The following is a 115637-nucleotide window of genomic DNA, read 5'->3' as shown; positions in this document are numbered from 1 at the left end:
TATTTTACCAGGTGTGAGAGCGAGTGTGACTGATACGAACCTTATTACCTAGAATGTTCGGTGCCAGGAGCGCCTTCGTGACGATTAGATTCTAGATGCTTATAGATGCTTTTGTACCTTTGTATATAAGCCCTGAGAGTGAGTGACGAAAGAGTAGCAGTCAGAGATGTAAAATGCAAGAGACAGACAGCGAGATTAACTACGAAAGCATTGTCAGGTGTGTGTCGCTGCCAGCTTATTTTCAGAGTCCGTCACCGTTGCCAGCGTGTCTAGTGTTTGCATTTGAAACTCATTGTATAAACTGTAAATAAAATGTTTGAAAATAAACAAGAATAGCGCCAACAAATGTTGCCTCCTTTGACTATTTATACTTTGACCTTACCTCTCCCTCGCCTGTAACCATCCGACTGTCACTCTACATCAACAACGCGAAAGTGACTGCCCACGCCTCTAAATGATTCCTTAGCTTCCAGGTAATCTCCAGATATGGTTGCTTGCAGAAGACAACTAAGTACCGGCAGCACCAAACTCGATCCTTACCTCCTTTCTCGATAATCGAATTCAGTGTCGCTATAAACAACCAAATATCTGATCCTTTTGAGGTTAAATTTGGTGTTTCTCAAGGCTCAGTCAAAAGTCAGACTTCAATTGAATAAATGAATTTTCATGTACAAAATACTGAATGGTACATTGTCCCCAGACTCTCCTTTCCATTCTTGTCTCCAATTTCACTGGAACTACTCAAAAGCCTAATATTTCCATTCCTAGAATAGACCTTTGTAAATCTACTCTAAAATATTCAGGGTGCGTACTATAGAATAGTCTTCCTTTCCATCAAGCAACGCAGAGACACTAAAGGATTTTAAGTAGAGTTTAACTAGAGTTCTTAAGTGTCTCTGAGCAACGTTAGGAATGGGGGTTATCACCCTTGTCTGTCTTAAGAAACACGGATTGTCGGCCTTCACTGAACGCTATTAGGAATGCATGGGAATGAGTACGATTTATGAAAGAGTGTATGGGTGAGCGAAAGGCTCAGGGGAACCCCTGTAGTAGGGAGTTTGACTGAGTTTAATTATTCCCACGCAAGTTGTCGAAGAAGAGAGACACTAGCGAATTTTTGTGTGAAAAAGATGGGAAATTGGAATAATTCCTTGTCTAGTCAAAGTATGGGACAAATTGTCTTTATTGCTTTGGTTATCTTTATAACGGTGAGAGAATGGTGTGAAAACTTAATTTTTGATTACAAGTCTTGTCAATTGAAAGAAGTATTGCTGTACCTTGTTGTAACAGACAGTGATAGTTAAAATTCAATATGAATATTCATTAAAAGTAAGGATTTCAGGAATTACCTAGGGGGAAAGAAAGACGAGCAGAAGTGTATCGTAGTCAGCCAGGTTTATCTGCCCAGTCAGCACATACTGTTCTGGAATATTGGAGTGTGTTGTCATCAGTCAGGTGTGTCAGCCTAGTCGACACCCGCTTCTCTGGGGTACAGACACGGTATCGTCGTCAGCCTGACATGTTGGCACCATGAACCCCAGAGGCCCCAGATTTTAGTATTCAATGGAGATTATTGAGAGGAGTGTATATGCATGTGTAAGTGTCATCGTTCGCTGACTTTATTCAAAGAAAGTGAATATTTTAAACAGTCTGTATGCATTGATCTGGGACATTAGGGCACCAGTCCGATTACCATTTGAGAAACTGTATGATTCGCAAAACTGAGGACATTTGGAACTACTGAAGTGACTTTTGTTTATAGAAACTGTATGACTGGAAGGTTGAGAGTCGCCCATGACAATGTTGTGCTGTTTATATATATAGATAGAGTAACGTTTGTCACTCAGGTGTTTATCTGGTTTGAAGTCAAAGGTATGTCGGATGGTGCACCTTTTTATTTCTATGGTGATCAGGCCTATCCTTTAAGTCAGAACCTGCTTTCACCATTTCAAGGTGCACGTTTGACGTGGGATGAGCAAACACTTGCAAAAAGGTGCAAGGTTCATCTTGCAGTGGAATGGGGCTTTGGGAAAGTTTTCTCCCTTTTCTCATTTCTAGACTATAAAAAGGGTTTAGCGCTCTGGCTGCACACAGTAGGGAAACATTACATTAGTGGAGCTTTATTAACTTCATACTTGTGTAATTGGCAGCATCACAACATCAAGTTTTGGGGTAGCTCTCCCTCTTTTTGCAGAGTATCTTCATCGATAACTTCTCCCAATACCTCTTCCCGACACACACACACACGTTCAAATATTTGCTATGAACATTTTCTATTTTTCTATTTCTGTATGTTTATATTTTTCTCTATTTGGTTTGGATTTGTAAGACAGAAAGCATGTGATTGAATAAGTTATATGAATACACATTATTAATTTCTGTAAAGACGCACAACGTAAGGCACATCTAAAGGATGGCGTTTTTGAAGTCAATACTGTTGAAAGATAAAAAGAACCCCTGAATTACACACCAGACTAACTATGACATTTGCTTTTCACACCTGAAGTTGTCAACAGGAAATTTAAAAAGTCAGGACATCAGTTTATTTATATGCATTTTAATGAATAACACAAAAAAAACCTAAAGTTTTAAAGTAATTTTTGCTAAATCTTTTGTATCGTCCAAAGAAGAGAATTCTGCTCAGCCCTAGATGATTCAAAAATTTTCCACTCCACTTTCAGCTCTTGTCTTCTCAGCTCCAGTTTTACTAGACTTTCTTATTTTTTTATTTTTTATTTTTGTTTGTCTTCTGAAGACAACTTCCATCAGAAGTTCATTTGGCTTTTTTCTTTGTCTTTTGATGAGAAGTTCCACCAGAAGATCATTTGGCTTTTTATTTTTTGAAGAGAGCACAGCATCTACGATAAATATAGATGCATAAATATATAGATTATTTTTTCAGAAGCATTTTGAAGACTATCATAATAGCATCTAAAACAGATTTATACCTACTTTAATAAAGCAGTGGTGGGATAGGAGCATTTGCAGCCTGGATTCTAGTTTTTCTCAAAATCAAGTAAGGTATGAGCAACTACTGGCCACATACCATTCATCATACCTCAAAACATTTCATAGACATGTTTGTATATGTTTGTATGTTATGCTGCATGCACGTATATGTGTCATAATTTGTAAAGTTTCACGAGCTTATCCCCCCTGAGGGCAGGATATAGCACTATATAACTGTATTTTATGTCTTACCAATACTTGGTGGATAAAAGCAACAATTATATTTTACTGGAAACAGGATGTCCTCTTTCTGGCCTCACAATGTGCTTTCACACCACCTTTGTTATTCTTATGTTTATGCATTGTTTGACTTGCAAGATTAGTCTTATCTTACCTTCAGCTTCGTTGCTGGATTAAGAAGGGCCAGCAACAGCCTTAGTTTGTTTTAATTTTGGTGACTACCTTGCTGCAGCACGTTTCTACAGCACGTTGCCTCTGCTCCTCTTCATTTTTTATTTTTGACTTTTTCCCGCCCTCTCTTCGTTTTCTGTGCTTTCTTCAATTTCTTTTTTTTTAACAGTAGATTATCCTTTTCTGTAAGTTCCTCTTCTTCTTCACCCGATCTAAACTTGAAAGAAATGCAGTAGCATGGATACTTTGATATATTTTTCTCTTTCTCTCTTTTCTTTTCTCTCTCTCTCTCCCTCACACATACACACACACACGCACACAGAAGCACACTTTTGGGACTGGTCCTGAGTACTTGTGGTTGTAGGCTTTCATTATTTATAAAATGTTGACATATATACTTTTTTTGAATAATTGTTCCAGTATAACTTGTTCATCCAAGACTTACTTTTCTTCCCTCATATTCTGGGTGCGTTTAAATTGTTCCACCAAAAGATTGGTTCTCTGTCGGCAACTCCGAACTTCCAATGTTGAAAATTTATCAATCTGTAGTGTATAATTGCAACACAGTAAAAACATAGTACTAGCAATGAATTAAACACGGATGAGTTTAACAATGACTGAAACGTAGTAAGTTAAAATTCAGTACCTGAAACAGAGTTAACATTATATGGATTAAGGTAGCAGGATAACCTCTTTTGAACTTGTCATTACTTTTCTTTAGTGTTTTTAATGAGGCTGTACACAAACTTATTTAGTTTTCTTGTGGCATACATCTTTCCATTGACAGGACCGATTGTCGTGAATTCACTGACTTTTTAAAAATCACTCTTAACACCATGAAATAAATCTATTTTATGTCCTCCAAATATGTTTTACTTGATTGTATACTGCTACCTGTATGCAAGTTTGTGCAGGAAGTAAAGATACATACACATCATAAGGACTCTACCACTCCTTTCCAGCGATTCCCAGCTTTATCAAAAGGTCGGTCGAATAAAACCTGCCTCAATGAATGCAAGTCCATTTCTTCTGTGAAACGGATGATTATTTTGCCTCTGAAAGTAAAATAAACATTGCAAATATTAGTAGTGAAGTGGAATGGCCTGTACAAGTTTATTTCAAAAACTCTGAGCATTGCATTCCTAAACTATTACAGTTATTAAAAATAATAACCTATTACACAATCATAACTTGTAAAATGCCAACAGAAAAATTAAATTGTCTATAGCTCCTGCTTAAATTATGGTATAAATATAAAATACTAAATAAGTAATAATATAACAATAATATATTAAATAACATATGCATAATTATAAAGCAGAAGTATTACAACGGTGTGATTAATTAAAAACATAAATTACTTCAATATCTTTCTGCAATTAACATGTATAGCATTGTCCTTGTAATTATCTGAAATAAGGCAAACAACTTACACTTTTTGGTCAAAACCGGTATATGCCAATTCAATCATTGCGCTGTGTATCAGCTCGGAAAACCTTTCCAGAAAAGATGACGAAAGGCAAAGTTGCCATGTTGCTACATGCCAGCGCTCAATCTCAATCTCCCTATTTCTCAAGGTGATGACGGTTAAGGCGCAGGTTCATCATAGTACAAGGCGGTGCTGGTTATTAGGGCGCTTGATCCCCATTGATCCAGGCGATGCCAGTTGAGGCGCAGGTTCCACACTGATCCAGGCGATGCCAGTTAAGGCGCGGGGTCCACAATGACTTAGGCGATGCCAGTTAAGGCGCAGGTTCCATACTGATCGAGGCAATGCCAGTTAAGGCGCAGGTTCCATACTGATCCAGCGATGCCAGTTAAGGCGCGGGTCCATACGATCCAGGCGATGCCAGCCGGTTCCATACTGATCGAGGCGATGCCAGTTAAGGCGCGGGTTCCATACTGATCCAGGCAATGCCAGTTAAGGCGCGGGTTCCATACTGATCCAGGCGATGCCAGTTAAGGCGCAATACTGATCGAGTGCCAGTTAAGGCGCGGTTCCATACTGATCCAGGCGATGCCAGTTAAGGCGCGGGTTCCATACTGATCCAGGCGATGCCAGTTAAGGCGCGGGTTCCATACTGATCGAGGCGATGCCAGTAAGGCGCGGGTTCCATACTGATCCAGGCAATGCCAGTTAAGGCGCGGGTTCCATACTGATCCAGGCGATGCCAGTTAAGGCGCGTTCCATACTGATCGAGGCGATGCCAGTTAAGGCGCGGTTCCATACTGATCCAGGCGATGCCAGTTAAGGCGCGGTTCCATACTGATCCAGGCGATGCCAGTTAAGGCGCGGGTTCCATACTGATCCAGGCGATGCCAGTTAAGGCGCGGGTTCCATACTGATCGAGGCGATGCCAGTTAAGGCGCGGGTTCCATACTGATCCAGGCGATGCCAGTTAAGGCGCGGGTTCCATACTGATCCAGGGCGATGCCAGTTAAGGCGCGGGTTCCATACTGATCCAGGCGATGCCAGTTAAGGCGCGGGTTCCATACTGATCCAGGCGATGCCAGTTAAGGCGCGGGTTCCATACTGATCCAGGCGATGCCAGTTAAGGCGCGGGTTCCATACTGATCCAGGCGATGCCAGTTAAGGCGCGGGTTCCATACTGATCGAGGCGATGCCAGTTAAGGCGCGGGTTCCATACTGATCCAGGCGATGCCAGTTAAGGCGCGGGTTCCATACTGATCGAGGCGATGCCAGTTAAGGCGCGGTTCCATACTGATCCAGGCAATGCCAGTTAAGGCGCGGGTTCCATACTGATCCAGGCGATGCCAGTTAAGGCGCGGTTCCATACTGATCGAGCGATGCCAGTTAAGGCGCGGGTTCCATACTGATCGAGGCAATGCCAGTTAAGGCGCAGGTTCCATACTGATCCAGGCGATGCCAGTTAAGGCGCGGGTTCCATACTGATCCAGGCGATGCCAGTTAAGGCGCGGGTTCCATACTGATCCAGGCAATGCCAGTTAAGGCGCGGGTTCCATACTGATCCAGGCGATGCCAGTTAAGGCGCGGGTTCCATACTGATCGAGGCGATGCCAGTTAAGGCGCGGGTTCCATACTGATCCAGGCGATGCCAGTTAAGGCGCGGGTTCCATACTGATCGAGGCGATGCCAGTTAAGGCGCGGGTTCCATACTGATCCAGGCGATGCCAGTTAAGGCGCGGGTTCCATACTGATCCAGGCGATGCCAGTTAAGGCGCGGTTCCATACTGATCGAGGCGATGCCAGTTAAGCGCGGGTTCCATACTGATCCAGGCGATGCCAGTTAAGGCGCGGGTTCCATACTGATCCAGGCGATGCCAGTTAAGGCGCGGGTTTCCATACTGATCCAGGCGATGCAGTTAAGCGCGGGTTCCATACTGATCCAGGCGATGCCAGTTAAGGCGCGGGTTCCATACTGATCCAGGCGATGCCAGTTAAGGCGCGGGTTCCATACTGATCCAGGCGATGCCAGTTAAGGCGCGGGTCCATACTGATCCAGGCGATGCCAGTTAAGGCGCGGGTTCCATACTGATCCAGGCGATGCCAGTTAAGGCGCGGGGTCCACAATGACTTAGGCGATGCCAGTTAAGGCGCAGGTTCCATACTGATCCAGGCGATGCCAGTTAAGGCGCGGGTTCCATACTGATCCAGGCGATGCCAGTTAAGGCGCGGGGTCCACAATGACTTAGGCGATGCCAGTTAAGGCGCAGGTTCCATACTGATCCAGGCGATGCCAGTTAAGGCGCGGGTTCCATACTGATCCAGGCGATGCCAGTTAAGGCGCGGGTTCCATACTGATCCAGGTGATGCCAGTTAAGGCGTGGGTTCCATACTGATCCAGGCGATGCCAGTTAAGGCGCGGGTTCCATACTGATCCAGGCGATGCCAGTTAAGGCGTGGGTTCCATACTGATCCAGGCAATGCCAGTTAAGGCGCGGGTTCCATACTGATCCAGGCGATGCTAGTTAAGGCGCAGGTTCCACAAAGACTTAGGCGATTCCAGTTAAGGCGCAGGTTCCATACTGATCCACGAAATGCCAGTTAAGGCGCGGGTTCCATACTGATCCACGAAATGCCAGTTAAGGCGCATGTTCTATGATTATCCAATGCCTATTTTGTACATATGTAATACAGTTTTTAGACAGATTTAATACTGATGCTTCTTTCGCCATTATGCTCCTTTAACATTTGCTTATTTGCTTCCTCTTGCTCAATTTGGTCAGCAGGATTGCTGTTTTTGCTTTTTTGCTTTCTGCGTCTGTCGTAATGAAAAGCTTTTTATAAAAATGTCGATTTGTACAAAAAAGTATTAACTGCCATGAAAATCTACCTGACAACATGACACTCTTTCCCCCAACCCAATAATTATATTATCAAGAAGTTTGTTAATGCTTGTAACAATTTTTTGTCTAGGGGAACTAATAAACACTGAAGAAAGTAGCATATTTGAGTTTTTCTTGCGTTGCACCTTAGGATTACTTGATTTAACCACTGATATTACTTTAAGATAAAGGGGCAAATTGTTTAGTTTTTTTTGTTTGTTTGTTTAAATTAAATATACCTAGCATTTTATGTAACTCTTATTGGCACTGAATAAATGTATGACAACTTTTTAAAAATAGTTTTTACAACTTTTTCCTAAGCCTAAAGATTTAGACTAAAGTGATTGCATGTTTGAATCGTCCTAGTACTAAACACCACATGTGTTAATAAATAACAATCATAAGTTATAATAATAACAATCATAAGGTATAATAATAACAATCATAAGTGACTATTAGTTTAATATTTAGTGTAGAAAATACGTATTAATGTTATATCAGTCCTAGCATGAAATACATACGCGAAAAACGGAAAAAAATTTAGTCACTTCTTCATAAATCAAATTCAGGTCATTAAAATACTTATGCCACATAATTGTAAGAATTATTTTATATGGTATTTCATTATAGCACAATAACTTACAGTCGACATATACAGTACGTGACACCAGCAGCGGTGAGTACAAGGATTATGACGACTGCACCTACAACGATTCCGCTTACACCATTTTCTTTCTGTAAAGCATCTGAAAAAATAAGAAAGATTACCACACTCTGTAATAAATGTTTATTTTGTTAATGTAAATGTTATGTACGCTTGAAATTTATTTTTAAAATGTAAACTTAAATTTTAGCTTGAAGCATTTCATAAAAATGAAAAAGGTACTTAATAATCTTTTAGAATAAAACACAATGGGTTCATATTTAACCAAAAGAAGAAATTGTTAATACTTTATAACAGAGTCCAACATTAATAAAAGTCATTTTAAAGCAATGGCTATTAATGTAACTTAAAAGAAGATAGGGTTAGGTTATATAATAATCCTTTTCCTTTATTTTTATGATTTTTGATATTTGATATAAACACATACCTCCTAACTGTATACATTTCACAAACCCAAACAAAACTCCCTAGGAGTCATAATATAAAGTAACAAAGTTCCAGACACTTGCCTTCTTTTGATACAAATTTCACACTGGTTGTATTTTTCGTGGTGTAGTTATTAGTTTCAGCTAGAGCCGCTGATGTACCTGTCTCACCCAAAGAAAACTGTTTAAAGATCAGCAGTTTTTAAAATTTCACTTTTGCTAAACAGATTTTTTTCTGTTGTTTGTGCAGAAAATGTGTGCATGTATGTGTGTGTGACATTTAAATTTAAAAAAATGCAACATGTCTTACTGTGTGTGGGAGTGCAAGAAATAGCAGGTTCTCCATCAGCAGCAAGCATGTATTGTCTTCCAGTCACACATGTGCTTTTGCTGACAGTGGTGCTGTTATTGCCCTCGTCACAGGTATGATCTCCTGCTGCCTCACAGTAGTAATATCCCACATAGTGCAACAAAACAGCATTTTCTGCAACATAAATATTAGGTTAATCACTACATAAAGAAGTCAAAATTAGTCAATGGCGATGCATTTCGTATCACAGATTTCTAAAAAATTCTAAAACTTGTAAAGGTAAATCATCTTCTGACAGTTTAAGGACTGTAAGCGTTGTTCACTTTTCTTATTTTAGGTTGAGATACCCGTTTGGTTCGTAACTCTTGTCCTTTATTTAAGTTGGTTTGCGGTTTGAAATACCTATAGGGGTAATTCGATTAGACATACAACTTACAAGAAATAACACATGAAGTTGTATGTGTTTTATATAGTTGTGCATGTGGATCCCCATAACTAATGATATACTTTAAATCATCTCTTTTATCATAAACTATCATCGTTTATTAGATTCATCAGGTCAAAATAAACATAATGTCACACCTGCCTGAAAAGAAAAAAAAAACCAATACGTATGTTTTGTCTGTTATATGTCAAAATAATTATTGTAATTTCAACAATTTGTTTTCAAATTACTGTAGGTAGGCACGCCATAAATACAAATGGAAGAACTTACTGAAAACCCAAAATGAATAATTACCAGTTTTGCCTTCAGGTGACATAAATGACACAGTGAATGGTCTTCCTTTCTGAGTGTATTTTTCTGAAATTTTCCACGTGACTTTAGTGATGCAGTTCCCATCTAATTCCATTGAACACTTGTATTCTTGTCCTTGGAGTAAAACTAAAAACAAAGCGTTATTACTTATTTTTGTAATGCACTGAAGCACAATTTACAGTACTTAAAAGTAGAAGGCCAAGAAAATTAAAATATTAAAATAGTGCTGTCAGAAAGCTACATTAAGAAATAATTTGGTCAAACTGTAAATTATGGATGGTTATTAAATTTCTTAGAAACAGAAAAATGTACATAAAAATGACACATAATAAACAAGTAATTAATGACCATATAAAAGATGCACCGATTCAAAAAATGCAGTAAAATTAAACATACAAAAGTTCACTTTTAGTACTTTGTTTGTGCACGAGACTAGAGCTATAAGACGGACCATACAAAGTTTGTAATTCATTATATTAGAATCAAGATCGACGCTTCTTTTCATGTTTCTCATTATATTGTTATAGCAACAACCCACTGTCCTTACATTCACGCTAGCGTTTGCATAGCTAGCACAATTTCACAAGTAGCAAAGTTTCAGATCATTTTAGAAATTCACTATTTCTTTATTTGCTTATGATTTTTAAACTCCCTCTTACATAACATTACGTTTTGAGTATGTAAAATTATAAGTGTGGGAGTATGGATATGCTGTAGGGTTTCTCATTTTAGAAATAAGAGCAGAACTAAATGATGGATCTTCGTTAATCATAACTGCCCTTTGGTCTGTGCTCTTTCGTGGCCTTCTTACAAAGGGACGCAACCTACTGCTTTGAGATTACACCTATACTTCAGACATTTCAAACATTGAAAAAAATCAAATGAAAAAAACATTAAAAAAACTTTTATATGTATTTTTATTCTTTAAAAGATGGTTCTCTTGCTGTGGATATCTAAACTTCTACTACTAAAGAACTATTATGTATATAAAATAATTTTCACAAAGTGGACTTGAGTTGTTACCCTTTACAGCATCAGTTTGTATCAAAAATAGGAAGATTCCCCACATGATCTTCTTTTTCTTTTTGTAAAAGTGGCCTTGACCTGGAGGGCGTGTCATTTCCGTGAGCTTCGGCCCGCTTCGCGCCTTAACAAAAGCATGAAAAACTCTGTTAATTTTTCGATTGGTGGCTTGAAGAAAAAAATAAGTAATAATAGCTATACAATTAGGAAGAGAACAATTTAGGTGGTTACAATTTATCTTTACTAGGTATTATAAAACGTTATGGAAAATATAATTAGTAGATTATTTTCTTGGATCAGTTTATTAACAGTAAAGGTATTTTAAACTTTTCTGTATATGTATAGTCTGTACAACCCTCTCATAACCATGCTGAACCACCGAGAAATAATGCCCAAATAGTTTATATATGAATAATATCCATATACGTAATGAAACAATCTAAAATGCTCTAATAATATTTGCATTTTTCTGTGTATGTTCTTTATTAAAATTGTCACCATTCTATGTAGTAGTCGTGCACAATATGAGTGTGCTTTGCAATCTTTATTGTATCATAACATTGTTTTGCTTTGGACATTTTTCTTCTGGGAAAGACTCACCAATGTTTGTTCCTCTCTGGGACCAGAGCTGCCACCCCTGAATAGTTGTGCATGTGATGTGCGTTGTTTTGAGTGTGAGAGAATGTGATTTGAAATTTTTAAGGAGGGACCGAGTGTTCACTGTAAACTCAGCTAGGTATTCCCGAATAAGTCTGTGGGGCAGGAAGACGTAAGTTTGTAAAGGTAAAGAAGAGTAATTCTTATCCAGCCAAATTCTCTTTTTGTCGAGTTATATTGTGAAACTTCGAACTGTTTACGATGAGAGAGAATGAATTAATACTTGTAAGCGAGCTTATTCGGGAGAAAGAAAAAGTTGAATGTTAACGAACATGAAACGAATTTTATGACAATAGACTAATTTCAGAAATTGTTCAGGAATTACAAGAAAAAGGTTAATACGTGCCAAGAGAAGCAAGAACGCGTGGAATTACTAAAACCACAGAAGAGTCTGAGGTTGTAACCCTGTGCGTAAATGAATGAATACATTAAGGAAGGAAACACTGCAACCTTTAGGAATGGTTCCACTATGGATTACTTCCCTTTAAAGGCTGAAAAAGTCAACCAATCAGCTACTTCGTTATGTGTGAGACGCTCACCGACAAAAATACTTTATTTTTTTTTTTACTGTATACGTAAGAGAGAGAAGACACATTACACGTTATAAGAACACACAAAAAAAATGTTTAGCACTTACTGTTATCGAAACGAAAACAAATTAAACTTCACCTGCGAGCGCTTTTGCACAGCGTAGACAGACGGTACGATTCGAAAGGTCACACACAGCTCTGAGATAACTTCGAGTCCAGGTAAAAGGAGCAAAACTAAGAATAAAAAAATTCTGTTGGACGTAGGCAGAGAGTCTGCACAACGTTCGACTCCGAAGAAAAAGATCTTCTTTACGTCCAGCAGTACTATTTGTGATATCTTGCTTCTCTGTAACAATATTGCTTTAAGCCGAGGGAGATGAACGAGCGTAGCCACGTCTCATCTGAGCCGGCCAGGTAGCAAACTGCACAGATAAAGGGCTTGGTGAGAAGGCGGAGCTTATCTCACCTAGCCTCAGCTCACCTTAGCTCCGCCTACTTCTGCAATGCAAGTATGCAAATCCGTCAAGTACACGTGTCCTTCACGTAAAACGTCCGCCATTTTGAGTGTTTTGTTTCATGCGTCAGGCAGAGGATGATGAACTTTGCTTTGATGTATATGTAAGGTTTTTCTACGTGCACACACACACACATCACACACACATAGAATAAGTGAAAACAAACTGTCAAACCCCATACTTCAATAAGAGATACAACCAAGATGAGGACAAAAAGATCGTATCTCTAACAAAATGGCACAGAGTGCTTTCAACTCAAGGACGTTGCCGTATACCTTACACAAAATGTTGCCCATAGCTTTTGTCGAATTTTAGATGCAGCATGATAATGGAGCTGGAGTGAACATTGCTTTCTGAATATTACCGATACCATATCAGCACACAGAGCGAGCACGTGACAGCACATATTACTTTGACATTTTGTACTTGCTTTTATTGTACATCTTATTTTGTTTATGAAATATATTCTTTTTTTCCTCCTTGCTGTTAAAAGCAATGCACTTAGTCACACAAATACACAAGGAGAGTTTTGTGATACTATAGTCGGATTACTACGATGTTCATTCAAGACTTAAGCATTAAATATATAACTTATAGAAGTATTATCTATGAGTCCCGTGATGACAAAGTGTCATAGAAAACATTCTCGTTGTCATTCCTCGGATCTGTTTTAAGATATTTCCTACTTCAGGAACTACAACGACTATGCAACGCTCATAAAGAATTCAACTTATCCACTTTCAGCAAACTAGTCAAGTGTTGTCATTGGTATCATTGAGTATTTCAATATGTAATGGACCTCTTTACAGTTATGATTTTTTGATATTGAGTAATTTATTTGCTTCGGTTTTATTCTCAACTGTTTGCTTTCTATCCACGGAATACGAAATATATGTAAACGATAAATGCATACTTCCATTTTTTTTCCTCTGCAATACTTTACTGTAAAGACGACTGAGTCTTCTTCCCCTCCTCTAGTTATTGATAGGATTTTGTTAGTTATTCAGAAGTGAAAGTTCTTAATAGGATAAACAGTTTTCCTGGTAGACAAAAGGTCAAGAAAATGGTAACACTGAGTATTTACAGGAAGAATTATTATAGTATTATAATGGCAGACCCTTACTTCCCTCTTCATTCTACTCTAGGCTGTATGACAAGCTGGTCATCAGACCCATACAATGCCTTCCATTCTTCAAATTACAATTACATTTCTCGTCATTCGATCGCTAATTTCCTCACTACAAGAAAAGTGTAAGTGCTTCTCCATTCTCTTTTATCTGTGAAATTTAAACGGTTTCAAATGGCATATCATGAATACGTATTATCTGATGTTTGTGGAGTTATGAAGCAATTTGTGAGTCGAAAAGTCTAACAACTATCATACACGTAATCTGGATTTTGTTTTTTGTTTGCTTTTTTAAAAAATACATGTCACTTCTCCATCACCTTGACTGCATGAATTTAGCTATTAGAGATATAAGGTTTTAAGTCAAGTTTGGGAATTGATATTAAGTGTTCTGTTGTGTATGATATTCACGTTTAACCTCCTCTGCTTTTAAAGTTCTTTATCCAAAATTTCGAGGATTACCAGCGAGTTTATTAACCCTATTGCACTCTTTATGTAGATTTCCACGTGGATTACCCAATGTTTGCTGGGTTTGTCACTCAAAATCTCAAATAGCAATTATTTATAACAAAATGTTCCTGCCTCGAGATACAAGGTTTGGGGTGGAGGTGGAAAAATTTTACAAAGAATTATTGCAGCAGGGGTTTTTTTTGTTTCTTTTATTAATTTAGTAAATGGGATTTCAATAAACATTATGAAGTAACTTAATGAATATGATTAATAACAATATCTAGTATTTTGGCTGCAGGCGCAGTCTTGGAGGTCTACCATCTGAATGAAAACGCTTTGTCTGTCACGGAGAACGATTTTGCCAATGTGACGTTCGGGATGAACATTTCCACCTGTAGACATACAGTTAACACTGCATACAAAGTAACCTTACATACCAGAACAAACAGTGGCAGTCTTGAATATGATGGCACGGTAACCTACCTGAGAGACACCTGCACTTCCACACCTGACACAGCAGTTCGCTGCATCACTCCCACCGGACCTGCGGAGTTGTACAGGAAAGTGAACAGAACTCACGTAGCAGTGGAGTGGAACTGGTTGTGGAAAGACATCCGGTTTAGTAATTTTACAGCCATGCAACAGGAGTTAAAACTAATCGTTTTTTGTGCGTATACCAGTACTAAGATTAATAAATCTGTCTCCTATAATACCTGTATGTCACGCAGTGTTTCTATTACTGTCTTTCCTACCCTGTTTATACTTATTTGTCACAAAGGAAAGGATAAGATCCTAACCATGTTTTTCAGGAGGTTGAGGAAGGGAGGTATTGAGGACCGGGCTTTTCTTATGACTTTTTTATGGGCAGTGATCACCTACTTCTCTCTGCCGTCGGAGACGTGCTTCAGAGTAAAATGAAAAGCGGTCGACATCCCGCTGGACCGATTACAAACTGGCTAACAAGTATAAAGGAATAGACTAGTCGTTCTTTGTAAGACCTTCTTTCTATCATCCAAGACCAGGCCTGAGTAGCATGTTTTGTGACTTCGTATGGGTACAAGTTTTGGTGTAGTTTCTTTTTACGTAGATGTAAATACTGCCATGTACTTTTGCCCAGCAGTGTTGGTATGTGTCTTGTGCTGCTGCATGCACATATCTGCAATTCCTTTTGTGAGATTAAGATCGTTGGATCATTCGTTCGTTTGTTTGTATCAATTTTTTTGCTTGATTCCCCATTTACGATTATGGTATTATGTGTTGCACAGACCCGCCCAGTGTCACAAGCCTCACTGTCAATGGACACGATGTTCATGGGTACTATCTCATTAATGAGAATCAGGAGGTGAATATTTCCTGCTCTGTTGACAAAGGAAATCCTCCCGCCAACTTTCGTTTCTTAGACGAACACGGGACAGAATTAAAAAGCTATGAAAGCGATCTTCTCCTTACCCTCACAGCTCATTGTAAACAAGAATGGCCGACTGTCAAATGTGAAGCAAACTCATCGGAAAAGAATAGATCGGTTTCCTTGCTCGTCAGTTGTAAGTAAAAAGTTAATTTAATGTAAACGCTTGCATAAAATAAAGTATTGTTTGTGTTAGGGTTCTATCTGTAGTTTCTTGAAACAAATGTTTTCATAATCTTAACGTATATAAGTAAACTTTTCTACATATGTAATAATACTTTGGAGACCCGCTCATTCGAAGGGTAGATAAATATCTGTATATTATCGGATGGATTGAGGTTAGAGAAAGGTCAGACAAATGATGTGAATTGAATCAATGAAAATGGATGTTAAGAAACTAAGCTGTACAAGTTAGAATTTATATCACATTTGTACTGGCAGTATCTTGATAATTTCCTCCCCTGGAAATCCTGTTTACACTGAAAGCTAGTTTTTAACAAGTGTCAGACCATTCAGTTCAACGATTTGAAACATAGGATTAACTTTTCTCTCGATCTTTGACCTTGATGAAGTTATAATTTATTTGAATATAATAAGAAGTTCTTCATGACTACTACTATCAATATTATTCCTGTAAAATGGCATCCACATCTTTAAATAATGGCATCTCGGTGTTAACAACTTCAGGTCCTCCTCAGTTCATTGAAGAACATCCACAAGTCACAGCTAGTGCTGAGCATGAAATTTGGACAGTGAGAGTCAAGGCTCACACCACACAAATCGAGAAATGTCTGGTGATGCCCTTGTCATTTGGAGGCAATAAGAATATAGACGTGAACTGCAGTCTGACTGGTATCCCTCCTCACCTGCTCTTGACTGTCCTCGTTAATAAGGACGACAGTGCAAAAGGAAAGAACTGGGCAATAAGTTTTCGAAACGAAAAAGGTTCTTCAGACACTTTAGTCTTCAACAAACATTTAGGTGAGTATGGTTCAGTATCTGATACAGACTAGACCTAATGTAGCAGTATTCATAGTGCATTGCTCAGAAGAGGTAAAATCAGTTACACTACCACAAGCTTTAAAAAAGTGTTTTCCTATATTATTATGCTAATAGCGTTTTTTATTATGTTACGAATAGAGTAATTAAATAAATTGCTGTTTACATCAATCCTTTTAAACCTAGCCTTTTAAAATAAAATTAATATAAGCTCATTTAAGTAAACAGATGTTATATGTTTACGTGCAGTATTTCTTGATAACCCTAAAAAAATGGTCGTAAAGGCCAAACAAACTCTTCAAATGATGCTATTAAAATCAATATTCACAAGTCAAGAGTGTGGAAATCTCGCAAAAAAGGTCGTAAAGGCCAAAAATGCTTGTCAGAAAATACTGCTGAAATCATTAGCCATAAATCAGCAGCGTGGACGTTTGACAAAACATCTCTTTCGAAGTTTCGGCAAAAATTTGTTCCCAAAACGGTTTGCGTTGTTTTTACGGTTCGGTGGACACACATGCTATTTCGGAATAACGGACAATGTTTTTTCTCAGATGTCGGTCGGAACGAGCAAACATAATTTTACTAGTAGCCATGAACGTCAGTCTAGACTGCTCTTTCAATGCTTCAACAGACTTCTATACGGGTGCGCGCGCGTTTGATGTGTTTTGAGTTAATTATTCTACACATGTGTATATGTGTTGAAGTTAAGATCAATTAACTATTATTATACACTACACATAGTTTTACTTTCAAGAGCTTTTTCAAATGGGCAAGACTCGTCGAACGTGTGACCACTTTTGGCCGAGTTTTGTAATCGTATACCAATGGTTTTGGAGCAGAAGCTCGGCATATTTAAGCCATGGTCAATATATTATGTCCAAACTTTCTTGGTAATGTATTTGCGAATCACGGGCTCTATGGACACTTGGAAGGTTCGGTTTTTTGACACGCGGCCCGGTTAAAAGCAGCTTTTGTTTATTTTTTTTTTTTTCTGTTGCTAGGTCCGTTTCTAAGTCAAGCTATCTTACGTAGGAAAGCGTGTTGTTCTAGTGCAGGGATGCACAACCTACGGCCCGCGGGCCATATCCGGCCCGCGAAACTTCTGCCCACAGTGCAGGATCGCTGTTAGTAATAAAAGAAGACCTTAAAAAAACGAAAAAAAAAAAAGAAGAAGTATTTTATCCACACGTAGGGGCGTCTCTCAATCCTTTTTTTCGATGGACGAACATTTCGATTCAGTGCTCCGACTTGGGTGTCTCTACGATGCACAAGCCGGCACATTCAGAAGTTGGTTTCGGGTAAACAACTTCAAATATCCCACTAACTACTACATAATTAATGGTTAAGTACAACTTGTTTCTAATAAAAAATGGTATCTGCTCTATTTTTTTTTTTTTTATTTTTGCGTGAAGTGGGCCCGCGACACGGCTGTCCGAAATGGATATGGCCCGCAGGCCGAAAAAGGTTGGGCATCACTGTACTAGTGTATATTAGCTTAGACAGTCATCAAAGCGAGAGGGCATAAGACTTTTTTATTTTTTGCCTTCCTAGCTGTACCCGCTGAACTGAAAAAAGGCATGCGCCACATTACGACGAACTCAATAACATTCGAGCGATCTAGTGATTGTAATGCAAAGCTACGAGCCTTAGAGGTCTACTTTTTTGTCGTTTATCGTACGAGGTGACGATATGGCGGCCCGATTGTCACCAATACACCGAAAGTTGACTGTCCTGGGCTCACCTCGATCTCGAATCGGGCACACTGTTCTTTCTCTGCATGTGTTTGCATGGCTGGCTGCCTTACCGTGACAGCTGGCTCGGCGTAAAACACAAAGTTTGTCCCCTCGAGGTGACGATGTTATGGGTGCGACAGGAGGTTACGTCCAAAACAGAGAAGTGGCTTTTTGAGTTACCATGATGATGATATATACGATTTCGTATTCTCACGTGATATAGTATAGTTAATACACACTTAATAAATAAACCCCTGTCAAATTAAAGAAAAACATATTGATATACACGAAGGCAAATTAAAAGCAGTTTTGGAGAATCAACAAAACTCATTCATACACACTCCCAAATGCAAACACGTCTCGAGCAAGTAAAACATGTGATGACAAACGCCTTGCTTTTTATATAAATGTTGTGGAAGCTTTTGCACTTGTTTTTGTTTTGTAAAATATGTCATGCTAAGCCGCATTTCTGGGTTAGACGAATAAGACCTTGACCTGCCGCACCTGTAATAGAGTCAGACACGTGCTCATGGCGTGCACGCAACAGGCAGGTGTAAATCACAGTTGCTGTGCAGTAGTAAAGGAATACGTCAATCATTGTGACCAAAGAAGGTCATATCAAAACAGATCAGACCACGACCACTTTTTCACTTCCCGTTCCTCGTCATTATGAGTAGATCGCTGTGACCTTCACAGTTTTGCGGAACATTTTGACCTAAATAAACACCGGGCGTTCATTGCGAACTTTCTAGAAAGAAGACCGGTGCAGGCATGCTGCTAATTATTTTGCAAAATACACGTTTCCTACACAAATGTGATTGAACCACCAAGATTCATTTTCTTTGATTTTTTAATTTCATAATATCAACCAAGCCTGTGTTCTCTTCAAATATGGATTTAACCATTTGAAATAATAAAAGTGATATGCATGGATTTTTCTACACGTGCCTTTTTTATAATGTATGTTTGTATTTAATGTCATACTTCAAGTATCATGTAATGTCTGAAACTTACATGGAAGATAAACAATTTCCTGATGAGGGTAAATAAATATTGTATTTGTCTACATCCATGTACCCGTTTTGTGTTTTATGGCTTTTGGTCCGTGCTTAAGGTTGTCTGCAATAAGACTAAAAAATAGTTTGACAACTTACTAAAATGTGACATTAGGACTGGTATTCTCTCCTGATAAAAATGTATACATTAGAGACTACGAGCTGTCCTCTGTAAACTTATAAATATTTTGAACCTCCTACACCTTTTTCTTGGCAAAAACTCTGACATCATAAGACCACTTGAGGCAGATCGCGATTCCGTTGCAGATTACAAAAGAATACAGTCCCATGCAAGTGATCTTATTAAACGCAGCATCCTACATAACCATCTATATTTTACATACAGATTGACAAACCCGAAGGAAAGTTAAAACGAGCGAGCTTTTGGGGAAAGTACTAAACATGTTGCAGGTTGTGCCTTGTGTGTCCCTTTCAGTTCTCGTTTATATTTATGACTTGTAAGAATATTCGATGGTGACCAGAACTTCTGTTTCAAGGCTCTTAACACTCTTGTACTCTTGAAATGGATTACAGGGTAGCAAAATGTAGACGAAAATCTGTCTTTCTCGGTCATAGGATATACTATGGCCAAGGATTTCTCTGCATAGAAGTGTTTGCGCTATTTGGACCCATAACTATTAAAATTTGGCGGTTAAAATAAATACTAACCCGATGATGGCTCTGGGGAAAATACGGCAGACAGTGTGAAATGTTTAACCATGCCCCCCAAAAAAGAGTGGCTATGTTTGGAAAAATAATGCATATTTGAATGATGTACAACCACGCCCGCACACATACACACCGCGACCCAGCGCGTTACTCATGTCTGAGGAAAGCAAAACACTTGCAGGTTAATTATAGTTTGTGTCCTCACTTGAAGGCACACTTCCAGTGTGAGAGTATTAACAATGTGGCTACAGTGATGTGACAAATATTGTTAATACACATAAGCCTGACAATTTTATCTGTACACATACGTAACCGATACAGAGACGGCACAGTCTGAAAGGTGAGACAGTCCACCCTGGTTACTGAGCCGTCAAAAGCGTGGCGCAGATCACAAGTGTGACAAAATGTCATGACATCTCTTAGGCGATTAGGTGTTTTCGCCAGTCATGTTTTTTCACCCATAACTTTGCTACAGACAGTAAATTCGTGTAGGACAGAAGGATAAAGATATATAACAGTAATTTTCTCCTGATCAAGTAGTCGCAAGACTAGATGCCCTTTGCCCCTCCCCCCCCCCCTATCACCTGAACCACGGGAAAAATCGCGCACAACTTAAAAAGGACTCAAGGTAGTTTTGAACTAAAGAAGTTATTTTATTGCACATTAAAAGTGGGTACAGCGAGTCAAGTGTCATGTCCTTTCTTTCTTATTTGACCCACCTATGGCTGGCAAGCCTGGAGTAGAGTGGAGTCACCTATGCTAACAGCGTGCTAATAACTGATAGAGGTTAATCTTTATTGTCAGGTGCTACAAAATTGTGACCGTTTGAGGTCCTTTCTATCACATCAGACCCAGCCACTAGGCCAACACATTTTTTAAGCCCTCTCCTTCCCATTCCACTTCCGTCATGACTAGCTCGGTGTGATACTACACAGCTTTGCTAAACATTCTTGTGACCTAAATAAACGCCGGGCGTTCACGCCCAAAACAATGAATTCTAAATTGAAGTGTCATTGTGTTATCAGTTAAGGACTAATCTATGGTTCATGCACCAACATAGTTGTCAACAACGCATTTTCATTATGTACCAGTGTCCTATTTATAGAACAAAATTATGTACAGTTTCTTTTATCTCGTCGCCCCAGTCCCATACTTAGAGAATAAATAGGATGTATCTACATACGCACAGATAAAAAAATACTGACACTTTTTGTGTGTTCAGGGGACTCCAAATTTTACAAAGGAAACAAAGTTACTGAAAAAAGACACACTACACAAAACAAACAATAATTTGAGAGATAACGGATTTTAAAATTCCTCTTCCCAGGTACCGTACTAGCTTTCCTTCTTCAAAGACATAGACTAAGCCCTAACTAAAGATGAATGACATTTCTGAATTACTAATACAAATAACGCCAATGTAATGATGATATTTTGTATGGCCTGTCTGTATGAAATATGTGTTGATGTAAATTATACATTTTTAAGCTTGCAAGTAACCTGTTTTTTCGCCTTTTGTTTTTGGGTAACGTCCGTGGGTGAGGGTTTCATGACCTAATAATGCGGATCTCATGTTGGCGTACGTCAACGGTTCCCCCTTCCGCCGATTGCTGTTCAATATTTTCTTGGTGAACTTTATGCTTGAAACCCTCCACGACAATATCACTTCCATGTCCATTGGTGGAAGGTCGATCTGCAACCCATGGATCTGCAGACGACATAGACCTGTTAGCTGCCAACGTCTATCCGCGTGCCCCTCTCAATGACAGACCAGTCAACGGAATCATGACTGACCGACTGAGTCTCACAAGAGAGGTGAAAGTAATTAATGATCTCATATGACAGAGATGGGTATCGCAATCAGGAACACACACAGACACATGCATAGTGAACATGCCACCTCATTATGTCACCCAATAGACAGTAACCTAGTATTATTTTACACTGTAAGCTTAATCTAACTGGGATTTGAATAGCAGAAGAATGATGTCATAAAAACGGCTCCCGCAAATAATGTATGCAGTACACTGAATAATGAAACATGTACCATATTGTACCAAGTGCCAGTCCCAGTGTGAGTGATATTGCAGCTGATTCAACATGTTGGTTTACAGAAGGTTTATTCCTAGTAAGATGAAGGATTTGTTACTTAAAATACTAAAGGAAATTTTAGTATTAAAAAATAAATGTGCTTAGAAACATCAACATTTAAGACATTTTTTACAACTTCTTGTACCTATGAATATTTCTATTTCAGGAATATAGGAATATGAAGGATTTGAAGGGGCGTGGAAAACAAATAAGTGTTACCATATTTAAGGAAATTGTCAGCTTTGCACTGGGGTCTCTCCACAGATTTTTGCACTTTTGTTCAAAGCAAACTTCATTCTCCTGACTTGGAATGGACTGTAGGCCAGTCTAGCCCTTTATGGTTCTGACATGTTAATGCTACACTTTACTGAAACTTTCTTTAAGTAGGAATATTAATGCATGAGCTACAAACAGATGGTTCTTGGCATTCCTGGCATTTTTTTAATTAGTATGGTGTAACATAATGAAGTGATCATTGCACTCTTCAGGTTATTTTTGACTGTCATGCACTTCAACGACAGCTCAAGTCATTAGGAGAGAAGGGATAAGAAAAGTATAAAACATATTCCAAAGATATTAAGATATCTTTCAAAAGTTAATATAAAGAAATTGAAGCATGACTACCCATGAAAAGTACTTGGTTCTCACGTATTCGAAGGCCTTTGTCAATCATTACCTAACACTTTTCTCAACTTTAGAGTAATTGAAAATTATGTTGCACCAGCTCTTTGCAAAGTTTAAAGCTGGTCCTAGCAGCTTCACTATCAGAAACCTTCAATTTAAAATCAGCTGCAGTGTCAGCATTGAAGTGCCAAAGAAGCAAGAGAGACACATACAATTCCACAAGTGACAAAACAGGTTGTAATATAAAATGTGTGTATTTGCATCAAATTTTAGAGCACTCCTTTTTAAATGAAGAGGTTTGCAACTAAGATATGCTTTCTGCATGCATTAAACCTGATTGATTGCTGCTCATAAGCTGGACAGCCTAACTAAAGCCTCTAGATGTGTTTTCTGCATTTGAAAATCCTTTTTTTGAATTCACAACATTTGAAGATACTGGAACTCTGATGACACTTTGGCCAAGAATAACATAACACCATCTCAGTTGCTTGTACTCTGCTATAACTTTTTGGCAGGTTCCTGCTCTCCTTATTTCTCCAAATTTCTCTTCCCCTAATCCCAACCAGACAACTCTGCTCTTTATTTGACCAGAGTATGCTATCAGGAAAACCCATGGTCACTGGCTATTTAGCTACTCTTCAGTAAAGCAGTTAAACACATTCCTCGTTCACATCTGCCACATTAGCTCACTTTATAACCTTAGTCACTTGCTTGGCCTAAAAAAACCAATTCGCTCCTCGACCCCTTCTGTCTTCACTATTAATCTAACCTGCCTCAGCGTCTTCATTGTCACCCACCCTTTCTCTACATCTGAGTCTTCACTGTGAATAGCTTTTTCTGTGTCACTACTGTCTTCTCCCCCATGTGTCTTATCTGCTTTTTGTTATTTGTTCCCATCACAACTTCTTTCGCTTCATAATTATACAGAGTGTGTAGCATGCAAACAACTTCTAAGATGATCCTGCAGGGAACTGAGATGTAGAATGAAATACAGACAAAAGAAGAAATTAACTTAAAATTTATAAGTAGACTAGCTTTTTATATGGCAAGAAAGAAGGAAAACATTAGTGGTAAAATTGTCAGATGCCCCTACCATTACAACTAAGATGATTGATGATGATGATGATGATGAAGTCTAAAATTTTTACATATGTAGTTTACAGTATATGGAAAGGAATCCAGAACAATGGGAAATGGAAAGAATATATTTTTATTGTCAGAAGAAGACTTGCAATTTGAAGCATTTGTTTATCAAAAGTAAGATGTTTATAGAGTGTGGTAACAAATAATAACATTTTTTGATCAGCTTTATTAGCAGTATATATCTATAACTGAAACATCACATTCAGATAAAGATCTGGAAAAAATATAGAGCCGATAAAGTTACTGTGCAACAAAACAATTGAACTCTATTCCTTTCCTTATCCCCCACCAGCAAGCGGCTGGGTCCTTTAAATGTGGACTGAATAAAGTGTAACAAAGTCTAATATTTGCGTTAGTGTCTTTAACAATGGCATTGTGCATCTAACATAATAATGAAGACCTAGTAACAATAAGTGAGGGGCATAGAAAACATACTGTTCTGAAATGCTGCTGGTCTTAAAAGTCGAATAAGACACTGGTTAGGAAAATTTTAATGTGTAAGTTTACAGTTTCGTTAACATTATCTTGTACAATGAGCCCAGGTTTTAATTATCTGAAACATGTATTTTGTACCTAAGCAATAATATAATGCAGTAAGGAAAATCCCAGTATATGAAGATTTGTAGCTCCTAGCTATTCCTGTCACCAGAGCGAAAACATTTGGTAAGAGGATTATTAGTTACTGTGCAACAAAACATTGGAATGTTCTTCATTTCCATATTACCCACCCACGCATGGTTGAGTCCTTTAAATGTGGACTGAAAACGTACCTCTTCCTTAAGCATTACTTCTAACAAAAGTCTACAGAATGCATGTCCTTTTTCACACTTTTTCCCCCTTTCCCGCTTATTGCTACTTACCTCATCTTTCTTTGCAAAACTCATGATACACTTAGTCCTTGTTACTTGGTTTCTCTTTATATTTTCTGTATTTCTCTTTTATTTGTCATCACCCCTGTTGTTTATCCTTCCGTCATTCATATGCTATTTGTATAAGCTCTATGTGGAGTTTTAAAAGAAATAGTCATCAAGCCAGCTTTAACTATTTAAACAATTTCCCTAAATTAATAATGCTAGAATAAATTAAGTGATCATACAAATGTTGTGTTCACAATAAAAAGGACAAAATAAAAATAGAAGTAAAACACAACACCCCTCTCCCTATCAAAGAAACAGAATATTAAAAGCCTGTGACAATTGATGATCATAAAAGGACAGATTAAAGGATGGTTTAAGCAAGTGCCACTGTATGGTAGAAGTGAGTGAGAAAAATGGACATGGACTTGAAGCATTTTATCAACTTTTCCTTAGTGCCCCATAACACAGGACAGCATCATGAGCTACTCTTTCATTACTATTCCATAACACAGGACAGGATTATGAGTTACTCTTTCATTATCGCCTATAACACAGGACAGCATCATGAGCTACTCTTTCATTACTGCCCCATAACATGGGACAGCATCATGAGCTACTCTTTCATTACCATCCCATAACACAGAACAGCATCATGAGCTACTCTTTCATCACTACCCCATAAAATAGGACAGCATCATGATAGCTTCTCTTTCATCACTGCCATAAAACACAAGAGCATTTGATAACCTCCCTTACAATAATACAGGGCACAACTGATAGCAAAATCTTATGTATCTTTAAAAAGGAATTGTATGACATTGTTTAATGTCTATTTCCTTTCATTGCCTTATTAAGTTGGATCATAAATGATTGTGACTGGTCTATTTATTTCATCGTTCCTCCTTTTTTTTAAAAACAAAAAGAATACCATTGTAAATGACAACTGTGTAGTTGTTTTGTAATGCTACATCTATTTTTTCTTCCTTTTTTGTGAGCCTGAATGTTTCTAACATTAATAATTTTAACTGCATCAGTAAATCTGTCTCCACCATTTAAGTGTCACTTGCATGTACATTTAGAATTCTTTGCTATGTAAGAAAAATACTGCTTGAGGAAGAATATCAACATTTTACAGAAATGTATGGATAGTTTTGACACAACTCTCCGGCATCGGCAAACAGTGTTGTTCTGCATCTCCAAGGTCTTTTTGAATACGAGCATTTTTCCACCCACTGTTAACAATTTTCCTGTATCTGAAAGCAATGGTAAAAATGATTTTTGCTATGAATGTTTAAATGGCAAATAATACAATTATTTATTATATTACATATTTTTGTTCAACATGAAATTAACAAAAAGATATAATTTGTATAATATACTGAATTCCTTAATTCTACCACTAGACAGTCACATTAACCCACAAAACATTTAAGCAGAAACAATTTGCATTTTTCATAAAATTATAGAGTAAGTCATTTGTAAATTAATGCTTCTCCAATTTCCCTCCAAAATCTTTTGTACTTTTGGCTATAGTAAATACAAAGTAAAAGCATAAACGTACCGCTGACAAATTACACCAGCAACTATCAATGAAATGACTATAGATACTCCAGATACTGCACAGATGATTCCAATAAGTCTGTTGTTAGATCCATCTGAAAATGAAAAAAATTATACAAAGGTTATTGTCTGTATATCTCAGTTTGTTTATATTTACCCCGACACAGCATGCACTCTGGTTACAGTCGGTGATAATCAGATGAATAGATTTAAGTCATTAAGCGAGGTATATTCACTTTTCTCTTTATCAGTTCAATATTGAAATCATACGCAAATTTGCTCATGCTTAACCCGAAGGTGTAGGATATTAAAAAATATAACCTAATTTATCATAAATGAGTCCTTTAAAAATGTTATAAAATAATTTGCCCTCTTTTTTTCTCGTAATGGGGAGTTGCAAGTTGAAGCAAGTAAGAAAGCCAATAAATGAATACATATGCTTAAGGTTATAGGGTCAATGGTATCATCGACTATTCCCCCATGGGGGTAGCCGAGGCACTTAAGCACTAAATATAAGGCATGTCAGTTCAATACCCACATAGTCTTGTTTCCCCAAGTCAGCTTTACTGTTGGTAATGGAAATATAGCTCCACAGAGATTTGGGGAAAGGCAAACCAGTGAGAGGGAGAGAAGATGGTAAGCATGTTTGTAACTTGCTTCAGAAAAATTGAGATCTCTATCCCAACTCTCCACAACTACCCTAAAAGTGTTAGAGGATGACTTTAACTCATACTCTCATTTATTTTTAGACCATATTAATATGTTAATTAGAGACTTTAAAAACTTGGTATATCTGACACATATTTCTTATTGCTTTGTTCATGATGTGGTTGTTAGTTTCATCAAAAATAAGTGCTTACATGTGGGGTGGGGAGTGGGGGAGAAGAAAATGAATGAAAGTCTCAAAAGCTGATGTTCTGGCAACACCCATACAGGTATTAGACCTTCATTACAATGAAAGCAGTTGCCAAAAATGTTCAAACAAATCATTGTCACTCTCTCTGTCCCAGTCTTGCTTACCGTTACTGCAGCCAGTGCCATTTTCCTTGTGAATATCATTGCTTGTATCTAAAGACTCAGTCTGACCTGTAAAGGAAAACCAAAAAACACAGAATAGGCTTATACTTTAAAACAATTCTTTTATCTTGTAGATAGTAGATTTGCTTTCAGAGATGTTTCAGTCCAAAAATACAGGTGATCTTAATACTATAATCAATATTCTGTCAACTGTAACACGAATAATAAAATAGCTTCAGAGAAATTAACATCATTGCTATATAAACAGTTGAATCATATTTGCACCAGTAGAAATTACAACATCTCTCACTGTATGCAGCTGTGCATAAAACACCAGCATCTCCATCAGCAGTAAGTGTGTATACTCCATCAGTTATATCAGCACTAATGAAGGTGGTGTTACTGTCCTTGTCACAGGTATAGCCTGGATTAGCCACGCAGGTGTAATGTCCGACATAGTAAAGGACCACAACATCCTCTGCAACAGACAAAATACCGACATTAACATGCATGAATGAAAATTTGATTTTCTGCTCTAGCTATCAAACGAGAAAAAATCTAGAATTTTATTCAGCGTGTATCACCTGATAATGTATGCAATAATTAATATTAGTGTTACAGTAGCACGCACACTCAAGTGAATTTCAGGGGAGATCAATCTCCGACAATATTTATAGCTTCCCTTGGCTTATCTGATGATACTCATGTCTATCTTTGATAAATGGTCTAATAGTACTACATTCTGAACTCAATATTAATCACATATTAATTTCATTTAATCTTATATTTTAAAAATAGTAATTCTATTATAACACTATCTCCTTTTCTTTCTTTTTATCTGACTTATCCAATTCTTTATTCTTAAATTAAATACTTCGATCTGTAGCAGGAGCTTATTTTGGGCAGCAAGTACCGCTAATGCTTTGTTCCCGCCACCCTGCACCCCGTTTAATTCTCTAGCTAGCGGGTGTGTAGTAGATGAAACAAACAAAAACACACTCACAACGCGAGGTATCTTAGACTAGATTACACACACTATAGAATTACAGTGGAAAATTCTCCTTGGGAACTTCCGTCCTTCTTGGAACAACAAAGATGAGCGGACTCATTGGCGCTAGGGTTGTTGTGAATGAATCAGACAGGTGCAGGTTAAAACATGAATGCAAGTAAACTAAAGAAGTCGTATATTGAATAAACTCACATGAAGCTAATATAACTATTTATTAAATAATATAATCACCTGTCTTTCCATCGGGTGACTTGTAGGCTATTGTAAATGGTCTTTGCTTGTAAGAGTATTCATTTGGTATACTCCATTTTACTTTGGTGAAGCGCCTTCCTTCTATTTGTATTTCACATTTGTATTCTTGTCCTGGGAGTAAAAATAGTAAAGTAGCGTAAGCACGTATTCTGGTCTTTAGCTTACTGCATATTTAGTGTAATTAGTTATGTGAAGAAAAAAAAACTGAAAATATTGCTACCAGTATAATAAGCAATCACTGTCACAACTAGTTTCTAATAATGTACAATAAGCATGTACCCTTGAGGACCAAACATAACATTAAGCTCGCTTGGTTCGACTCAGAACTCCAGACCGGAAACTTTAAAGGATACTGTCAACACAAAATCGATAGAATTAAAGAAGTGAAGAAGTAGATTATTTTTTTACTTAGTGCAATATGTGGTGTACCTTTCACGCAATCAGCTTCTATCAGGAAGGCACAGATGAAACAGATTATGATGTGGTTTTTATTAGTTGAATATGCCATTTCCATCTTGAAGCCCTTTAATATAAAAACATAAACATGTGGATATGAAATAGGCAACATAAACTATCGTTGAAAAGTGTGTCAACTACAACAGAGCATTGTCAAGATATTTTAAAAAGAAAAAAATAGTTAGGCAGCCATTAAGGCCAGGGATGCCAAATCCGGCCCTCGACGCAGTGCCATCCGTCCCGCGAAACTTCAGTCCACAGTGCAGGAAATCGGTATGTTAGTAATAAAAAAAAAAGACCTAAAAAAAAAACCGAAAAAAAGGGAAGAAGGAGTATTTATCCCTACGTAGGGGCGTCTCTCAATCTTTTTTTTTCGATGGACGAACATTTCGATTCAGTGCTCCGACTTGGTGTCTCTACGATGCAGCCGGACATTCAGAAGTTGGTTTCGGGTAAACAACTTCAAATATCCCACTAATTACCACATAATTAATGGTAAGTACAACTTGTTTCTAATAAAAATGGTATCTGCTCTATTTTTTTTTTTTTTTTTTTTTGTGTGTATTTTTGCGGTGAAGAGGCCCGTGACACTCGAGTCAGAAATGAGTATGGCCCGCAGGCCGAAAAAGGTTGGGCATCACTGATTAAGGCTATATCACGGCAAAGCTGATAGCCCTATGAACAAACGCAATAAAAAAACCGTGAGCGATTGGCGTTTGACCTACTGGTGTCGCTCTTGACTACAGTCCTAAAGAGAGCTCTGCTATTATTGTAAGTAGCCCGATGTAGGTCACCGACAAAACATTCCCAACTTTCCGAAGAGACTTTGCAACACAGTAAGACACAAACCAGATATGATGCGATGAATACTGCATACAGTATCATTTATTACGTACGAAACCAGGTGTTTGAAGGAGAAAGTGGTATATATATATTAAATAAAGGACTACGTACGCAGTAATCTATGAGCACTAAAAATAAATGTAAATCATGTTTTTAACATGCGGCTCTATGTTCTTCAAGGAGTAACAAAGAATAAACTAATCTTTTTAACACTCACCTATTTTCGGTACCCACGTAGACGACGTTTTCTGCTTGCTTTCACCTGCATAAATTTATGTCAACATGCACACCTGAAGAAAAACGCTGTGACAAAAACACTAGTAGATCACAACAGATAAAGAATATTTGGATGGAGACGAGAAGTCTGCACAATGTTTGATTCCGAAGAGGAAATCTCTTCTTTCCGTCCTCCAAATACTTTTAGTGATAACTTGTAATTCAACAGCTAAAAATGTTGCCTCACGTACAAGGTAAGATTGACTGAAGACGAGTACCGTCTACTCTGGGTCGGTAACAGGCTATGACGTCAGAAACTGAGTACCCGAGGTTCTCGCTTTGCTCCACCCACTCTCACATAGCTCCGCACCTCTACTTGCAGGTGTAAACACTCGAGTAGTGTATCTGTCTGCGTCAAGGTTACATAGATATCGTTCGCCACTCTTCTCGCTCTTTCGGTATACCTGCACACGGAAGCGAAAACGAACTTACACCGAAACATTTGACACTTGCACAGTTGCACCCTTCCACGGAGCAGTATAAACCGCATCCTGACTGTTTATTTCTGGTTGTTTCTCTCGCAGACTCTGCTGAGAGAGCTGTTGTTGTCGTTACTAAACCGGAAGCTGTTCTGTCAATAGCCTCGTTGTAGGAGTTAATTGAAAAAAAAAATCTTCTATGAGCCATTCAGGGGATAAAATTCATGATTTTGTGCCGACAACGTCTGAATGTCTCTTACTGTCTTATACAGCGGTCGTCATTTCTTTTACAGCCACAGAAAGTCGGCTCACACATGTCGGAACCAAACTGAGATTTTTCCTCAAGATATGATTTTCAAACATTTTTGGAAATTTTGAAGAAGTCCAGTGGAAACCTAAGAGCTCCCTATGATGGTGACAGGCAACAAGGCACCACCACAAATCTCCAATGGCTTAACACTCATTTATAAAACTCGGTTCACATCGTCAAACCGACTCTTCTCTCTGATCTTCTTCCGCTCCCATACATGTTTATTACAGTGTAAAAGTATTCTGACACTTCCTGTGACCTTTTCTTTGTTAGATTGAAAAGGACTTACAAAGTAAATTCTTTTCCCCTTCACTGTCAAAAAAAACTTGACTTGTTATTAGTTAGCTTGAGAAAGGTCTAGTTATTCATGCTTCAATAATCATCATTGCTGCCTGTGGGTGTTAGCCTGATCGTGGCTTTTCAAGATGTCCTGAAGATGCTCGATAGTAGAGGCTATTAATTATTAATTATATGTCAAATAATATTCTGCCTTTTATTTGGTTGCAATAATGTAAATATTATCTTCCTTTTACTTTTTGATGTTTGCTGTCTACTGTTTCCAAATGGTTATTTCTTGTTTGGCCTTCTCTTCAAACGAAGGGAGTTTGTCCACTGTATCTTCACAAATACTATGAAGTCTTCCACCTTAATTCTTAACTTCTGCTTAGTTATAGTGAACCGAAACTTCAGATTAAAAGTAAACCAAGCTACACCAGCGTTTACTAGGACAAATATAAGCCTGCTATATTGAAAGGTTATTATCAACCTTATCTGATTTCATAGACGCATTGAGTGAGCTCTATTGCTACAGAAAATGCCTTATCTTCTTCACATCAAGTTTGCACTGTTCGTTATTCAAGCAATACTTTGTTTAAAACAAGAACAATGTAAGTTTTCCTTCGATTTTTAAACTAAATAAAAGGCTTTCGATAACACATTATTTACCATTGTTTTTCAAATTTGAAAAATTCAGAAACTATAATAATTTGTTAAGAAATACGCAATTTTTTTCCCAGTAGGTCTTTGTCTTTGGAAGACATATACTATTCCAAAAGATTATACTATGGATAATTTAATGCATGTTATATCGACTTATTTCGGTTACTCTTTTCTTAAGGATGAGCGTGGTATCTCGATCTGAGCAGACAGATCCCTGGAGAAAAAAGCAATAATCACAATGTTGGATTTTATAAGCTTTCAGATACCCGCAGATATTAAAAACCATATTTATTTATCTAAAAGACCTTACCTAGATATGCAAAGGTTATGGTGCGTTGTTACTGCGCATGTTGATTAACTTAACAGCTCTTTATTAAAAATGTCATAGATTCAACTTTGAAAATTGAAAAGATATACAGGTAACTGAAAATGTAAGTTCGGAATTGCAGGCACCGTCTCGTGGCACCTGCAAGAAAAATCTCTTTCAGTTTTGGAAAACAGTTTTGCCAATGTGACTTTCGAAATGAACAGCTTAGCCTGCAGTGAGTCGAATATGCCGTACAAAGTAATGGTAAACACTAAAACAAATAGCGGCGATGTCGAATATGATGGAACAGTGACCTACCTGGGAGACACCTGCACGGCAACACCCTTCACTTCAGTTCGCTGCATCACACCCACTGGACCTGCGGAGTTGCACAGGAGAGTGAACAGGTCTCACGTGGCTGTAGAGTGGAACTGGAAATGGAAGGACACTCAGTTTAGTAGCTTTACAACCATGAGAAAGGAACTAGCAATTGCAGTATTGTGTAGGTATTCATAATTAACGTTCGCAAACTTGCTGCGCGTCTGTCTGCTGTCAAATATACTGTCTGTTGTCTTTTTCTTTTTTCTGTATTTAATAATTTTCTTTTTTTAATCTTTCTGGTATCCATGCTCTTAAGCATTTATTTAATTTCATATAAACTGTTTTCAGGGTGAATTTCATAATATTTGTGGATTCATTTGGGTGAGCGTTGGTACCTGTACCTGAACGCGGTTTCGTGTGGATACGTGAGAAGATATTTTTATTCTCTCCCTCGCCTATTTCTTTGTTCATTTAGTACGTCAGCGGTTAGTTGGTTCGTTCTTTTCCTCCTAAAATTGTTTTTTATGTCAATTTTTCGTTTGTTTCTCTCACAATATTAAAGTTTATATTGCCTATTCTTACTTTCTACTTTTTATGTCATTCAGACCCACCAGGTGTCACAAGCTTGACCGTAAATGGAGATGATGTCAACGGAAACATTTTAGTTAATGAAAGTCAAGAGGTTAACATATCTTGCTCATTTGACAAAGGGAACCCTCCCACCAACTTTCTTCTTCTGAACGAACGCGGGCATGAATTACAGGTTTATCGAGATGAACAAACGATCACACATTCACTAAGACTTCAGTGTGCAGAAGACTGGCCAACAGTTAAATGTGAAGGAAATGCATCTCAAAAGAATAGATCAGTGTCCTTTCTCGTCAGCTGTAAGTAGAAATTTACCTTAATTAACCCCTAGCTGTTTGCATAAATGTTCTTTAACGCATTTTCCATATTGATTCTAGATACGACTCATTTTTTTAGCTTTTTATAAATATACATTATTTGTAATTTAATTTATGTGAGCCACTTTAATGGTAAGGCATTAATGATAGGGTGTCCACATTCTCGTACCTATCGTACATATTTCAAAGTATGAATGCTAAAGGTAGGGTAAATGAAGTAGAAGGGTAGAAATTAGCTTAAAGACATTTAATGAACGCAATACTTATTATCAAGCATTCTAGAAAGACAATGGAAAGCATTAAATACATGAATACGGATCACATTCTGTAAAGGCTTTGAACTATGAACTTAGAACATTTAGCGCCTCTGTTTGTGAAGCATACTTTAAAATCTCATTATAAATATAGAATTAATTAATTTATAACCAATCTGACACATGGAGACTAAAGATATAGCTTTTTAACTGACAATGTAAAGAAAATTGAAATTTTGAAATATTGGCTGCAACTATTACAGGCCCTCCTCAATTCATGGCAAAACATCCACAAGTCACAGCGGGAGCAGCATATGAAAGTTGGACATTAAGAGTCAAAGCTCACACAACAGAAATCGAGAACTGCCTTGCGATTCCACTTTCATTAGGTGAGAACAAGAACAGAGAAGTGAGCTGTACCCTAACCGGTAGCCCCCCGGAGCTGCTGTTGACTGTTCTTGTTAATAACGAGGACACACGTGGCATGGAAGGACTCTGGTCACTTAGTTTCCGCAATGAAAGAGGCTCTTCAGGCACCTTAGTCTTCACAAAACCCTCAAGTAAGTATATTTCTCTTCTACCGCATATGATAGATAGATGACAACCGAAACCAGAGTGTGTTAAAACACTGTGCAAATCGGACGACCCAGTCAGTCCTTTCGCGAATGAAATCCCCTGGTGGACGTGCACGTGCAACCGATGTTTGTCCGGGTGGTACGTGTCTCGGTATCAGCACGCGGTGAAAGCCGATGCGAGTGTTCCTTACCAGACCGTAAATACAATATTCATACCACATTTCGATGTATCTTTAGCAGATTTCAGGCCTCACCAACTTACAAATAGCAACACACTATTTTCGCTCATTTTCCGCTCGCTACATCTCGTTTTACTGAAGACTTTATTTGGAAGACGTCCTTCTAGTAAAGACTATTGTCGTTCAGTCGTTGAAAAATGATAGACCTGCTCGTACTCGTGTGCGTTTGTGTACCTGTGCCTTCACACACTTCTATGTGCAAGTAAAGGAAGGAAAAGCAGAAACTTGTTTTTGTTTGTTTGATTAATTGTTTGTCAGTCTCTGTATTGTTAAACTTTCATCGAGAAATTATCCTTTTCTTCTAAACATCATATTGTATTGTTTCTTTTAGATGCAGCCTTTTATTCCATGTCATAGCTAACCTGTTTATAATAAAAGCCAGATTGGATATTGGATAAACCTTTATCTTTTCAACTCCTAACTCAGAAAAGTGTGTCAAGTACAACGCTTTTTCAGAAATTGCTCGTAGCAAACTGTTGTCACCTCAGGACAGAGCGCAGCGTACATGAGTTTTTCAGAAATTGGTCGCGACTGACCTAAATACAGTAACAAACCATTGCCACCTCAGAACAGCGCAGCGTACGAGTTTTTCAGAAATTGCTCGCTGGCGCCCTAAATACAGTAGCAAACTGTTGCCACCTCAGAACAGCGCAGCGTACGAGTTTTTCAGAAGTTGGTCGCGACTGACCTAAATACAGCAACGAACCCGGTCCCCAGGGTATAGTACAGCGAGGTGAGGAAGGACTGAAATGCTTGTCATTGTCACTGCTTGCACCAATGGGTCTGGTTAAAAGTCAGGTGTAAATGCAAACGAGTTAGTGTCTTGGACGCGGTCATATATTGGTCCTGGAATGCTGATCATGACGAAAGAGAAGCTGTTGTTGTCTTAGTTATCGCAATTTAAAAAAAAACACACACAGAAATACAAAGAAAAGTATATATAAACAAGAACACTCAAACCCAACTCTCTCTCACACACACATGACAACCCTAAACCCACTCCCTACTCCACCATAATAACGCCTACATTGTTGTCTGCATAGAACGATCTTAATGGGAAAAACCACGTAAATAAATAAGTTCAGCTTGCTGTCAGTCATATCACAATGCAAGGGTTCAAGCTAAAAGATGACAGATACAGCATACGAGGGACGAGAAAACAAACAAATAACGTATGAGCTATAAAATAATAAGCAGCCAACGAAGAATAAAATCAAATACAGAAAACACAAAGAAGAACCAAACAACAAGAACAAGAGATGAGAGTAACATGATATTGCAAAAGAAAGGGTGTGACAAAGGACTAGCATTATGGAAAAGGTTGTTAGGAGAAATGTTTACGGGAGAGGTGCGCTGTCAGTGGACGTGTAAAACATTCAATGGTGGGGTAGGTTGCGGATATGGAAAGGGAGAAAGTTCCATTGTTTCCCTACAGTTTAGATAGTTCTGTATAAGTAGAGAAGGAGGGTCTATACGAATGACTGACTTTAAAATACGATTATCTGAATAAAAATAATTTTGGAATTTAGCTTTATAAAAATTAAAACTTACACAGAAGCACTACGGAAGCCAAAACTTAACTTGAACAACCATAAACTTACACAAAGTAAATTACAGACACACGTTATGTACACTCGTGAACAGGACAGGGTCACAGGCAAGTCGTTGTCCTTAAAAGATTGTCTTGGACTTAAAGGTGGTAAAACTGTCATTGTAACTGCACATTCATCTTCTTTCGTGCATAATACAGGTTAATGTAACAAAACTGTTTTCAAGAAAATAAATTTATTGCATTTAGGATACACAATCTTCAATTTGGCCAGCAAGGCCATTTCTCCAATATGGATAAATATTCCCAATTCTTTCGTCTCTCCTCTCAGCGTTAGAAGGAGTCACTATAATTACTTGGCAAGACTAATTTTATTATAAACAAACATAAAGGAAATAAAACTTTTAATGGTAATAAAGGTTTCAGTTTATTGCATAAAGAATTAGAACAATAACAGCAGCAGCAGCAGCAGCAGCAGCAACAACAACAACAACAACAACAACAACAGCTGCAGCAACAACAACAAAATGTTCGTTTTCAAAGGAATCATTTTAAACCATTTTTAATAGTCGCCATTTGCTTAAATGAAAACAATATGTCTTAGAAAGATTGAACACAGGTCACACTGGGGTTGTTTGCCAGTTTGAAAGCGAGAAATAAGTACACACAGAGAGGGGAAGCAACTGGCTCTGAGAAAAGTAAGGTCTCTCTCTTTATTTCCCAAACGTTCTCAAAAAAACCTCTGTATATACATTATGTACGTATAAAGAGAGAGAGAGAGAGAGAGAGAGAGAGAGAGAGAGAGAGAGAGAAAGAGAGAGAGAGAAAAAAAAACCCCACAGATTCACACTGTTATACCGTCAATGTTTACTGAATGTCTGCACTTGTCCTCCCAATACTGTTTTACTCTAACATGTTGGTGTTGCCTTTTTGTCTCACTTGACTGAGCAGACTGCAATGTTTGGTCGTAAACTTTGTCAGACGACCTCATCCACATGTCTTTGTTGACTAGATCACCTTGTTACAGTGAAACAATCCTTTCATCTAACAAACACTGGGGCTTCACCGTAGCACCCTCGGACTTCCTTGGACATGTATTCTCAATAACTTCACAAAGAGAAAATTACTAATTTATTTACACATGATAGACGCTGGTGGAATATTTGATCCTTATCCATTTCAAGCACACTAAAGACACCTCATGTAGAGCCTGAGCATTTCTTTCTGTCTACTCATGTGTAAAAAGCTAGAACAGACGACAGGAATCCTCTTAGTGCTTTGTTCAATGTCGCAATACTCCTTGAATTCCTTACCAAAACTCTTGTTTTCTGTGACGAAAAAACGTTGTTTATTCGACTTAAAACTACTGTTGTTTCTGTGACTTAAAACTATTTCCAAATTCTTAGAAACTATCTTTTCTGTTTCTTCAAATAAAAGCACTTTGATTTTCTGTAACAGGAAATTGCTGTTTGTTGTGAAGAAGCCAGACTTCCAGCAAATATACACATGGCCCTCAATGTTTGCAAAATACTTGCTCTTCCAGAGCTGGAGTAAATTTTCAAAGCATCCAGAGCGTCTGTAATCGAAAATACAAATCATTTGTGGATAAGTTTGATAATGAGTAATAGATATATCAAGCATTAATACAAAGAGCATACATTTCCTTTCAAAATCGTTAAATTCCAGACATTAATAAGGATACATTGGGAATATACTGATTTTGTTCACTACCTTCATTCCCCAGAGATTTCTTTGTCCATCTCTGGGTTAAGAAACACTTTGTTTTCATTGAGTTGATCACCTTGTTCAATGTCAGGTTTGTTCTGCTCTGTTCTTCTTTGGTGTCTGCTTCAGATTAAAATAGATGAATAAACATAGTTCAACTAGGGTAAGGCAAACAAAAATGGTTTATGCACTCTCTCTCTCTTTCTCTCTCAAACAGACACACGTGTGTTAATGCCGTGTTTATGCAATGTATATAATCGTCTGGAGTACATACAGACTCATCCCTCTGTGATTGTCTCCCCCTACCTCATTCCCTCTGTAGTGTTCGAGTGCTTGAGTCTCATGTGTTATGCATTCAGTTTTCATATGTGACACTCAGGTTGACCAAATAATCATAGTATGATTTTGTTATAACTATAGTGCAGATTTTGAGAAAGGTGATAGAAACTCACCGTCTCCTCAAAAGGAAAACTGCAAGAATGACAAGTACAAGGAGGAAGACGATGCCAAAGGCAGAGCTGACACCAACAGTCACACCATTTCCCTCTTGTTCACTCTGAGGCTTGTCTAAAAATAATAAAAATTAATGCATATATGAATTATTTACGAAAAACTTGCATTTTTAAAACAACTGGTTTTAGAGAGAAACGTGAATTCTAAATGCTAAACTATCAACCATTACCCATTAGCATGCTAAACGGCTCCTATATTACTTATTACCATTACCATGCTTAGCATCGGAAATTAGTTAAATTGTATAACATAATTTTCCTAAAAAATCTTCATGATAGAAACACAAAGTATTTTACAAGCTACACCTGATTAAACTAGCAACACAAAATGCATTATTTATGTATGTATATGTGTGAGTTGGCGGGTGGATGTAGGTACAAGCTGCCTCTCCTTTACACCCATTCTGCCAACATGCTAGGCTGCACTTTAAATCAGCTTTATACATATTTCTCCCATAAAGCAGACCTAAAAACAAATAAAGATTCAAACAGAGAACTAAAGATTGGCTGGCTTCACAAGTTAAACTCTTAGTAAAAGGGAGGTAATTTTTGAGATGTAAAATGACCAAATATTTAAGTGTTCATAATACTATAATTGTGTGAAAATTATTTGGTTTTGAAGAAAGTTTAGTCAAACCATAACCACTCCTTGTTCTGTATTGTGGCCTCTTCTTCAATAAATATAACAATTTTATTTATCTGCTACAGAGGTTACAGAGGATCCTCGCTGATAATGTGTAGAAGTCTTTTCTTCCTTTTTTTATTTTTTATTTTATTGTGCGTGTGCGTGTGAGCGTGTGTGTGTGCTCGTGGGTGTCAGGCTGAGGTGAACCAGAGCGTCTCCGCTAGGAACACATCAACTCACTGACAACCACTGACACAATGATATCATCTTGTGTACCTTGTCTTCCTTCTCTCTTCCTACATTATCTGGGCTCAGGCTCAAATAACAAGAGGTACTTACTACACATTATACGCTGATTACAAATCAGACTTTAAATGCATATTAATACTTACTTGTGCTCTCTGGTATTGTGTCATTTTCAATTTTTGGGTTGCCATTGCCAACTCCATCTGTAAAAGTCAAACCTACATGAAATTCCAAAACTCTCACTTTGCTTTCTTTATAATTGTTTTTTAAAAGTTTTATTTAAGTAACTTCCATTAAAATTTTCTGTTGAGAAAATACTATATCTTGAAGTTCGCATACAAAATATTGATATTTAATATCAAATATCAAAAACCGCAGTTTCACTTTCCTACGATTATGTATTCTGCTGATTTTTGGTAATGACCACTATTTTCTGATGTGAATATACGCCATCAGGATCTTTTCACGATGTTCTTATTTATTGTCAGCTAGTTTCATTTTTATCAAAAAACTGTGTGGTTAAGTGTAGACCAAGTGTGTATGTGTGTGTGTGAGAGAGAAACAGTCAGAGTTGGTCTGAGGTGAACCAGAGCGTCTCCGCTAGGAACACGTCAACCCCTCGACCGATGAGATGTTGATGAACATTAACATTTGTTTTTTTTCTAAACATTGTGAATATATCTTACTTGACAGATTACATCTGATGATTTGTTCGTGAGCCACATCAAACAGAATTTCTCCATCAGTCAGACATTTTTCTGCAGTGTCTATGAGGACAGAAAAGTTGTTGCTCGGCTGCTCGTCACACTTGTAACCCTTGGCTGGGTCACAAGAAAATTGCCCGTTGGGCCACTCACACAATGCGATGACTTCTGAAACAACGGAATCACCTCACTGAGGGCGCCTTGTGTATAAACCGTGTATATAGTCCAAACAAACAAGAATAAGCTTGAAAAGGTCTGGAAATTAAATTGTGTCATGCCAGAAGACACATTTCACTTTTAAAAAAATCAAAATAAACTAACTTACCTTCCTTTTGACCAGGATTTTTGTACTCGATCCTAAATTCTCTCCTCTCTTCGACGATCTTGTCATGAAAGGAGCAGCTTACTTTTCTGACACAAGTGGTTTCATATTCTGTGTTACACTTGTCGTCTGAAACAATCGGTTTGAGCCATGCACTCACTGATGTTTTGTAAAATTATAATAGAATGAGAAAAAAAGCAGTGCTGATATTATTTTTATATCAAAATTGTTTCTAAAGCAGACATAACACAATACACAGTTTACAATGTTGGAAATCCTAGGGGATAAATTACAGTTGTAATTGGATAGGCCTAAGCATTTATTTTCTAAAAAATACGAACATCGCCTTGTGTAGTCTGGTAGATTGGTTTATTGTCTATTTTTACTTTCGTCAAATTACCTCGTGTGAAATTCTTGTGTTTTTTTGCAATTAGTTTGCAGAAAAAAACCACCAGTTGAAGGATGTGCGTAGAATTCTATTGTTACTCTCCACAGCTTTGTGACTGTTATTTACTAAGTACTGATGCTCGTATGATCTCACATACGATAAGTTGAATAATAATTTTAAAAGGGAATACCTATCGCAAAAACAGGAGACCAGGCAGGTTGACTGGTGATTACAGCAGTCATTACGACTGCCAATCTGCTCATTTCCATTCCTAAAAAAAAAGAAATGAATAGTCACGCATGACATAAATACCGATTTTGAACATTTTTACACTAAATGCTGTTAAAGGCAAAAGCAAACACAGAAAAAAGTAAAACATTATCAGAGTGCAAGAATATATATCTCTCCGTAACAGGATTAGTTGAACGCTCGTTTAAAAAGTCCACAAAGGTAATAAATAATTATGGTGTTTACAAATCAAACTTAATTACCTAATCAGAAAAAGACATTTTGATGATGTATATAGCTTACATTCAGTGTTCAAACAGCGGAAGACTTCTTGCTTCTATTTGAATCCACTCGTCTAGCAAACTGATCTGACTAACCACTTCTTGCGTCTACTACCACTGGCGTAAGCCCAAATGAAAATATAAATTCAACTAATTGCTCATTTCCTCTACTTGTAAAGGTTAACTCTTTCTTTACGCAAGGCAAAAGACGGTCAAACCCCCCTATACTCATGAATTTACCCTTTTTATATAGACTGATACGTCTAGTCATCATACGTCGCTGTCATTAAGTCATCCATTTGTGGCTTTTCGTCCAAAAATAGTTTTTGCCCACCATTATTTTACAGCTGTATTATTCAGCCTCATTACTCTTTCTTACACTTTTTTGTTGTTGCAAATACTTGTACCACTGCCTTTATTCGACTAGCTAAAAACGTGTGAAAACATAAAAAATAGAAAAGGCAATTTTGTCTGTATCTTTCTTAGTCATTCAGGCAATGATTCAAGATATTTTTAGTTTCTAAGAAAGCCTTATTCTAAGCATATGTAACACCAACCGCTCTAGGCATCTATTAGAAAAGGCCTAAGTCTTATCTAAAAATAACCACGTCATACAACAATCACAATCTTAACTAGTGTCTGTTTCGTAAAAGGATGTATATTACAATAAATAATTGTACTATTGTTTAAAATACATTTAAAAATGAAATAAATGTAGTTTTTATATCGTGTCGCAAAGACGTTCCTTGTGTAGCAGTGTTAACAAAACTCGTTAGATTTACTTGTGTAGCAAAACAGACAATCATATATTTTGTATAATAAATATTTATCAAAGTCAATACAAATATATATATATATGGAAGCAGGTTATAAAATAGAAAACAAATTTTTTTTTGATCTTTTACATCCAGGGTATAACAGGGCTCGAGTCTATGAAAAAAGGCCTAAGCCTTCCTTACTCGAATAATCATCTATCATTAATCATCGTGTGTTACTTTCAGAAAAAGTATCTGTTGTTCGCTTAAAATAACAATTTCCACAAATACTCGGGAGCTCTAATAATTAGTTTTCTCCATTATCTAAAATAATCATCGACTCGGTTGAGGTTGATAGTAATTAAAAGACCTACCTCCGCTTCAACTGTCTTCCTAACCTTCCTCTTCCAGCTCAACAGCTCGTCTGGACCAGCTGCATAGGCGTTGACTTGTGATCACGTGTTATCTTCAGTCACGTGAAGATAATATTATTGGCTGCAAAGTCGATGGAAGGCTGTGAGACAAAACCGGTGATACCGTAGATAAAACCTAACCCGAAAATAAGCCCTAGAATATTTGTTATAATATCCATAATATATATTCACTCGTGATATAAGGCCTAGTTAAGATCATCAGCCAGCCAGTCCATCAAAACTTATGACAGGCGTAGTCAATTTTAAGTAATAATATTACTAGACCAATAAATAATGTTATCGATTAGTATTAATAATTTAATGCTTCAAATAAATGGTAATATGATATTTATGACGATGTTTCAGACGAAGATGACTATAAAAAATAATTGTAGACTATTGTGCATGGAAATTCGCCCTAAACCCTTTTTTGGAGCAAAAATGAATATAAGATCCGGACTTATTTGTGCTGATGCACTGTAAATCCCGCTCTAGAAATGTGCACAAACTCAGGCCACCCTACTTTCTCAGAAACTCCTCTTTATACGATTACTAATAAGTCTGCTATACCTAGCGTGCCAGCCTGTCAATGTGTGTGTGCGAGCCTCATCTCGGCCATATTTGGGCTTAAAATGTTGATTAAATTTTGATATTATATGTCATATTAAGTAAAGATTCTTACTGGTGTTTTTCTATCACGTCGTATAAAACTCTAGAGTTGCCAGTGATACTGCTGCTAAACATCGCAATCATTCTAAAGTATATACAGTGGCAATAAACAAAATAAATTGTTCTCTCTACTGATGAATCCTCCATTCTTTTAATTGTGTTGCTCATATCCTAGTGACATTGATTTAGTTCGTGCAGCATCGTATTTTACTTCAAATGTGGGTATGAAAAATGTATTCTGTCGGTCTACATATTTTCTTACAAGTGTATTAAATGTGATGACACGCCGCTATACTTCCTGATGAGAGTGAAACATAAAGACCTAGGAATTTTTTTTTTAAAAGTAGTTCATTGTCGCCTGAGCTATTTTGTGTATAAAAACGTCAGCAGGGCTTCTGCTAGGGCTAAATTCTTTGGGGTCCCAGGGACCCCTTCTTCAGATTTCTAAGGGGTCCCAGGCTAACTCTAAGGGGTCCATTTACAATGTGAAAAAAAAATCAACAAATCAACTACTTTGTTCAAGTGCCTTTCAGGCACACAAAGCACTGTAATGTCTAGTCAGAAGCGGCGAGATTTCTGTGCCATGAAGTCTGTGCAAGCTTCTGTGATGAACTTATGCTCACTGTACTTGGGGTGCTCACTTTCTTTCCGTTTCTGAGACGATGATTCTAACCACACTGTCAACGACATCTTTGAAATAAGTTAAATAAGCTGCACCTGGTGGTGGATGGGAGAGGATGTATGAAAGTATGAATGCCTCAGATGCCATCATTCAAAAGGAAGTTCTCGACCGTAACCTGGCAATTAATAAGTTAGTGAGAACTAGAGTTGTAAGAAACATCAACGAGAGGTGGCACGTTGCTAAAAGTATAAAAGTTGGGATAAAAAAAAAACTGGCGCAAAGTAGAAAAGCGAACCTCGGCATGACGTGACGCCCACAGCTCAGTGACATTCAGTGGATTCTGAATGTTAAGTAAATCATGAGATGATCGAAGGTGTTTGAAACTGTGCAAATAAATTAAACGAGTTTCAGCTGCAAACTATATTTAGCAATAAAACGCCTTTCTCAGCCGACTAGTACTTTCTGTAGGGTCTAAGAAAAGTGAGGCGAAATGCTTCTGTCTGAACATACTGTCTTTCCTTACATCTTTCTTTACTCATAAGAGGGGATAATAATATTTAATATTTTCTGTTCATTCCTCCTGATGACTGACCTAAAGTACACCTCGGTTTGAGTCCAGTCTTTGAACTTTTACAAATGGCCAGGGTTATGACTGCAACATAGTGCCCCCACTGTGTCTTTCTTCTCTTATCTAACCTGACCATTATGCGATCAATTCAGTTGTTTTTATGTATGTGTCATTTGCGCTGTTGTTTCTTCTCTCCTTTATAAATTCTAGTTTTGTTTGTTTGTGGAGAATACAGTCAGTCCTAACCCCGACAGAATGTTCAGATAGAAGTCGTTTCGCATCAACGCTCAGACCCTACCGCAAGTACTGGGTGAGGGAGACGATTTATTGCCATGCTAGTCGGCAGTGCCTGTGATGTCCACCCCGCCTTTTGTCCGGGTAGAAATTGAAGACGACTGGCCGATGGCAGTCCGCACCTCGTGTACTCCTACCTTCCCTCGCACGGACGATACCCCTCATTTCCCCCCGGTGGGAAGATATCGGCCTTTAATGGAACTCTTCTTGGTAAGGGGAAAAAACCCAGTGCAAGGGAAGTTACTCTCACCCTGTAGCAGACGACAACAATAGGTTGGTCTACGACGTCAGACACTACACGCGTACTGTTGATTCAAAAATCGACTAGGAGTATACTTACTACACTTGCAAAAGTTTCCATTTAAAAGAAATTGATTTAGGAGGGAAACGTCGCTTCCCTTTGTCGATCCATGCTCTAATGAGGGCAAAGTGTCGCCCGCTCCAGCAACTTTCTACCCCCCAAACCTAACCCGACTGCCTACGCACCCCTCTGTATCCCTCCGTGCTCTCGTTACCGCGAGACTGTTGCCTCCATACATAGAGCAGCAGACGCCAAGTGCAGACGACAGGCTGGCGTCAAACAGTGTGACACTGGAACTTGCTCGTGCGCCCTCTCGTGCCGGGCTTGTACAGTCAAATGACGTCTCTCTGGCCTCTTCACACTTGCCACTGACAGAACCGTCGACAGTTGAATCCTGCTGCAAGGTAACAAACAGTAGCTGCGGTCCTGTGGACATCTTTTTGTCCTCGCACTCGCCGTGTCTGTCATTGTTGCTGTCGTGAGCGATTTGGTCACGAGACTTCGGTTTGCCTCGCGTATGCAGAAGCAGCGTTGGTGAAGTTTTACCTGGCGACGATTTTCAGCTGTTCTCTCTTGTCTGAAACTAGTCTAAGGATCAGAATCGCTCGCTTCGAAGGTGTGACTCCTTCCTACCTGCCACCTGTCATCCCGTGACCTACAATTTGACCTTATTTCGCCGACTCCTTCCGGACCCTCGTCATTTAGCTGCTATGGCCACTCTTCCACCTGGCCCTAAAGGGTTGCCAATAATCGGCGCCAGCTACAAGTGGAAGGGCCCCGAGACAAACCTAGCATGGGCCCAGGAGTTTGGCCCGCTTTACAGTGTACGCATGGGCCCCAACCTGATGGTGTACCTCAACTCCATTGAGCTCGTGGAGGAGTACATGGAAAGGAAAGGGGACGCCTTCCTTGGCCGACCCGAAGGTCCTGCGACAATCGCCAACGGTTAGTAAATTTGAATTAAAAATCTAGAAAACGGACACACCTTATATGTGCTCTTGCCATGGTTACGTTTATTTTATTGTTTATTGCCTTGGACTCTTATTTTGTATGTGCGATTTCTTCAAGACTTTAATAACCTCTTTATCTCGTTCACCAGTCCTGTCCATGACTTGATCTTGCACGATACTTACATACCCAAGATGTAATGACTGCTAAATTTATTTTCTGACCAGTGGGACCTAGTGGGATGTGGGACCTTGGACTATAGCACGGCATAACATCGCTCAGTCTGTGCGGTCTAACTGGCAGTCACGCAGACGATAAAAACGATGTGACCTTAACATCTGCCCTAAAGAGTTGGTAGGAGAGAGATTTATCCAAATTTCCGATGTGATAATGGGATGTGACATCCCCGATGATCTTGCCTCTCTGAGTGCTAACGATGGGACCATTCACATAAGCTGATGTTCACTTTACATTCGTTCATCTTGTAGACTTTAAAGCAAACGGCACTTTATAGGACTAAGCCAACGATTCTAGGATTTTTAAAAGGTATGCTACAACTGAAAGTAGAGGGCTAATGTGCTTCTCAAAAAAAGCTGAGGCTAGCTGAACGATATGTTTCTAAAGCTTAAAGCTGTTATAAAGATGCAAGATGTGTTAAGATACTTTTTTTTAAAATCGCTCCTCTGCCATTTTGATGGAATAAAAGTTTGGCTTATACAGTTTTATCTTCTCCGTTTTTTTTAAGTATATATTCTCCTGCTGCGTAGCTTTGAAGTTTGCTGATGCGTGGCCAGAGAGAGAGAGAGAGAAGAGCTAGTACAATATCCGATATGTGTATCACATTATCTGCATCTCGATTGTGTCGGATATCAACCGGAGAGAGAAATTCAGTCAAGGTCGTCTGTTTCAATGAGCGAATCGCAACAGCCGAGCAAACAGATAGGTTACCGTCTCTCTCTTTAAAAAAAAAATAGTACACGTTCTACCTGAGTGTTTTTGTAGTACACTACCATCGCTCTACTGGGAGTGTTCTTAGTATCTGTTCTATCGTTACTCTGCTGGGTGTTTTTGTAACACATGTTCTACCATTACTCCGCTGGGACATGTCCTACTGTTGCTCTGCCAGGAGGTTTTTAGTTGACCTTCTCACTTTTACCTATTGTTTCTACGATCGCTTACTCCCTTTATTATTAAACACTTTGTAAGAATAATTTTTCTCTGCATCTGAGAATGTGTGTGTGTGACACTGAGTCATGTGACTGGTGACATCAAATTACCTGAAGAGCGGAGTGTAGGCGATACATCTATTTCATCCTTTTCTTTCATATTACAATTACTATATTTTTTAATCACCATTTTTTTCTTTCTTTTCCCTTTTAAAACATTAAATGTGTTAACCGTTGGTCGGTCTTTTTGGTATGAAAAAAGACGAAGAGTGCGGCGAGCGTGTTTCTTCGTGTAGATGTTATACACGTTCGCATACATATGAAATGCACCCTCCACAAAACGTTGCAGTCATCCTCAGACATTTGCCTTCCGATTTTAGTGAGGCACAGTAGAGCAAATTCACCCCCTACCTTAAAACGTTTGTGAATTGCTGGGTCGGTTAGGTTTCTTCAGCAGTACAATTTCATGTGCAGACTATAAGCCAGTCAACCGTGTAACACTGACCTTTATCTAAATTGCTAAAATGTAGTGGGGCCTTGTATGGGTACTTTTTCCCTTTGCCACCCTGATGCTGTTTACATGATATGTGGAAACAGGTCGCAAGGTAATGCTGATGGCACTGATAGCATCACGTCCCTTAATTTATGTAAGTATGAAACTCGGGTGTTATCATTAATAGTTGCAGAAATGCTGAAATATTGTTTTAGATCGCAAGCTGATCATGGTTTGTATGATAAAAAGGTACATATTGAAATTGACTTGTTTGATGGGTTTTTGTGTACCCTTCCCTATCCCCTCCAGGTCTAGTGTTCGGGCAAGGGGAGAGATGGAAGGAGAATCGGGCCGCCATGACATGCGCCATGAAGACCGGACCTTCACACGCCACCTACGAAGACATCATCGGCACAGAGGCAGATCGTGTACTGCAGCAGATGAAGAGCGCATGCGCTGAGCCGTTACACTTGGGCGACTTTTTTCTGCCTGCTCTTACCAGTCGCCTTGCCACGTTGCTGCTGGGCGAGGCCCTGGACTGCGACAGTGAAGTCATGATCATCTTGCTGGAGCAGATGAGGAACCTGGAGGAGGTGGACCTCACCTCCAAATGGACGCAAATGTTTTTGAAGGTAAACTGTGTGCTGCCTCTGTATGTCCGGATTTCGACAGCAGCTCGTTTGTCTTGTTATTACTGTCCTCGTTTTATTTATTTATTTTGTACATATCTTTTAGTAAGAGATTAAAAGATTCAGAATTCCTTTCACTTCTTCCCACGATTTGGCACTTTGACGTACGATACATCTATAACACATGCGCTTGACATTACGGTCGCAAGAATATGTAACAACTTTTATTTTTTCATCAGTGAGTCCGATTTTAACATGGTGTGTCACTGTAACAGGTGCGTCATTTCCGTCGACCGTTAGAAGCCATAAGCGGATGCACGATACCAGACATGTTTAAGATGTCAGAAGCGATGCAGGCCATCATAAGACAATGGATTTCCACGCGCAGAGAGGCTCTCCGCAAGGCAGATGGAAAGCCTGACAGCAATGCCCTTCTTGACCACATTCTAGTTTCCGAACAGTATTCCTCTAGGCCCGAGAATGATGGTGAGTGCTGTTCAATTGTTCTTTAGTGAATCTCTGATGTACACGTTGGTAAATCTTACTATAAGTTTACAAATATCTACATCAGTAGGGTGTCCCAAAAATGTATACACACTTGGAATAGTTATAAAAGCAGTGTGTACTAAAATACATTTTAAATAAACTGTCAAAATGTAATAGAATCTACAGACATCATTTAATTGTTTTGTCAGCGCCTTTTTTTCAAACATATCTTTTCTGGTACAGGCAGTGCAATGAATTGCAAACATCAAGAAACTGTCTTTGTGCGGCAACTGCGTTTCCAAACTTCCAGTTGAATTTTAGGATGAATTTCGTTTACCAAAAACTTAGCCTGGCTTCTATTATTACGGGTAAAATCGGAAAAGAAAGAAACATCAGGAGAGCTGCCAGATGCTAAAATGTATAGACAATTTAAGGAACACCGTCAAATTCAGTTCATTCTATTTCAATCTCCCCACTTTCTCTTTGTGGGGGGTAGATGGGGAGAGGAGGGGATAAAAACTGTGGCAATGGTTGTTTGGGGCCTTCAATAACGTCCAGATGTCTCGAACTCATCACCAAAAAACAAAAATCGCGAGAAATTAATGACAGTGCTATATTCGATTAACATAATGATGTGCCTTAAAATGTCTTAATTCTAACTTTGATTCGATTTTGCCCTTCAACTGTAGTGCTCAATCTACAGATGTTGCTGTTACTTTCCCCTACAATCTGTCTTTGTTAATTTTCATCGGCACTTATTGTTGATCACAGACAAAGAGCTCGTACAGTCCTTGATGGACCTGTTTTTCGGTGGCGTGACTAGCTCCCTGTCGGCCATCGAGTTCTTCTGTTTGTACCTCATTCATTACCCGGAAGTGCAGAACAAGGTCAAGGACGAGCTTAGGCGGGCTCTTTCCAGTAATGTGACGATCTCTTGGGCCAATCAGCAGCACTTCCCATACACCCGAGCCACCCTGACAGAGGTGCTGCGCCTCGGGTCTGTGACACCGTCATCACTTCCTCACGTGGCCACCGAGGACGCCATCATAGAAGACAAGTACGAGGTCCCAAAAGGAGCCTTTGTGCTAGCGAGCATCTTCAGCCTGCACCGAGACCCGCACTTCTACAAAGACCCAGAACTGTTTAACCCACAGCGCCATCTAGACGACAACGGCAAATTCGTGAAACCTAAGAGTTATCGACCATTTGGCATCGGTGAGTAATTTCTAGAGATGGCGAAGGTGGTTGCTAAACGGCAAATTATTTACTTTTGCCAGCTAATGCAGAAAATGCATGCCATTGTCTTCTTCGAAACCGCCACTGAATAGGGTCAGTGGAAAAATCCTATTTAATTTATTTAATTCCAGCTGAATAAATCAGAAAGTGATGTGTATTGAAAAGACTTTTATGAAAGTCGACTAATTTCCCAATCCCTCCCACGTCTTTCTAGCCTCGACATTTTATGCACAAGGCTGGCTTACTCACGACACAGAAAATAGCCTTTGTATTTACTGTTACAGCTTTTGTTTTACGATGATTATTGTTATTATTATTTTTTTTTTTTGCTTGTACAGGCAAACGGAACTGTGTTGGAGGTCATCTGGCGGAAATCGAACTTTTCCTCTTCATCACAAAACTACTGAGTCAGTTTCGCATCCGAGCCGTTGATCCAGCGTCACCTCCGCCCTTTGAGTGTCACATGCGTATCACTAGACGCATCAAGCCGTTCACATGCGTGCTAGAACCCGATGACACGCCCTAGATTAGGTCAAAGGACAAGGAATCAAACTAGCATCAGCGATTGCTATACAGCAGAGGTGGGCAATTCATTTTCCCAAGGAGCCGCGTGAGAAATTGGGATGGTTTTAGAGGGCCGGACTACTATAGTTAACTCAGTTTAACCCAATACTGTATATATAGTATATACACTGGCGGTCGGGCCAGCGGGCGGGCCGGTCAGAGACAGGAGGCAGGCCGGATCCGGCCCGCGGGCCGCCCATTGCCCAGGTCTGCTATACAGTGTACATTTTCGAAACGGAATGAAATAATAAGCCATACCGACTTGCTAGTTTTCACTAAGTTTCCTGTCGAAAGGAGGGAAAAAAAGCAAACAATATGACCTCAACCACAAGAATGCCATCGGAAGTCATTGACCTTCCTTGGAATCCCTTTGGGATCCCACCACTTAGCTGCATCCGTGACAGGAACAATCTCGAGTACGAAACGATTTGAATCAGTACTCTACACATAAAGTGTCAAATTTCGAGTGTACTTGCTTTTGAAAATGACGAGTGGCTCCTTAGACAGGACTGATGCCATGGTGACACAGCGCCACATGGCTGATGCTCGACACTCAGGTCTATTGACAATGATACTTGCGATGTACAGATAACCGAGGGACCGTTCCTGTCTAATTACCCTCTCGATTACTCCTCCATCTGAGCAGACATTTTTATGTTGGGCAAAACACTAAATCGTTGATAAGATTAAATATTAACACGACGACTCTAATAGCAACTCTTCATTCAGTTGCTAAGACTTCAGCCATCTTTGTCTGTCTCTACGATCAGTCTCCAGTGAAGTACCCGACTTTCACAACCTTAACATGGCATGGGAATGGCTATGCATATACTGGGACTGCTATATTCGCTGATGTAAAGTAGTATAAAACAATATCAGCGAGCGGGATCTGGATAATATTACATATGGGGACAACGTAATAATTTATATGAAAAGATTCTCCATTCTATCAAGAAAATAGGTTCGGTTCGTCCTAAAACTTTCATCTGCTGTGTGGACCTCGGAGAATTTTACACGTTTGGGCTTGCGTGAGCATTGGCTAAATAACTGCTGTGGCAAAACTCTATATGTACAGCTTGACCAAACAAAGCAAGTTAAGTTTAAAGTAGATAATTGTGCATGGCCCGCGAATGATGCTATTAATATCAGAAAGGCCCTTGAAGGAAAAAAGGTTCGCCACCCTGCTCTACACAGACATAGTTCCTGTCTACGTTGTTTTGGCTGTGGTATTTTTTGGTGGAGAAAGTTTATATTGTTTTTCGCCAACTGACAGTCCTGACAGATGATTATAGATACATTTTTTGTAAAAAACGACACTGCAATTTTACTGATCCAACGACATACCAGATCGTCTGTAAAATGCATTTTTTCGACTGTTTTGAAGATCATTACACGTAAATATACTTGCTAAAAAAATCCGGCTTTTGTTCCTAACAAAAATTTAAAAAAAGGACACACCCCCAAACATTATTCACAAAAAGATAATTATTGATGCATTGTCAAAGCATTCTCCAGCAAAAGTGAAAAGGATCGCTTTTCTATTTTTGGCATATATTTATAGCAGAGGTTCTTAACCTTGTTTGAGGTACCGAACCCACAAGTTTCATATGCACATTCACCGAACCCTTCTTTAGTGTCATCACGAATTGCGGATGTGTCTTGACCTCTGTGGCGGAGGCTCCACCGAACCCCTGAGACCGACTCACCGAACCCCTAGGGTTCGATCGAACCCCGGTTAAGAACCACTGTTCTAGAAAGAAGACCAGTGCAGGCACGTTGCTAATTACTTTGCAAAATATACGTTTCGTACACCAATGTGACTGATGAATCACCAAAATTAATTTTCTTTGATTTTTTTTCATATTATCAACCAAGCCTGTTTTTTCTTTAAATATGGATTGAACAATTTGAAATAACAAAAGATAAAGATATATATATATATATGGATTTTTGTCTATGTGCTTTTTTTATAATGCATGTTTGTATTTAGTGTCACACTTCAGGTATCATGTAATGTCTGAAAGTTACATATGGTAAATAAATAATAATTTCCTGATGTGATGAGGGTAAAGTAAAGATGTTCTGTCTTCTATTTGTATTTGTCTGCCATCATGTACCCACTTTTGTGTTTCATGGCTTTGGGTTCAGTCTTAAGGTTATCCGCAAGAAGACTAAAAACATAAAGATTCGAAGACTGATTGTGAAAGATAAAAGTACACCAGAAAAAAATCTGACCCTTTTCCTCTCAGGAGAAGGCAGTTAGGGACTTTTGTGAGTTTATTCTTTGAGAACTTCTAAACAACTTCCAAAAACGTGACATCAGGACAGGTATTCTCTCCTGATAAAAATGTATACATTAGACTTAAGGTAATCAAAAGAAACGCCGGTTAACAAACATCAACGAGTTGTCAGCCTGCACAATACTCAAGGTGCTGAAGTTAGGGCCCAATACTCAAAAGTACTGGCCACTCAGTAATGATGGTGGTGCTTGCTGACAAAAAATGGCTGTTAAAATCAGTATTCATGTTTCTCTCACAAATGACGTCATCGAAACAAGAAACTTAACTCTTCTTCAATCACAAGCTAAAATGGATACAGAGTTATGCTTCTTATTAACATTTAAATAACCAACCCTGTCAGGTCATGCTAACAAATGGGGAAACAATGTCTGGAATGTCTTTCCACAGTGACCGCTGCACCTACAATCTCACCCCACATTTTTGTTGTTGTTTTTTTTTTTTTGTTGTTTTTTTTTTTGAGAAAAACGAACACCTAAGTAAACTCCATGACCTGTTTTCGAGAAACTACATGGAAGCTGGAAGCTATGCTAATCATTATGTTACGAGAAAGTGTGTATATTAATAGGTACCAATATCACACAGTTAAAGTTAGATGAAAATGGAAAGACTTGTAAAACATAAGGAATGTGTAGTTTGTTGTATGGAAGAATTGAACAAGTTGACGTATAAAACGGAAAATATAAACAGAACAGTGAAAACCCCATCTGACCTAGTCGATGTCAGCGGCACGACTTTGATCCTAACAACATAAACTATTCTAGCAGGTGTGAGAGTGAGTGTGACTGAGGCGAGCCTTGTTACCTAGAATGTTTGGTGCCAGAGCGTGTCTTCGTGACGACTAGATTCTAGAGGTTTCTACCTCAGTGGTTCTTAACCTTGTTTGAGGTACCGAACCCACAAGTTTCATATGCTCGTTCAACGAACCCTTCTTTAGTGTCATCACGAATTGCGGGTGTGTCTTGACCTCCGTGGCGGAGGCTCCGCCGAACCCCTGAGACCGACTCGCCGAACCCCTAGGGTTCGATCGAACCCCGATTAAAAACCACTGTTCCAGATGTTTTTGCTGCATTTGTATAGAAGCCCTGAGAGTGAGTGAAAAATAGCAACAGTCATAGATGTAAAATGCAACAGACAGACAGACAGACAGACAGACAGACAGACAGACAGACAGACAGACAGACAGACAGACAGACAGACAGACAGACAGACAGACAGACAGACAGACAGACAGACAGACAGACAGACAGACAGACAGACAGACAGACAGACAGAGTAGCTACGGGAGCGCTGTCAGGTGTGTGTCGCCGTCGCCAGCGTTTCTGCTGTTTGCAATAAAGGTCATTTTATAAACTGTAAATACAATGTTTGAAAATCTTCTCGACTGCAAAGATTCAGTTCTTGGAGAGGTTGCCACCGTGGCCAAGGAACCATGAACGACCCATTGACGATAACATAGGCGCATAGGACTAATATAGCATTGCCACTTAGCATCCATATCACATGTAATACTTAAAGCTAACATCGTAACGTCCAAAACAGAAGAATGAGAAGACACTCGAGCTGAAAATATTTGTCCTCGCAGCCTTCGTTAGTCCTTAGAAATAGTGTTCTCTTAAAAATTTCACACATTGGTAACAATGAGTTCAGCACATTGGCATCACTGTAATATTGTCCATTGTAAAAATAGAAAAATGAGAACTTAAAAAAAGAGACAAAAAAAAAACACATAACTGCTAATATATGTAAATTATTTGCAAAATTTTAAAACATGTTTATAAATAAACTCAAAACGTTGAGAAAAATTAAGACTTTGTACTTATAATACTCATAGACATAATGCTCATAGAAATGTACATACATCTAATGTTGTGACAATGTAGCAGGTAACCTTCTTCCTCAAAAACTTGCAGGTAGGGGCTGCGTGCTGCAAAAAATGACTGCACGTCACTTCCGTTTGAGCTTTTATACCCGATGGTTATAGGCTGCTTCACGCGCAGAACGAGACTTCGAGGGCCGTCATGGGAAATGCACGTTACTCAGCATGACAGCAACGCACACAGCGTCTGGTGACGTATGACACGTGCCCACGAACCCGCGGGGAACGGAGGACATGACAGGTGGGTTAGTAGGCGAAAATGCGAATGGAGACGTCAGGGTTCGAATGGATGGCATCACACACACACACACAAACGGATTAGCCTCTCTATGCACATAATTCTTATTTATTTGCGTCGTGTTACATATTATCTGCATGTTAGAAACAACTTCATGGTAGCATCTATCCAAACTATAGTTTTTCTTTAGTTTACTCTAACTCTTAACAACAGATAATGCAACTGCTCTCCTTTCCGGAAGATGTGTCTGCCCTACTGAACTATTCGCTCCCTAGCTTAAAATAAATCCTACCTGCGCTCATGACAAGTATTGCTATTGAATCCCCTCCCCTAACCCCCCCCCCCCAAAAAAAGGGGGTCGCATCTCATTCAGGACAGAGGCAACCTTTAACCGTAGTAGGCACTGCTTAGTTTGTTTCCTGTTTTTTTAATGTTACTATTTATAGCTTTTATTGGCTGTTTCTCGTAAAATTCAGCTTCTGTGAAGCGTTAGTCTAATGGGAATGATCATGAACTGCAAAAATGGAATTTATTTCATAGAACATGCATACTGGGGGTGCAAATAAATAGAAAGTAAATAAAGAAACTGTGCACACAAATGTTTACTGTCCAATTGTGTTAGTGGACATAAATGTGCAACCAAGGAGTTATTTTTCAACAAAAGGGCCAACCTTCAATTTATATCTGCAGTAATTTTAATATTCTTAGAAGGATGGTCAGCCCATGCCTTCCTTCACGTACGAAGGAATGAAGTCCATGATTAATTGAAAGTGATGATGTTAGCGTAAATTTTCACATGAGACTGAGCTCACGAAGAAGTTTGTTATGTTTGTGCCACATGGGGTGAGGCTTTAACGACTTGAGCAACAATCATTTAGGACACAGTTCAAATTTAGGTCTTGGAAAGCCATGACATACTGATAAAGAAATTCATTGGAACATGAGTTTATTGAACTGAACCATTAAATTTATTTACATTGATCAGCAGAAGTAAAATAGATTACAATATAAGTGGAATAACAATATATTCTTAGACAGCAAATGACACTAGCAATCACAGTGCTATATCTTTTTCGAAAAAGGAAATAAAAACAGAAAAAAATCCTTCTTTTCTCGGAATCGTAAAATCTAGCAATGTGATAATGAATAGAAAAATAACTTTCAATAAAATCAAATCACAGATTTGAAAGTGAATATGTTAAATAAAGGAAAAAGAGAAACGCAGAACAAAATAAATTATTGCAAAAAAAAACTTGTGATTATTAAGAAAATTAAGACGACAAAAATTCATTAACATATGTTATATCTGTTTGTCTTATCAGATCGTGACTTATCAACCTATAACTCTCTCACACACACACACACACATGTATAAACACATATACGGAAATTAACATCGTGTGCATTTTCTCCTATGCATACGTTCACATAGTGTATGTCTTAGAGCCAAAGCCAAAAATTAACCAGTGCCCGGCCAAATCAGGAAATGGCATGAGGTGATCGACTAGAAAAAAAAAAGACATGAGCAGATCCTCAAACCAGGCATTCTTGGACGGATTAAAAACAATATTTTTTTAGATTTTCTTTGTCTTTCTTCACCGATCCCCTTAAGCCAACCAACCCTTTACCTCCCCTAAACATTAACACACATCAAACAGCCAGCCACTCCACTCTTAAAACTGTACAAACTCAATCCCCTTAGTAAGGGCTTTGCTCCCTCTTTCTCTCTCACTCATTTGATTGTTCATTCACAGAGATATATTTTATTCCAGTCACGTAGCTGAAGACAAGCGAAATAATACTTACAATATGTTTTTGAGAAGTTTGTTGTCTTTTATTTTTGGAACTGTTCATACATGTCTAACACGCAAAAATAGGGTAAACAATGATAAGTAAGCATAAAACTCATCTTCTGTTTTTAGCTAAAATTAAAATTAACAGGTATACCGTATAGAAGATCAGGGGAAATGACAAACATCAACGAACACTATGTCTTTAGAGAGTAGTCACCTTGTCCTTTTGATCACTCTTGTACACATGTTGTACTCGTTCAGCTTGTTGACTGTTCTTCCATTGGTCAATATTCACTTTTTATTGACACGAGATTGTTCTGTGTAGCCTGTTGTGTCATAATGCTTCTTCGTGGTCATAAAGTCAGTAAACCAAGGTGATTCCATTGTCCTCGGTGGTAAAGTCAATAAAGCTCTATAACATCTGTGGAGCTATTCTTTCTCCCCAAGTTACTAAGCTGCATTCCTTATGTCTTTGTATACAGGTTAGTTGTTGTGTGCAGTCTAAAAGAGTAAAACGTTTTCTCTAATACATGGTGAGAAAGCAAATCTATATGCAAAAAGCAGTAAAAAACACACATATATACATCTGAAACGTTAGTACGTTTTAGGAATAATCTTACATAACACTGCAAAGTCTAAAAATGTTTCACAAAATGTAAAGATCTACACATTTAAAATCCTTAAAAAATCGTTTTAGATATTTGCTAAAATACATACGTCAACATTAAGATAACTTGAAATACTTAACTTTAAAGGGATTCAAAAGGCAAAATAAAACTGCTTAGAATCGCGTAAAGAGTAGGATAAATTTGAATCTCGTCTATTTATATCTGTGTTCATGTGGAAAACGTTGAAGGTTTTTAGTAGAATGTTGTGTTTAATAACAGAAATCACACGGGACTCTTTTTTTGCTTCCACGAAGTCTCGTTCTCCGTCACGTGACCCTATGACGTGTGGCTTCCATAGTGACAACCACGCCTCGAGAATGTGCTGCACCCGATTGCCACGAAAAGATGGAAAAAGATTCAAAATTGTCTTTTCATCAGTTTCCGAAAGACAGAGTCTTACAAGTCTTACACACAGAGTGCGTCATACGAATAAAAAGACGACGTCAAATCTTCCCAATGACCTCAGACTATTCCTGTCAGAGACTGACGTCACAACAAGACTCTGACATCACAATAAGACTCTGACATCACAACTAGACTCCTCTGCTTGACCATCTCGGGAAGCTATCGTGGTTACTCGGCGGAAGGACACAAGGGTCGATTTTACTGGATTTTTTTCAATGTTTATAAACATCGGCAACGGAAATAGTGCTAATAAGTGGTAATTAAGTGAGAAACGAATCATTTATTTCTCCTGTGTTGCTCTCGTGCTCTGTCATTGTAACTTAATATATTTTTGAAACGTTTGACCGTCGCCACACCCTTATCACAAGCCTTTAGAATCCCTTTAGATTGGCTTCATCAGACACATGTTAACGACAGAGCGACAAAGAAAATGTCGAAATAACATGTGGAAGACAAGCCATAATGAAGGAAAACTACAAATAAAGAGAAATTTACATGAAAAAGCGTTGTTTCTTTACTTACACATATTCTTCAGAAAAATTCAGCTTCTTTCTCTTTTGAATTATTTAGACTATTCATCATGGCAGAGATTAGCTGGATGCAACATGATCTTCACACTTCAAAGCATTTTGCAAATAGGAAGTATAAGCTATAAAAGAATTCTTGTTTATGACTTCCCTAGTAAGCAGATAGTGGTTAGAGCCCTGGCGTCCGAACTAAAAGCGAAATGGTTCAATACCCGATTAGCGCAGCAAACTTCTTTCAGTCGATCCACTAACGGAAATGGCTACCTAACTCTTTAAAGGTTTGTGAAAGGTAAAACAGAAAAAGGGAGAGAGAGCAAGGAGATGGGCTTCGCCATGAAGTAAAACCTGCCACCGAGAAATGCTTCTTTTCTAATGATTATCAAAGAAGCATTCTATTCTTTTACCTCACGCTGAACTCTTTTCTCGCTTTGGAAAATTTTCTTTAGTCCAGTAAATGCAAAAAATGAAACCAATGCAACCAATGCAACCAATACAACCAATGCAACAAATACAACAATGGCAATAATGAAATATAACACAATTTCATTATTTTCACCAATGTTGGGGTTTTCCTCTGTGAGTGTAATGAACTCGTGCCAGTAATTTTGCAGAATCAACTTTGCACCATACAGAAAGAACTTTCTTGTGCCATCTTCTATGCAACTTAGTTCTTCACTTGGTATTTCGAGGTGGATGGCATAGTCGAGCTTTCCATCCTTTATCGCTGAGCGATAACCCCGGTCCCAACAGTTTTTTGCGATCGTTATTTTGTCGTTCTCTGGCGAGAGGTCAGTCAAATAAACTCCTGGAAAAGTTAATGACACTATCATAGCACATACATTATTTTGTGATAATGTGGTAATTTACATCATTTCAATGTAGAATACGAACGCGATCTAAATGCTTACTATATGCAAAAAAAGTCAGGACTTTGTAGGTTGAAACACAGCTAGAATAAATATTGATTATTAATAATAAATATCAACATGTCCTGCAATCACACACAATGCATATTAATGTGCATGCGTGTGAGAGAGATATATATGTAGAGAGAGCAGGATGTTCGTTAACCAATTTTATTACCCATGTTTGTTTAATCAAAGCAAACCAAAAAATACCTTCTCCAAACACCGCATCTTTGACTGTATCAATGCTCTGTGCAATGTACCCTTGCTCTTTTATGGCGTCGTGCCCTTTTTTATTTGTGTAGTGATACATAGTCTCCATCTGAAAACATAGCAAAACTTTACAATAATTTTGTTTGGACAGACTTATCTCTACTTTCATAATTACAACGAGAAACAATTAATAATATTACCTTTCTCTCTTGGAGGAGTGTCTTTGTCTGTACTGACGAATCACTCTTTCTTTCAAATCGAACTCAACGTTTAGACGTTTGTGATGAAATCTGCGCTTGTTTCTCTATTCAAAAAGCTTCTGTTTTAAAGCTTTCTGTTTGATCTTTCTCAAAAATTTCTACCTGTAATGTTAGGTTTCCAGAAATTGCAAGCAACGATGCCAATCCATGCGTCTTTGAAAACAGGCGTAAGCTTTATTCTAAATTTACAGACACCACATCTGGTTACTTATTGATTATACTAGAAGCAGAGCCGTAGCTAGGAGGATGCTGGGTACTGGGTGAATAGAACTACGAGGCCTTTGGAAGCCGGAACAACAAACTTAGCAGGGCAATACAGTAACGGACTGTCTCGTCCTAAGTGTTAGCTCGAGTGTTAGCCTGTTAGCTAATGTATTATATTTGTGTAAAAGTGCTTTTCCGTAATATTTTCTTTAGGTGACTTGAGTGATCATTACTTGTCTATTTGGTAGACAAGGTCTGGACATCTTTGGGCAGTCAAACTAGCGTTTTATGAACAAATATAAAGTCGTGAGAGAGAGGGAGACAATGACTGTAGTGTTAAGAGAACCCTGTGGAAAATAGGTATTACAAGACCGATTGAATATATATATATATCTGTGAGTTTGTGCTCAAAGGGATTGTAGCTTATGTCCTGCTAACAATGGAAGAGTGTACTTCTTTAAACTTACCTTCTTCACTCTTGTTTACAATAGAAGTGTACTGTGGAGTTACAGACAGCTTAACAACAGTAGCGTCTGAATCAGCAAGAATCAGCAATACCTTACCACCACATAGCTGTCTGTAACAAACTGTAACTTCTTGCCAGCCATGCTGCAGTAAAACTAAGAAACAGAATATTCTCAAGTCGCCAATACACTTTTTGGCAGCTTTGGCGACAATGTTAACAAAGAGAAAGCATGGTCGTCTTATTTAGGCGCACACATGGATGGTTATTAAAGAGCTTGCATCACACAAAGAAAATGAATAGAATATCCTATTATAAAGAAGGAAGTAAAATTTTCAAGGTATATGACACCTCCAATATTTTCTTTCCCAGAAACGTCTCATGCCAATTATAGATCTTACATCAGTATTTTACTAAAAAATATTTCTGCTAAAAGTGATGTGGAGGTTAGGTAGCCTTAACCCTCGTATATTCATCAGAGTTCTCGGGGTGACAGCATTCAGTGACATAGAAAAAAAAATCTATTCACTATTAAAAGGCTTACGTGTGTACACTCCCATCGATATGGTGTATAACGAGAGCGGGAGACACCCCTTATATATATCAACAGAGCGATTCGAGCTTTAAAATACTGGCTGAAACTGAACAATGTGGAGAGGTCAGGATTCCCAAACCATGCCTACATTATGCATATAGCATGCAGCTCAATCTTAGACTACCGTGGGAAAAAGCAATGGAATGTACCCTACAGAAATACGGACTCAGGCACGTGTGGGAAGAAGGTGGGGTAGGAGAAGTTAATATTTTAATCTTGTTGCTAAAAAAAGTTTGAAAGATGACTTTGTACAAAATTGGAAAGACACTGAAACCGCACCTTTTCTGTAAACAACCAACACTCTTTCACACCATGCTAGTATTTTCACACCCTTCCCTGCTCGTCTTTATCGTGATACTTTCAGTTCTTGTTATTCGTTCCTTTTTTGCGTTTATTTTCTGTATTTGTTTTTATTTATCATAAGTAATGTTCTTTGTTCTTTCTTACTGATGTTATTGGTTTGTTTTCCATGTATACTGTCCATGTTTCGTTCTTTTCTTAGGCTCTAAGAGCATGCTCCTTAGGAGTGTGAGTACGCGCTTTACAAATTTTGCATTTATTATTGTTATTAAGACAAAATACACTCGAAGGATAGGTACTTAGCTTATAGACATTTTAAACAGGATTTGGAGTCAGAAAAAAATACATCTCAGTAATAACTATTAAAAAGTCGAGAAACATTCCAATACGATTTAGAGTAGGAATTATATCAATAACAGTCAAACAATTTTAACAGAAACTGCCCTTTTGGCAAGATAGAGTGGAGGATGAAGAGTATTTTGTGTTACAGTGTCAACCTATGTTGACATCAGGGCCAAGTGTCTCACACCTGACAAACAGCGGGTCCCAGCAGACGACGGTCGTTGTTGCTGTCTCTGGTTGAAACCACATGAAATATTGAGATGTATATTGTGTATGTACTATGGGGGAAACGTAAACTGATTGGCAACAACAACAACATTGGGAATACTTTATAAAAACTGTGACATCATGTGGTTACATTCACAGGCTTGGCCTTTCCAATGTTCAGCAGGATGGGGCCGATGTCCTAATGCTAGTGTGGGTGCATTCGTGTGCGGGTGCGAGTATGTTGAATATGAAAGAAAAAGACAGAGGGCGAACAAATAAAGATTTGGCTGAATGGTTTTGTTGAGTGCAGGTGCTGTGTAATATTATGGCACGTATTATTCACCTATCTCTGATTGACCATTTTAGTAGAGTCCATGTTAATATCCTGCATAACTCAATACATTGGTCAACTCGTACAGTGTGTATGTGTGTCTGTGTGAGAGGATGTATGTGTGACTTGTTCCAGAAAGTAAATTTGTAAAGTAGCCAATGATTTTTGTTGTCGGTTATTGGAAAGAAAGTAAAAAAAAATTAAAAATTAAAGCAAATGTGGTTATCTATGTATTATTTAAATAACAGCATAAGATTTAACCTTCATTTCTGTCTTTTGTTTTGTCCATTATTCTGTCATACCTTAATACTCACTAAAGAATTAGTGACACTAGTACTCGTCTACACAAAAACAGCAAAGCTAATAATGGCAGTAATTTTTTTAATTTTTTGTAAACCATGACAAAGATACTTTGCCATGAAATCTCCAGCATGTTTATACATTCATCACCATAAGAAGTTATTAAATGTTGAGCGTGTCCATACAATGTTTGTCTTCTACCTCAATAGAAGAAAGATTTTGAATTTTAATGTTTCATTGCCGGTAAAAACAGAAACATATCAGGGATTACTTTTATTCGACTGGTAGAGAAAAATATGAGTTCATATCAGCCTACCATGCACAAAATCATAGCCGTCATTCGAATAAAAGTCGATCCCTACAGACCGGTATATTTATATGAATTGGCGAGAGTGAGAATGAAACATGTAGTGCACAAGTTTCAGTTTACGTTTACCCTTAAAACGATTTTTAAAAATGTTTTCTTCGTGTGTGATTTCTTCAACTTTTTCCAGTTAACATATACATACATACACATTTTGAAACATACACATCATCAAATGAAGTACAGTTCCTCTCATACGTGCTAATAAAATGAGTAAAAATACTTTTACTCACAAATAAACACATATATCAAAATAGACATACTTATGTTCCTTGTGTCAAGCAAAACGTGTATAAATTTATGCATATGCATTAATAGATATACAACTGAGACATTTCTGCTTAAAAGTCGTTATTAAACTTTTTTGGGGGGGGAGGGTCCTGGGGCGCCAATAACACTTTCTCCACCTTGTGGAGCGTTGTCGAGGATGCTAGACATTCCAGACGCAACGGCAAAAGCCCGCGAATGAAATTAAGACCCTTATTTTAAAAACAAATATATCTGCTAACAATACAACTATCTGTGATATTCCGTTTTAAAAATAATTTTAGAAACATTTACTTGGAGTAAATTTTAACAATTATAGTTTTTGTCTTCTTTTAGTAAATTCAACTGAAAGACTGTAACTGTATGGGACAGAGAGTTTACAAATCCGGAAGTAGGTCAAAAGTTAGAAAATAAGAAAAATATTTATGCATGTCACGACCTGACGTCGGACTTGCGCATTCTTTTACGAAAAACGACATGAGATCACTTCAGGTTGGGACATTTCTTTTACTAATACACATAAAAACATAAACAAGCATACACAGGAGAACAGCAGTTTCCACAATTGTAACTTAAATCCACTGGTAGCTACGACAATCTGTCAATAACAAGGCACTGGTGAAGATACGTCTTAAAGAGCACCTTTCAAATCGCACGAAAGGTCCACGTGCACAAATATTCGGCAACACACAAATCAAGGAGTAAGGGTGCATATGCACCGCTACTTACTACTAATGTCCCGCTCTACCAGTTCGCTTCTCACAGTGTCTCTGTCTTCTTAAACAGTTCAAACATGGGCTCTTACCCTGATCATTCTTCAAAGGAGTATGAATGACTCACGGTCCCCTCCACGTGGGTGACGATGGTGCCGCAGTCCTTCGGCACCTGCTTCAGTGTAGTCAGGTCTCTGCTGACTTCCTCTCGGCGGCTCTTGTCCTCGCTCCCAGCACTCAGCAGTAGAGATGCTGAAGACAGGCCTTCTCTAGCTGTTTGGGATGGTGGGGGGTTCCTCTACTCGGGCCACCATCATTCCAGTTGCAGGTGTCGTCGTCGTCGTCGCACCGACTCCGGCTGTCCAACCTCTAGCCGTCTCGAGCGGCGCCTCACTCCCAGCACACAGCAGTAGAGTTCACTTCTCCGCAGACAATCGCAGAGCTTCTTGGAGACTGCAGCGAGACTCTCTGGTCCCACTCGTTTCTTGAGTCTCACGACACACCTTGTTCCCGCTAGCAACTTCCAACACAGCTTCTTCACTTTTACACACCGTCTGTGTTAATCCAAAGATCGCCCCCCTTAGGCTTTCAACTCTCGTCTATATATACTCCTGTCACACCCCACTCGGGGTGAGCACTTCATGCCTCGCTCTCGAGGTCCACAACTCACGTGGTGCCCAAAATACACGTGGTGTCCGGAGACCAACGATTTCCAACTATAACAGGACAATCACGCCCTCAACCTTCCATCCGTCCTCTCTTACACTGTTGACAATTACATGGCAGAGGGGCGACACACAGGGCGGGCTACTCCACCCTGCTCCCCTCCACCTTCTTCTACCATACTCAGGTGAAGAAACACTGGAGGCACGGACTAGTCCGTGACAATGCATTATAGATATATCCACAGGAAAAAACCAAACAAGCATATATGTTATTAGAATATACATGAAAATGTAAATATATATTTAAATATATACTGTTTTGTTCTCTTTTTCGGCTGAGTACAATGTCGAATTGAGTAACCGGCAGCCTGCAATGGCGCGGGAATAAGCAATGAGTTGCTATTTTCGTTTTTTACACTGCAGTTTTGTTTGCAGGGCTCCTAATGCACAAGGGGAGTACAATTGAAGTGTCCTGCCTTCTGTAAGCAAAGAAACATTGCAGTTATAGTCATTAAAAGGATTATAATAAACTGCAAAGGAAGAAATTTTAGTTTCTTCTTCAACTAAATTCAACGGCAATATTTTGTTGTCACTTGAGAAAACAATGTGTCAAAAGGATGTAGATGGATACTCGTATATATATATATGCCCCACTCCACACACACACACACATACGTAGTTACCTGCCAAGGAATTCAATGGTTTTTGTCTGCCTCATGTATTTTATTCTAACAACCTCTTTATTTAATGGCAGCTTTTGAATGCACACACCTTCGATTTTACTGTAGCTTTTATTAATTTTATGTGTTTAATACATTAACAATGTATGAACAAAGAGCATATTATCCACTTAATAAATTTTACAAACATGTCTTAGAAACTCACGATCTTTTCCAAAATCAAAATGCAGCGATGACAGATGTAACAAGCAAGCATATAACAACACCAGCAATGACACCAACAGTCACACTGTTTCCATCAGCTCCACTGCCAGATGTTCCTGGTAAACACAGACACATGCTTGCAGAAACCGTCTGTATTATTTCTTAGTAGTGAAGATGTTAGGTATAAAGATAAATCACAATATTTTACTGACAGTGAAGACTGGAATTTGATATTTTATTTCAAATCAAAATCAAAATCAAATCAGACTTTATTATCTGTCGAGACCCAGGACAGAAATTTGTCTTCGCTCACAAGGGCAGGCATACACACTCATACAGACATTTAACACACACTTAGGAGTAAAAGTTAGGAGTAAAAAAGTGTAGATTGCACCAGTCCATCAAAGCAGTTTATGTTTATCCTAACAACAAACCTTGGGTGACCAAGGGCCTAAAAGCAGTGCTTAACGAAAAGAAACATGTGTTCTTCACGGGTTCTGCCCACGACAGAAGACTGGTACCTAGAGAGGTCCGTGATGCTATCCGTTGGGTCAAGGTGAAACACCAGTCCAAAATCGAGTCTCAGTTTGCTACAGGTAACATCCGAGTAGCTGTCTGTAACGTTTTTACGAAAGAGTGTGTAGAATGTGTCTGCGAGCGCATGTAAACATCTGCATGTAAACCACGCTCGCCGCACTCTTTCACCTTTTTCAACAAAAAGGTCCGGCCAACGACTAACACATTTAATGTTTATGAAATTAATTAACGATGAGATGAGGATGGAACAAAATAAAAGAACGCTACTCCCCAAGCGTCAACCTCCTCCTAACGTTTCTCAGACGGGCTGGTGAGATGACCGACTGGACCAGCAGGTTATATCCGACGAATTGTTTCACGAAGTTCGTGAATCTAAAAGCCACATTAAAGCCACACCACTTGTCTCGGCGAAGCTGATATATTCCAGTGGGATTAATTGCTACACCACGACTTGGAATACAAATGGTAATCTTCCACTGAAGTACGTTGGATATCCGTTGCAGGCAGTTAACCACACACTGACCACTCTCCACGGAGCTCTGTACTCTCCAACTGCTTGGTCCCGACTGTCCCGAGAAACGTTAGATCTCCTAAGTTAACTCGTTCTTTTTATCTTCCTGACCAATCAGGCACCCTTAGCGACCAGGTAACTAGGACGACCTCCTAACAGTTTTTCTTGGAGACTGCGTCAACCAATCACGAGTACTACATGGCTCTCCATTGCCTACGGTCGCCCTAGTTACACTGTGCTAAGCCAGAGAGCTTAGATGTAGAGAGGGTTCACTCGTGACCGCGGGAAAACTCGTCGGTTAGAGTTATCTTTCGTAACGTGATGCTACGAAACAACACGGCACAAGGCGATCGTCTGAGGCAAGGTGGGCAATTTTGTTCTGCAATTAACTGTCAGAACGCCAGATTTAAATCAACCTCAAAAGAAAAACGTTTCCACAATTTCCCAAAGGACGAAGATAGGTAAGCTACAAATTTATTCTCAAATTACGATCCATAAGTGTACTGTAGTTGAGAGCAGTCTACTATAACGCGTTTGCTCGATTTCTATGATTATTAAAACGACTTTACTGATTATACTGTGAAACTGTGTGATGAATTCTCACTTATCTGATTAGAAACCTATTTAAATTTGTTATAGTATTTTCATTTAAGGCATTCGTCACTGGGGTGAGGTGTTATAAAAAGATTTGTTATTAATATATTGAAAAAATCATTACAACAGGTGCAAAATATGGATGAAATTTACGAGAAGGAAAGATTTTGACCATCTTACACAATCTGATGTGTATGGAAAAGGATACTGTCTTTGTTCGGATCATTTCGAGGAAAGTCAGTACAACTGTCAAACCCCCAAAAAAGTCTTGTCTGGAATGCAGTACCCACAATTTTCGCCATTCCAAATCCACCATTCAAGGTTGATAACTTATGATTATTAGATAATGATATATTCCAATATATATTACTAAGCCACATTTTACCATCATGGGCCTTTCTTTCTGTCATATTTTATTTTTTAATTAACATTTATCATGAGAGATCACTCTAACTGGCACATAAGGCTAATGATGATCATAGCTTGCATCTGGGCATAAAGAGTTTCTCTGTGACACTTTGCAATGGTTGCACACTGTTGAAACACCCTCATCCAATGCACTACCTTGTCTGACAGGGTGGAAGATGACTGTGCAGGCTCTGCTTGAGCTTTTTGATGAGCTTCAGACAAATCATGGTATTTCATTACTTCTTACAGAAAAACTGAATCAAGACTGCTTAGAAGACTTTTTTTTTTTCTTGCTTTCAGGGAAAAGGGGAGCATCTACATAATCCCACTGCAGAACAGTTTAGATTATTCTTCCGTCAGATCATGATTGAGAACCTGTTTCATCACAGTAGTGGAACTAATTGCCAGAATGACAATGACAGCTCTTTATTGACTCTGACATCTGTGACCACTGACAAACAACAGGACATAATGATATGTAATGTAGATATTGACGAGAATGACTATGACCATGACATCGATTGTTTAAATGACAAAGACATTATTGATAAAGTAAATATCACTTTCAATAATTTTGATGATAACTGTAGTGACCCTCTAACTATTTTCTCCATACAACCACCACCAAAAAAAAACAAAAATTCTGAGTGAGACAGTCAAGATATTAGAGTGTACATGTTGTAAAAATATTGACCAGTTACTTCCTGGGAAAAAAGTTAAATCTCAGTTGATTCGACTTCTGTGGGAAGAGCTAAAAAGCATTGACCTCTGTTGTCCACTTGGTGCATGTGATCTGAAAGGAAGTGTGATTAATCTATTTATCAATGTTCGCCTTCATTTTTCTTTGAAAGATAGCTCTGTATCCTTTTTTGAGAAAGGAACAAAAAGAAATTGAAAAATGTTGAAGTTACATCATTTGTAGCTTTTAAGCTTAAGTAATTTAAAATTATTATAGAAAAGTGTGAAAGAAAATGTTATAAATCTTCATTTAAAGTACATGTGAGAATGATCCCTTTTGAGTATATGCTTGCTGTATATTTCATAGTAAGCATAGCTGTTATCTTTAAATTGTCAACCAATGTTCTTACAACTAGGGATATGCATGTATATAAATATATACATTATTATTAATGGTAGTATTATGATTTGTTATTAATTATGATTATTATGATTTGTGTGAGAATTTATTGCCCATGCTTGTATGTAAACAGAAATCTATATGTCTCAGTATATGTGAGCAAGTATTCTGAATGTGGCTTGTTTATATTCATGTGTAATTCTATTTTTAACTGCTTTTCTCATATTAATAAATTCTCATAAATTAGATTTTTATGGATTTTAAATCAATGCAAATTTGTGCTCATGGATGTGCTGTTTGAATTTATAAAAGTTATCCTTTTTAAATATAGTCAGCTGTCATACATGTATTAAAACTCTCCCGAACTACCCTCATCTAAGCAATTCCCATGAATAAAAGACACAAAAATCTGTTCTTAGATAGAGGTCATTTGATATCGCAAACACCTAGACATTTACTCCAAAGATAAACACTGCTAGCGCCGACTTTGTTTAGTAGTGGTTGATAGTAGCAACTGCGGCGTAGCATCATTTTTCGAAGGGACGCAACTCCGTCACTACTTTTCTTAACAAGTAAGGATAAAGAAGGAGTGCACCATCTCTACATCTAAGCTCTCTGGCTAAGCTCATTTACGTCATTCCATCCATGACGTAAAAAGAATTAGAACTGACGCAGCCTCCGCGCGACTTCCCTCCCCTGACATCAAGGAGAATTAAAAATAAAAATGAATCTAACTAGATTCGCCTGAATCGCGAATCGTTACATAAGCCCCCCCTTAAGCCCAAAATTCTCAATTTTGGCTCAAAACAATGATGAGCGATTCAAATAAACTACAATTACGTTAACACTACTGTTTACGATTTTCATCTTCAAATTCTAACTACTGAAGTCCAAAATTCTCAATTTTGGCTCACAACAACGATGAGCGGCTCAAATAGTCCGCGCCTACATTATCGCTGCCTTTTATCACTCTAAGTTGATAACTGTAGGGCTGGAGCTGTAGAGCCCACCTCATCAACCTTCCATTTTCTGTTTTGGTTTTCTTCAAATATTGCAGAGGCTGATGGTCAGTCTCTATCACGAATTGGGTGCCATATATGTATGGTTCAAATTTCTTTAATGCCCATATAATGGCTAGGCATTCCTTTTCAATAGTAGCGTACTTCGCTTCTGCGTCACTGAGCTTTCTGCTGGCGTACGCTACAGGTCGTAGGTCGCCATCGTGCTCCTGCAGCAACACCGCTCCCACGCCGCGGTCGGAGGCATCTGTCCTGAGCGTATACTGTGACTTGGGATCCGGGAGACACACTATGGGCTTTTGACTCAACTGCCCCTTCAGATTCTCAAAAGCCTCTTGACAGTCGCTGTCCCATTGTATATTTTCTGGATTGCCTTTCCTTGTTTTATCTGTCAAAGGTAAGGCAATGCTGGCGAAGTTGGGAATAAATTTCCGGTAGTAGTTTGCCAGACCCAAGAACGCTCTCAATTCTTTTTTTGATTTTGGTGGCGATGCATTCTTTAGTTTAAGTACCTTGTCTTCCTCGGCATCAGTATACCGCGACTCACCACGTGTCAGAGGAATGACAGGCTTTTACATCCTAACTGGCATTTGTTGGGTTTTGCGTTTAAGTTACACTGTCTCAGCCGCTGTAATAACTGAGTTAAAATATGGATGTGCTCTTCCCATGTCTCAGTGGCTATTAATAAGTCATCCATGAAGTTGCTCACTGATTCATGAGGTAGTGGTCGGAGGAGTTTTCTCATCATTCTACAAAAAATAGCTCCAGCATTCTTTAGGCCGAAAAGCATTGTAGTCCACTGAAACTGCCCTTGCGGTGTTGTGAATGCTGTCTTTTCTCTGTCCTCCGACTTCATCGGAATCTGCCAAAATCCCTTCGCTAGGTCAATCTTCGAGAAGTATAACTTCCCACTTAATTTAGTGAAGAGTTGGTCCATGTCTGGCAGCGGTTCGGCGTCGAATTTCGTTATTTGGTTCAATTTCCTGTAGTCGATGCAGAAACTGTTGGTCCCATCTTTTTTGTGTACAAGGACTACAGGAGCGTTGTAAGGTGACGCCGCCGGTTCTATGACTTTCATTTTTAACATTTTATCCACTTCGTCACCAATGGTCTCTATCTTCGAATGAGGGAGTGGATACTGCCTTACATACACTGGTTCGCTTGATTCGAGTTCGATATTGCACTCGAGAAGGTCAGTTCTCCCAGGTAGGTCGCTCAGTGTATCGGGAAATGACTCACACAGAGATCTGACCTGTCGCAGCTGTTCGTCGTTTAAGTCCTCCGAGATGCACACGTGCTCGGGACCTTCCGACTTCTCTAACATCATCATCGGTATAGCTGCCTCTTTCCGAGGCATGTTTGACGGATATTCTTCGTCGTCGACCACGACTCTTCGACTATATGTGTTTCACCAGTGTCTTGTGTCCTGGACACATACTCCTTGAGGATATTAGCGTGATAAATTTTCTCCTTCTCTCCAATGCTGATCTTATAGTCACACTCGTTTATCCTATCGGTTATCACATACGGACCTTTCCAACACATTTGAAGCTTATTGTTCTTGGTGGGCAGTAGGATCAGGACCTGGTCACCAACTTTGAAACATCTCGGTTTCGCCCTTTTGTTGAAGTGGAGGGCCTGCTTTCCTGCCGCTGTTCTTAAATTCTCTCTTGCTAGCCTGCATGTGTCTTCGATTCTGTTCCGTAGATCAACAATGTACTGGAATGTCGTTCGTTTCTCTTCGTTCTCTTCCTCTTTGGTCCACAGTTCTTTCAAAATCTGCATCGGACCGCGGACAGTTCTGCCGTATAGAAGTTCAAAGGGTGAGAACTTTAATGATTCTTGCGGCACCTCTCGGACTGCGAAGAGTAATGCGAGTACGAATCGGTCCCACTCTTTTGGTTGTTCCTGGCATAAATGCTTTAGCATACTTTTGATTGTATTATTGAACTTTTTCAACCAACCCATTGCCTTGAGCATGCCTTGGTGTGGTCTTGATTCCTCTGATGGATAACAGAGAGTTCACTTCCTTGGCAAGGTCTCCAACAAACTGTGACCCTTGATCGGTAAGGATTTCTTTGGGCACGCCCAAACGTGTCCACATTTCCCAAAGCGCTTCTGCCACGTCTTCTGTCCTTATGGATTTGAGGGTTTTAGCCTCCACGTACCTAGTGGCATAATCAATCATGGTCACTATGTACCTATTTCCGCGGTCGGAAGCTGGCATGATTGGGCCAATTATGTCGACGGCCACTCTCTCAAATGGTGTTTCGATGATGGGCATTTTACCCAAGGGAATTTCAAAAGTACTACCCCGGGGGTATGTTCTCTGGCAGATGTCACATGACTTGCAATACCTACGCACGTCAGCGCAGATCCCAGGCCAAGAGAAGTCGCTCCACACTCTACTTTTAGTTTTTGCAACTCCCAGGTGCCCAGCCATAGGTGTGTCGTGTGCCAAACGCAGCACCTCTTGTCTGTATGCCTTAGGTACCACGACTTGGTGTACTGCCTTCCCTTCTTTGCTGTGGACTCTATATAGTATACCTCTCTTCCACTGGTAGGTGGCTTCTGGCCTTGTCGCTCGACTTTCGTTTCCCTGCCTGGTGCTATGACTTGCGGCAAGCTTGCGTATCTGAGCGAGGGTGGTGTCCACTCGCTGCGCTCGACCCAGTTCTTCAGGAGTTATGCTACCTAGCAGAGGCTGCGATAGCATTAGTGGTTTGTCGCACCTTCTCCCGGAGGCCCTCGTCTGTACTGCCGCACAAACTTCCTTGACTGGGTACACTGGGATTGTCCTCATTGTTCGTTCAGCGTCTTTGCGGTAATTACCAATTAATACCTTGTGGACTGGATCCTCCATGAGCACTACTTCGGTGGGTCCGTCGAAATAGGGAGTGTCCATCTTTACCATCGCAGTTGGGAGCACCCGTTTTACTGCCGACGAGGCTAACGTGATTTCAACTGTCTTGCCTGTTTTGCAACACTCAGGCACCAAGTCCGACTGCACAACCGTGATTGAAGCGGCAGTGTCTCTCTGTGCAGCCACTCTTTGTCCTTCAATAATCACTTCACACTCGAATGAGAGTGGTATGTCACCACAAGCTGCGCACAACATTTTACAATCCTCCTTGCGCGTGCAGGGAAAGTCTTGTATCACTACAGCTGCTGTCTGATGCCTCTGCGGGCAGCTTCTCGCAAGATGGTCACCACTACATATAAAGCAGCTTATCTTCTTTGCACCCTCTTTAGAATGCTGGAATTGTCTAGTTGCCATCGGTCTAGCTCTGCTGTTTGTTCCAGACTTTGTTTCTACCTGTGACTTCCCTTCAGATGCACCATCATTGTGATTGGGTTCGAATTTCTTCAACCTCTCTCGATCACTGCAGGTTGCCTGTTTTGCGGATTCAAACACTAGCGCATGTTTTAACGCTTCTTGCGCTGTGGCTGGTTCGTGTTCCATAACGAACCTCGCTTGGTCTAGGGGAAGACCTGCGATAAATTTTTCTAGTAGGAACATGTCTCTTATTTCCTCATAAGTACTTTTCCTCCCTGTTAGCTCTTGCCACCTGGACAACCACATATCAATTTTGGCTAGATATTCTTGCGTGGTTTCGTCCTGTACTTTCTTGGCGTCTCTGAACCTTTTCCGGTACTCGTCTGCTGTAAGACGAAATCTGTTGAGCAGGGCCTTCTATAAGATAACATAGTCATTGGCATCATCATCGTCTAGCCGACTATATACTTCGCCGGCCTTGCCTTTCAACAGCACTCCTAAACGTGGCGCCCACTGGTCTTCAGGCCACCTCTGCACTTTTGCAGATCTTTCAAATTTTCGAAGGTAGACTTCTAGGTCGTCGCGATCTTCAAAGTATGGGAGCTTGATTTTCAGCTCTTGCTGATGTCCGGAACTAGAGCGTGACGGGTTCGCTGCATTTTCATTTGTATCGCCTTGCATTTGGATGCGCAGCCTCTGCAGCTCAAAGTCTCTTTCAGCCTGTCGCTCCTCTGCTTCAGCATGGAGCCTGCGCTCTTCTGCTTCAGCCTGGAACCTGCGCTCTTCTGTCTGAAGCCTGCGCTCTTCTGCTTCTGCTTCAGCATGGAGCCTGCGCTGTTCCGCCTCTGCCTCTGCTTGTAGTCGGCGCTGTTCCGCCTCTGCTTCAGCTTGTTGTCGGCGTTGTTCCGCCTCTGCTTCAGCTTGGCGCTGTTCTTTGATGTAGTTTACAAGCTCGACACCTTTGAGACCGAGAGCCTCCCCTTCAGCCTTTGTTCGAGCGAACGTGGAGTCTAATTCTTCCTCGTCGACGTTGTCTCGAGATCTGCCACTCCTTGGCATGCTTATTTATAGCAGGAGAAAACCTTTGGGAAGAATCGGAGGTTGACGCTGCTACGCTTCCCGAGCTACGCTGCTATGTGCTAACTGCACTAAAAATAGCGGTATCACGTGTGCACCCTTCTACACTCCGCTACAAATGCTGGTTCTCACACAGAACCGAAATTGAGGGTGATAAAATCTATTGGCCCTAATATCACTATCTGACGATATACAGGTTGCTCACAATTGCCCCTCTCCAATCTATTAGGCTAATGTGCCGCAACCCCACCGGACTAAGTCGTGGGCTGGCTACTTCACACCTAGTACTCGCCCTTTTTCTGAATCTGATACACTCTCACTACTCAGTGAATCAGAGTTCAGCCACAACCATTCGACAATAGCTACCTGGCAAAATTTAGTCCCACTAAAATGCCCTATTGACCGAATTCACGTATAAGTACTGCCACTAACCCGTGACTAACCTATAACTAGAAAAAGAGTAATGAGCAAATAAAAGATGAAGATGGTAAACAGTAAATGTGGCGTTGGTCAGAAGTTACAAGAAAATAGATTTATGGGAAAAATCCCGGACGAGCCCCCAATTTGTAACGTTTTTACGAAAGAGTGTGTAGAATGTGTCTGCGAGCGCGTGTAAACATCTGCATGTAAACCACGCTCGCCGCACTCTTTCACCTTTTTCAACAAAAAGGTCCGGCCAACGATTAACACATTTAATGTTTATGAAATTAATTAACGATGAGATGAGGATGAAACAAAATAAAAGAACGCTACTCCCCTAGCGTCAACCTCCTCCTAACGTTTCTCAGACGGGCTGGTGAGATGACTGACTGGACCAGCAGGTTATATCCGACGAATTGTTTCACGAAGTTCGTGAATCTAAAAGCCACATTAAGGCCAGGCACCGGTCATAAAATTGTCAAAAATTTTACATTTTGGCCATTTTGAGATTACTTCATAATGTCAAAGTTTATATTTTGTTCTATTCACTCACCAAGTGGTTTTTCATAGAACAATCTAGAAATATGTCTATTTTGTCAATGAAAACATCTACTTCTATCCTATTTACTTTTCCCGAGCGCAGAATTAGCGAGAATAGAGAATGTTTGAGACATAGCAACACACCTCGCCACGTGGGCAACTGTGTCACATCGTATATCGGTCGAAATGTCAGGACATGAATTTTCAAACAAAGGCTGAGTCAAAACCCTTAGAAGGCCCCAAGCTATGATACAAGCTCTTTTCTAGACGACACAAAGGGTCGGAAACTTCCTTATATAGACGCATGCGTAACATACTTTGCATATAGCCAATCAGAATTCACTAATGCCGACCTAGACGGGGTCATAGGGCACACAAACACGCTTCGGCTGTGCTCGGGTATCCCGCAATGCATCTGTCATGGCCTCCGGATGTATAAACAAATGGCGACAGCAACTGAAAGCTAGTTCAGTGATATTTTCTTTCTAAGACATTAACGTTGATATTAAATGTTGATTGTGCCTGTCAGACGCTCATTTCTTCTCACAATACCACGTGCGAAAAAATAAAAACCACGTGGACATTCTTAGACCGTCGTAGCAGCTAAAAAAAGTAACTTAGTGAACCGAATTCGGCTGTCGAAATCACCATCAGTCATGTGGTAAGCGAGCTGAAAATAAAGCGAAGTTTTAATTTCTGCTGCAAAGCTCGGTAGTAATCAGGACTAGATGCGAACATTTACAAATTTGTGTCAACTTGCAATGCTAGTTATTTATGTACTTTGTCAGGAATGTAGTGAAACAGAGCTTACATCATTTGCACAGAAAACAAAGGTTGGGTGGGGGCTGGATTGTCTTACTCAAACCAAATGTAACAAACAGAATGTGAAGACAATTATGTGTAACATTCCTAACAAACAGAATGAAAACTGCTATCTAGTCAAGTTTGTAGCCATTCAGTGTCTAGAGAGCACATCATTGTCAGCCCCCTAGAAGGCCAGACAGCTGGTGCTTTTCCCAGAAATCTTTGACAGAAAATAAGATACCCCCTAGCCACAAAAATCAAACATCTTTAATCCATGTGACTACAGAGGTAATTCATAAAAGAATCCTAGCATACAGAGGAACAGAACATGAGCAGCTGCTCAAATTATGGTGCAGTCAGTGATGTATCTCTAGATTTCATGAATAGGTTATTCTTATTATTCCTATTTGCCCCCACTGGAGCATAGGGCTGCAAGAATTGGTTATACTCCCCTATAAGCTTTTGAAATAATTTCTTTAACTGATGTTCATCCCATCACCCTGCAACTGAAGGCTAAGAAAGATGAGAGTGTTTCCTACTAATGCTGCTACTTCAGTAGATGCTCGCAAAAATTGGAAGCAATATATGTGACATCGCGCATCACTAAATGTTAGATAGCAAAAGACCAAAGATGGCAAAAACCATGAAGCTAGTGGACACTGAACTTCTATATAACTATCTAAACCTATAACTGTGTTGCTCAATGTTTGCAAACACCATTGTTTTTATTACTGTGTACTTCTCTGAAGCCTGGTCAGCATTTGGGTACACAACACAACCATGTTGACTTTTCTAAAAGTGAATAAAATAATTAATTTTATTAGTTATGTTAAAGTTATATGTAGTAACACATTGAAAGATGGTTATATTTTTCATTCAACAGGTAAATTACATGAAAGGCTTAAATAAAACAAATTTACTAAGCTTGAACTTTGTGATCTTACTTTTTCCGTTCCTTTGTTTTTGTTACAGTTTGTTTACTTAAAATCCCTATAACTTAATATTGACATGTGATACAGGCCTAAAATTTGAATGAAGTTTTCTTTATACATATTAAAGCATTTCAGGAAGAGGTTTTTAAAAAATATTTAGTGGTTTAGTAGTTACTAAGCTTTCACTTTGTTTTCCTTCGCCTTTTCAGTTTCTTGTTCTAGCAAGCTTGTTTACTTCAAAAGCTTATAACTTTATATTGACATGTGATACAGACCTAAAATTTGGTTGAAAATTTCTTTATTCATATTTAAACATTTCTATGAGAACTTACAAAAAAAATATTGAGTAGTTTAGTAGTTACTAAGCTTTCAATTTTTCTGTCCTCGTTTTCTCAGTTTCTTGCTTTGGTTAGAGACTGTTTACTTCAAAAGCTTACTCCTTCTTTTTGACAAGAGAAATAGATCTGCAATTTGGTTGAGCTTTTCTTCATATAAATTTAAACATTTGTAGGAGAGCTTTTCAAGAAATATTTAGTATTTTGGTAGTTATACCGTTTTAAATCAAAATTTCTTAAAATTTAACACAGTGTTTTACAAAAAAATTCATAAAAAAAACTAAGCCGATTTTGCAAAATACCCCTCTTACGTTTGTAGATCTTCCTTTTAGGTAACTATTTCAAACAGAATTTTGAGTCTACTCACAAAATTGACGAAGTTATAAGCTTTTTAAAATGTTTGTTTGGGCGCCATTTTGGATTGTTTCCATGGCAACCGATAGCGCGACGAGTCAGTAAAACCATTTTTTGAAACTTCATTCAAGGGCTAAATAGCTGATACAAAAAAATCCGCGCTATCCCATGAAACAAAAAACTTTTTTTTTTGACCGGTGTCTACCCTTAAAGCCACACCACTTGTCTCGGCGAAGCTGATATATTCCAGTGGGATTTATTACTACACCACGACTTGGAATACAAATGGTAATCTTCCACTGAAGTACGTTGGATATCCGTTGCAGGCAGTTAACCACACACTGACCACTCTCCACGGAGCTCTGTACACTCCAACTGCTTGGTCCCCACTGTCTCGAGAAACGTTAGATCTCCTAAGTTAACTCGTTCTTTTTATCTTCCTGACCAATCAGGCACCCTTAGCGACCAGGTAACTAGGACGACCTCCTAACAGTCTTTCTTGGAGACTCTCTCAACCAATCATGAGTACTACATGGCTCTCCATTGCCTACCGTCGCCCTAGTTACACTGTGCTCAGTTCATTTTACGTCATTCCATCCATGACTAAAAAGAATTAGAACTGACGCAGCCTCCGCGCGACTTCCCTCCCCTGACATCAAGGAGAATTAAAAATAAAAATGAATCTAACTAGATTCGCCTGAATCGCGAATCGTTACATAGTCTTCTTGCTTGCGTTTGATTAATTATCACGCTAATAAATAACATTTGTTTACAATTTGTTCCTGAAAAAGATTTGAAATAATCTGTGAAGATACATATTAGATAGCTGAGAAATATGTAAAGAACTTTTTTTCTGAATATACGGCAAGTATTACAATGACGTTTTTAGGAGATTTATTTTCCCCAATGTGATATTAAATTTATTCAAAACAAGGAAGTTTGCAGCCTGTGAAAAACACTTTAGTACTCATTTCTCCGGCATTCATTTGGTGAATATCTTTGAGTACTTGTGACTTGGACATCAGTTGACAATTTCGCAATTATAGACAACACTTAGATGTTTTTAAGAAAATTATCCCTTTAAAACACACAGGATATTAATGAATATTTAGAGGGTTACCTTTAGGAATTTCATAATGTAAGAAGATTTCACACTTAACTTAAAGAGACATAATAAAACACTGGTAGTGGTGGTGATGGTGGTGGGGGGATAGCTGCAATGAAAGCATGTAATCTAGAGGGAGATAATCGTACAAAAACAAAGAAAACATATAAAGAACCATTTTCTGCTTTTGTAGCATTCGATGCATTTTCCTAGTTAGAATATAAGTCAGTGAAGAGACAATGCAAACACCACAGTATAGATGACAGGTCCTGAGGGTGTTAGAAATGTCACATGGCATAAATGGCTGTTAAGTCAGGGGAGACAAACATTAGCGAAAACCGGATATAGAAAAATAAATATCTGAAAAAAGATTCTGGTAGTTAGCTGAGAGAAACTAAGAAATAAAAAACCTATATACAACCACGGAGGTTTGTTTATGCCATAAGCTTCTTTATGTTTTGACACAGACCTTTCCTTGTGTGTGTTCTTCTGCATGAGAGAGAAAGACAAAGGGAGAGAAAGCTGTTCGCTGTCGTGGTAAGGTGCAACAGAGCGTCTCCGCTCGTGCTCGCAAACCAACAACAGAACAGTTTAGCTGTCGTGTCTGTTGCATATTCAATCTAGTGATGTGTTTGTGTGGGGTGCGTGCCTTTATCCCTCGTTCTGTCCCTCGTTTGCATACAAAGAAACGAAAGAGACGGAGACCAAACTACATTTTATATGTCTAACCATCTACATTGCCGTTCATTATACACTTACCTTTTGCCTGCGTCACGTTCAATTTGATGTTGGAAGCACTTTTATCTCCTTAAGAAATAACAAAAGAAAACCTCTCTTGAAAAAATGAGGAAGACAATTTGATGTGGTGTTTTAAACGTATTTTCATCTGAACATTTTATTGTGTTTAATTTATCAATTTTACTTTTACACTTTTTTCCTCAGGTAAACATTAAAATCCCGAAAGCAATATAGAAAACTAATTGTAAGATACTACTTACAGAATGAATGACAGTAATAAAAGTTTTAAGTTTTATCCGAGACTTGTTTGCAACGGTGGCTGCATCAACATTTTAGTTCCAAATAGTACAGGGCATCGTCCTGAGCTACTCTTTTATTATCAACCCCAGGCATGAGATGGTTGCATCTTTAGTCAATGAGTATAGACAGCTACCACTTTTGTAGCAGCTTTACAAAGAAAACTTACTTGACAGTTCACACCGGATAAGTTGTTCGTGGGCCACATCAAATTGAATTTCTCCATCTGTTAGACATTTTTCTTTAGTGTCTATCAGGACAGTAAAGTTGTTGCCTGGCTGTGCCTCACACAAGATGCCTTTCACCGGGTCACAAGAAAACTGTTCATTGCGCCACTGGCAGGCTGCGATGACTTCTGTAACAATCAAAATGCCATTAAGAATGCTTATTTTTTTTTTTTTTCCTCAAGTTTTTATTTTCTCCACCAATAATGTATCTTATAATATGAAACACAAAAATTCACAGGCAAAAATTGACCTATAAATGTTGTAAAACAAAAAACAAAAACAAACAAACAAAAAAAAAAAACACCAAAGAAAAAAAAAAAAAAAAAGGTACTGCAAAAATGTGTTTAGGACTGAACACTGTGCATCTATACAGCATTCAAAAAGAAGGGTGTGCATGCACACACAAAAGAGCATAGACAGAGACTGAGAAACATGTAAAAGGAGTAAACTGTATTAAACTTTTCAGCAGCCCACAGAGATAAGCACTCCCGTTTGAAGTACCAGTAGGAGAGATTAAATGTTTCCCCAAGAAAGCATAATGCCAATACTGTCCAATAACATGTGGCAACCACATGATTACAACTGGCAAAATTTGGGCAGTACTCATAGGTTTCATTCACAATTTGACCATTTCCCAAACTCAGAAAATATCCATATAAAAAATATTCACACAAGAAAAACTCTGGAAATGGCATATTAAATGACCCATCTTAGTTAACACCAAAAATAACTTAAACAAAATGTTAGTCACTGAAACTTTGACATGAAATCCTTATTTTCATTCCAAAAGTTTGCATATGTAGCATCACTACTAAACAGACTTCTTAGTCCTGTTTGCCCCACTGGAGCATAGGACTGCAAACAAATCAATAAACAGTACCCACATAAATAACATATCAATAAAAACAATTAGAAGTTGCACAGTAATTGACGTGATAATTGGTAGAACATGAGGAAATAATGTCTGTTTAACATTTAATTATTTTTTCTCTGAACCTCCCAGATGTTTGTTTGTTGAGAGAAAATAGGACTTTTAAAACTAAATGCAGAAACAAATTAAATATATTTATTTTACTTTTCTTGTTTTACCTCTCCCCCCACCAGGCAGTCACATTGACTTTTTTTATTTGTTTGTTTGGTTTTTTTTAATACAAACTCGTGAAATTATATATTTTCAGATAAACTCATAAAATTCATATAATCAGCCCAGCTTATTATAAATTCCTGCAATTTCATATTAACAAGTGCGCTAAATTCCTCAATCTTGTATTTTCTATTTAACTGCAGAATAAAAACTCTTAAGTCTGGCTGTTTCTTCTCTATTTTACATTTATAAATAAAAAACTTTGCTTCTAGTAGTATATTCTCTAACGTCTTTTCTATTGGACAGTTTGCTTCATATCCAAATAGTATTACAGATTCGTTAAGTGCTAATTTATTATTTTTAGAGCAGTTTTCCCTTATTGCCTTTTCTAGGCTTGTCCAAAATAGTTTGGTTGCCTTACAGCGCCAAAATAGATGTTCAATTGTCTCCCTTTCGTTGCCACAGAAAGTGCATTTATTATTAACTTCTATCCCCATATATTCTGCCAGGGAGTTTGTACCTAGAATTCTGTGGATAATTCTGCACTGAAACCATCTCAGTTTAATATCTTTTATTCCTTGAACCTTGGAAAATATTATTTTCCAGGGTAATTGGCCCTATTTTATTTTCCCACTTTCACAACATTTGGGCCTGATTGTGTTTTCTGTCAATATTTCGTAATAATATTTGGAACCTTTCTTTATAGAATTAATTAGTTTAATAGTTTTTGATGTTTCTTGTGCAGTGTTGTTCCTAATTGTAATGCCCATTGACTGAACAAATTTTTTAATTATTTTTGCACAGCCCATGTATGTAACTATTTCTATTGTTGTTCCATACTTGGCATTAATTTCACCCAGGGACAAAAGTACACCAGATTCATTATAGAAATGTTGAATTCTATATACCCCCTTACTAACCCAGTTTTTGAAGAAAATAGCCTTCTGGCCAAGCTGAAATCTACTGTTTAAGTGTATTGGTTCTGCCATCACCTCCTCTGATGTTTCTGGCTTGACATAATAATAAAATTTTTTATAAGCATTTAATACATCTTTCCAAAATTTATTTTTATGTTGTGTGTCACAGTACACATTCGGGCCATATTTATCTATATCTACGAGTTTTGGGTATATCTTTATCACTACATCTTTCCATTGGTGTTCAGTGACATTTAGCTTTTTAATCCATATTAGCTTTAGCGCTTTTATATATTGACAAATGTTGGGTATATTTAAGCCACCATTACAGACAGTTTTCACTGCAACTTTCCTGTTTATTCGATCAGGTTTTCCATCCCACACAAAGTTAAAGCATTGCTTTTGGAGTTCTTGTATATCTTGGATAGGGGGATTAGGCAGCAGTATCCATAAATAAATTAATTTTGATAGTATTAATGATTTTAGCACAGCCACTCTTCCCATTGGTGTAATAACTCGTTTAAGCCAAGATTTCATTAAATTCCTCGTTTCAACATTATTTTCCTTAAAGTTTAGAGTGTAACATGTTTCTAACTTAGTGCTTAGCCATATCCCTAATATTTTAAATTCTGATGGGTTCCATTGAAACTTCAGGTGTGGGGAATATTTTATGGGTGAATTTTTTCTATTTCCTAACCAGATAGCTTCTGTTTTCCGAAATTTATCTGCAGTCCTGACATTCTAGTGAATTTATTTAATGTAACCAAAGCGTTATTAAAAGATAATTCGTCGCCTTCCATAAAGATTTGTGTGTCATCAGCAAAACTGTAATATTTTGTGTTCTTTTTCATTTATTCTAATACCCTTATGCTAGCATTTTTCCTTATCATTACTGCTAGGACTTCAGCACAAAGTATGAATAGGTACGGTGATATTGGATCCCCTTGCCTACATCACGTTTTATTTCGAACCAATCTGATAGTCTTCCATTAACCATAACCGCTGACTTAATGTTTTGGTAGAATGCTTTTATCCAGTTACAGATATCAGTCCCAAATCCAAGTGTCCTTAATACTTTGTGCATAAAGGACCAGTCTATGGTATCGAACGCTTTCTCATAATCCAAACTAAGCAATAAGCCCGGTAGATTTTTGTGGTCGAGGTATACTATCAGGTCATATATAAATCTAATATTGTCCCCAATGTATCTATTTGCCATAAATCCTGTTTGGTCATCTGCGAGCAGTAGAAGCCACTTAATATATCAAATAAACACAATAAGCTTTGGTAATAAAAAATCAGGCTCTCAAAGAAGATTTATAGGAGTTTAAACAAGTTAATTATACTAAATTAGTAATAACTTAGAAACTATATGTAATTTTCGTGAAAAATTATTTTACCTCTAGTTTGCCCTGGACGTTTGTACTCAATCATAAATTCTCTCCTCTCGTCAATGATCTTTTCATTGAATTCACAGATCACTCTTTTGACGCATGCCATCTCAAATTCTTCTTTACACTTGGTTTCTGAAATAATCCCGATAAAGCATGATAAAGTACAAACTGATGTTTTGTAAAACTTTTAGCGACTATTTCTTTCTTGGGGGAATTAATAATATTTTTTTTTGTTTTAAATTAATGTCTTAAGATAGACATAACAGGATATAAGCAATAATAGAATGTTAAGGATAAGTTACAGCAGTCATTATAAAGATCTCAGCCTTTATGGACTGAAGCAGATACTCAACGCACCATGCAGTGCGATAAATTCTTTCTTTGTTTTCATCAACTTTTCTGAGATGTTCCCTATGTTTTGATTTGGTTTTGTTTATTTTTTCTAATCATATTTAGAAATCAATAACTGATATCAGTTTAACATTGTCATGCTCATCTGGAACTTTCTTTTTGGCAATGTCACGGCCTTGAAACTGCTCCTTCTCATAGTAAATTTATTTTGTTTTAAATCAGAAAGAGATTGTACTGCTTACCTTTGCCATAAACAGGAGACCAGACAAGATAACCAACAATTACTGTAAGTTCCAAGAACAATGTGTCCATTTTTAACGCCTGAAAAAAAACCACAAGTGACTAAGATGTAGAGTGAAATCATTTCTACATGACCACCGTCAAAGACAAAAACAAAACCCACAACAAAAAACGATCAATAATCAATCCCACAGTTAGGAAAGAGCCTCACTAAAATTAACTTACATGACTTCCAGCTCTTTGTCTATGAAGAGAAGCTCGAGCCTTATTCTAAAAAGAAACTCCTTGGTTCATCATCAGTAAGTCTAAATACGATAATACATCTTATATGATAAATACTAAATAATCACAATGCAAGCAGATTGTAATTAAAAAATCCGAGTGTTGAAATAATTTCCCTTAAGCACTCACGCAATGAAATCACCTCATCTATGTGAATAGGCCTAAGCCCAAAACTCTAAAGGCCTAAGCCCAATAGGTCTAAAAATAAACATTATGTCATATATTATAGCACAAGATCTTTGATAATTTTTGCCTAAAATTGAAATACATAATTTATGCGGAGCGTTGATGAACTGCATAAAATTTATTTAAACAAGTTAATATAGTGGTTTGAGTTGAATTCGAGCAAAAACCCTTTTCATTTGGTCGTGTAACAAAACAGCCCATCGTATTACGTCTGAAATAATAAATATTTGTGATATATAAACATCAGGCAAATGTCAGTATACTTTGTTAAAGAAAATACAATTTCCTCTTAAGCATATTTCAACATACACAAGCAAATAAGGATGTAGATTGTAGCGTCCATGAAAACAAGCCTAAGCTTTATTTGAATTGCACATACACCAGCAATAGTTGATGACAGTAAAAGTCGTCCCTGATTTAATTTTTGCTTAAAATATCTAATTTGTATAACTATGTCTATTTTGTAAACCTCTGCGTTCGTGGACTATCTTCAAAACAGCTGGGACTAAGTAAAAAGACTTACCATCTCGCTGTCTTCACTTTGCGACCTCTCAGGTTGCAAGTCTCGTGCGAGCTAGCGTGCGAGGAAAGAGAAGTTTGATCACGTGGCTCTTGAGTCACGTGACGGAACAGCGCAATATCATTGGGTAAGCGACAGGGGGCAGCACTTGTGTATTGCGAGACGAACCCTCATCCTGGTTTCAGTTCCAATACAATATTAGAGGTTCGAGCTTTCGGCAGGACACAATTCGTTATAGTACAGAAATGATAATGAAGACGAAAACGATTTTTTAAAAGCAGAATCATGAGATGTAGCACTAGACTGGAAATGACAATCACATCATACTGAGCTCTGTTTTTAAAAGAAAAAACTCCGTTTCATTCCTGAGATTAAATTGCTGCTTGAAGTGTTTGTTGTCCATTATAAATACCACAATAAGTGCGTGCACAGGTCAGGCTGGCCTAATGGTTCTACCTTAGTAACCCATCTGTAGGAAACACAGAATTAAAAAGAAATCAAGAAAAGTTTTGAACCCTGACCTTCCGCACGCGTAGAGCGCATGACAGACCAGACACTGTAAGGCAGTGATAGGTAATTAGTCTGAAAACTTGCGCTATACAATTTAACTGGTTCTTATTATAATAACAGTTACTGATATAAGAATAAGAACTTTATACTGTTTACTTTCATTGCAGTGATTTTTTTAAAACTTACACTGTTTTTTATTTTTATGCACACAACCTAAACCAAAATATTACAAAAAGCAGCAAGTACTAAATTCATGAAAGAGCATTCTGAAAAATTTGCAAACAAATCAACCCGATGAGCTTATTCTTTGTGTTGGGGACTAAAGTCTCATCGTTTCACGGTAGAAGATAACGGTTTGGTTGTGGTGGGTGCTGTGTGACTGTGACACACGACACAATGAGTGTCAAGGTGTTTCTTATCTAGTCATCGGTTAATCACCCTGACCTCGTGCACGAGTAGAGCACGTGACAGACCAGGGACTGTAATGTAGGGATGACTGTCAGAGTACACACCAGGACACATTGATAAGGTATGGCTAGTGAAACATTAACCTACATCCTATTTCTGTGCTACTTGACACAATCAAAGATTTAATGTCTCGGTGTTGAACTTTGGCTTCTGCTTACTAAGCTGATGCTGTACTCTATTTCCGTGTCTTAATTATTTGTAGTTACAGTTTGTAACCTGCGGAAGCAATAGTTTAGTTCAAGTGAAGCTGATTTTGGTTAGTTCCCAAATGCATCTGGGCACATACAGGGGATACATTCCACAATAGAACACACTTCAGAACAGACAAAACGTAGTCTCAGATTTTCTGTCTTTCGAAACATTTTTACAAAGCCTGTCCAGCCAACCAACCTGTTTCCCACTCACACTAGCAAACACCAAATAACCAGCCACTCTTAAGCTCAATCCACTTAGTAATGGTGTTTCTCTCTCTCTCTCTGTCTCTCTCATTCATATGTCTGTTACTGCATGTAGGTAGCTTTTTATTCCAGTCACCCAATTGAAAACAAATAAAACAACATTTCTGTTTTACAAAGGTTTACTGTCTTGTGTATTTACTAATTTTTATGCATTTCTCAAATGAATATTTTATGGGTATATAAGTATGTAAACAAAACGATCAATATCTTCGTTTTAAAGATTCTATTATAATAATTATAGAAATATACATTGAAACTAAAACCGTCATAAAGAAGATAATTTGCAATACTGACCTAACATAAATTAGCTTCATTATACACAGTAAGAACAGTGCTACAAAGAAGATGTGGAAATAAAATATGAAATAAGGAGAAAATTGAATAAAGTCAAGAAGTAAAGAGATCTTTACAGAAAAAAAATAATTGTTTCTTTACTGACACATTCTCCGGAAAAGGACATCTCGCTTCATGCTCCTTTAAATTCAATACGAAGTCAGGTATTATCGCAGAGATCAGCGGGATACAACATAATTTTCATACTTGAAAGTCTTTTGCAAAAGGCAAATGAAAAAAAAAACTTTTTTTTTAAATTATACCTTAAAATTTGTGTATTGATGTTGACAAAAATAAACATGTATTTTTTCTTGCCTCATGCATTTCAAAAGCAGTAGAACTTTATGTGGTTCCTCACTTCATGGCCGAAACTGCAGCAACTCCTAGTAATGCAATAGCGCCAACTATCCCAGTTGCTACACCAAGTCCTATTGCCCCATTGTTATCATTTCCCCGATTGCATGTAATGAATTCGTGCCGGTAATGTCGCAGGACCAGCTGTCCATGATAGAGAAAGACAACTCTTTCACCATGACGGAAACAATCTAGTTCCTGAGCTGGTATTTCGATGCGGATGGCATAGTCCAGCTTTCCTTGTTTTATCGCTGATTCGTATCCTTTGTCCCAACAGTTTTTCGCGACTTTTATTTTGTCGTAGGCTGGTGAGAGGTGAGTCATATAAACTCCTGCAAAATTCAAGCACATTAACATAGCAGCACATACATTAATTTGTGATAATGTGGTAATTTACATCACATCAATGTAGAACACTCACGCGATTTAAATGCCTACTAGATGAATATAAACTTAACACTTAGGTTTTAGCACAACTAACAAAATTATCAAAGAATGAATATTGAGTATCAATGATAAATATGAAAGTGTTCTACAAGTGGTGGGTATATATATGTTTTATTTCTAAAGCAAATCAATGTAACAGTATTTTAGCTATGTTAGGATGCACGTTAATTAATTTTCTTAAATAGGTTCGTTTAATCCAATATTTATTACCGAATCCAAAAGATGTATCTCTGGCTGCATCATTACTTTCCGAAATGTAGCCGCGCTTTTTGATGGCGTCGAGCCCTTGTCTGTTTGTGTAGTGATACATGGTCAACATCTGCAATACATGCAAAAAGTACATTCATCATTATTTGGTTTTGGCATACTTATCTCTTTTTTAACGAGCAACAAATTATTATTAAAAATTATATTACCTTTCTTTCTTGAAGGAGGGTCTTTTTTCTGTACTAAAAAATATCCCTCTGTGTGAAAACAGACTGAACGTGTGGACGTCTGGACGTTTGCGATGAATGCTGCTCTTGTTTCTCTGTTTGAGTTTCAGTTCTGGTTTGCTCTTTCCTATAAATTTCTATTTATTGCAATGTTGGCTTCCTGGAAACGATGAGGTACACATGGCCTAACTCCATCTATAGTAAGATGATTACATTGGCCATTATTTCCAAGAAATAGTTATAGATAAGAATAACGACGCAGAGATATTACTGTTCTACATAATATGCGATATAGTTACATTGACATAAAGATTAAAGGCGGCTTTGATCAAGTGACATTTTTCGTGCTACAATATGACAGTCTCTTGATAGCACGCTTTCGACATCCACTAGCTGATGTAGACATCTGAACAAGCGAAAACCTACAGCGACATCTAGGGCTGACCTGATGAGATGGTGTGTGCTTGATGGGCCTGTAAACTTGCTTAGTAATTGTAATAATTGTAATAATAATGAAGATTTTATTAAAGTAGCGCAGCAAGGGTGGCGCGGTTGGTGGAGGCGACACTAGACATCAGGCAAGATTTTGGGGGCATTAAATTTGTTATTTATTTATTTATTTATTTTTTAGTTTACTAGAGTCTGTTTGGCGTCCCACTACGAATGCACCGTTCGCAGCTCTGAATCTTCCTCTTCATATGAGTTGCCATGAACGGCATGCACAATTCTTACAAAAAGGTTATCATTCAAGCTGATGAGCAGATAGTCCACAATCTAGTTTGAAGATCAGATAAGGAGGTTGGCGACATCTAGTCTGCTATTTGAATGAGTGGTAGTCATCTTGTGTCTTACATGTCAACAACTTTAGTAACAGTGCAGACACCAACAGCCAACATCCTGCAAGATGAGACTATATAATGACACAGCAATCACTAAGCACACACTCCGTAGACTAAAAGTTAGGAGATCATTCATCCAAGCTTAAAAAAGTAGCAAAAATTTAGTCTTGAATACAGACAAACCTCGATTTTCCTGGGTGCTCCGTTCCAAGACAATCGGCGAAATCCGAGGCTATTATTTCCAAATTAATCAGTATAAAAACAAAATTGTAGACACTCCAAATTACATACCGAAAACATATCTTACAGAGAATATAGTATTTAATACTAAAAACAATAAGCATTTTTTCTTTCTGAAGACTTGTTAACGTATGGAAGAAGGGGAAGAGGGGAGAGAGAGATGCTGATATTTTCTGGAAAGGGAATCAAACTCTATAAAGACCTTAGGTATCAAGGCACTAGCTGAGTGTCTTCCCTTCTTGGTCTTTTGGCAAAATGATTAGGAAACACCTTAGAGAGACAATGCCATTTGAGTATATGTGATTTTATCTTGCGCATTCTCCGTATACTTTGAAACTAAAATAAACACATTACACATTACAACAAAAACGAAACCGACGATAACAGAGGTTTGACTTTACTTGGTTGAAATCTGAAGATAGCATTCACTTCAACATTTGTTGCCGTGTCGCTTTAAAAAAGTAATAAATTTCATAGAGGGTTTCATCATATATTTTGCATATAAACAATAATTATAAAAATATATGGCATATTTCCGAACATTATCTTAATTGAATTTTAAATTAAAATCATCTCTTCAGCTAATAGGGATCAGACCAAGCATTCGAACACTATGTAACGGATGGTGTCGCACAATGGATCACTGAATTTTAGTGCTTTGTTACAACACAAATATTAGCATTTTTTCATAGCCATCAAGTAAAAAAGGTGCAGGATAAAGAGCAAATGAATATAATTAAAGTAAATGAGATAATAGTACGCCGAGATAGGAAATGGCGACACAAAGAACACGTCGTGGGTAAATGTGATGCTCGCAATTGCAGTAAGAATGGTGAGCTGTTTACAAACTCTTGTTATTCAATGAACTTGCAGTCAGAAGCACAGGTTTTCTACACAAAACTATCCACAAGACCACCTGGACTTCCCCAGATGGAAACACAGAAAACCAGACTGACCACTTCATCGTTTACCGGTTTAGGAGTCTGCTAGATGTCACGGTATGCAGTTACCACAAATTTTACATGGAACTTGCACATACTTTTAAAAAAAAAACCTCTTGCAGAATGGGACAGAGGGCTGGCATTTCATGTTTTTCTCCTGGAAAATTTCCTCCATCCTGTGTGTATGGTGTAAGTGTAGTGTTTTCTGCTGTAGTAAACACGTGAGGTACACTTTATGACCACCTGTAGCATGTGTTTGTGCTTCTTTGTGCATGCTTTTGTGAAGAACTTTTAGCTCGCCTTTAGTGGCTGTGGGTAATGCAATATACAAGTGAATAAAAAAGGAAATATATTTATAAATACAGTAAATATAATATGATATCTCGAATTTATTAAAAATATGATTCACCCTGTTTTAGTTATAATCTGAAAATCTCAGTTATAACGTGTATATAATGGCTTATTTCTATACATCACTTCAAATTCTCCAAAAACAGAATTTTAAAATATTCAGGTTACAATTGACTTTTGTTTGCTTGATAGACTTGGTAAGTATTCTTATATTATATATATTGATTATAATTATTAATATTGCTATGATTGATTTTATTATTAATATTAGATTATTATATTTATTATTACTATTCTGATTACTACATCCCATTTTCTTTGCCGAGAGACAGTAAAAGGCGCAGACATAAACAATCGTCCTTACAGTAACAGTAAGCAGCAATGGGCAAAGTACTCGAGTCTCTTACAGAAAATTGTCTGACATTTTTCATCCTTAACTGGTGGAACACAAATGTTCGTAGATTAATCTGCATTTTAATTTTGGTTTTTGATGGAACTTTCTACGGTTATTGATTGTGTCAACCACTTAATTATGAGAAACAAAAAACTGCTAACGCACATTTTACAAACAGCTGTCGCTACAAATTAGTTGACATATTAATTTTAAATCTTATTATTAATCGAAATTGCTTTCTGAAAATACGATTAAACTTAAACCTTTGCACTTAGGTGATGACAACCTTAGACTATCATTTAGCCAATATTTTAATAATACACGATGTATAAAACGTGTCCAACGCACACTCTCTCTCTCTGTCTTTGGGAGACACCAGCAGCGTGAGCTTAAGAGAGGGCGTAAGGCGGGAAGGTCGACAACCGTGGTTGATGTGATCTAGGATAGTGGGCTGGATGTTGCTGCCCTTGAGCAAATGACGTAAGTTGTGATGTCAAAACAACGTGACGGCAAAAAGGTGACGAAAAAGGGAGAGGAAAATAACGTCAGGAAAAAACGGTAAGCGGAGAGTGGACGGCGAAACAGAAGTTGGCGTAGGCGAGTAACCGACGGACCCGGAGTAGAAATCTTGGTGTGAGCAATGGGAGGGAGGCTTCATCGCATCGCTCTACGCTTGCTCACCAACCACCATCCGTCATCCGGAAAGGACAGTTCCCAAACAGCCAGAGATTAAACCGCCGGTGGAGGGAAGGTTTTCTCTCGGTCTTGAACTCACCTATCCTCATCCTGCTAAACATCCAGGAGGCAACCACATGTACAAGACCGAGACGTTCTGCCTGTATGTCGGTATCGTAAAACACATTTTTCATGTTAAATCAAATTATAGGAAAGAAGATTAGTGTTACCCATAAGAATATAGGACTTGGGAGGGTTGCAATGACTTTAATATAAAAAGGTTTGGGTTTCGTCAAAGACGTGCACTTTATACTATAATACAGTGGATATTAACATTGGTAATTCATCAAGAAAGGACAGCACCGGAGACAGCGGAATACCTTATCAGTGACAGTATTTGTGTGAATCAACTTTATTGTTAACTCTAATAGTACGTTGGATAAATGATATAATATATTGCTAATATATCTTGTGTGGCGAAAGAAGGAGTGGATCTCTGATTGTTGATACTTTGTCCCTTTTTTTCATTTAAAATTGTGTTTGAATTCAATAAATATTGGTGCCTCTAAGGAGGGACGCCCACCCTCAAGCGATCTGAGTATATTGGTTTGTGGAAAGAATGGGCGTGTCTGCGGACGGTCCATGACAGTGCCTTTTTATTAACTCAGTTCTTCCTTTGCAAAAGAGTTAGCAGCTTGTTGTATGTGTGTGACTTTGTTTTGTCTGTTGCAGTGCGCTGGACGTGGACACCGTTGTGCAGAATGGGTTTGTTGCGATGACCTCAAATGTGCTATTCCTTATGGGAAAATGGATTTCATTTGCAGATCGCGTTCTTGGAAACAACCAGTTTGACTTCTTCAGAATGGTATTGGCTACTTTTGTCTCCTGTCGTAGCCATGTATCAAGATGTGAACATTCCAAGAGTAATTTGTGCGGTTTGATGCTAATAATTATCATGTCAGACATTGTCTACACTCATTGATGCGTAAAGGCTAGAGAAATGCTTTACGTGTGTGAACTGATTTTGACTGTTCTTGAATGTTACCATGAAAACTCAGTTATTTGGTCTATGAAGCTCGATATTTCGCTACATTTTTTACGGACGGCTGCTCTGATTGGGTTTCTTTTCAGATTGCTTTTAGCTGAATCGGCGAACGAGAAGCAATTTTGTTCATTCTACTGTTTTGATCACGATGTCAACAGCAATATTCTGTATTTGTAGGGTTTGGTTTCCATGTCCCTGTATAGAAGTTATGCACCTGTAAAAAGGACGAGGGCAAACTAACTGCCTGGTATCCGCTTCTGAAGTCCTCATGTAGCCTATAGACAAACCGAGCTCTAGTCACATAAAGTTTTGTCCACACAAAATAACCACAAAACACGCGAAAACAAAAACGACAACATTATCAATTTATCTTATTCACTAGTTATCTATCCACAGGTTTGACTGGTCGTTAAACAAAAGACCCACAGTGATCCGATGGGATTTACCACCACAATATAACTCCTCCCCATGAAGCAATGTCACATCTATATTTCATTCCATTACATTAATTAATCACTGTTAACCTGTTTCATTTAATTTATCCAATCTTGCATGCGCGCTTGTGTGTTAGTGTGTGTGTGTGCAAGCTCGTCTTAGTGTGAGCTTGAGATAAAATAAGAAAATGAGACCAATGGTCGAATCAAACAAGCTTCCATTTTCTTATTAGATGCTACAAATGAGTTTACATTAGTTTTAAAAAAATGCTATTAGCAGATTGTAAAATACTAGGTGGCAGAATCTGCTGAAAGAATGTACGAATATTCTCCTTTTACTTAATTTAACAGTCATGAACTCTGGTAGACATATTATCTCGAATTAAAAAAGAAAGTCCATCTAAAACACATTTTCTACTAAATACTGAAAGGAAACCGTAGATGACATTAACTTGACATTAGCTTGTTTGCGATTGTGTTTTAAAGAAACTAAGATAGATAATGAGACTGCTGAACGAAAAAAATATGTTGCGTTCAGTTTCGTATTACATGCTAGAAATGAATTTTATCTTTTTTTTTCAAAATGCTATTAGCAGGTTTTAAATAAATAGGAAGCACGATCCGCTTGAGGAATGTAGGAATCTACTCAGCTCAATTAATTTAATAGTCATGAACTGTCGTCGACATTTTATCTCAAATGATATGAGAAAATTTATCTGAGTAAAGGATAGAGCGCATTTTTCTATAACTTGTTGGATGGAAACCATAGATGACATTAACTTTTAGTTGATGACATTTCGTTTAATTGAAAATAATACACGATGTATAAAACGTATCCAACACACACACTCTCTCACTCTGTCTTTGGGAGACACCAGCAGCGTGAGCTCCTGTTCTGGCTTCACATATCTAAGATACGAACTTATTCGTCTAGTTTTTGTGTTAAACTGTTTTAATTTTTTTTTTATCAGATAATCATTTCTAATTTAGTTAAACTTACGAATTACATTTGCCTCTTTTGTATTTTCTTGGATTTAGAGTTGCAGTTCGTTTCGAAATCACCAGATCGTCTGTTTGATCATGAAGCTGATAATAACCATAATGATCATCGTGGCTTTGGTGTGGCAGCAAGCAGCTTTAGTTGATGGGGTGAGTAGAAAAGTCACATCTATTCTTATCACAGTATTTCACATCACCATTAAACAGTATAGTAACACAAACCACCAACCTCTCATTGTAGACGAACGTTTATGAGGTTTTGTTTTGTTTTCTTATCTTTTGTATTTTTTGTGTGGGAGTATGTACAATTGTTTATGGCCGTTCCTACTCTGTGGACTTAATTAATTCTGTTTACTACTACTGTTTAACTCAATGTTTTCTTTTCTCACTTTTGCTCATCTCCAGATGTACAGGCATAAAGTGCACATTCCATTTTCTTCCCTCACATGTTTAGACAACACATGAATAATGTTAATAAAGTGATGGATAACTCTGACACAGCCTCTCTCCACTTAGTGTCATCTCTGTACACTCTTGAAAAAAGTTAGCAGTCAGTTGTATGTGTGTGACTGTTTTTTTTTTTTTTTTGTCTGTTGCAGTGCGTTGAACTTGGACACAAATGTCTCGACTGGGTCTGTTGCGAAGGGCTCATATGTGGTACTCCTCTAGGAAAAAGGGAATTCAATTGCAAATCGAAAGCTTGGAAACCATTTTGAATTCTTCAGAATGTTATTGGCTACTTTTGTCTCATGTCGTAGCCATGTATCAAGACATGAAGAGTATTTGTGCGGTTTGATGCTAATAATGATCATGTCAGACATTGTCTACTCTGCTTGATGAGTAAAGGATAGAGAAATGCTTTACCTGTGTCAACTGATTTTGACTGTCACGAGACCAAGTTTTCTTTTTTTCTGAAATCGTACTTTTGAGTGTAGTTGATTCATCTACCTTCAGCTGACGACTCCAAGCAGACCTCATGGGAAAGTCTCGCTACACACGGCTAAGTGCAGCCTGGGATGTACGATCGCCGACATTTGACATTGCGTGTTCACACACACAAACACACAACCACGATATTCTGAAGATAATACTACTATAAACGGCTTCCTTTTTATCATGCACACATTAAAGAATAGCAAGTAGAAATCTTAAAGAATCAGAATCAGAAAAAGTTTATTGAATAGGACATCGGCTAGAAATAAATAAATTAAAAGAAATTGTTCTTGAATGTTATCATGACAACTCAGATATTTGGTCTACGAAGCTTGATATTTCACTTCATTTTTTATTGACGGCTGCTCTGATTGGATTTCTTTTAGATTGCTTTTAGGTGTATCGGCGAATGAGAAGCAATATTGTTCATTCTACTGTTTTGATCACGATGTCAACAGTAACACTGTTATTTGTAGGGTTTGGTTTCCATGTCCTGGCATAGAAGTAATGCTGCCTTTTCGTTTAGTGGAAACTAATCACACGATGCATAAGCCATGGCGAGGATTTTTCAGGTGACTGACAGAAATGTTATCTATGGCTATAGCGAACAGAAGATTGACTGCGCAATATTGTGTTTTTATAATTATAGATAATAAGCTTCTGTCGAAAAACTCATAAAAATAAATGAATTCCAAATAACACACTCTCTTTCTTTGTCTTTGGGAATATCACCAGCAGCGCCAGCTATTTTGTTGTAATAGTGATAAACTTCAATCATTGTCAATATTCCTGTGTGCATCCGTGTTATAAAAACAAGTTATTATGTTACACATATATTATTCTTACTACACATGGTTGTAACCTATTCATTTACGATACTGATCTTACATGATGTCATTTGAAAAACGAGTAAATATACAGCTTTGGTATTATTTATTGCAAATTCTCTTTGATTCTCGTCTTTAACTTCATGTCAGACCTCAAGCCTTAAATTATTTAAAGGTCATATGTATTATTCCTGACCCCCTTCACTTGTCTAAAATAATAACATGAATGATAAATAGATAAAATTGTTATCAAAGCTATAATATGACAACAACAACTTTTTGTTGGAAATATCTGATCATCAGTCGACTGTATAATCAATGCAACCTATTGGAACTATTTTATCTCTACACTTACTTTTTACTGCACCGTTTCCACAATTAGATTGCTTGATTGTTGTGTGAAGTTTTTTTGTTAGTTTGTTTGCTGGTCTTCGGTTTATATTTGTATTTTACTTGTCACAGGACTCACAACAGAAGTCGAACCACCCGTAGCCCTTATCTTGTCATTATTACTCATTACCGGCTATTTAATGCTTTATTTCATACGATTTTGCAGCTAGAAAAAGTGTTAGGAACCCTTCTACACAGGTACTCATCGACAGACGACACTTTTTACACAGGTGTCACTACTAGGAGGCATCTTCAATCTCATGAATCCAACCACTGAAGTCGTCGCTAAGGAATCGTTGTTACCACAAATGATATCTACCTTACAGGACAAAACACCGCCGCTAGGGGTCGATGCATCAGCTGGCAAGGTCCAACAATCAGACCTGTCAGGTGTCACAGGGATGAGACTTCACTGCTTTGCATTTGTAGGATGTAGGATAAAACAAAAATAAGATATTGGTAAATTTTCTCTGCAACCCTTCGTACAGCTTGTGAATTGATTTTACTTATTTAAAGACAAGTTTTGAAACTTCCTTATAAACATAAAAATGATTAACACTAATGAATTCTTTTCAATGCTTTAAAAATGTGTTTTTATCATCATCATCGTCATCGTCGTCGTCATCGATACATACCGAAGCACAAGAATCTTCTAACACAAGTCTTCCCGTCAGACGCTTGCCTCAGTTGTCACCCCGAAAGGGCATCTTTGATATTTTCGTTCTCATTACATCTTCTAACATTTTATTATTTTTTATATTTTTATTTGATGCCGTGAGACAGATGACTGCATTGATAGAAACAATCAGCTTCACAAGAAATATCGTTAAACTAAAATAATTATAAAAATAGTTGTATGCTATACAGAGGTCTTTCAAGACGAAGACTTCCAGCAGGCTGTCTCTCATATTTATAAACTTCACTTCTTTTTCATTTTTGAATTGTGAAAAGCTCACAATAATGGGATTGGTGCATCTGACCTCTCTGACCATTTTTTTCCACTTTAACTCTTAAAACGCGGCATTAGGCTACAGAGCTTCTGGTTTCCTCACTATCTCTGTTTGGGCTCGCCGAGACTACAGTTGGCAAGAGACTAAGTTTTAGTCTTGGCAGACAGACAGCAATCCACCTCCACACCACCATGAAGGTACTCACTACTAGGAGGCAGATTCAATATCAGGAATCCAGCGGTTGATATCGTCACTCATGAAACGTTGTCCCCATGAGTGACATCTACATTACAGGACAAAACACCGCCGCTAGGGGTCGACGTGGCAGTTGACAAGGTCCACTACTCAGACCTGTCCACGTCTCGCAGGGATGACAACTCCGCTGTTTTACGTTTGTAGGATATAATGCAAACCAAATGTCGGATATTAATAAATTTTAGGTTAGATTATTGTTACAGAATGTGAACGGATTATAATGATTCAAAAAGACATTTTGCAACGTCTTTATAAACAGAAAAATAATTCGCACTAAAGCATTCTATTTAAAGGGTTAAAAAATTGATTACATAATCATCCATCAATCACCCATCACCAATCATCATCATTTATGATCGTTCGTCATTATAGTCATCATCAATCAATCAATCAAATAATCATTTATCATCAATCATCTGAGTATCATCAAATTTATCTGAGTAAAGGATAGAGCGCATTTTTCTATAACTTGTTGGAAGGAAACCATAGATGACATTAACTTTTAGTTGATGACATTTCGTTTAATTGAAAATAATAGACGATGTATAAAACGTGTCCAACACTCTCTCTCTCTGTCTTTGGGAGACACCAGCAGCGTGAGCTCCTCTTCTGGCTTCACATATCTAAGATACGAACTTATTCGTCTAGTTTTTGTGTTAAACTGTTTTAATTTGTTTTATCAGATAATCATTTCTAATTTAGTTGAACTTACGAATTACTTTAGCCTCTTTTGTATTTTCTTGGATTTAGAGTTGCAGTTCGTTTCGAAATCAGCAGATCGTCTGTTTGATCATGAAGCTGATAATAACCATAATGATGATCATGGCTTTGGTGTGGCTGTCAGCAGCTTTAGTTGATGGGGTGAGTAGAAAAGTCACATCTATTCTTATCACAGTATTTCACATCATCATTACACAGTATAGTAACACAAACCATTATCTGTTGTATTTTTTTTGTTTTGAGTATGTACAATTTTTTATGACCGTTCCTACTCTGTGTACTTAATTAATTCTATTTACTACTATTGTTTAACTCAATGTTTTCTTTTCTCACTTTTGCTCATCTCCAGATGTACAGGCATAAAGTGCACATTCCATTTTCTTCCCTCACATGTTTAGACAACACATGAATAATGTTAATAAAGTGATGGATAACTCTGACACAGCTTCTCCCCACTTAGTGTAATCTCTATACACTTGTAACGACCACGTGCTGTTTGTTGTGCCACCTACAATATCACAACAACAACTTTCAGTCGGAAATATCTGACAATAAGTCAACTGTATTTTTTCGATATTTTTTTTACTGCTAAATTTCCTCAAATAGTTTAACAACTAAATTGTTTAATGGTTGCGCGCGTGTGTGTGTGTGTGTGTGCACATGTGTGCGTGTGTGTGTGTGTGTGTGTGGGGTTTTTTAATAGTTTGTTTGGTGATGTTTCTCTAAATTATTCGATGTCTTTTAGGTCTTACAATACAAGTCGGACATCCCGTATCTCCTATATAGTCATTTGTCGTCAATGCCGGCTACTTAATCATAATTAAAGTTTCAGTGATAAAAAAATAACTGTCTAAAGGTAGCGGGGTTTTATTTTATGCTCAGAGATTTCAGTCACCAAAGAAACATTACTTGACCCTAGACAGGTCACATCCATCAGTTGTCTTCTTGCTCAAAGTTGATATTTCAAATAAATGTACAAAGTACAAAGTTAGTATAGTAGACTGAATGAGACTAAACTGCTTGATCACCAAACTTAGTTCTGTGTACTATATTAATAACTAAGTTCTTTCTTTGCAAAAGAGTTAGCAGACAGTTGTATGTGTGTGACTTTGTTTTGTCTGTTGCAGTGTGTTGGACATGGACACCGTTGTGAAGAATGGTTTTGTTGCAAAGACCTCAAATGTGCTGCTCCTTATGGGAAAATGGACTTCAAATGCAGATCGATGTCTTGGAAACAACCAGTTTGACTTCTTCAGAATGTTATTGGCTACTTTTGTCTCCTGTCGTAGCCATGTATCAAGATATGAACATTCCAAGAGTATTTTGTGCGGTTTGATGCTAATAATGATCATGTCAGACAATGTCTACACTGCTTGATGAGTAAAGGATAGAGAAATGCTTTACCTGTGTGAACTGATTTTGACTGTTCTTAAATGTTACCATGACAACTAAGATATTTGGTCTAGGAAGCTCGATATTTCGCTACATTTTTTATGGACGGCTGCTCTGATTGGGTTTCTTTTCAGATTGCTTTTAGGTGTATCGGCGAGTGAGAAGACATATTGTTCATTCTACTGTTTTGATCACGATGTCAACAGCAATATTCTGTTATTTGTAGGGTTTGGTTTCCATGTAGCTGCACAGAAGTAATACACCTGTAATAAAGACGAGGGTAAAACAACTGCGTGGTATCCGCTTCTGAAGTCCTCATGTAGCCTATAGACAAACCGAATTCTAGTCACATCAAGTTTTGTCCACACAAAATAACCACAAGTCAGTGAAAACTCAAACGATAATATTAACAATGTATCTTATTCGCTAGTTATCTATCCACAGGTTTGATTGGTCGTTAAACAAAAGACCCACAGTGATCCGATGGGATTTACCACCACAATATAACTCCTCAACATGAAGCAATGTTTCGTCTATATTTCATTCCATTACATTAATCAATGGTAAACTGTTTCATTTCATATACCAAATCTTGCATGCGCGCTTATATGTTAGAGTGTGGTTCTGTGTGCGTGTTCAAGCTCGTCTTCGTGTGAGTTTGAGAGAAAATAAGAAAATAAGACCAATGTTCGAGCACAAAAAAGGCCATTTTTTAAAAATGCTACAGATGAGTTTACAATATTTTAAAAAATACTATTAGCAGATTGTAAAATAATAGGAGGTAGAATATCCGGAAAGAATGTACGAATATACTCATTTTACTTAATTTAACAGTCGTGAACTCTGGTAGACATATTATCTCGAATTAAAAAATAAAGTCAATCTAAAACGCATTTTTCTATTAAATATTGAAAGGAAACCGTAGATGACATTGTTTTAGCCATTTTGTTTGATAGTAAATAATCAGACGACACATGAGCTATGTCGAGCAATTCTCATTAACTGACAGAAATGCTGACTGTCTATAAATATCGCGAACAGAAGGTTGACCACACAGTATTGTGTTTTCTATAATTGCATCGCAGGTAATGACCTTCTGTCTGAAAACTCTTAAAAGTAAATTGAATCAGACATACACTCTCTCTCTCTTTTTTTTTCTTCGGGAATGTCACCAGCAGCACGAGTTCTTGTTCTGACCAAACATATGTAAGAGACGAAGGTATTCGTGGTAATTTTTGTATTAAACTTTGTTATTTTTTTTTATTGCAAAGTGATTTTTAATTCAGTTGAATTTACGAATTACAATTGCCTTTCTTGTATTTTCTTAGAGTACGAGTTGCAGATCGTCATTTTGATTATGAAGCTGATAATAACCATAATGATCATTGTTGCTTTGGTGTGGCTGCTATATAAAGTTTTTTTAATTATTTATTTTAACGTACTCTTTGCATCTCGTCCTTAACTCAAAGTCAGACCTCAAGACCTAAAATATTTAAAAGTCATATGTGTAATTCTGGACCTCCTCACTTTACTAGAATAATGAAATGAATGGTACACAAATATATTGCTGAGAAACTGATGTGGAATACTGCATAGCAAACCACAAGAAACTCACAAAGATGAAAGAAAAGATAGCATCATCAAAGACAGAACCAATGGGTGGCAAAAGAACGTGCATGAGCTGTATGATCATCAAACTTAGTTCTGTATACCGTATCCACTAACTGTCGCTTAACGCAGGACTTGCTCTCTCACAGACACACTCGCAAACACACAGACGAACTTCCACGCGCCCGACGCGAGCAAGAAAACCAATGACTCCTCAGTGGACAGAAGCAAGCACACGATATTACAGTTACACCAAGATACAGTCCTGGGTCCACCACGTCTCCACGCACCAAAACTTTTCTCTTTTTTCTGCCGACCCGACCCGGGGCTTCACAGCTAGTTGTTTGTTTGTGACTTTGTCTTGTCTTTTGCAGTGCAAGGAACAAGGATGGGGTTGTGAGCATACGTATTGTTGCCCGGGGCTCGCTTGTAATACTTTAAACGATTACGATCGCTGGACCTGCGGACAGCCAAAATGAAGGAAATCCACAAACATCCTTTAATTTCCGCACAAAGTATCTCATGTCGTAGCCATGTATCAAGACATGTACATTCCAAGAGTATTTTGTGCGGTTAATGCTAATAATAATTGTGTCAGACATTGTCTAGTCTGCTTGATAAGTAAAGGATAGAGAAATTCTTTACCTGTGTCAACTCATTTTGAGTGTCGCGAGAAAGAGCGAGGTTTCCATTTCTTAAACTTAAAACTTACTGTTTAGTGTAGTGATTCATCTACCTTCTGCTGACGACTCCAAGCAGACCTCATGGTTGGTGTCTCGGTGAAAGTCTCGTCAATGAAATGGATCTGGTATCTCGAATTTATCAAAAATATGATTCACCCAGTTTTAGATATAATCTCAAAAGTCTCGATTATAATGTGTATATTGTGATTTATTTCTATACATCAATTCGAATTCTTCAAAACAAAAACCACAATTCAACAAACAACTTCGGTTACATTTGACTTTTGTTTGCTAGATAGCCTTGGTATATATTTCTTATATTATGAGTATTATGACTAATATTATTATTTATATTATTATACTACGACTATTTTAATTACAACATCGAATTTTCATTGCCGAGAGACAGTAAAATGCGCAGACATAAACAATCGTCCTCGCAGTAACAGTAAGCCACTATCAGCAAAGTTTTGTCCACACTAAATAACCACAAGTCACGTGAAAACTCAAACGATAATATTAACAATGTATCTTATTCTCTAGTTATCTATCCACAGGTTTGATTGGTCGATAAACAAAAGATCCACAGTTATGGGATTTACCACCACAATAGAACGCCTCCCCATGAAGCAATGTCACATCTATATTCCATTCCATTACATTAATCACTGTTAACCTGTTTCATTTAATTTATCCAATCTTGAATGCGACCTTGTCTGTGTGTTTGAAAGCTCGTCCTCTTGTGAGTCTGAGAGAAAATAAGAAAATGAAAATAATCGTCGAAGAAAAAAGCGACCATTTTCTTATTAGATGCTACGAATGAGTTTACACAATTTAAAAAAAATGCTATTAGCAGATTGTAAAAATAATAGGTGGTAGAATCTGCTTAAAGAATGTACGAATATACTCATTTTACTTAATTTAACAGTCGTGAACTCTGGTAGACATTTTATCTCGAATTAAAGGAAACCGCAGATGACATTAACTTCGTGTGCGGACGTTTCGCCGCCGGACGTTTCGCCGCATTATGTCAGAGAGAGAGAGAGTTTACTTACTTCTCAAAGAATGAAAGTAACTACTAGATTACACAATAATTCTTTATTTCAAACAAATTTTACACACAGACTTCACAGACAGTTCACTTTGATTGTCACAGATTATGCGCAACAGCTTTGAGAAAAAACATTGATACAATGGCGAGAGAAATGTGTGAGCTAACGGTTCACATGAGGAGGGATAGTGAGAGAGAGTTCACTGATACATTGATACAATGGCGAGAGAAATGTGTGAGCTAAGGGGCGTCACACACTTGACTTCGGCTAAAGGTCCGTGTGAAATGCCGAAATGAAGTGCCCCGCGCCCAAACGTCCGGCGGCGAAACGTCCGACTCCGAAACGTCCGGCGGAGAAACGTCCGTGTACCCATTAACTTTTAGTTGCTGTCATTTCGTTCGACGGTAAATAATTACACGACACATGAGCTATGTGGAGCAATTCTCATCAACTGACAGAAATTCTGTCTATAAATATCGCGAACAGAAGGTTGACCACGCAGTATTGTGTTTTCTATAATTGCATCGCAGGTAATAAGCTTCTGTTTGAAAACTCATAAAAATAAATGGAATCAGACATACACTATCTCTCTCTCTTTTTTTTTTCGGGAATGTCGCCAGTAGCACGAGTTCTTGTTCTGATCAAACATATGTAAGAGACGAAGGTATTCGGAGAAATTTTTACATTTAGATTTGTTATTTTTTTATTATCGGAAAGTGATTTTTCATTCAGTTGAACTTACGAATCACAATTGTCTTTCTTCTATTTTCTTAGAGTACAAGTTGCGGCTGGTTTCGAAATCACCAGATCGTCTGTTTGATCATGAAGCTGATAATAACCATAATGATCATCGTGGCTTTGGTGTGGCTGCAAGCAGCATTGGTTGATGGGGTAAGTAGCAAACTTTTATTCTTGAAACATTTTTGTAATATTGCTAAGCTACAGGTAAATATGTTACACATTATCATCATCATTCTCCTCCTCCTCATTATTATTATTTCAAAAAGTCATGTGCATGGTAAATGCAATGTCTCGGAACGATTTGGTCTGTGCATTTACATTTTACTGCACCTTTTCCACAACAAGCATAACCACTAGATTGTGTAATTGCTGTGTGAGTGAGTTTTTTAGCGTCTTTACTGGTGTTTCTTTATATTATTCCACGTATCCCAGGACTCACAACAGAACTCGAACCACCCGTAGCTGTTATCTTGTCATTTTAGTCAGTACGGGCTATTTAATCATAATTAAACTTTTAGTGATAAAGAAGAAATAACTGTCTAAAGGTAGCTAGGTTTATTTTATGCTCAGAGATTTGTATGACCAGAGAGATATTACTTGACCGTCGATAAGTCACATCCATCAGTCGTCTTCTTGTTCAAAGTTGACATTTCAAAAAAATGTACAAAGTACAAAGTTAGTATAGTAGGCTGAATGTGCATAAGCTGAATGATCATCAAACTTCAAAGTTCTGTCTACCGTATCACTAACTTAGTTCTGTCTTTCCCAAGATTGAACAGCTAGTTGTTTGTTTGTGACTTTGTCTTGTCTTTTGCAGTGCAGCAAAGAAAATTGGGATTGTGAAAACACGCCTTGCTGCCCGGGACTCGCTTGTAATGTTGTCAGCCGCAAGAGGAACTGGAGCTGCGGACCGGAATGATACAGGAATTCCACAAACATTTCATTTCAGCAGAAAGTAACTCGCTACTTTTGTCTCATGTCGTAGCCATGTATCAAGACATAAACATTCCAAGAATATTTTGTGCGGTTTGATTCTAATAATGATCGTGTCAGACATTGTCTACTCTGCTTGATGAGAAAATATAGAGAAATGCTTTACTTGTGTCAACTGATTTTTTTGATGAGTTTTCCATTTTGTAATACTTACTTTTGAGTGTAGTGGATTCATGTACCTTCTGCTGACGACTCCAAGCAGACCTCATGGTTGTGGTCTCAGAGAAAGTCTCGCTACACACGGCTAATGGCAGCCTGGGATGTACGATCGCCGACATTTTGTGTAGTTTTCATTCCCAACAAATAAAACTCTGCTTTTCAACACAAGTAGACTTTAATATGCGTATCTTACAAAAATATATGTTTGAAAAAGCTTGAAATCTTGACACTTTGTGCACTTTTACCCTACACAAAATCTCCAAACGTTCACAAACCTGTTCAACTCCGCTCTTACACACACGGCAACGTTCATACTTAAGATAAACATTTTATAAACGACTTCCTGTTTTTATCATACACTTAAATGTAAAAAAATTTCTTGTAAAAGTCTTACCAAAAGCTTAAATTACACTACACACTGGGACACATTTTTTTTTACTACAAACACACAGCCAGAGAAAGGGTAAGCAACCCTTCTACACAGGTACTCATTGACAGACGACACCTTTTACACAGGTACAACGAATATGTATTACTGGATTGCTGACAGATCACTTTTCCCCAAAAAAACGCGGCATTAGACTACAGAGCTTCTGGTTTCCTCACTATCTCTGTTTCGGCTCGCCGAGACTACAGTTGGAAAGTTTTAGTCTTGGCAGACAGACAGCAATCCACCTACACACCACCATGCAGATATCCAACTGTTACCACAATATAACGCCTCCCCTTGAAGCAATGTTTCATCTATATTTCATTCCATTACATTAATGAATGTAAAACAGTTTCATTTAATTTATGCTATCATGCATGCATGCTTGTGTGTGTGTTTGCAAACTCGTCCTCGTGTGAATTTGAGAGCAAAAAAGAAAATCAGACCAAAGGTCGAACTAAAAAACGTCAATTTTCTTATAAGATGCTACGGATGAGTTTACACTTTTTTTTTTTTGAAAAATACTATTAGCAGATTGAAAAAAAATATTAGATGGCAGAATCTGCCGAAATAATGTACGAATATACTCATATTACTTAACTTAACAGTCGTGAACACTGGTAGACATTTTATCTTAAATTGAATAAGATATTCAATCTTAGGCACAATTTTCTATTCAGTATTGAAAGGAAAGATGACATTAATTGTAGTTGCTGCCATTTCGTTTGATGATGCTGACTGTCTATAAGTATCACGAACAGAAGGTTGGCCACGCAGTATTGTGTTTTCTATAATTACATCGGAGGTAATAAGCTTCTGTCTGAAAACTCATAAAATTAAATGGAATCAGACACACACTCTCTCTTATTTTCTTCAGGAATGTCATCAAAAGCACGAGTTCTTGTTGTGACCAAACATACGTAAGAGACTAAGGTATTCGGGGTAGTTTTTGTATTAAACTTTAATTTTGTTAATCGCAAAGTGATTTTTGATTCAGTTAAACATACGAATTACAATTGTCTGTCTTATACTTTCTTGGATTAAGAGTTTCAGTTCGTTTCGAAATCACCAGATCGTCATTTTGATTATGAAGCTGATAATAACCATAATGATCATCGTGGCTTTGGTGTGGCTGCAAGCAGCATTAGTTGATGGAGTGAGTAGCAAACTTTTATTCTTGAAACATTTTTTGTAAACTTTTTTACAACTATTTTTTCAATTCATACATCTTTCTCTTATATCTTGACAACTTTGAAACCTCATAAGTTGAATTACGGGAATTTATTTTATGCTCAGACATTTCTATGACCAAAGCGACATTACTTGACGGTCAACAAGTCACATCCATCAGTCGTCATCTTGTTTAAAGTTAACATTTCAAGTAAATGTACAAAGTACAAAGTTAGTATAGTAGGCTGAATGAGACTAAACTGCTTGATCACCAAACTTAGTTTTTTATACCGTATAACTAACTCAGTTCTGTGTTTGCCAAGAGTTAGCAGCTAGTTGTGTGTGTGAGACTATGTTTTATCTGTTGCAGTGCGCAAGATTATTTGCAGATTGTTCATTATATGATTGTTGCCCGGAGCTAGTTTGTAATACTTACCCCAACAAGTTCAAGGATTGCAGAGGAGAAAAATCCATTGTTTGACTACATCACGAAGTAACTCGCTACTTTTGTCTCCTGTCGTAGCCATGTATCAAGATATGAACATTCCCAGAGTATTTGTGCGGTTTGATGCTAATAATGATCATGTCAGTATGTCTACTCTGCTTGATGAGTAAAGGATAGAGAAATGCTTTACCTGTGTCAACTGATTTTGTCTGTCTCGAGACCGAGCTTTCTTTTGTGTAAAACTTACTGTTTAGTGTAGTGGATTCATCTACCTTCAGCTGACCACTCTAAGCAGACCTCACAGCTAATGGCAGCCTGGGATGCATGATCGACGACACTTATTGTTGTTTTTTATTCCCAACATAAAACTCTGCTTTTCAACACAAGTAGACGTTATGCAACAGGAAAAGATATCTTTGAAAAAGCTTTAAACTTTTACACTTTGTGCACTTTAACCCTACACAAGACCTGCAAAGGTTCCCAAACTGTGGTTTTACACAAACGACAACGATAATCCTTAAGATAAACATACAATAAACCACTTCCTCTTTTAATCACACACTTTAAACAATAGCAAGTAAATAGCTTACAGGTAAAGAGTCTTATGGAAAGCTGAAATCACATTACACACAAGAAAACCTTTTTTTACTACAAACACGCAGCCTGAGAAAAGGAAAGGAACCTTCTACACAGAGACTCATTGACAGACGACACCTTTTACACAGGTACAACGAATATGTATTACTGGATTGCTGGATTGCTGGCAGACCTACATTACAGGACAAAACACCGCCGCTAGGGGTCGACGTGGCAGTTGACAAGGTCCACTACTCACACCTGTCTAGGACTCACACCAACGACAACTCCGCTGTTTCACGTTTGTCGGATATATTGTAAACCATGTATTTGATATTGATAAATTCTATGTTCGACCATTCCTACAGAGTGTCAACGGATTATAATGATTCAAAAAGACATTTTGCAACTCCTTTATTAACAGAAAAATGAATCACACTTAAGCATTCCATTAAATGAGTTCAAAAACATTAATTACACAATGATCCATCAACCACCCACCAATCACCAATCATCATTAATTATTATCATTGATCAATTTTTACTTAGAAATATCATCATTATCATCATTAATCAATCAATCGATTAATCAATAATCATTAATCATTATCATTATGAGACCTCAGGTAAGCGTGGACAAATTTTCTGACCACAGGTCTGAACTTACATCAGATACACAGTTTTTAGATTGGATTTACCTCCAGAATATAACGGCTACCTATTAAACAAAGTTTCATATATATTTGATTCCATTACATTAATCTAACTAAATCTGTTTCATTTCAGTTATCATATTTCCCCTCGCGCCTTTTTGTGAGTGTGTGTGTTTGTGTGAGTGCTAGCTAGTTTGCGAGTGTGTTTTAGGTAAAATAAGATAGATAATGAGGCTATTTGTTAAACAAAAAAATATGTTGCGTTCAGTTTCTTATTACATGCTAGAAATGAATTAAATCTTTTTTTTTCAAAATGTTATTAGCAGATTGTAAATATATAGGTGGTACAATTCTCTTGAAGAATGTAGGAAAAAAGGAATATGATGACCATCTAATGTTATGGTGAACAGAATGTTGACCCCGCAGCATTGTGTTTTCTATAATTGCTTCGGAGGTAATAATCTTCTGTTTGAAAACTGATAAAAATAAAAGGAATTCGATACGCACACTCTCTCACTCTTTCTTTGGGAGTCACCATCAGCGTGAGCTCCTGTTCTGGCTTAACATTTGATGCTAACTAATTCGGGTGGTTTTTGTATCAAAGATTGTTAATTTTTTTATCAGATAAGCATTTTTAATTTAGTTGAATTTACGAATTACTCTTGCCTTTTTTGTGTACTTCTTGGATTAAGAACTTTTAGTTGGAAATATCTGACTATAAGTCAACTGTATGGTAAATGCAATGTTGATGTACAATATGTCTATACATTTATTTTTTAATGCACCATTTCCACAACTAGCACAACCACTAGATTGTTTAATTGTTGTGGGTGAGTGAATTTTTAAGTATTTTCCTGGTGTTTCTCAGATTGAGAGAAAATAAGAAAAGAAGACTAATGGTCGAACAAAATAAACGTCCATTTTCTTATGTGATGATACTTATGAGTTTTCACTATTTTCTTTTTGTTTGTTTGTTTGAAAAATGCTATTAGCAGATTGTAAAGAAATAGGTGGCCGAATCTGCTGAAAGAATGTACGAATATACTCATTTTACACAATTTAACAGTCATGAACTCTGGTAGACATTTCATCTGGAATAAAAAAAAGAAGTTCCATTAAAAGCACATTTTTCTATCCAGTATTGAAAGGAAACCGTAGATGACATTAACTTGTAGTTGCTGTCATTTCGTTTAATAGTAAATAATTAGACGACACATGAGCTATGTCGAGCGATTCTCATTAACTGACAGAAATGCTGACTGTCTATAAGTATCGCGAACAGAAGGTTGGCCACACAGTATTGTTTTCTACAATTAGGTAATGACCTTCTGTCTGAAAACTCATTAACATAAATGGAATCAGACACACACACTCTCTCTCTCTTATTTTCATCGGGAATGTCATCAGCAGCACGAGTTTTTGTTCTGACCAAACATATGTAAGGTATTAAGGGTTAGTTTTTGTATTAAACTTTGTGAATTTTTTTTATCTCAAATTAGTTTTTCATTCACTTGAACTTAAGAATTACAATTGCCTTTCTTCTATTTTCTTTTATTTACAGTTTCAGTTCGTTTCGAAATCACCAGATCGTCTTTTGATTATGAAGCTGATAATAACCATAATGATCATCGTGGCTTTGGTGTGGCTGCAAGCAGCATTAGTTGATGGAGTGAGTAGCAAACTTTTATTCTTGAAACATTTTTTGTAAACTTTTTTACAACTATTTTTTCAATTCATACATCTTTCTCTTATATCTTGACAACTTTGAAACCTCATAAGTTGAATTACGGGAATTTATTTTATGCTCAGACATTTCTATGACCAAAGCGACATTACTTGACGGTCAACAAGTCACATCCATCAGTCGTCATCTTGTTTAAAGTTAACATTTCAAGTAAATGTACAAAGTACAAAGTTAGTATAGTAGGCTGAATGAGACTAAACTGCTTGATCACCAAACTTAGTTTTTTATACCGTATAACTAACTCAGTTCTGTGTTTGCCAAGAGTTAGCAGCTAGTTGTGTGTGTGAGACTATGTTTTATCTGTTGCAGTGCGCAAAGATTATTTGCAGATTGTTCATTATATGATTGTTGCCGGAGCTAGTTTGTATACTTACCCAACAAGTTCAAGGATTGCAGAGGAGAAAAATCCATTGTTTGACTACATCACGAAGTAACTCGCTACTTTTGTCTCCTGTCGTAGCCATGTATCAAGATATGAACATTCCCAGAGTATTTGTGCGGTTTGATGCTAATAATGATCATGTCAGTATGTCTACTCTGCTTGATGAGTAAAGGATAGAGAAATGCTTTACCTGTGTCAACTGATTTTGTCTGTCTCGAGACCGAGCTTTCTTTTGTGTAAAACTTACTGTTTAGTGTAGTGGATTCATCTACCTTCAGCTGACCACTCTAAGCAGACCTCACAGCTAATGGCAGCCTGGGATGCATGATCGACGACACTTATTGTTGTTTTTTATTCCCAACATAAAACTCTGCTTTTCAACACAAGTAGACGTTATGCAACAGGAAAAGATATCTTTGAAAAAGCTTTAAACTTTTACACTTTGTGCACTTTAACCCTACACAAGACCTGCAAAGGTTCCCAAACTGTGGTTTTACACAAACGACAACGATAATCCTTAAGATAAACATACAATAAACCACTTCCTCTTTTAATCACACACTTTAAACAATAGCAAGTAAATAGCTTACAGGTAAAGAGTCTTATGGAAAGCTGAAATCACATTACACACAAGAAAACCTTTTTTTACTACAAACACGCAGCCTGAGAAAAGGAAAGGAACCTTCTACACAGAGACTCATTGACAGACGACACCTTTTACACAGGTACAACGAATATGTATTACTGGATTGCTGGATTGCTGGCAGACCTACATTACAGGACAAAACACCGCCGCTAGGGGTCGACGTGGCAGTTGACAAGGTCCACTACTCACACCTGTCTAGGACTCACACCAACGACAACTCCGCTGTTTCACGTTTGTCGGATATATTGTAAACCATGTATTTGATATTGATAAATTCTATGTTCGACCATTCCTACAGAGTGTCAACGGATTATAATGATTCAAAAAGACATTTTGCAACTCCTTTATTAACAGAAAAATGAATCACACTTAAGCATTCCATTAAATGAGTTCAAAAACATTAATTACACAATGATCCATCAACCACCCACCAATCACCAATCATCATTAATTATTATCATTGATCAATTTTACTTAGAAATATCATCATTATCATCATTAATCAATCGATTAATCAATAATCATTAATCATTATCATTATGAGACCTCAGGTAAGCGTGGACAAATTTTCTGACCACAGGTCTGAACTTACATCAGATACACAGTTTTTAGATTGGATTTACCTCCAGAATATAACGGCTAACTATTAAACAAAGTTTCATATATATTTTGATTCCATTACATTAATCTAACTAAATCTGTTTCATTTCAGTTATCATATTTCCCTCGCGCCTTTTTGTGAGTGTGTGTGTTTGTGTGAGTGCTAGCTAGTTTGCGAGTGTGTTTTAGGTAAAATAAGATAGATAATGAGGCTATTTGTTAAACAAAAAAATATGTTGCGTTCAGTTTCTTATTACATGCTAGAAATGAATTAAATCTTTTTTTTCAAAATGTTATTAGCAGATTGTAAATATATAGGTGGTACAATTCTCTTGAAGAATGTAGGAAAAAAGGAATATGATGACCATCTAATGTTATGGTGAACAGAATGTTGACCCCGCAGCATTGTGTTTTCTATAATTGCTTCGGAGGTAATAATCTCTGTTTGAAAACTGATAAAAATAAAAGGAATTCGATACGCACACTCTCTCACTCTTTCTTTGGGGAGTCACCATCAGCGTGAGCTCCTGTTCTGGCTTAACATTTGATGCTAACTAATTCGGGTGGTTTTTTGTATCAAGATTGTTAATTTTTTTATCAATAAGCATTTTTAATTTAGTTGAATTTACGAATTACTCTTGCCTTTTTTGTGTACTTCTTGGATTAAGAACTTTTAGTTGGAAATATCTGACTATAAGTCAACTGTATGGTAAATGCAATGTTGATGTACAATATGTCTATACATTTATTTTTTAATGCACCATTTCCACAACTAGCACAACCACTAGATTGTTTAATTGTTGTGGGTGAGTGAATTTTTAAGTATTTTCCTGGTGTTTCTCAGATTGAGAGAAAATAAGAAAAGAAGACTAATGTCGAAACAAAATAAACGTCCATTTTCTTATGTGATGATACTTATGAGTTTTCACTATTTTCTTTTTGTTTGTTGTTTGAAAAATGCTATTAGCAGATTGTAAAGAAATAGGTGGCCGAATCTGCTGAAAGAATGTACGAATATACTCATTTTACACAATTTAACAGTCATGAACTCTGTAGACATTTCATCTGGAATAAAAAAAGAAGTTCCATTAAAAGCACATTTTTCTATCCAGTATTGAAAGAAACCGTAGATGACATTAACTTGTAGTTGCTGTCATTTCGTTTAATAGTAAATAATTAGACGACACATGAGCTATGTCGAGCGATTCTCATTAACTGACAGAAATGCTGACTGTCTATAAGTATCGCGAACAGAAGGTTGGCCACACAGTATTGTTTTCTACAATTAGGTAATGACCTTCTGTCTGAAAACTCATTAACATAAATGGAATCAGACACACACACTCTCTCTCTCTTATTTTCATCGGGAATGTCATCAGCAGCACGAGTTTTTGTTCTGACCAAACATATGTAAGGTATTAAGGGTTAGTTTTTGTATTAAACTTTGTGAATTTTTTTATCTCAAATTAGTTTTTCATTCACTTGAACTTAAGAATTACAATTGCCTTTCTTCTATTTTCTTTTATTTACAGTTTCAGTTCGTTTCGAAATCACCAGATCGTCTTTTGATTATGAAGCTGATAATAACCATAATGATCATCGTGGCTTTGGTGTGGCTGCAAGCAGCATTAGTTGATGGGGTAAGTAGCGAATGTTTATTCTTAAAATAGTTTTGTAAATAGTGCTCAACTTAAATCAATGTCAATGTTCGTGTGTGCATCCGTGTTAAAACAAGTAATTGTGTTACACATAAATTATTATTACTAAACATATTAGAGGATTAATAATTTACGATATAAATCTTGTATTATTTATTGTATTTTTCTCTTATCACCTCGTCTCTAACTTGTATTTTTTTTTTGTATCTGTCATTTCTACTTTGATTATATCTGTACATTTTCTTTAATTGCAGTCACCCCTCTTTTGACTCTAATTAATTTTATTTGCAACCATTATTCAATGTACAGTCACTCAGTAAATATTCCATTTCCTTCCTCACTTGTTTTGACAACACATGAATAATGTTAATACAATGATGGATAACTTTGACGCAGATTCTCTGAACTTAGTATAGTAGGCTGTATGTGTCTAAACTGCCTGATGACCACACTTTGGTCTGTATACCATATGAATAACTCAGTTCTGTCTTTACCAAGTGTTAGCATCTTGTTGTGTATGTTTCAGACTTTGTTTTATCTGTTGCAGTGCACCGGAGTAACTGGCAGTTGTGGAAGAGGGCGGATGCCATGTTGCGAGGGGCTCACTTGTATTGGTATCATAGGTACTCGGACTTGCCGTAGTAGAAGAGGCACTAAATCAACAAAATAACTTTGACTCAAGCAGAAAGTAATTCTCTACTTTGGTCTCATGTCGTAGCCATGTATTAAGACCATGATCATGTCAGACATTGTCTACTCTGCTTGATGAGTAAAGTATAGAGAAATGCTTTACCTGTGTCAACTGATTTTGACTGTCGCGAGAGAGAGCGAGGTTTACTGTGATTAAAACTTAATTTTGAGTGTAGTGATTCATCTACCTTCTGCTGACGACTCCAAGCAGACCTCATGGTTGTGGTCTCAAAGAAAGTCTCGCTACACACGGCTAATGGCAGCCTGGGATGTACGATTGCTGACATTTTGTGTTGTTTTCATTCCCCAACAAAAAAACTCTGCTTCTAAGCAGATGCAGACTTTAATGTACGCATCTTACTAAAATCATTGTTGTAAAAAGCTTGAAACCTTCACTTTCTGTTCACTTTTACCCTACACAAAATTTCATATGGTTCACAAACCTGTGCAACTGCGCTCTTACACACACACCAACGATAATCCTTAAGATAAACATACTATAAACGACTTCTTCTTTTTACCATACACTTCTCAGAATAGCAAGTAAAAAGCTTACAGGTAAAGGATCTTAAGCAAAGCTTAAATTACTTTACACACTAGGAACGGTTTTACTACTATGTTTGATATTAATAAATTATATGTTCGACCATTCCTACAGAGTTTGAAAGGATTATAATGATTCAAAAAGAAACTTTGCAACGCCTTTATCAACAGAAAAATGATTCTCACATATGCATTATATTTAAAGAGTTAAAAAACATTGATTACACAATCATCCATCAATTACCCACAACCATTCACCATCATTTACTATCGCTCATCATAATCATCAATCATTATCATTATTTAATTTTATGTAGGTATGGACAATTTTCTGACCACAGGTCTGAACTTACGTTAAACATCAGATACACAGTTTTTAGATTACCTCCAGAATATAATGGTTTCCCCTAAATCAAGGTTAAATAGATATTTCATTACATTAATCTAACTTAATCTGTTTTATGTCAGTTATCGCATTTTTCACTCACGCCTTCGTCTCTGTGTGTGTGTGTGTGTGTGAGTGCTAGCTTGTTTGCCAGTGTGTTTTCAATAAAATAAGATAGATAATGAGATATTTGTTGAATGAAAAAAAAAAAAGCTCAGTTATGTTTCTTATTACATGCTAGTAATGAATTTTATCTTTCTTTTGAAAATACTATTATCAGATTGTAAATTAATAGGTAGAAAAATCCGCTGGAAGAATGTAAGAATATACTCATTTATGTTTATTTAACAGTCATGAACTCTGGTACACATTTTATCTGAAATTTATCTACAAAGAGCATTTTTCTATCCAGTATTGAAAGGAAAGGTGACATTAACTTGTAGTTGCTGCCATTTCGTTTGATAGTAAATAATTAGACGACACATGAGCTATGTCGAGCAATTCTCATTAACTGACAGAAATGCTGACTGTCTATAAGTATCACGAACAGAAGGTTGGCCACGCAGTTTTGTGTTTTCTACAATTGCATCGCAGGTAATAAGCTTCTGTCTGAAAACTCATAAAAAATAAATGGAATCAGACACACATTCTCTCTCTCTTATTTTCATCGGGAATGTCATCAGCAACACGAGTTTTTGTTCTGACCAAACATATGTAAGAGACAAAGGTATTCAGTGTAGTTTTTGTATTAAACTTTGTGAATTTTTTTATCTCAAATTAGTTTTCCATTCACTTGAACTTAAGAATTACAATTGCCTTTCTTCTATTTTCTTTTATTTACAGTTTCATTTCGTTTCGAAATCACCAGATCGTCATTTTGATTATGAAGCTGATAATAACCATGATGATCATCGTGGCTTTGGTGTGGCTGCAAGCAGCAGTAGTTGATGGAGTAAGTAGCAAACTCTTATTCTTAAAATAGTTTTGGAAATAGTGTTCAACTTAAATCAATGTCAATTTTCGTGTGTGCATCCGTGTTAAAACAAGTAATTGTTTTATACATATATTATTATTACTAAACATATTTGAGGATCAATAATTTACGATATAAATCTTGTATTATTTATTGTATTATTCTCTTATCAACTCGTCTTTAAATTGTATTTCTTTGTATCTGTTATTTCTACTTTGATTAAATGTGAAAATTTTCTTAAATTGCAGTCCCACCTTTTTTGACTCTAATTAATTTTATTTGCAACCATTATTCAATGTACAGTCACTCAGTAAATATTCCATTTCCTTCTTCACTTGTTTTGACAACACATGAATAATGTTAATACAATGATGGATAACTTTGAGGCAGATTCTCTGAACTTAGTGTAGTAGGCTGAATGTGTCTAAACTGCCTGATGACCACACTTAGTTCTGTATACAGTATGAATACCTCAGTTCTGTCTTTGCCAGAGTTAGCATCTTGTTGTGTATGTGTAAGACTTTATTTTATGTGTTTCAGTGCAACGGGATATTTGAAGCTTGCGGATTTGGAGAGTTGATTTGTTGCGATGGGCTCACTTGTTATACTTACGAAGATACTATGAGTTGCAGACCGGAATTATCAAGCGACTAAATCAACGAACTTCAGCAGAAAGTAATTCTCTACTTTTGTCTCGTGTCGTAGCCATTTATCAAGATCATGATCATGTCAGACATTGTCTACTCTGCTTGATGAGTAAAGGATAGAGAAATGCTTTACCTGTGTCAACTGATTTTGACTGTCGCGAGAGAGAGCGAGGTTTCCGGTGATTAAAACTTAATTTTGAGTGTAGTGATTCATCTACCTTCTGCTGTATTACTACTACTATTTTCTATATTATATATATTGATTATAATAATTAATATTGTTATGATTGATATTATTATTAGATTATTATGATTA

The 115637-nt window shown here is 37.7% G+C and overlaps 9 protein-coding genes and 1 long non-coding RNA gene across 14 annotated transcripts; 4 read left to right on the top strand and 6 right to left on the bottom strand.

Annotated features, from left to right (window-relative positions):
* Positions 1-2282: 2282 nt before the first annotated feature.
* Positions 2283-5208, bottom strand: LOC112568202. 2 transcript variants are annotated; one of them, XR_003100028.1, is made up of 5 exons: positions 4794-5208; positions 4292-4415; positions 3806-3903; positions 3344-3577; positions 2283-2858 (listed from the first exon to the last, which is right to left on the bottom strand). It is a non-coding gene; the product is annotated as an uncharacterized LOC112568202 (long non-coding RNA). The 2 variants fall into 2 exon arrangements; XR_003100029.1 differs by having other exon boundaries at positions 3344-3572.
* Positions 5209-7176: 1968 nt separating this feature from the next.
* Positions 7177-12435, bottom strand: LOC112568197. 2 transcript variants are annotated; one of them, XM_025245371.1, is made up of 7 exons: positions 12174-12435; positions 10848-10971; positions 9807-9950; positions 9068-9241; positions 8842-8919; positions 8312-8414; positions 7177-7604 (listed from the first exon to the last, which is right to left on the bottom strand). In XM_025245371.1, exons 2-7 carry the CDS (start codon positions 10942-10944, stop codon positions 7484-7486), a joined length of 717 nt encoding a protein of 238 aa, XP_025101156.1. In that variant the 5' UTR covers positions 10945-10971; positions 12174-12435; the 3' UTR covers positions 7177-7483. The 2 variants fall into 2 exon arrangements, with proteins under 2 accessions (XP_025101156.1, XP_025101157.1); XM_025245372.1 differs by having other exon boundaries at positions 9807-9938.
* Positions 12436-13710: 1275 nt separating this feature from the next.
* Positions 13711-16543, top strand: LOC112567487. Its single transcript, XM_025244180.1, has 4 exons — positions 13711-13800; positions 14424-14792; positions 15391-15666; positions 16218-16543. Exons 1-4 carry the CDS (start codon positions 13728-13730, stop codon positions 16541-16543), a joined length of 1044 nt encoding a protein of 347 aa, XP_025099965.1. The 5' UTR covers positions 13711-13727.
* Positions 16544-23893: 7350 nt separating this feature from the next.
* LOC112568199 lies at positions 23894-30799 on the bottom strand. 2 transcript variants are annotated; one of them, XM_025245374.1, is made up of 7 exons: positions 30056-30799; positions 28969-29062; positions 28519-28650; positions 27589-27756; positions 27282-27347; positions 26263-26365; positions 23894-25954 (listed from the first exon to the last, which is right to left on the bottom strand). In XM_025245374.1, the coding sequence occupies exons 2-7, from the start codon at positions 29051-29053 to the stop codon at positions 25831-25833; spliced, it is 678 nt and encodes a 225-aa protein (XP_025101159.1). In that variant the 5' UTR covers positions 29054-29062; positions 30056-30799; the 3' UTR covers positions 23894-25830. The 2 variants fall into 2 exon arrangements, with proteins under 2 accessions (XP_025101159.1, XP_025101160.1); XM_025245375.1 differs by having other exon boundaries at positions 26263-26356; positions 30056-30606.
* An 833-nt stretch (positions 30800-31632) lies between these two features.
* LOC112568196 lies at positions 31633-34580 on the top strand. The gene is made up of 4 exons (XM_025245370.1): positions 31633-31730; positions 32232-32591; positions 33016-33297; positions 33833-34580. The coding sequence occupies exons 1-4, from the start codon at positions 31658-31660 to the stop codon at positions 34168-34170; spliced, it is 1053 nt and encodes a 350-aa protein (XP_025101155.1). The 5' UTR covers positions 31633-31657; the 3' UTR covers positions 34171-34580.
* Positions 34581-36243: 1663 nt separating this feature from the next.
* Positions 36244-42129, bottom strand: LOC112568201. Its single transcript, XM_025245376.1, has 8 exons — positions 42093-42129; positions 40645-40725; positions 40070-40195; positions 39727-39912; positions 39187-39243; positions 38110-38224; positions 37664-37777; positions 36244-37508 (listed from the first exon to the last, which is right to left on the bottom strand). Exons 2-7 carry the CDS (start codon positions 40721-40723, stop codon positions 37666-37668), a joined length of 675 nt encoding a protein of 224 aa, XP_025101161.1. The 5' UTR covers positions 40724-40725; positions 42093-42129; the 3' UTR covers positions 36244-37508; positions 37664-37665.
* Positions 42130-45010: 2881 nt separating this feature from the next.
* LOC112569059 (farnesoate epoxidase-like) lies at positions 45011-52026 on the top strand. Its single transcript, XM_025246707.1, has 5 exons — positions 45011-45530; positions 47502-47824; positions 48097-48307; positions 49079-49522; positions 49882-52026. Exons 1-5 carry the CDS (start codon positions 45296-45298, stop codon positions 50067-50069), a joined length of 1401 nt encoding a protein of 466 aa, XP_025102492.1. The 5' UTR covers positions 45011-45295; the 3' UTR covers positions 50070-52026.
* A 12252-nt stretch (positions 52027-64278) lies between these two features.
* LOC112568942 lies at positions 64279-84218 on the bottom strand. Its single transcript, XM_025246520.1, has 7 exons — positions 84158-84218; positions 83169-83247; positions 82582-82707; positions 79123-79308; positions 78678-78725; positions 64929-65043; positions 64279-64522 (listed from the first exon to the last, which is right to left on the bottom strand). Exons 1-6 carry the CDS (start codon positions 84158-84160, stop codon positions 64943-64945), a joined length of 543 nt encoding a protein of 180 aa, XP_025102305.1. The 5' UTR covers positions 84161-84218; the 3' UTR covers positions 64279-64522; positions 64929-64942.
* Positions 84219-85702: 1484 nt separating this feature from the next.
* LOC112568615 lies at positions 85703-87607 on the bottom strand. Its single transcript, XM_025245993.1, has 3 exons — positions 87141-87607; positions 86935-87043; positions 85703-86609 (listed from the first exon to the last, which is right to left on the bottom strand). The coding sequence occupies exons 2-3, from the start codon at positions 87041-87043 to the stop codon at positions 86278-86280; spliced, it is 441 nt and encodes a 146-aa protein (XP_025101778.1). The 5' UTR covers positions 87141-87607; the 3' UTR covers positions 85703-86277.
* Positions 87608-91341: 3734 nt separating this feature from the next.
* Positions 91342-93937, top strand: LOC112568726. Of its 2 annotated transcripts, none has more exons than XM_025246178.1 (3): positions 91342-91463; positions 93116-93226; positions 93676-93937. In XM_025246178.1, exons 1-3 carry the CDS (start codon positions 91374-91376, stop codon positions 93790-93792), a joined length of 318 nt encoding a protein of 105 aa, XP_025101963.1. In that variant the 5' UTR covers positions 91342-91373; the 3' UTR covers positions 93793-93937. The 2 variants fall into 2 exon arrangements, 1 of the variants encoding a protein (XP_025101963.1); XR_003100162.1 differs by lacking the exon at positions 91342-91463 and adding an exon at positions 92942-92959.
* Positions 93938-115637: the final 21700 nt, after the last annotated feature.

The sequence above is a fragment of the Pomacea canaliculata genome, linkage group LG7 (genome assembly GCF_003073045.1).
Source record: "Pomacea canaliculata isolate SZHN2017 linkage group LG7, ASM307304v1, whole genome shotgun sequence".
Taxonomy (NCBI): domain Eukaryota; kingdom Metazoa; phylum Mollusca; class Gastropoda; order Architaenioglossa; family Ampullariidae; genus Pomacea; species Pomacea canaliculata.
The sequence above is the reverse complement of the archived record's forward strand: the minus strand, read 5'-3'. Positions and strand labels throughout refer to the sequence as shown.

Bases quoted from the DNA above. Each gene is read 5' to 3' on its own strand.
- LOC112567487 (XM_025244180.1), top strand. From the start codon at position 13,728: ATGCCTTCCATTCTTCAAATTACAATTACATTTCTCGTCATTCGATCG. The intron at 13,801-14,423 runs GTAAGTGCTTCT...TTTTGGCTGCAG, and splicing joins TTCCTCACTACAAGAAAAGT to GCGCAGTCTTGGAGGTCTAC. The intron at 15,667-16,217 runs GTAAGTAAAAAG...TAACAACTTCAG, and splicing joins GGTTTCCTTGCTCGTCAGTT to GTCCTCCTCAGTTCATTGAA.
- LOC112568201 (XM_025245376.1), bottom strand. From the start codon at position 40,723: ATGGAAATGAGCAGATTGGCAGTCGTAATGACTGCTGTAATCACCAGT. The intron at 40,196-40,644 runs GTATTCCCTTTT...CGATTGTTTCAG, and splicing joins GTCTCCTGTTTTTGCGATAG to ACGACAAGTGTAACACAGAA. The intron at 39,244-39,726 runs GTAAGATATATT...TGACTTTTACAG, and splicing joins CATCAGATGTAATCTGTCAA to ATGGAGTTGGCAATGGCAAC.
- LOC112568197 (XM_025245371.1), bottom strand. From the start codon at position 10,944: ATGACACGCCCTCCAGGTCAAGGCCACTTTTACAAAAAGAAAAAGAAG. The intron at 8,920-9,067 runs GTAAGACATGTT...TGGGTGAGACAG, and splicing joins TTCTTGCACTCCCACACACA to GTACATCAGCGGCTCTAGCT. The intron at 7,605-8,311 runs GTAAGTTATTGT...TCATTACGACAG, and splicing joins ACGTACTGTATATGTCGACT to ACGCAGAAAGCAAAAAAGCA.
- LOC112568199 (XM_025245374.1), bottom strand. From the start codon at position 29,053: ATGGAAATGGCATATTCAACTAATAAAAACCACATCATAATCTGTTTC. The intron at 27,348-27,588 runs GTGAGAGATGTT...TTTCCTTTACAG, and splicing joins TTTATGCACAGCTGCATACA to GTCAGACTGAGTCTTTAGAT. The intron at 25,955-26,262 runs GTACGTTTATGC...CATTGCTTTCAG, and splicing joins GCTGGTGTAATTTGTCAGCG to ATACAGGAAAATTGTTAACA.
- LOC112568726 (XM_025246178.1), top strand. From the start codon at position 91,374: ATGACCTCAAATGTGCTATTCCTTATGGGAAAATGGATTTCATTTGCA. The intron at 91,464-93,115 runs GTATTGGCTACT...TCTTGGATTTAG, and splicing joins AGTTTGACTTCTTCAGAATG to AGTTGCAGTTCGTTTCGAAA. The intron at 93,227-93,675 runs GTGAGTAGAAAA...TGTCTGTTGCAG, and splicing joins AAGCAGCTTTAGTTGATGGG to TGCGTTGAACTTGGACACAA.
- LOC112568942 (XM_025246520.1), bottom strand. The intron at 82,708-83,168 runs GTAAGCAGTACA...GGATTATTTCAG, and splicing joins GTCTCCTGTTTATGGCAAAG to AAACCAAGTGTAAAGAAGAA. The intron at 79,309-82,581 runs GTAAAATAATTT...TGATTGTTACAG, and splicing joins ACGTCCAGGGCAAACTAGAG to AAGTCATCGCAGCCTGCCAG.
- LOC112568196 (XM_025245370.1), top strand. From the start codon at position 31,658: ATGCCTTATCTTCTTCACATCAAGTTTGCACTGTTCGTTATTCAAGCA. The intron at 32,592-33,015 runs GTAGGTATTCAT...TATGTCATTCAG, and splicing joins ACTAGCAATTGCAGTATTGT to ACCCACCAGGTGTCACAAGC. The intron at 33,298-33,832 runs GTAAGTAGAAAT...CAACTATTACAG, and splicing joins AGTGTCCTTTCTCGTCAGCT to GCCCTCCTCAATTCATGGCA.
- LOC112568615 (XM_025245993.1), bottom strand. From the start codon at position 87,043: ATGTTGACCATGTATCACTACACAAACAGACAAGGGCTCGACGCCATC. The intron at 86,610-86,934 runs GTAATAAATATT...TGAATTTTGCAG, and splicing joins AGATACATCTTTTGGATTCG to GAGTTTATATGACTCACCTC.
- LOC112569059 (XM_025246707.1), top strand. From the start codon at position 45,296: ATGGCCACTCTTCCACCTGGCCCTAAAGGGTTGCCAATAATCGGCGCC. The intron at 47,825-48,096 runs GTAAACTGTGTG...TCACTGTAACAG, and splicing joins GGACGCAAATGTTTTTGAAG to GTGCGTCATTTCCGTCGACC. The intron at 48,308-49,078 runs GTGAGTGCTGTT...TGTTGATCACAG, and splicing joins CTCTAGGCCCGAGAATGATG to ACAAAGAGCTCGTACAGTCC.